Raw genomic sequence first — 144,179 nt, 5'->3', positions numbered from 1 at the left:
GTACAGGTTAATTTGCTAAATAAATGTGTGAACTAAAAACCGTAAAACTCTTAGAAGACAGTCTAGGTCTGAATCTTTATGACCTTGACCTCAGTTCCGTTCAGTCGCTCAGTCATGTCTGACTCTTGCAACCCCATGGACTGCAGCACGCTAGGTTTCCCTCCATCGCCAACTCCTGGAGTTTACTCAGACTCATGTCCATTGAGTCGGTGATACCATCCAACATCTCATCCTCTGTCATCCCCTTCTCCTCCCACCTTCAATCTTTCCCAGCATCAGGGTCTTTTCAAATGAGTTAGCTCTTTGCATCAAGTGGCCAAAGTATTGGAGTTTCAGCTTCAGCCTCAGTCCTTCCAATGAATATTGAGGACTGATTTCCTTTAGGATGGACTGGTTGGATCTCCTTGCTGTCCAAGGGACTCTCACGAGTCTTCTTAAACATCACAATTCAAAAGCATCGGTTCTTCAGTGCTCAGCTTTCTTTATAGTCCAACTCTTGCATCCATACATGACTCCTGGAAAACCATAGCTTTGACTAGATGGACCTTTGTTGGCAAAGTAATGTCTCTTGACTTAGGCAACGGTTTCTTAGATATGACACCACAAGTGCAAGCAACCAAGGAAAAATTAAACTGGACCTCACCACTTCCTTTTTATGAAATATCATAAGCTTAGGCATTTGACCTTCCAAGTAAATATGGACCTCTGTAAAGTCCCAGCTGTTATAGTTGATGGTTTTTGTATAGTTGAATGGTTTTCATCCCTTTCTTCTAAGTATACTTGTGTCAATCAAGAGACAGAAATGACATTTTTTTAAAACGTAGTTTAACGGAAAGAATCATAAACTATGGGGACTTCCCTGGTGGTCCAGTGGTTAAGACCCTGTGCTTCCACTGCAGGGGGCACGGGTTCGATCCCTGGTCGGGGAACTATGATCCTTTGAGCTTCGCAGTGAGGCCGAAGGAAAGGAAGGGGAAGAAAAGTAGGAAGAGACTATTGTTCACTATGTCTGAAGTGCTGAACAGGTTAAAAGGAGAATCCACTGCCACAGTAACAACTGCAGGGTGTTCCCTCCTCTTTGAGGAACTAAAGAGGAACTTGTATGGGGAGGTCCCTTAGAGCTGACACCCTGAGAAGGGCTTGTTCCTCGGCACCAGGGTTGAGACTTCTGCAAGCTGGCTGATGCTGGTGTGTCTTGAGGACGTACTGTGAGGCTAGCCCTTCATGGGTTAGAAAAACTGCAGACTGGCTCATCTTCTGCTGTCGTTGCTGGGGTGGCAACAGAGTAACAGGAGCAGACTGGACCCTCAGGAAGGGGGGTCCTCGTCCCCAGCCTGCCAGCCTCTCTCCACCGCCCCCGCCCCCACCACAGGCAGGACCCCTGGGGAACCAATAGGCAGAGCTGAGACATGGATTGCAGAGACCCCAACACCATGTCAGGAAGCCTTGTAGAGAGGGTGCTTTGGCACTGAGAGCCAATGACTCTGTAACTAGTACCACCGTTCTGCCCGCTGTGGGTAGACAGTTTGTTATATGTTATTAATTTTACTCCTTGGAGAAGGTAATAGGAACCCACTCCAGTGTTCTTGCCTAGAAAATCCCATGGACAGAGGAGCCTGGCAAGGTATACAGTTCATGGGGGTTGCAAACAGTCAGATACGACTGATGGACTGAGCACAATATTATTATTTAAAAACACATGGCAATTCCTCCCTGACATCAGAGCTGCATGTGTACTGAAGTGACGAGGGCCAATCTTTGTTTCTATGTGTGATAAACTGGTATTCTAGTGTAGCTGAAGCCTAAGAATGGGTCCCCAAAGGAGTAATATATTTTTCCTCTGTTGAATAGGGAAACTATCATGAATTGTCAGCTAATGGTCGATTCTTTATCCTCCTGAATGTTTAATTTATAACCCATTTTTACTTTCAGGCTTTCAGAAAGGTTTATTATCAGTGGCTCTTGTAGAATATAATGGTAAGATACTTCTAAGCATTAAACCTCTAGTAACTGCTCCATTTTCAGCAAATCTATAAAGGTTAGCTCTCCATTGCCATGTGAATTTTTATCTCTATTACATGGGCTATTACATCTGGCTGTCAATTCTTTCCTTGATGCCACCCTTCTACTGAAATGCTGAGACTGTTGTCCAGAAGGAATTCCATTCAAGGTATATTATTATACTGGTTATGTTTAGTTACTTCTGTAGCATAAAGCTCAGTTTAAAGATCAAGGAAATTATATCAGTATCATTAATCACAGATTTGCAGCTTGAGGGACTTCCCAGGTGGCACTAGTGGTGGAAAACCTGCCTACCTATCAGGAGATGCAAGAGATGTGGGTTTGATCCCTGGGTCCAGGAGAGTCCCCTGGAGGAGGGCGTGGCACTCCACTTCAGTATTCTTGCCTGAAGAATCCAATGGACAGAGGAGCCTGGCTGGCTACAGTCCATAGGGTCGCACAGAGTCAGACACGACTGAAATGACTTAGCACACACGCACCCATGTAGCTTGAATTGTTTTTAAATAGCAGTAGAAATTCAAGACTATATTGAAATTTTAATAATTAATCAGAAATATGCAATGTTAATGAAGCCCCATATACTCTGTATGACTTCTTATAACACAGAAGAATATGCATCGTACTGTTTAAATGAGACCGCAGAGTTGGTGGAAAAACCTCACAATCTGTCGAGGTAACATCTTCCCTGTTTTAATTTTAAGCAGGTTTGCATCATATTACCGAAAGCAGTGTAAAACCGGGGCTTCCCTGGTGGTCCAGCGGTTAAGAATCCGCCTGCCAACGTAGGGGACACGATTCAGCCCCTGGTCTGGGGAGATCCCACGTGCCACAGAACAACCAAGCCCTTGAACTGCAATAAAAGAAGCAGCTCAGTGAGAAGTCCGCGCTTCGTAAGGAAGAGTAGCCCCAGCTCTCGGCAACTCGAGAAAGCCCGTGAGCAGCGACAAAGACCCTGAGCACCCCCCAAAATAAAAACTTATTTAAAAAAAAAAAGGCAGAGTAAAACCAAACCTAGGATTGGCCTCAGAGAGCTGTTAACTGCACACTCTACTTATCATAAGTGTCTTCAAAGTATTATTTGTTGTTGTTATTGTTCAGTCACTAGGTCGTGTCTGACTCTTTTGTGACCCCATGGACTATAGCCCGCCAGGTTCCTCTGTCCTCCACTGTCTCCCAGAGTTTGCTTAAATATTAGTAATATCAATAATAATCTCTTCTTTAGTTTTACATATCTGTCAGCTAAAATAATAATGATTCATCACCTCCGTCATAACAGAAGAATATGCAAGAATTGTGCACTATAGCAAGAGATACTGTTTTCATGAAGAATATCATTTTGCCAAGGATAAATGTCGTCTCCATTGTGAAAATAGTTTTCGAAAGATACATGTCCAGATTTGACCACTTTAGGGAATCCCCTGAGAGTCCAGTGGTTAGGACGCCGCAGTTTCAATACAGGGTGCACAAGTTTGATCCCTGGATGGAGAACTAAGATCCCACATGCCGCAAAGAAAAAAGAGAGAAATTTTTGTTTAATATATTTGAAGTAACAATTTTTATGCATTTATCAATTATCCATTCAAAATGTCTTTCTTACAGAGATACAAAAATGATGTTACTGCTCCTGCCCCAAGTTGTACTGAACTTGGAGTTCAGTAAAATCTAAGATTTTAGTTCTATCCTTCATGTGCATTCAGATACCTTCTACAATCTTTGAATCCAATCATTGGCTTGAGAAAGCGCATGGTTTCAGATCCAAATGTAGTGCTTACAGATCCAAATATTGCCACAGTGTTACTCATCCAGTCTGGTCTCTGCATCCTGCCTTAGTGAGAAAGTACCTGCGATATGGTATCGGTTTAATCGACATGTTCAAGCACTGTTTATAGCACATACACAGGGTTACAGAAAAGGCAAAGTCAAACAAGAATTTTTTCCAGTGATACTGAGTCATTGATCAGACCCACCAGATTATTTTCATTAGAAAATCTACAGTTTTCTCCTCTGTTTAACCACTTACATTAGTTTTTTGTTGATGTGGTTACAGTAGGAATTTTTAAGAACTTGTTATTGCTGCTTGCAGTAATTGAATTTAATGAAGTCTTAAAGACATAAACAAATGATGATTGCGCCAACAGATGAGAGTTTTATTTATGATACTTTGAAGACTGTACCTCCTTTAAAATCAGAAATTCCTGGCAATTTTTAGATGACTGATGGGCGTACAGGTTGCTTAACCATAGCAGTGTAGTGAGTAAACATGCCTATATTTAGTTCAGTGGTAGGGCTCTAGGATTTCAGGAAGATTGTGGAATAATTATTAACATCACAGACTCTCCATCTTGAAAATGCTTCAGTTCAGTTTAGTTCAGTCACTCAGTCGTGTCCAACTCTTTGCAACCCCATGAATCGCAGCATGCCAGGCCTCCCTGTCCATCACCAACTCCCACAGTTCACTCAGACTCATGTCCATTGAGTCAGTGATGCCATCCAGCCATCTCATCCTCTGTCGTCCCCTTCTCCTCCTGCCCCCAATCCCTCCCAGCATCAGAGTCTTTTCCAATGAGTCAACTCTTTGCATGAGGTGGCCAAAGTACTAGAGTTTCAGCTTTAGCATCATTCCTTCTAAAGAAATCCCAGGGCTGATCTCCTTCAGAATGGACTGGGTGGATCTCCTTGCAGTCCAAGGGACTCTCAAGAGTCTTCTCCAACAACACAGTTCAAAAGCATCAATTTTTCAGTGCTCAGCTTTCTTCACAGTCCAACTCTCACATCCACACATGACCACAGGAAAAACCATAGCCTTGACTAGACAGACCTTTGTTGGCAAAATAATATCTCTGCTTTTGAATATGGAATCTAGGTTGGTCATAACTTTTCTTCCAAGGAGTAAGCGTCTTTTAATTTCATGGCTGCAGTCACCATCTGCAGTGATTTTGGAGCCCCCAAAAATAAAGTCTGACACTGTTTCCACTGTTTCCCCATCTATTTCCCAAGAAGTGATGGGACCAGATGCCATGATCTTAGTTTTCTGAATGCTGAGCTTTAAGCCAACTTTTTCACTCTCCTCTTTCACTTTCATCAAGAGGCTTTTTAGTTCCTCTTCACTTTCTGCCATAAGGGTGGTGTCATCTGCATATCTGAGGTTATTGAGATTTCTTCCAGAAATCTTGATTGCAGCCTGTGTTTCTTCCAGTCCAGCGTTTCTCATGATGTACTCTGCATATAAGTTAAATAAGCAAGGTGACAATATACACCCTTGATGTACTCCTTTTCCTATTTGGAAGCAGTCTGTTGTTCCATGTCCAGTTCTAACTGTTGCTTCCTGACCTGCATACAGATTTCTCAAGAGGCAAGTCAGGTGGTCTGGTACTCCCATCTCTTTCAGAATTTTCCACAGTTTATTGTGATCCACACAGTCAAAGGCTTTGGCATAGTCAATAAAGCAGAAATAGATGTTTTTCTCGAACTCTCTTGCTTTTTCCATGATCCAGCGGATGTTGGCAATTTGACCTCTGGTTCCTCTGCCTTTTCTAAAACCAGCTTGAACATCTGGAAGATCACGTTTCAAGTATTGCTGAAGCCTGGTTTGGAGAATTTTGAGCATTACTTTACTAGCATGTGAGATGAGTGCAATTGTGCGGTAGTTTGAGCATTCTTTGGCATTGCCTTTCTTTGGAATTGGAATGAAAACTGACCTTTTCCAGTCCTGTGGCCACTGCTGAGTTTTCCAAATGTGCTGGCATATTGAGTGCAGCACTTTCACAGCATCATCTTTCAGGATTTGAAAGAGCTCAACTGGAATTCCATCACCTCCACTAGCTTTGTTCGTAGTGATGCTTTCTAAGGCCCACTTGACTTCACATTCCAGGATGTAAATGCTTATGCTTAATAATTATGACTTGAATTGAATATATGTGTGTCCACAACTTAACCTCTCATTGAATCTCCATGATTTTATGAGGAGGTTGTTTACACATGAGTAAACAACTTTAACTCATTAAAAAGCTTAAAGACATTTGTCTAGGATTGACTTCCCAAGGAACTCAGTGATGAAGAATCCACCTGCCAATGCAGGAGACTCAGGTTTCAATTGCTGAGTTGGGAAGATCCTCTGGAGGAGGAAATGGCAACCCACTCCAGTATTCTTGCCTGGAGAATCCCATGGACAGAGGGGCCTGTCGGGATCCAGTCCCTGGGGTCACAAAGAGTCTGACATGACTGAGCACACACGCACACACACAGCTAGTAAGTGACAGTTTCACTCTTCCCATAAAAGTGCGTGAGAGCTGGTGTTCCTCAGAAAGTTTTTGTTTTCCCAGAGTTTCAAGGGGTCATTACACATGTCACGACCATGTAAAACTCTGGAACTTGCCAGGAGCAGCAGAACCTCTTGGTTCAAAGTCTGCTGTTGAACCTTATGTTGAAAACCTACAAGACCAAACTCCGTCATCATTTTCTTATTTGACGTCGCTAGGGACGGGAACTCCATTCATTTATCCCTGTTACCAGTCACCTTCCTGAGGCGTGCGATCAGCCTCACGCTAGAGGTCTTTCCGTGGAACTTTACCCTGTGCTCTCAAATTCTGAACATGACTCTCCTAGGTCCGATTCCCTCTTCAGCCTTCAACCTCATCTCTGCTAAGGTTTCAGCTGACATCATCAAGTATGTTTATCCTTAGCTCATGAAAGGATCTCTACCTAGTACTTGACACAGCATAGAATGTGTTGAATGGATACATAAGCGAGTAAGTGGTTGAATGAAAATGTGTCCCAATAACTAGGGAGAAGCTATCATTTTAACATTTACTCTGAGTCTGGCTCAGCAACCAAAGCTAGAGAGAGAAGCAGCATGTCTATTGCACTGGAACTATCCATCTTCTCTTGGTCATTTACTCTACCCTGTTTTTCCTTTCCTGTTGGTATTTTAAGACAAAAACAACTCTCTCAACTCTCTCTCTCGTCCACTCTCCCCAAAAGACACACCCTTCTACTTAGGGAGTTAGCACAAAAATCAGTACATCACTGGGACTTCCCTGGTGCTTCAGTGGTTAAGAATCCGCCTTGCAATGCAGGGGATGCAGGCTCCATCCTTGGTCTGGGAACTAGGATCCCACACACTGGGGGAAAACTAATCACCGGTGTGCCGCAATTACAGAGCCCGAAAGCCGCAAGTAGAGAGAGACCCATGCGCCACAGTGAAAGATCCCACATGATGCGATGAAGACCCTGCATGCAGTGACTGGGACCCGACACAGCCAAATAAATACATAATGTTTAAGACGGTCCATCACCTCTAGTCGGTGGGGGGTGGGGAGGCACTGAACGACAGGCTGGGGTGGCAAAGGAAACGTGAGGTCGGTGCAAACCGCCAAAGACGCTCCCCCCATGAGAATGCAAGTGCTTCACGTTCTAGAAATGAAAGCCCTTTGGAAGTAAGTTATCTAATCCAATGCTTTTCTGTTTTACAAGAAAAACCCGAGACTGAGCAAGAAGGAACTCCTCAAGATGGCAGAGGGAGGGCTAGAGACCAGGTCCCTCCGCCGCCGCGCCCGCGGGTGCTTCTGAAGTGCCGCTCCACGCATGCTGTGTGCTGGAGTCATCTTTCTACAGCGTATCGACAAAGAAGGTTAAGTATGTACACTCGCTTTCATTTAGCGCTTCCCTCGTCCATAAATAATATAAAATGAAGGTGCCCCATCCTCTTCATATTAGCAGCTACTCTAACGTCACGCCACTCTGTGGCATGCCTATCATTACACTTTAAAAATATTTTTTTATTGGGATATAGTTAGTCGGGGTATAGTTGCTGTACAATGTTCTGTTGGTTTTTGCTGTACAACAGCATGAATCAGCTCTAGGTATACATATATCCACGCCATGTTCAGTCTCCCTCCCACCCCCCTCCCTCATTATACTTTTAATTAAAGCCACTACTGTGTCTGAGGTCAAAATCAATTGCCAAGATGGAAAAGGAATCAAGCAACACCAGTGTCTGGTAACCGTGAAAGTGTGAAAACGTTAGTCACTCAGTCCTGTCATAGACTGTAGCCCGCCAAGCTTCTCTGTCCATGGGATTCTCCAGGCAAGAATACTGGAGTGGGTGGCCTTGCCCTCCTCCAGCGGATCTTCCTGACCCAGGGATCAAACCGAGGTCTCTGTGAAGCCCAAAATGCAACTGCAGATATCCTGATTGAACCAGGGACCTTTAGATCTTCAGCATAATTATCTCCCAACTGAGCTATTTCAGCATCTGATAAACAGTGCCTTTACTCAACTTTAAGTAATATAAGGAGAGACCCATTCACGGTATTTTTCAAGACTCTAAGATAGTTTTTATGACTTCAACAAAGAAAGTAAGGATCAAACTCTGCATTTCAAAAGTAGGTATGAGACCAGTGAAAATGGCCCTTAGGGTCAATGAAATATAAACTTTAGTACTTTGTTTCTAATCAGAAGTATCTTGAAGTCTATTAAATAATGACACTGTTAAATAACATTTATATTTTTCCATTTATAAAAATGTGTGGTTTCCCTGGTTGCTCAGCTGATAAAGACTGCCCCTGCAATGCAGGAGACCTGGGTTTGATCCCTGGGTTGGGAAGGTTCCCTGGAGAAGGGAAAGGCTACCCATTCCAGTATTCTGGCCTGGAGAATTCCATAGACAGAGAAGCCTGACAGGCTACAGTCCACTGGTTCACAAAGAGTTGGACACAATTGAGCAATTTTCACACACACACATGCAGTATAAGAAATTCTGTAATGTATAGAACACTGTCACTGCTGCTAAGTCACTTCAGTCGTGTCCGACTCTGTGCGACCCCGTAGACGGCAGCCCAGCAGGCTCCTCTGTTCCTGGGATTCTCCAGGCAAGAACACCAGAGTAGGGCGCCATTTCCTCCTCCAATGCATGCACGCATGCTAAGTCGCTCCAGTTCATGTCCAACTCTGTGTGACCCTGTGGACAGCATCCCACCAGGCTCCTCTGTCCACGGAATTCTCCAGGCAAGAATACTGGAGTGGGTTGCCATTTCCTTCTCCTGTATAGAACACTAACTAACAATTATTTGAAGATTCCCAATAATTACCAATAATTTCCCATAAAAAAAAAGCAACTCAATATTTGGTGTTTTTCATGCCAGTCATGTTCTTATAAAAATATTTGGATGTGTTTATATATGTTAATTTTGACTTTAAATATAGTAAAAATAAAATATATACCTTACAAAAAAAAGTGGGTATGAGAGTTCCAAAAGTTCTCCCATTACCTTCCCAGGAATCGTTTACAGATTTAGGAAAGAAACCCACACTTTCACTTTGGGTATTTATGCCAACAGTCCCTCTGACAGGTTCATGTTCACTAATTCAAAAAGAACAGGTTACTGAGTCAAAAGATATGAATTTCAGTGTCTAGCTCTGCCCTGGCTGAGTAGCTGAACTCCATCCCTGAACCTCCACCTCCATCTGTGGAGTGAAAATGATGTGAACACTTCTTTATCTTTTAGTTTTATGAAAATCAAAAGTGGTGATGCATGAGAAACAACCTGGTAAATATACTGCTCTAGTATTTACCAATCTATCTTCCAGAGAGGAAAAGTAATGTATTTAAAATAGATCTGCCTTTAGAAAATAAATCAAAACAATTTTGTCAATAACCTGCTTGTGAAGTATGCCAACTTCCAATTTTGAGAATTGATCACCACACAAAAGATAAGCAAAATATGATATATTTATCTGAAGTGAAGATCAGCGTTAGATGAGTTCACTCCCATTTTGTCAAACAGAGGCAAATAGTAGTAAATTCCTTAGAAGTTTCTGAACTTCACAAAGATCTTATAAAAATAAGTTTATGAAGAATTGCAGTGTGGTTAATTTATTGCTTTTCCCACAGTTATTATATTTTTAGTCTTGGAAAAAAAAATCACAGAAAACAGCCAAGAAAGAATAAATGACATTAAGATTTCTTAAACTCTGAGTAAATGTGTCTTGAATAATGCATAAGTTCCTTTGTGGCTACATCTACAGTTTACTCAGCATCGCTTTCTATCTGAAAGCCCAAACGACTGTATTTCCCAATCACAGTCACTAAAATTCTGTGACTGTTTTCAAATTAAGTTCTACTGATACATGGTTTATTCATTTTTCTCCACACATGGGGATAAGGTAACGAACAAGTTTTGTTCTTAATTGAAAAATTGTCTCTCAAAACAGTATTGAATTCAATGGCTATCACGTGTTTGAGGAAGTTTAATCATCTTTTTTTTTAGGGTGGTGCAGGGGTAAAGCAGCCAGTCCATTCTGAAGGAGATCAGCCCTGGGATTTCTTTGGAAGGAATGATGCTAAAGCTGAAACTCCAGTACTTTGACCACCTCATGCAAAGAGTTGACTCATTGGAAAAGACTCTGATGCTGGGAGGGTTTGGGGGCAGGAGGAGAAGGGGACGACAGAGGATGAGATGGCTGGATGGCATCACTGACTCGATGGACGTGAGTCTGAGTGAACTCCAGGAGTTGGTGATGGACAGGGAGGCCTGGCGTGCTGCGATTCATGGGGTCACAAAGAGTCGGACACGACTGAGCGACTAAACTGAACTGAACTGAGGGGTAAAGAATCCGCCTGTCAATGAACATATCACTAAATTGCTTCAGTTTTTTTTTTTTTTTTTTTTTTTGACATGACTCATCTTCCCCCGGGTGGAAATCGCGTCAGCATCCGTGGATGCTAGGTCCACTGACAGCTTATCTGTGGGCATGAAATCACCATTTTGCCTCGTTTGCTGCTGCTGCTGCTGCTGCAAGTTGCTTCAGTCGTGTCCGACTCTGTGCGACCCCATAGACGGCAGCCCACCAGGCTCCCCCATCCCTGGGATTCTCCAGGCAAGAACACTGGAGTGGGTGGCCATTTCCTTCTCCAGTGCATGAAAGTGAAAAGTGAAAGTGAAGTCACTCAGTCATGTCCGACTCTTAGCGACCCCATGGACTGCAGCCTACCAGGCTCCTCTGCCCATGGGATTTTCCAGGCAAGAGTGCTGGAGTGGGGTGCCATTGCCTTCTCCGTTTTGCCTCTTTTACCTGAATTTAATCTGTGCTCAGATCCTGATAATAGGGACTAACCAGGGCTGGTAAAGGAATTTGAAGTTACTCTGTGTGTGTGTATGTGCTGGGCTGCTCAGTCATGTCTGACTCTTTGCAACCCCGTGGACTGTTGTCCACCAGGCTCCTCTGTCCATGGGATTTCCCAGACAAGAATACTAGAGTGGGTTGCCATGCCCTCTTCCAGGGGATCTTCCTGACCCAGGGATCAAACCCATCCACATCTCTTGTGTCTCCTGCATTGGCAGGCAGATTCTTTACCTCTAGTGCCCCCTGGGAAGCAGAAGTTACTATAGATGGAGTGAAAAGCCACAGGCTCACTTCTCGGGGAACCTGGCACTGGGGAGTTGCTGAGCCCCAAGTCTGCCCACCTGCCTGCTCAGCTGGTTTCAGTCACTCACCTGACGGGCCCTGAGGGCTTGGAGCTCGTGACGCCTGGTGCAGGGCAGAGCTGGGCTGGGAGTCAGCCCTCACTCAGATGCTTGCTTTGAAACTCACTGGCTGTAAGTAACCTGGGCAAAACGACTTGTTCAGCCACACTCCCACTTACACCAGAGGTGGGTGGACGGGAAGTTTAGGCAGAGGAAGGAAACCAAATCACAGAAAGTCCCGTTCCTATTCCTCATAAAATGTGGGTGGAAACACGAGTGAGAAGAAAAAGGCAAAATGCACCCACAGTATCAAAAAGAGCCTGGCTTCATGATAAAGGGGAGCAGTTTAGTTAAGAAGCAACTCTTGGAGAAACTCCCATCATAGTCATTAAGAGTTGGGAAAAGTCACACGAACATGTCAATTGGAGAGTAATATGGGGCTTCCTGCCTGCCAACGTAAGAGACATGGGTTCCATCCCTGGGTCAAGAGGGATCAACCCAGAGGAGGGCATGGCAACCCACTCCAGTGTTCTTGCCTGGGAAATCCCATGGACAGAGGAGCCTGCCAGGCTACAGTCCATGGGGTCACAAAGGGTCAAACATGACACTAAACACCTGCAGCAGGAGAGGTCTGGCTTTCTCAGCCTAAAGCAGAGCCTCTGGTGTGCGAGCCTGGATCGAGCAACCACCTGAATCCTGAATCCGGGGGGCAGATGGACTCTGGTATACATCCTGCAGGCTCTCTGGGTAAAAGGAACAACGGGACAGGACATTTACCAAAATCTGATAAAAGAGTAAAACACGGTAAGTTCGGTTCGCAAAGCATTCCATTTGGCCATCTTGAGTAACTCCAACTTGTTCGGGAGCAGAAAAAAGGGACTCTGAGATAAGAATCTCTTTGAAGGGCACGTTCAATAAATGAGTGAAAGTCTTTGGCAAGAACGGTTTCCATTTGAACATTTATAGCCATTTCCAACCATTGCACTGCTGTTAGAATAAACAAGAAATGACTCTTTATTCATCATAGCTTTATGCAATTGCTTAAACACCAACAGCATCGTTACTCCATGGTGAGATTGTATAACAAAGAAACACCGACAGCACCTCCTACATTCTTCTCAAAGGTGTGCCTCTGTGAATAAAGACTAGCTGGGGTGTGGCGGAGCCCACAGTCTTCGTGGAATTAAAGGCTTATAAAAACAAAAGCATAAGAGGATACCTAATTCACAGACAATGGAAAGCTAACAAATTAGTGCACTGCTTACTCTGATGTTCAACCTGGAGCCAGAAACAGATAAAAGAATAGTCTCACTGAAAGTTTTGAAGTCATTCTTTTTAATATGGCATTTTTCCTTAATGCACAGATTTGCAGGGTATTACGATGCAAGGCAAAACATTGGCCAAGCTTGAAGGAATTACAAATAATTCCCTGGATTTGTGTGAAGACCAGTAATTAACAGTGAATACCAACAAATGACCTTGTTTGCTAACTTGGGCACACCTGAAAACTTAATGGGACCTGCCACAGAGTAGTAAGAGGAACTGCTCTGTTCACCTTCTCCATATCCAGAAACAAAAGATCCACACATGATTTAACTGTGCTAACAAATAAAGTCTTTAGTGCTCTATTTCTTTCTTAAAATTATGTTTCTTACAATCTAATGACAATGGTGTGCAAGACAGAAGTCTATAATGTAATATTCACTCCCTTCACCCTAGTACAGAATTAAGAGGGAAAAAAAGACTATCACAGGAATTTCTGAAAATGTTTCAGGGAAAAAAAAAGTGACATTTTTTGAGTAGCAATGGAATGTTTTTTTAGTGGGTGGAAAGAGTAACAACAGACACTCAGAAACATAGTACTTTACTCTTTATTTAACAGTTTTCAAACAGATTACAGTTTATCTATTTAAAAAAAACCAGTGTACAAAAAAGTGACATGTATTGAAAAGTGAAATAATTTTCAGAATCGTAAAAATCAGACAAAATATAAGAACTTTTATTGATGTGGAGAATGTATCAAAACCTCAGATGTAAAGAAATATTTTTTTAAATAGTCATTCATTGTGTTAAGGTGATCAGGTAATTAATGCCTTTCTTTGTTTTTACAAATATTCTGATACAGATATATAAAAATAAGTAGCAATATATAGATATTAAAAAGAATCAATTTATATCAGTGGTTTTCCGTATGTATATTTTAAGTATAAGAGAACATTTAAACAGAATCATTTACTCAACTTAAAGCTGTGTTGCATCATGTTCCACAGCATTGCTCAGGATCACGGGTTGTTGGTATAACTATCAATACCTATTAAACGTCCACAGTACACTGTAAAACAACCAGCCAGACACTTTTATGCCAAAAATGCATCAAATGAAAAAAACAAAAAACAAAAAACCATGAATTCCAAGCTTACCATTTCCTTTTTGCTAACACCCACATTCCCATAACGTCATACAGGAAGACTTCTGCAGAATTTATTTCATCGACGCATGCAGCCTTTGCTGTAATTCCTATTATAGCCAACATACTGATGAGACGGGAACCTAGAAGTCAGATCACGGCCAGTGGTTCCAAGTCTAGATGGACATCGCAATTACACTGGGAGCTGTTTCTGAAAATTATGATAAAGCCGTGAAAAGTATAGAGCTGCAAGAACTAGGAACTGGAAGTCCCCACTCTCTTCCTTCTCCCCACAATCCATTTCCTAGAGATAACCCTGTTAATGGCACAATGTATATTTTTCCAGATATTGTGAATGCCTATACAAACATATAGGAGGTATGTGGAAATAGGATGTGGGCAGAGTAATTTGTAGATAACTTGTATCCTATTGTACGTATTAAACACTTGTTTCCTCCCTTCATGCATGGTGAAGACTAGAGGTTTATTCATGGAATGCACTGAAGTAGAGGGTTCTTGATGACAGATTTCTAGCAAAGCCAAAAGTACAGCAGGCTGGGTCTTGGCAGGAAACAGATGCACACTTTCCCCCGTACTGAGAAGTCGGGGGGGGGGGGGTGCAGATTAAGTGAAAGTCCTCATTATGGAAGTGTCTTTTGTCCCCTCCTTGAGAACACAAGCAGCCACGTCTTCCTTTCTGAGGAAACCGGCCAGTCTTAAAAAAGAGAACATGATCACGTACACAAACAAAAAAAACCAACCTTAAAGATACGTCCGTGTCCCAGGCACCTCCAAGACAAAAAGTCCAGCTCAAACACGTAGAGCTTCCGAATAACTCTTGTAAAGCCTCATTTTAAAGTAGGAATAGACCAGGAGAGCTCACTACTTATTTGAAGAAACTCAGAAATGCAGGAGATGTGAGTTTAATCCCCTGGTCGGGAAGATCCCCTGGAGAAAGAAATGGCAACCCACTCCAGGATTCTTGCCTGGGAAAACCAACAGAAGGAGGAGCCTGGCGAGCTACAGTCCATGGGTTGCAAAGAGTCGGATACGACTGAGTAATTGAGCACACACTCACAGAAAAGAAAGATCAAGAACAAAACAAAGAAATCTGGAAGGGGGAAGCAGTGGGGGAAAAAAAATAGATTCTCAGAGTTACACAAGAATATATTTCCTCTATGAAACAAAGCCTGGTCTTGCATAAAAGGGAGCATTCCTAAAACCAAAACAGCTCTGGGAAATTAATATTATGATAGTGTTGTAGGAAGGGGGCCCCAAGAGTAGGCTTTTGCCTAACACTCAGAAAAGAATTGTCTGAGGAGACATCTGCTGACAAAGCAAGAGATTTTATTGGGAAAGGGCATCCGGGTGGAGGGCAGTAGGGTAAGGGAACCCAGGAGACCAGCTCTGCTGCGTGGATTGCAGTCTCAGGTTTTATGGTGATGGGATTAGTTTCCGGGTGGTCTTTGGCCAATTACTCTAATTCAGAGTCTTTCCTGGTGGCGCACGCATCACTCAGCCAAGATGGATGCTAGCGAGAGGGCTTCTGGGAAGTGGACGGACATGCAGTGTCTCCTTTCGACCTTTCCTGAACTCTTCTGGCTGGTGGTGGCTTATTAGTTCTGTATTCCTTACCAGGATATCTTATCAGAAAACAACTCGTGCAAATGGTTACTAAAGAGCCTGGCCAGGGTGGGCGGGTTCAGTCAGTGTGCTTCCCCTAACAATAGCAGAAATAAAACATACAATTGAAGGATTGGAAGATAAAGGAGAGCACACCTCTCAGAGAATTACAAGCATAGAAAAAATACATGAGAAAAGTATGAAAAGAATAAAGTTACAACATAAAGAGCCAACATCCAACTGGTAAGAATTCCAGAAAGAGAGAACAGAAAAAATAGACTTATCAAAGGTGTAACAGAAATTCACAGACTGAAAAATAAGACCAATAAACCCCCTATGAACAGCACAGCACAATGAATGGGAAAACGACCAAAGTCAAAGAATATCTTGGTGGGACTTCCCCAGAGATTCAGTGGTTGCAACTTCCCCTTCCAGGGCAAGGGGTGTGGGTTTAAATCCTGGTTGAGGGGCTACGATCCCACATGCCTTGTGCCCCAAAACCCAAAATGTAAAATGGAGGCAATATCATAACAAATTCAATAAAGACTTTTAAAGTGATCCACATTAAAAAAAAATAGTAATAATAACTAGGGCCTCAGTGGCTCAGTGGTAAAGAACCTGCCTGCCAATGCAGGAGAAAAGGGTTAGAAGGTCCCATTCTAACCCTTTCATTTGCAAGGTCCCACATGTGGAGGAGCAACTAAGCCGTGCCCCGCAACTATTGCGCCTGTACACTAACACCCATGAGTCACGAGGGCTGAGCCCACGTGCCTCAGTGACTGGAGCCTGCCAGCCCTAGAGCCTGCGCTCTGCAGCAGAAGCCCCCACAAAGAGAAGCTCGAGCCCTGCAGCTCAAGAGTGGCCCCTGCCCGCTGCAACTAGAGAAAGCCCGAGCAGCAGCGAAGGCCCAGCATGGCCACAAGAGAAAAAATCAAATAGGAATAAAAAATGTCCAAGTCTTTAAAAAGATCTAAAATAAAACAGAAACTATTTTATGACATTTCAAAGCAATGGGGATAAGAGGAGGATCTTACTTGCTCCTAGAAGGAAAAAAAAAGAAAGCAAAAACAGATCCTATGTAAAGGCAGGGAATTCAATAGCTGGAAGACCATAGGGCCATGCGGTCACCCTTTAGAGGAAAAATTCCAACCTAGAATTATAAACCTACCCTAAACTCAAAGAAGGATGCAGCATGATGGTTAGTTTTATGTCTCCAGTCGACGGGGCTAAATGACACCTCAATAGCCGGTGAAACATTATACCTGGGTGAGTCTCTGAGGGTGTTTCTGGGAACAGGTGCAAGGGTGTTACCTGGAAGAGATTAGTATTTGAATCAGCAGATTAAGTAAAGAAGGTTGTCCTGCCCTTGCAGGTGGCATCCTCCATTGGAGGACAGAAAAGCAGGGAAAGGGTGAAAATTTGCTGTTTGCTTGAGCTGGGATGTCCACCTCCTCCTGCCTTCAGACATCAGCACTAAAGGACTTCAGCACTTAGGACTGAAGACTGGGACTTCAATTTACATCATCAGCCTTTCTGATTCTTCAGCTTGTACATGACCCTGAGACTTCCTAAACCCTGTAATCACATCAGCGAGTTCTTATAATACATCTCTCTCTCTAGCTCTCTATTGGTTTTATTGGTTTTGCTTCTGTGGAGAAACTTGACTATCAAAAAAAAAAAAAAAAGTTATTAGCTGTATGCAGGCTCACAGTCACCTTCTGCATGTAATCTGCCAGATGAAGCAAATGTCCTGATGACGAGTGACAAGGTACACAACTGACTTCCAGAAAAATATTCCTACCTTCTGTTTTGCCTATGGCTCATAGCCTGCTACATTCTAGAAGTTAACAATCTGCCAACAATGACTTCTTTTTAGAATCACTCAGGTAGCTTGTAAAGTATGTGTATTCAGGTGCTCAGTCGTGTCCAGCTCTCTTGCAGCCTCTCAGACTGTAACCCACCAGTCTCCTCTGTCCACGGGATTTCTCAGGCAAGAATACTGGAGTGGGTTGCCATTTCCTTCTCTAGAGGATCTTCCCGACCCAGGGATCAAACCCATCTCTCTTGTATCTCTTGCACTGGCAGGCAGGTTCTTTACCAACTCCTCCATAGTGACAGCTTTTTAAAGGTATATGAGCCCCAGAATCCAATAGACCTTGATTTCTACACTGGCTGTGCCTTTTACTGTGTGCCTTTGGGCACACCTGTTAACCTCTTTTTAAACGTGGACTTTAATATCATTATTATGTGAAAGTTTTGTAAGGATTAAATGGGACAACAGAGAGTACTAGAGTGCCTGAGTAAATACTTAAACAAGCTCCTGTTTTAAAAATTGTTGTTACTGCTAAATTATTTGACCTCTCTATACCTCTTTATTGTCATCTATGAATAAGAAAAATAATAGATTCTAATTCATAGTAAAACCCTATGAGTTAGAATAAAATACTAAGGAAATAAAATACAGCATTATGCTTAGCACAGAAAAAAAGCATACTCAAAAAAGCTTGCTATTATTTAGCAGTTTAAAAAATAATTTAGAATTAATATTATAATTCATTAAATTAAATGTTGAAAAAGGACAAATAGTGACTTAATCTTACCTAGAAAAGGAGTTTGCCATTATGATTCCTATAAGTTTTTGAAACTCAATAAAACAATACCTGTCTTGTCTACCCTTCTGTGTTTCGTAATATTCAAATGAGCTCCTATGAGTGAAAAGTACTGCTCTTAAAATATATATATATATTTGTGTTGTGCTTAGTCACTCAGTCATGTCTGACTCTTTGCAATCCCGTGGACTGTAGCCCTCCAGGCTCCCCGTCCATGGGATTCACCAGGCAAGAATACTGGAGTGGATTGCCCTGCCCTCCTCCAGGAGATCTTCCTGACCCAGGGATTGAACCCGTATCTCTTGAGTCTCCTTCACTGTTAGGCAGATTCTTTACCACTAGCACCATCTTGGAATCCCAAACAGCATGAATACAGTACACATGTAAGACACGTGAGTATGAACATGTGTACATATCTGTGTGTGTATATATACACAACGTATTCATAAAACAGCTGAGGAAATCCCTCCCTGAGCCTGACTCAATACTGGCCCTCTCCTGCAAGGATTCACGTCCGAGTTCTCCAGACATATGACCGTGTGACCATCTCTTTACATGGTAAAGAGATTTTGCAGACGTGGTTAAATCAAGGATTCTGAGATAGATCGAGATTATACTGGATTCCCAGAGTGAACCCAATGTAGTCACTAGGATCAGATAGAAAAAACAGAAAAATCAGAGTGAGTCCTCCGGCGTGTGATGATGGAACAGGAAGTGGGGGTGATGTGAAAACAGGGTCATGAGTCAAGGAAGGCCAGGGACTTCTAGCAGCTGAGAAAGTAAAACAATGCATTCTCCCCAGAAGCACCAAGGAGGAACCGCCCTGTTGACCTCTTGATTTTAGCCCCAACAGATTCATTTTGGACTTGTGACAGGTAGAACTATAAGAGAATAAATGTGTTTTGTGTTAAGCCACTAAGGTTGTGTAATTTGTTACAGCAGTAACTGGAAACTAATATATTTCCCTTGAAGTCAAAGAAAATGAGAAATAAAAATTAAGGTGGGTGATCTGATGATTATTTTTAGATACAGTATGTTCATTGTTTTTCTGAAGTAGGGACATACACTGACTCAAAAGATTGTTTTTAACTCTTCTAAGAAAGAAGAAAATCGCACATCAATTAAACAAGTGTTTAAGACTTAGCTATGCAAAATTTTGTGTATTTGTTACCTGCTAGATATGAAATTTTATAGCAAGTATTCTATGGTTTCACACAATGAAAAGTTGGAAAGATAGAACATGATTATCTCAACAGCAAGTTCAGTTCAGTTTAGTCACTCAGTCTTATCCAACTCCTTGTGACCCCATGGACTGCAGCATGCCAGGCTTCCCTGTCTATTAACAACTCCCAGAGATTACTCAAACTCATGTCCATTGCATCAGTGATGTCATCCAGCCATCTCATCCTCTGTCGTCACCTTCTCCTTCTGCCCTCAATCTTTCCCAGCATCACAGTCTTTTCAGATGTGTCAGTTCTTAATATCAGGTGGCCAAAGTACTGGAGTTTCAGCTTCAGTTTCAGTCCTTCCAATGAATATTCAGGACTGATTTCCTTGAGGACTGACTGGTTGGATCTCCTTGCAGTCCAAGGGACTCTCCAGAGTCTTCTCCAATACCACAGTTCAAAAGCATTAATTCTTTGGCACTCAGCTTTCTTTATAGTCCAACTCTCACATCCATACATGACTACTGGAAAAACCATAGCTTTGACTAGACGGACCTTTGTTGGCAAAGTAATGGCTCTGCTTTTTAATATGCTGTCTAGGTTGGTCATAGCTTTTCTTCCAAGGAGTAAGCCTCTTTTAATTTCATGGCTGCAATCACCATTGGCAGTGATTTTAGAGCCCAGGAAAATAAAGTCTGTCACTGTTTCCATTGTTTGCCCATCTATTTGCCATGAAGTGATGGGATCAGATGCCATGATCTTAGTTTTCTGAAAGTTTAGCTTTAAGCCAACTTATTCACTCTTCTCTTTCACTTTCATCAAGAGGCTTTCTAGTTCTCCTTTGCTTTCTGCCATAAGGGTAGAGTCATCTGCATATCTGAGGTTATTGATGTTTCTCCCAGCAGTCTTGATTCCAGCTTGTGCTTCATCCTACGCATTTCACATGATGTACTCTGCAAGTAAGTTAAATAAGCAGAGTGACAATATACAGCTTGGACGTACTCCTTTCCTGATTTGGAACCAATCTGTTGTTCCATGTGCAGTTCTAATGTTACTTCTTGACCTGCATACAGTATCTCAGGAGGTAGGTCAGGTCTGGTATTCCTATATCTTTAAGAATTTTTCACAGTTTGTTGTGATCCACACAGTCAAAGGTTTTGGTGTACTAAGTAAAGCAAAAGTAAATGATTTTCTGGGACTCTCTTGCTTTTTTGATGACCAGAGGATGTTGGCAGTTTGATCTCTGGTTCCCCTGCCTTTTCTAAATCCAGCTTGAACATCTGGAAGTTCATGGTTCACATCCTGCTGAAGCCTGGCTTGGAGAATTTTGAGTATTACTTTGCTAGCGTGTGAGATGAGTGCAATCGTGCAGTAGTTTGAGCATTCTTTGGCATTGCCTTTCTTTCGGATTGGAATCCAGTTCTGTGGCCACTGCTGAGTTTTCCAGATTTTCTGGTGTATTGAGTACAGCACTTTTACAGCATCATCTTTCAGGATTTGAAATAGCTCAACTGGAATTCCATCACCTCCACTAGCTTTGTTCGTAGTGATGTTTCCTAAGGCCCCGTTGACTTCGCATTCCAGAATGTCTGACTCTAGGTGAGTGATCACACTATCGTGATTATTGGGGTCATGAAGATCTTTTTTGTACAGTTCTTCTGTGTATTCTTGCTACCTCTTCTTAATATCTTCTGCTTCTGTTAGGCCCATACTATTTCTGTCCTTTATCGTGCCCATCTTTGCATTAGGTGTTCCCTTGGTATCTCTAATCTTCTTGAAGAGATCTCTAGCCTTCTCCATTCCATTGTTTTCCTCTATTTCTTTGCATTGATCACTGAGGAAGGCTTTCTTATCTCTCCCTGCTATTCTTTGGAACTCTGCTTTCAAATGGGTATATCTTCCCTTTTTTCTTTTGCCTTTAGCTTCTCTTCTTTTCTCAGCTATTGGTAAGGCCTCCTCAAACAACCATTTTGCCTTTTTGCGTTTCGTTTTCTTGGGGATGGTCTTATCACTGCCTCCTTACAGTGTCACAAACCTCCATCCATAGTCCTTCAGGCACTGTGTCTATCAGATCTAATCCCTTGAATCTATTTGTCACTTTCACTGTATAATTGAAAGGGATTTGATTTAGATCATACCTGAATGGTCTAGTGGTTTTCCCTACTTTCTTCAACTTCAGTCTGAATTTGGTAGTAAGGAGTTCACGATCTGAGCCACAGTCAGCTCCCGGTCTTGTTTTTGCTGACTGTATAGAGCTTCTCCATCTTTGGCTGCAAAGAATATAGTCAATCTGATTTCAGTATTGAACATCTGATGATGTCCATGTGTAGAGTCTTCTCTTGTGTTGTTGAAAGACAGTGTTTACTATAACGAGTGCATTCTCTTGGCAAAACTCTGTTAGCCTTTGCCCTGCTTCATTCTGTACTCCAGGGCAAAATTTGCCTGTTACTTGGTATCTCTCGACTTCCTACTTTTGCATTCCAGTCCCCTATAATTAAGAGGACATCGTTTTTTGATGTTAGTTCTAGAAGGTCTTGTAGAAAGTGAAAGTCAACACTGTTTCCTGGTACTACTGATAAAGTCATTCAAGATTATATATAGATAAGGCTGTTTATATTTTATAGACAAAGAAATCTGAAGAGACAAGTAATTCCAAGTAAAGCAATTACTTTCAAAATTATAAAAAATATATTTTAAAGAGTATTCATGGTTAACATAGGAAACACTTGTTAACAGTAGACTATTATGTGGTTGTTTTGATTTTGTACGTAGTTGTATACACATATGTATTCAGGATTGCCAGATTTAGCAAATAAAAATACAGAGCACTTGGTTAAATTTCAATTTCATATAAACAATAAATATTCTTATAAATATGTCCCCAAAATATTGTATGTGTACTTATATACCAAATTATTTGCTGTTTTCCTGAAATTTAGAAAAAAATAGAAAAAACTTTGTTTTCTATCTAAGTTCTTCTATATTTTATTTGGCAATCCTAGCTGGATGGTTATTGTTAAAACCAGTTTAACATATAAGCAACTGCTACTTTTTACTATAGTTCATGAAAATCACATCAGAGAAGTGTCAAATAAAGATCATTTTAATCTTCCTAAACATAAGCGTTTACTTAGCCAGAAATCACCATGTGTATTATCAGATCCCACTATATATCGGTCAATTAAAATGCAAATGAAGGCTGTTTTTCCTGATGAACATACTTCAGACATGAATAAAACTCATGAATAACTGATTAACGGTGAAAAATGATACATGGGTTTTAAAGGCGTGGTTAGATAAGTTAATCAGTCAGATTGGGAGCAGGAAAAGGAATAAATGGCTATACAATTATAAGATGCTGTATGGACTATACAAGGGCAAAACATCTCCTTAGGGGAATTTGGTCCACGGGGCTATTTCTAGGAAGTACTGGGGCACACATAATCACATTATATGCTTCTTTCTCTTCCTAACTATCAATTTTGTCCAACTGAAATCTAGCTAAATAAATTTCAGTCTCCCTTGAGGAAAAACCAAGGCCACAAAAAGGCAGAGGGTGAGGGGAGGACAGTTTCCTCGACTGCTTTAGAAATGTGGTGGGAGCGTGGAAAGTAAGTATATATACCAATCAAATAAGCCATAATCAACGAAGAGAAGAGGCGGAAAAACATGGAGTGAACTTTCTTTCCTCCTGCCCATCTCCAGCACTGAGCCCCTCGAAGACAGAGGGTGGATGGTATCTATGGTCTAGGGAGGACAAGACCCTGCAAACTGTAGGGGATTCCCGGGTGGTTCAGTGGTTAGGACTCTGCTGCTTTCAATGTCTCGGGTTTGATCCCTGGTCAGGCAACTAAGATCCCACAAGCTTCGGGGCAAGGCAAAAAAGAAAGAAAGAAACTGTAAACTGTGGCCAGCTCTCAGTTAAAATTGAGACGTCAGAGTTCTAGAAGTTACCGACTTCAGGGAAGAAGAGATAAGTTATCTGTTATGCAAAAGTAATAGACATATTTTGGCTATAAACAATGGTGCAAGGGGACTTACCTGGTTGTCCAATGGTTAAAACATCACCGTCCAAGGCAGGGGGTGTGGATTCAATCCCTGCTCAGAGAGCTAAGATCCCACATGCCACGTGACCAAAAAAAAATCAAAACATAACGCAAACAATATTGTAACAAACTCAATAAAGTAATTTTTAAAATAGTGAACATCAAAAGAAAAGACCTTTAAAAAAATATGATGCAAAAAAGTCATCTCCAAGATGTATGCAAGCACCAGTGTGTGAAATGTGCTAGTCCTCTTGGCTTCTTGATGTTGTCCCCAAATCCTCTTTCTTTTCTCTAGCACCTTGGTGTCAGACGCAGCAGCACAGAAAGCCCTTACCTGGAGCGGCCAATGTGAACCCAGGCTCACTTCCCCCACTTTCTGTCTCATTCACAACCCACAGGATTCAGAACCTAGAACCAGTTCCCATTTTCCCAGTATTCTTCTCCGCAAGAATTAATTTTGCTTTACCCTGTGACTCTATGAGAGAGAGGTCAACCCTATTATATGAAAATTTTGTTCTGAATGGAAAACTGGAAGGTAACAATTTGTCTTATAATTTTGACACGGTGGTGGTGCAGTCACTAAGTCGTGTCTGATTCTTGCAACCTCATGGACTGTAGCCCACCAGGCTTCTCTGTCCATGGGATTTTCCAGGCAAGAATACTAGAGTGGGTTGCCATTTCCTCCTCCAGGGGATCTTCCTGATCCAGACTTAGGTATCAAACCCATGTCACCTGCATTGCAGGCAGATTCTTAACCATCTGAGCCACCAGGGAATCCCAGAAGTCATCATAAGGGTTAAAAATTGAGAGAGTAGCATCTTCCCAACCTGGATCTTCCTGACCTCGGGATTGAACCTGCATCTCCCACACTGCAGGCAGATTCTTTACTGTCTGAATCACCAGGAAAACCCCACTTTTGATATACTGATCCCCAATTTTTGGGTTTGGGAAATAAGCTGATATTTAAACAGTCTTAGATTTATGTAAATAAATTGACTTCCTTCCCGTCGGTAGGGAAAATGTAAAAAGAACAATTCAAAGTAAAGCCAAAGTCTAAGAAAAGCAAAGCTCTGTCAGTGGTGAAGAGCTGTAATAAATCACAAGTGACTACAGTGGGATCATAGTTTATCACACTTGGTTCTAAATCTCAAAGCCCAGAGATAAATCCACACACATATGGACACCTTATCTTTGACAAAGGAGGCAAGAATATACAATGGAGTAAAGACAATCTCTTTAACAAGTGGTGCTGGGAAAACTGGTCAACCACTTGTAAAAGAATGAAACTAGATCACTTTCTAACACCGCACACAAAAATACACTCAAAATGGATTAAAGATCTAAATGTAAGACCAGAAACTATAAAACTCCTAGAGGAGAACATAGGCAAAACACTCTCAGACATAACTCATAGCAGGATCCTCTATGATCCACCTCCCAGAATTTTGGAAATAAAACAAAAATAAACAAATGGGATCTAATTAAAATTAAAAGCTTCTGCACAACAAAGGAAAATATAAGCAAGGTGAAAAGACAGCCTTCTGAATGGGAGAAAATAATAGCAAATGAAGCAACTGACAAACAACTAATCTCAAAAATATGCAAGCAACTTATGCAGCTCAATTCCAGAAAAATAAACGACCCAATCAAAAAATGGGCCAAAGAACTAAATAGACATTTCTCCAAAGAAGACATACGGATGGCTAACAAACACATGAAAAGATGCTCAACATCACTCATTATTAGAGAAATGCAAATCAAAACCACAATGAGGTACCACTTCACACCAGTCAGAATGTCTGCGATCCAAAAGTCTGCAAGCAATAAATGCTGGAGAGGGTGTGGAGAAAAGGGAACCCTCCTACACTGTTGGTGGGAATGCAAACTAGTACAGCCACTATGGAGAACAGTGTGGAGATTCCTTAAAAAATTGCAAATAGAACTACCTTATGACCCAGCAATCCCACTGCTGGGCATACACACCGAGGAAACCAGAATTGAAAGAGACACATGTACCCCAATGTTCATCGCAGCACTGTTTATAATAGCCAGGACATGGAAACAACCTAGATGTCCATCAGCAGATGAATGGATAAGAAAGCTGTGGTACATATACACAATGGAGTATTACTCAGCCATTAAAAAGAATTCATTTGAATCAGTTCTGATGAGATGGATGAAACTGGAGCCGATTATACAGAGTGAAGTAAGCCAGAAAGAAAAACACCAATACAGTATACTAACACATATATATGGAATTTAGGAAGATCGCAACGACAACCCTGTATGCAAGACAGGAAAAAAGACACAGATGTGTATAACAGATTTTGGACTCAGAGGGAGAGGGAGAGGGTGGGATGATTTGGGAGAGTGGCATTCTATCATGTATACTATCATGTAAGAATTGGATCGCCAGTCTATGTCTGACGCAGGATACAGCATGCTTGGGGCTGGTGCATGGGGATGACCCAGAGGGATGTTGTGGGGAGGGAGGTGGGAGGGGGGTTCATGTTTGGGAACGCATGTAAGAATTAAAGATTTTAAAATTAAAAAAATAAAAAACTAAAAAAAAAAAATTAAAAAAAAATAAATCTCAAAGAGTAAAATCAGATTTATATAATATGGGCCACGTAACTGACATTTTTCCCTAATGAGTTTATCTTTTTTACCAGTTGAAAAAGAATCTGTCTTATTAAAAGCTTGAGACAGCTTTTACCTGAGATGAGCTTCTATGACTGTATCTTCTCTGACACAGTCTTCTCTAACCAGTAGGGCAGACTGACGCGTTATGGCCGAGACAAAACTTGCAGGCAGAGAGACCTCATGATGATTCTTTTAGAATCAAGACTTTGTGCCAACGTGTTAGTAGGTTTTGCTTTTGTCTTACTTTAACAAATGGCCCCTAAAAGTCTTTGCTTATTTTTTCACACCAATGCTATTGTTCCTCAGAATACCCTTCTCTCCTTATAATCATAAAAAATGTTAGTTGCGCAGTCACGTCCGACTCTCTGTAACCCCATGAACTGTAGCCCACCAATCTCCTCTGTCCAGGAATATTCCAGGCAAGAATACTGGAGTTGGTAGCCATTCCCTTCTCTGAGGGATCTTCCCAACCCAAGGATCAAAGTCACATCCCCTGTGTTGCAGGAGAATTCTTTACTGCCCGAGCCACCAGGGAAGGCTTATCATCATAGGTTTCACACAAATGAACCATTTCTTTATTTCATGGCCTTCCGATACAATTCCCTGAAATCCATGATTCAATGAAGGGGGCTGTATTTTTGAATATCAGGCACTGTAATATTGGCTTGACAGTAATTACTTTCATTTTTTTCTAGTAAACAAATTTGAGTGTATGTATATATGTCGATGCCACTCTCTCAATTCGTCCCACCCTCTCCTTCCCCTGCGGTGTCCACAAGCACGTTCTGCACTTCTGTAAGTATGCCTGCACAAAATGTGGTTTTAAAATAAGTATGATAGCAGAAAGTTACCTTTTGATACCATACAAATACCCTGTTTCTCACCAACCTTTCTCTTCCTAGTTTTAGTGTCCATTGATTATCCTGGATTGAGCCAATGATTTCAATCACAGTGAAGTGCTGACTTGCTAGTTCCATCAATCCTTTTACATTTATGGGCTTCCCTGGGTGGCTCAGACTGTAAAGAATCTGCCTGCAGTGCAGGAGACCTGAGTTTGATCCCTGAGTCCCTGGGTCGGGAAGATCCCCAGGAGAAAGGAATGGATACCCATTCCAGTATTTCTTGCCTGGAAAATTCCACGGACAGAAGAGCCTGGTGGGTTACAGCCCATGGGGTCGCAAAGAGTCAGACATGACTGAGTGACTAACACTTCTTCATGTATAATAAGCTAACGTTGATCTGCAGGAAGAGCTTCTCCTCTTCTGTAAGGAGAATCATCAGTGTTTTCCCTTGGGATGAGACAGGAGTCTAATCCTCGTTTTCCCGGCCATTCTTCAAATGCTGTAAAGCCACGATTTTATATCCTCTAGTCTTCTTGTCTCCCAATTCAATGCCCTCATTTCTTCAGCTGTTTCCCAGATCATATGCTTTTGGAATTCCTTTACCATTTTGGTTGCTTTCTTTTGAAGAGGCTCCAATTTGCACACAGAAATTGTAATTTCCAAGTGGGGTCTGATTGAGTGGATTGAAGCAATTGTCTTCTTCACTCTGGATATTAGTCCCAGTAATATAGCCCAAGGTCAGGGTAGCTTTGCCGACGTCCTAACATATGGCTGATTTATATATCCACTAAAATTGCTGAGCCAAATTTCCTCCAACCACACGTGTTCAAGAAATTTTTTTAAAGACCAAGGATTATGAACTTTTTGGATTAAATCCCACTTTTGTAAATTCAACCCAATTGTCCAGGTCATTCTATTCAGATGTTTATACAGGCTGTAAATCTAAAGGGCTCTTTAGCTAAATCACTAATAAACTGGATCAGCAAAGGTCCAAAGACCAAGTTTGCCCTTGATGATGATCGTTAATCTAGAGCTCTTTCCAGCAATGTGTCTTTGACTCCAGCTAGCATTTGTCTGTTGATCCTCAAAGACATTATGTGAGAGAACTTGTCAAATGCTTTGCTCAAGTCCAGAAACCCTGGGTCTACAGCATGCCCTTTAATTTCCCCTTTAGTCACACTGCCTAAAAAAGAAATAAGGTTAGTGCAGCATGACTTGATTTTAGTGAAACCATGCCATAGCCTTATGATCCTGGCTTTCTTTCCGAAAAGTTCACAAACTGCTGGATATCAACAACTCATTCATCAATGTAACAAAAGATCCTTTTAAAAACTAAACACACTTAGAATTATCTTGAAATTCAGATAAAATATTAAGTTGTAACGCTTGATTATTTAGAATTTTATAAATTTCCACTGTGCTCTGACCACAGAAGAAATTTGCAAAAGCATCAAAATATAATTAATGGCAAGAAGTATATGATTAATGTCAAAAGAAAGCTTTTCATGTATGTTTTTGATGCACTACATTGTTTGCATTTAATTTATTTTTAAGATGTTCTCATTATTTTCCAGGATTTGCAATTTTCTAAGAAAAATAAAAATGTTAAAGGTGGTCCTAGACTCTAAACCTGCTTTTAAAATTTTCACATCATACTTTCTAACACAGTCTGTGCAGCCTTGTTGAGGAACATTTCTACATTACTAGCTTTATGTGATGTCTAATAGGTCTATAAATCTATCTAAAAGAAAAAGAAGTAATCAGTTAACAGGGTCCAACCAAAGGGATCAATCAGTAATTTCATGACAGACAATTCTGCAAATAGATTGGCCTCTACTAAAGGTTGAGCATTGCAGTTATATTCTGGAGTAGAAACCCGTGCCAGAGAGTTAAGGTAACTTATTTCATAACATTAAAATACAGGTGAGAAAAAGTCCAGTGACTCTTTTTGTATAGACTTAGAACACTAAAGATGTGTTTCTGGCAATAAAATTTCCTAGACTTAAACCTCCATCTTTGTCTTTGAATTCATGTAGGAAAATCAATCCGAATGGCATCATACAAAATTTCCCTTGTAACTTAGTGCTGCTGAAGCCAACAGAGTGAAAGATCTGGTCAAAATTCCAGACATGTAAATATGCTCACACTGATGCACTTAAATGGTTTTCTGTTCATTTTAATATATTAAGAAAGTTAAAGAGCTAGCATTCATGAGTAAGGTACTGGGGATTGAAAGTGAATATATAACTTTAATATGAACTAGAATGCTAGGCATCTAATCCAAGAAAAATAATATGCTTAATATTATCACACTACGCGAAAGGATCATTTCAATGTTACAAATTAGAAAATATTGAAATCACCTTAGATCAATGCAAAAGGAATTTTTAAAAAATCAGTCTTATTTAAAAGAAGATAATTTAATTACCCTGTTTTCCTGAAAAGGAAAGTAGCATTTTAATTTATCTGTTGGAATTCCACCAGGAATTCTGGATCTAAGATTACGTGGTCATTTTCTTTTGTTGAAATATTAGTCTTTTCTTTTTCTCCAAAATGTCCAATAATTGTTCCATTAAGCAAGGAATAAAATGCATAGGGCAAATGTCCCTTCCTTTCTCTCCACATTGAAAACAGAAATTGTCTGCTTCTTTTCCAATGATTTTTTAAAATCTAGGTAATGACTGTTTTTGGTATCATTGTTGATCATGCTAGTCTATATTTTAAAGAATTATGGGATATATATCACACAAATAAAATCAACTTGCTAGTGGTAAATTATACAAAATATATTTTACTATGGAAAGTTTAATATTAGTTTCAGATGCCGTTATTATGAATTTATTTCTCTCTCCTTCTTTCAGCCCATCAAAACAAACTCTGTGTTAACTACAAACTTAGCTCTCGCTCAGAACTGACCATGCTTCTCATCTCTTTGTAGTAAGTACCCCAAGAGTATAAAATTAGTGGAATAGAACACTGGCCAAGTAATCACTTTTAAAATAAACATCTTTTAACTAAAATGAACACTATGCCAATATATCTATTGGATTTAGAAAATGATTTTTAAAATTAGAAGAAAGTCTTGGCTTAGTTTCTGCAATGGTCTACCATTACTCAAGTGCAGTATCCTCTTCAGATTGATGAGTTCCACTGTGGATGGCATTTAATTAAATAAGATAATGCATGTCCTTATTAATATGAATGTTCTTACTTATCTCTTGCTGCTGCTGCTCCGGCTGCTGCTGCTAAGTTGCTTCAGTCGTGTCCGACTCTGTGCGACCCCAGAGATGGCAGCTTATCTCTTAAGATGGAGTAAAAAAAAAATGGTTACATTAAATAATATTTTCAGACTGGTGCATATAAAAAGATGTTTAAAGTATAACTTTTCCCAAATAATGATTGTGCTATACTTAGCTAACCTCACAAATTAACAAGTTAAGATTCAGATTTTGCTCACTCACTTTCCTTTATGAAATAAACAAAAGCTCTTATGATTCTTAGGTATGCTGATCATGTTTATTACACTTATCTTTGAAAAAATAAACATTTCCCTTTTCTAATATGAAAATATTTGGGTGCAACCCACAACATCACATAATCCATAAAAGCAAAGATGTTCATAAATAAAGTCCCAACCTAATTTGTTCTGAATATTATTACCTAACGTCATATCACCTTTTTTTAAAATCAGATGTGGATATCAGACAATGAATAAACTATGCATCTGAGTCTTAACTTTGAAGGATAAATTCCAAAGTAAGAAAAATTAGGAACGTAGCCACATCTAGAATTTATTTTTAAGTACACTAATTAACATCTTTTGTTTCTTATGCCCACAAAGGGCATGGGTGACATAATAATGAGTTTCAAATATGTGGAATATGAAAGATGTTTCTGTGATTGCAAAGGATGTCACAATCAGAAATGTGTTCACATGGATGGATTTTCACTGGTCTAATTATAGAAGGTCTTTACCTTCCCCTGGTAAAATACGAATGAAAGGATGCTGCTTACTAGTTTAATAAAAGAATAAATAACACCCATTTTCTGCCCAAATTAGACATCCATGTGATGCTAGTGGTAAAGAATTCGTCTGCCAATGCAGGAGACACAAGAGATGCGGATCCAGTCCCTGGGTGGGGAAGATCTCCTGGAGGAGGAAACCAGTATTCTTGCCTGGAAAATTCCATGAACAGAGGAGCCTGGCGGACTGCAGCCATGGTGTCACAAGAATCAGACAAGGCTGAGCGACTAAACCACCACTATGGTGTAATACACTAGTACTTCTGACCAATTTAGGCACCCATAAGCAAAAGAGAAACAAGCTGACAGAGAAAGAATGGGATTAACACAGCTAAGTGAAATGCACAGAACATTTCAAATTTATAAGTTAATGATTTTGAAAATGATTTTTAAAAACCTAATAACCATCATACAACAGTTTGAGAAAAATGAAAAATAGCTAATTTGAATTTTAATGTCCAAATCTTAGCTTCTGTGAGGATGCTAATGGCCTCAAATCAGGCATCCAGACTGATGCTAATTACTTAATTATGTTCTCAGAGAGAATACAGTCTCACAGCGCTATTTCTAAGATATTTTAGAAGGTAATGAGTCTCTGAAATGAGTTGAAACGGCATTAATGAAGAAGAGAGATAAAAATATAACAAAAGGATTTGAACCTCTAATGTACATATGGGAAGCTAAGAGAATAGTAGTGTCACTGTGTGAGGGATTTAGCAGAGACACAGAACCACTATATGTATATATGTATTCATTATCATTCAAATATGGTTATGTTATGAAGATTGACCTCCCACAATCCTGGCAACTGGTTACGCAGTGCTTGACCTTCTGCCTACAGGGCCAGGGGCAGAAAGGGAAGAAGGTGAAGGGTTGGAGGACAGGAAAGGGAACTAACTGGGTGCATGAACTTGAATTGGAGCCCGCAGAGACACGTGGGGACCTGGCACTTTTCAGCTTAGAGCTGAACACACACCCCTGGTCCAGGTATCACAAAAGTGAAAAGCAGGATGTGGGGGTGATGGAGCAGCTGCAGACACCCACGAGGTGGGCTGGAAGGTACACGACACCAGGAGTGAACTGCCCCATAGGCCTCTCCACCGATCTCCCAGGCATAAGAGTAATATAACTGCAACTTCACTTCCCCTTTTCAAATGTCTTTGTGGCCAGCCCTAACCAGAAATACACAGGGACGAGAATTCCGGGAACTGCTGGTTAGCCTTAGCCAAGTTAGCATATTGCCAGGCCACCAGAGGATGCTTAGAGATTATCCAGAAAATGAAATGACAGCATTTCTAAGATGTATGCTCCAGTAAAACTCCTCCAAACTAGATAGCTGAACTGCAGCCATTTGGACACTGTGTCAATAAGAGGTGCTGTATCACTCAGAGCACTGGCAAAACACAAAGGGCTTCACCTAAGAAAGCTTAAGAAAGGAAGAGTAGCTCCAATACTGTGGCCACCTGACGCAAAGAGCTGACTCATTGGAAGAGACCGTGATGCTGAGAAAGATCGAAGGCAAGAGGAGAAGGGGGCGACAGAGGATGAGATGGTTGGATGGCGTCACTTACTCAACAGACACGAGTGTGAGCAAACTCCGGGAGATGGTGAAGGACAGGGAAGCCTGGTGTGCTGCAGTCCATGGGGCCACGAAGAGTTAGACACAACTGAGCAACTTGAACAACACCACCAAGGAAGAGTACATAGCGTGGTGAGCACAGTTAAGGACTAACCCAGGACAATGACACCCAGGAACTGGCAACAATGAGAAGTCCATTACCACCCAAAATGGTGAGAAGAGGGAACATCCCCCATGAACCAGGGAGTGGTGGCCGAGAGACCTAGAAACGAGGAAGGCAGCCTCTGAAAGGACCAACCAGGGGAACAAGCTCCCAAATTCTCTCTGTTGCAGTTCTCTACTCACATCCTCTTTCCTAACGTTGCTGGACCTACTTGGACGCCAGTGGGCAAGGAAGCCCAGAGGAGGGAGCCCAAGAGGACAGCCTCCGGAACACGGCACAGACAGGAGCAGCGTCAGTGTGGATTTGAGCTGAAAACAACTTATACCAAAACGGCCCCCTGACATAAGCAAATGTGTGCGTGCTAAGTTGTTTCACTCATGTCTTACTCTGTGTGATAGCCTGCCAGGCTCTTCTGTCCATGGGATTCTCCAGGCAAGAATACTGGAGGGGGTTGCTATTTTCTACTCCAGGGGATCTTCCCAACGCAAGAATCGAACCCATGTCTTTCACATCTACCTGCATTGGCAGGCAGGTTCTTTACTACTAGCGCCGCCTGGGCAGCCCCTGATAAGCAACATCTATACCTATATAGATAGTTGCTTATCCCTGGTGGCTCAGATGGTAAAGCATCTGCCCTCAGTACAGGAGACCCAGGTTCCATCCCTGGGTTGGGAAGATCCCCTGGAGAAGGAAACGGCAACTCACTCCAGTATTCTCGCGTGGAAAGTTCCATGAACAGAGGAGCCTGGTAGGCTACAGTCCATGGGGTTGCAAAGAGTCAGACACGACTGAGCGACTTCACTTTCTTTTCATTCTTATCCCACTGAAGTTACAAATCAGTAACAGAATTGTGTAAATTTTACTAAGGTTGACAAATGTCTCAGACATACTATTTAGAAGATACTTGTTCCTAAGGGTCTCTCTACCATATTGGTGTGTTTTAATTCGCTGTTTGATGCCATGCTTCCTCGGGCCCCAGGACACTTGCAGAACTAGTGCAGACCCTCACAGATGCCCCTACCCTAGACTAGGTGCGCGTGCAGGTCATCCACGATTGGGTCCCGGCTCCCTCTCTGAGCCTCTTGTCCCTGGCATCAAACCATCATGCCTTGCCTTCATTGCCTGGAAGCAGAGGCAACATCTAACCTGCCCTTGGGCCGGCTGCCCCCAGCCCAAGGCCAAAGATGTTGCAACTTCCTCTGAGGGAAGCTCTAGGGACCTGGAAGGAGGAGGGCAAGAGCCTAGTCCGGCACATCATTCGCGAAGAACCAAGGTGCGGCCAGCCCTGGGTGAGCCACGCCCCCCGCAGGGATGTGCTGCGCATGCGCTTCTGGCCCCAGTTCCCACCTGCATCACCGTCCAGGCGGACCTCAGGCAGAGACTAGGCCGAGTGAACAGCAGGGCCTGGGGCCAGGCTCATGGAGCAAGTGACTCAGAGCCTGACTGGGAGACAGTGGAAGCTGGAGTACGTGTGAGCTGAGGCTCCAAGCTCCTAGAGCACGCTTCACTTAAAAAACTCAAATGCTAAAGGAAAGCCACTTTGAATTCCACGACAGAGCGTTAACCTTTGTGGGACCTTCTGACTTGGATGCCAAGCAGCAGCACTTGTCTCAAGCCCATGAAACGAGCCCAGAATGGCCTTTACAGTAATTTTTTTTTTTTTTTTTTTTTAAGAAATTCTCTCAAGGACTTTAACCATGGTTCAAATGAAGCCAGTTTCCTGAAGCGATCCCTAGTGGCTGGAACATCTCGCAAATATTCTTGAAATGAGGCATCCTTTTTGAGTGTTTCAGACCTTGAGATAAAGTTTTTTTGTTCTTTTTTTTCTTCTTAATTTAGTGATAGGGTTTTCTATTTGTTAATTATTCATTGATCGATGCTTTCTTAGAATGTGGCTGTATTTTCAGTAACAAGAAATGTTTAATACTGACATAGGATGAGGAAAATTTTATCTTGAGAGACATTCAAGTTAGCTTTGATAAACAGCTAAAGGTATTTTTACAGAGTTACAGTTTCTATTTTCAGTTCAAAAAAAGCGACAACACTATTCTGCTTCTTTCTGGATGTTAAAAATTTGAATTTTTATTCTGACACTGATAAGAGCATTACTACTCTTGGACAAACATTTGACTCTTTTTTACAGACAAACACTAAAAATAGAAAATCCTATGCAAACATTTCTGAAACCTACCCGAGTTTCTCAAAACTAAGCTACTGGTATCAATTAATTTAATTAGAACTGAATGTCCATTTCAATGTATCTATTTCCACTGATTTGATGATCAGAAAGGAACTGTCAAATTTTTTCTTTCTGTTCTTTGATATGAGATTTTAAAAGTTTGAGAAATTAACAAGAAAGCTCTGGCCTTGCCTTGTAAAGTATGAATTAGAGTAAAATAATTTTAGTTTTTTTCCTTCCTTTCTTGTAGTGATTACTTAGGAAACACTTCATTCTTGTAACAGTCTTGAATTACAAGATGGAATTAAATATATATATATATATCATATATATATTAGGTAATTGATTTAAAAGCCTCTGATGCAGGAAACTAAAAGGTATAAATAAGATTAGAGAGGAAATTGCCTTTTGGATTCTTCTATTCACTAGTTTAAAATAAACCAAAAATTAAAATTCAACCAAAATATTTTGAAACAATGAGTCGTTCTAAACAGACAGCATTCATGTTAAAATATTTAACCAGAGTATTTTTGAAATTTAGGTGTTATTTAAGCCTGCATGGGTATTTCTTCATTTTTACTATATGGATTCTCAACTCCTGTTTCAAAATAAGAAGGGACACTCAAGGATATAATCAACAAAAAGCTTAGGAAATACAAAAAGGATTTATGTCATCCCACAGAAAATGTCTGAGTTTTGTGTTGCTTTATACACGTTTTAGTTGGTAAAAGTTTTTGCCGTGTTAAAGCACAATTTTGAACTCTGGGACTTGCATTGCCTGTCAGAATGACAGAGCAGGGGTGAAATTAAAGGGTGTTTTCGGCCTGCCCTCAGGAAGGCCCTGGAACAACCTGGGGGCCCGTGTAGGAAGAAACTTGAATTCAGATCTATCATTGTGTCCTTTCTCAAGCTTCCCTGTGTGTGTCTGGCCTACTCTCAACCTGTCCAAAAGTTAAGCCGACTCTCTGCACTGGCCGGAAATAAAGACTTAAATACTCTCCAGCCATTTGTCAGGAATAAAGTGTTTATACTTCTGCCTCTCAAGCTTAGCAGTGACTGAGCTGAGGCATGTTCCTGTGGTGGTGACCTGTCAGGGCTCCAGCGAGTCCTCTGAAAAGGAACGGGTAAGTGCTGGGATGGCTATTGTTTGCTCCCCATCCCAGGAGAATTGTTTTCAAACAAAACTGAACCTGAAAATAGTCAGTGACAGAAGGAAGTCTGAATCACACTGATGTTTCCTTAATAGCTCCCCAGGTCTTCTGCTGCTTTCTCTTTTCAAGTTAAATCCTGGAGGTGCCAGATTTTTCCTGAGTTTACGCACACTCAGCAGTTATTTTAAAGGGCGAATCTGTGAGAAGACTATTTCTGAAGATCTGGGTCCAAATTATTCATTGACTATTTTTAACTGGTGTTAGTTTGCTAACATACTAAAGTACGCACTGTGTGCTAATGAAAATGTAATAGTCAAATAGGTATTTATTGCTAGGCATTTCCTTAGTTCCTTGCGTAATGAAGAATTCTTTGCAAAGTGCTATTCTTAAGTGAGTGTAAGCCCTTTTCTACTTCTGGGTTTCATTTGAAGTCATACTTTTTCATGAGAACCACCACGCGGTAAGAAAAGGAGAGAGGAAAGAGGTGCCTAGGTGGCTGACTCAGCATTTACTGAGTTGTGATCATTATTAAAATACAACCAAACGTTAACTCTACTTCTGAGTTATTCCCAATGCTGCTGGAGCAAAAGTTTTAGCAATAAGATGACACTGAAAACTGGTTTGCCCCTTCCCCCCTTTTTTCATATAATTATTGCATCATTTCTTCCCTGCAAATCATGGTTACCATGGGCACAGCAAGGGGGTAATCTTGATATCAAGAGTAAAGAGAAACTAAGGAGAGAGATTAACAAAGAATGAGGTGAGGGTGTGGGGGTCTTTTTGGTGGTGGTGGGGTGTTGGTTTTTTAATGAGAACATTGGGTTAAGAAATGAAGCAGTTTCTATATTTTGAACTCTCACATGCGGATATTGAAGGTTATTTTCTTAATATGTTTATATTTCATTGGGTTATTTAAATTAAACATTTAGTCTATCACAAATTAAATTTTATAATCCAGGCTCATATGAATGGAGAAGGGAGGTTAATCAGGGTAAAAGAAATATATTCCCTCCACTCACCCCCCTCATACACAAAAGTTAATGAAAAGAGCATAGAAAAATGTTTATTATAGGAACTTCCCTGGTGGCCCAGTGGTTAAAACTCCACACTTTTATCACAAAAGGTGTGAGTTCGATCCCTGGTCAGAGAACTAAGATCTGATCCCCCCCAAAATATCCTTATTATAAAACATTCAATCAAGCATTGTCAGCTTCTGAGTACGTCAAATACCTGCAAAGCCTTGATGATTAAAAAAATAATCAGCTATTTTTCTCTAAAGTTTGTTTAAAATTCTGAAAAAAAATCATAAAATACAATAGTGTCATTGGGATACTCAGATAGCTGTTGGCTAGTTAGAAATCCTATTTGTCCCCAGGCTGCGCATTGCGCTTCCCATTCTTTCAGTGGCAGAGACATAGCATGTGATGATTAAGGCAGGGTATGAACTCTATTATACCAGTTTCTTTGGGTCAAAAATTCAGAAACAGCTTAGCTGTGTGATTCTGATTTAGGGCCTCAGGTGTGGACTGCAGTCATTCCAAGGCTCGTCTGCAGCTAGGGTTCCCACTAACCTTCACCCACATGGTGCAGGTTTTGGGTTTTGGGTAGGGGGCCTCTGTTCCCGTCCACGTGGGCTTCTTCCTCTCGGGCTGCTTGAGTCCCCTCGCAAGATGGGGGTGGTTTAGCAAGAACCCTCCTGCCCTTCATGCCTCCTCCTCATAGTTTTCTCTGCACTGACTCCCTTCACCTTGCTCACTGACTATAAATCGCTGTCTTTACTGTTCCCAGAGTTAAAGCCCAATCACTTTGCCCTATTGCTGTCGTCTTGACCCCTATGAAAATAAAGCCCTCCTTACTATCTTAGCAAGTGTCAGAGTACGGTAAGCCCCCTGCACACAAACCTTCACGTTTAGAACTTTCAAAGATGCAAACCTGTGTCCGTATGTCCAGCCACATCAGTTGGTTCATGTGTCTGGTGCACATGGTCATATGCGTGCATTCTCTGCGAGTGGTTGTGGCCCGTGCAGTCTACTGTATAGTACGCTATAGACTACAGTAGTATACAGTATCTTCATATCAAGCCCAGGGTATCCAGAAGCGAGCATAAAAGCAGCGGTGCTAGAGTTGGTCTGCTTGGTTGCTCAGTTGTGTCTGACTCTTTGCCACCCCATGGATCATAGCCCGACAGGTTGCTCTGTCTATTGGATTCTCCAAGCAAGAATACTGGAGTGGGTAGCCATGCCCTTCTCCAGGGGATCTTCCCGACCCAGAGATCACACCCAGGTCTCCCGTGCATTGCAGGCGGATTCTTTACTGACTGAGCCCCCAGGGAAGTAGCTGGTACTACTGTAGTTTTCAAGATACCACACTGTAAGATTAAAAATGGTGTGGTTTTTTTTTTTGCATTTTTTATGTACTACTTTCTGCTTTATTTAAAACATCTATTTGATTTAAAACATCTTTATTTAAAACATCTATTTCTGCTTTATTGACTATGCCAAAGCCTTTGACTGTGTGGATCACAATAAACTGTGGAGAATTCTTCCAGAGGTGGGAATACCAGACCACCTGACCTGCCTCTTGAGAAATCTGTATGCAGGTCAGAAAGCAACAGTTAGAATTGGACATGGAACAACAGACTGGTTCCAAATAGGAAAAGGAGTACATCAAGGCTGTATATTGTCATCCTGCTTATTTAACTTATATGCAGAGTACATCATGAGAAACGCTGGACTGGAAGGAACACAAGCTGGAATCAAGATTGCCAGGAGAAATATCAATAACTTCAGATATGCAGATGACACTACCCTTACAGCAGAAAGTGAAGAAGAACTAAAGAGCCTCTTAATGAAGGCGAATGAGGAGAGTGAAAAAGTTGGCTTAAAGCTCAACATTCAGAAAATGAAGATCATCGTCCCATCACCTCATGGCAAATAGATGGGGAAACAGTGGAAACAGTGGCTGACTTTATTTTTCTGGGCTCCCAAATCACTATAGATGGTGATTGCAGCCATGACATTAAAAGACGCTTACTCCTTGGAAGGAAAGTTATGACCAACCTAGACAGCATATTAAAAAGCAGAGATATTACTTTACCAACAAAGGTCCGCCTAGTCAAGGCTATGGTTTTTCCAGTGGTCATGTATGGATGTGAGAGTTAGACTATAAAGAAAGCTGAGTGCAGAAGAATTGATGCTTTTGAACTGTGGTGTTGGAGAAGACTCTTGAGAGTCCCTTGGATGGCAAGGAGATCCAATCAGTTCATCCTAAAGGAAATCAGTCCTGAATATTCATTGGAAGGACTGAGGCTGAAGCTGAAACCCCAATACTTTGGCTACCTGATGCAAAGAGCTGACTCATTTGAAAAGAGCCTGATGCTGGGAAAGACTAAAGGCAGGAGGAGAAGGGGATGATAGAGGATGAGATGGCATCACCGACTCAATGGACATGGGTTTGGGTGAACTCTGGGAGTTGGTGATGGACAGGGAGGCCTGGCGTGCTGCGGTTTGTGGGGTCGCAAAGACTCGGACATGACTGAGCGACTGAACTGAACTGATGTATTACATTCTGTGAAAAGTGTTATAAACTTATTACAATACTCTATAGCAAATTGTGTTAGTTGGATACCTAGGCTAACTTTGTTGGACTTATGAACAAAGTGGACTTACACCGCCACTCTCAGAATGTTTGTATGTAAGGGACTTACTGTATTTCCTTCTTTAGCACTCTTTTAGGACAGAAAGAAGTCCTCTGTGATTTCCTGCCTCCAGCTCCTATCTCTCTCTATTTCACTGTGCTCAGATGCTCAGTCCTGTCTGACTCTTTGCAACCCCTTGGATGGTAAAGCCTGCCGGTCTCCTCTGTCCGTGGGATTTTCCAGGCAAGAATCCTGCCTCGAATACTCCAGGCAATACTGGACTTGGTTACAATTTCCTTTTCCAAGAGATCTTCCCAACCCAGAGATCCACCCATTTCCAGTGGATTCTTTACCAGCTGAGCCACCAGGGTAGCCTACACAGCCCAAGGGTGCATCCTTGGCTTGCCACACCTGGGGGTCTCCTCTTTCTCTTGCTGGGGGAGGGCCGCTCAGGCCAGGCTATAGTCTCAGCATTTTCCTGTCCTACAGCACGTCCTCCAAGGGCATAGGTCCAGAGCTCTGGTTTTCCTGAAGCTTTCCCTTACATGGTTTCAAATAGGGATGAGACAGCCCCTTCCCTCCCTCATTGGAGGACGGGATGCATACTGCCTCTTCTGCACCCTGAAGCTATGTAGGTGGGCTAATTCAGGCAAAACAGGTTTTGAAGTCATTCCTTTTGCGATTAGATTAGCACTTAACATCAGGGTACTTAACACCTATGAATCCCAGTCTCCAGCAAAACTCAAGGCCAGGGGGACATTCAAATGGATCCTGTTGGAAAGTCATTTGCAGGAAATTCTATGGCAGGTATTGTTTCAAAGAGAGAGTTCCTTCTGATCTCAAGTTCTCTGTCAGTTGCTAACATGTGACTCAGGCTGGAAAATGTGTGCATGCCAATTCCAGGTATGTTCCTTATTGTTATGTGACAAGACATTTGAATGACCAATATTTCTTCTTGCCCTCGGAGAAATCTCACACTTTTTAAATGTCTGCCGTTAATTAAAAAGAGCAAAATGAATTTCATATAAACTATAGGCGAATGGTGAAACAGAGATATGAAAAGTTAAAAATGATGCAAAAATCAAATAACAATGTGATAGTAATATTTAGGTTACAGAATATAAACAGCTGATGATGGCTAAAAGTCATATTGCTTCTAGGGAGAAATTTTTACTTTAGTGACTCCAAATATAATGGAACAGTGCTCTAATAGAGGGTTTTAATCCATCCATAGAAGGTACAGTATTATTTCTCTTTTTTTATGGATCGTTAGGTCTTCCTGATGCTTCAAAATTACGAACATAGGTAGAAGTTTACTTTTCTATAAAATGCTGATCCTACTTTGTATTTCTAGCTTTCGAATTCAGTGCGTTATCTTGCTGTAAAGAAGAGTTCTTTAACAAATGGGATGCTCTGGTACAGAAGTGGCTGGACCTAGAGACTGCCATACAGAGTGAAGTAAGACAGAAAGAGAAAAATAACACATATGTGGAATCTAGGAAAATGAAGAATAAATAGGAAACTAAGCCTACAAGGGACAGTCACCATATAGAGGTGATAATTTGAGGAAGTGCCACCTTTCTGAGCAAACAAATAGGTTCCCACATACCTCCTGCCAGGTCTTAAAAACCCTCAGATCCTATCATTTGGGAGGTAGGCACCATTCCTTCACAGTCAGCATATTCCCACTGAGCAGAATCTAGCTACTGATTGAAATAGCCCAGGAAAATTATTCAGTTCAGTTCAGTCGCTCAGTTGTGTCCAACTCCTTGTGACCCTATGGACTGCAGCACTTCCTCTTAATAATTGCCAACTGAAAAAAAATTGCACAAGCTAGAAGTCGAGAATTATCTTTTATTCAGTGGCTTTCTGAGGACAATAGCCTGAGCTTCAGCCTCTCGGAGAGCTCTGAGGAACTGTTGCAAACAGTCAGAGGAGGAGTAAGGATATACTGAAGCTTCACAGTAAAGAACCTGCCTATCAATGCAGGAGACATATGAGACGCAGGTTTGATCCCTGGGTCAGGAAGATCCCCTGGAGAAAGAATTGGCAACCCCCTCGAGTATTCTTGCCTGGGAAATCCCATGGACAGAGGAGCCTGGCAGGCTACAGTTCATGGAGTCACAAAGCGTTGGACACGACTGAACGCGCGCGCGCGCGCACACACACACACACACACACACACACACACACACACAAGGATATACAGCAGTTTTTGCTTCAAACATATGTAGTTGAACATCAAAAACCTACTGCTAATCACACCAAAACATCCAGGCATCCCAAGATAATGATTCAGTGCCTTTCCATGTATGGGAAGATGCAAGTGTTTGGCTTCACTTCGATGATTCCTTTGATAAGCATCTCAACTATCTAGTGGCAGTATCGTGTTTTCTCATCCTGAATGTTCCTCGGGGTGCACCTTCAGAGCTGCTACTGTGGTTGAAGGCTTGACAGTGGGCAACTTGTTGGACGTTTACTGACATGGCAAGCAATATTTTTTTGGGTAATTGTGCTCTGGAGATTAGGTACCTGTCACTTGCTGAAGGACAAACTAGCCACTCTTCTATATTAAAGTGGATCTTTAAAAGGGTTTTGAAAACTCGTTTATGACCAGGCTATTCTCAAATAGATGGAGAGAGGAATGAAATATTCAAATTTATTCATCAAAGATTTCCTGAGTCCCTACTGTGTGAACATTTTTCATTCTAGGTACTAGTAGCATAATAGAAAGATGAATAAGACAACGTATCTGCACTCAAAGGAGAAGAGAGGAGAATTGCTACAGTTCAGGGTAGAGTATAGGATGTGCTGTAAAACCCAACGTGGGCTTTCTCGATAGCATGATGTCTTTTCTGATGGGGTGGATCTGAGCCTTGACAGATGAGGAATAAGGTTTTCTATGTATAGAAATAATCAGAGTGTGTGTTTGCTGGTGGGGTGGTGGTATGGTGAGATGGAAGAACATTCTAGGCGAAGAGAAAAGCACAGGGTGGGACTGCTTGCAGATGGAGCTACCCAGCTTGGCTGGGCAAAGTGTAATATGAGGAAACAGTGGACGGCGGGGCTGGAGAAGTGGGTTGGGTCCAACTCTCTCTTTGAATGCCAAGTAACTGAGTCACTCTTCTGTGCTTTACGGAGAAGGCAGGGTGAACACAAAATTTATTTTCCAAACAGGAACAACTTTGGGATGAAAGGTGGCACCATTCACATTTGTGCCAACTGATAGTTATAACCTGGTGCTGTCCTGGGTAAACTGGGATGTTTGAAGACTCTGGTAATTGGGAAGCTCTACAAGGAGAAGCTTGCCTGGGAGGTGATTGCAATGACTTCATTCCAGGGAACAGGCCTTCAGGGTGGAAGGGCGAGGGGTGGGCAGGTCTAGGACTCCCTGCGGCTGTCACAACAAAGCACCACAAACTGGGTTGTTGTTGTTTAATTGCTCAGTCATGTCCACCTCTTTTTGAGACCCCATGGACTGTAGCTCGCTAGGTTCCTCTGTCCGTGGGATTCTCCAGGCAAGAATACTGGAGTGGGTAGCCATTTTGTTTTCCAGGGGCTCTTCCCAATCTAGGGATTGAACCTGAGTCTCTTGCATTGCAGGCAGATTCTTTACCACTGAACCACTGGGCAAGCTCCACAAACTGGGTGCTTTAACACCACAGAAGTAGTTCCTCTCCTGGTCCTGGAGGATAAAGAAACAGAAAATCAGGCTCCTGCAGGGTCATGCTCTCCCTGAAGCTGTAGGGGAGCATCCTTCCTTGCCTCTTCCAGCTCCAGGTGTTGGCAGCAGTCTTGGCAGTCCTTGGCTTGTGGGCACATCGCTGCCCCCTCTGACTTCCTGGATTCTCCCTGAGCGTCTCTGCACGCCTGTCCCTGTGTCTCTTTTCCTCTTATGAAGTCAACAATCAAATGGGAGGAATGGCCCACTCTACTCCAGCATGACCAAGTACCAACTTAATGACATCTGCAAAGACCCCACTTTCAAACAAGGTCACACTCAGAGGTTCTGCCAAGGACATGAATCTTTGGGGAAACTCTTCCATCCAGTACAAATACTGATCAGGGAACTTTGCATGAGTGGAGGACCTCTCATGAGCCTCAAAGACAGGGAGGTGAGAGGCAGCAGAATGGCAGTGGGAAGCAAGACGATGTAGAAAGTGTGTGGTGTTGCTTACTTGGGCCAAATTCCCCCAGGACTTTTAGCACCAAGGATGGACTTGCAATGTCAGGATGAGTTTGTAAGGCTACCCACCACGTCCCATCCTGCTTCTTCTATCCAGTTTTCTCCAGTCCAAGGTCCACATTTTTTCTCTTCTCCCCTGGAGGAGGAAATGGCAACCCATTCCAGTATTTTAGCCTGAAATACCCCATGGCCAGAGGAGCCTGGCGGACTACAGTCCATGGGGTCTCAAAGAGTCGGACATGACTAAGCATATGATGTATCAGACAGTGCTGACTAAAGCCAAAAAGTTGGAATTCAGCCAAACATGGAGACTTTCTTTTAAAACTTTTTTTAGTAATTAGTGTATTTATTTCTTATCTACAGCACTATTTCTATTTTTAAATTTTTTTAAATTGGAGGATAATTGCTATACAAAGTTGTGTTAGTGTCTGCTACACAACAAAGTGAATCAGCTATAAGTCTATAGATATCCCCTCTCTCTTGAACCTCCCTCCCATCCCCCTCCATCCCACCTCTCTCGGTCATCACAGAGCACCAACCTGAACTCCCAGTGTAACATAGCAGCTTGCCACTAGCTATCTATTTAATTTTTGGGAATGCTATTCTCTCAACTGGTCCCACCTTCTCCTTCCCCTACGGTGTCCACAAGTTGGTACTCTACGTCTGCATCTCTGTTCCTGCCCTGCAAATAATCATCAGTACCATTTTTCTAGGTTAGCATGGAGACTTTAATTTATTCACTGGGGTATCTCTACCCTAAAGTTGTTGTTGTATTATTCATACTGTTATCACTATTATTTTAGTGGTTAAGAGCTCATATTTTGGAGTCAGAGAGACCTAAGTCTGCAGTCCAACTCTGCCTCCTAGCAGGGTGTAACCTGGGAAGGTTACTTACTACTTATAACCAAGAAGGCACAGTTTTCTCACCTGTAATGTGAGGATGATGATAATGCAGATCTTACAAACTGACTGTTAAAATAAAGTGGATAATATATGCCCCAAAACATTTGCATACCTTGCTTGTAAAATACACTGCTACTGCTAAGTCACTTCAGTCGTGTCCGACTCAGTGTGACCCCAGAGACAGCAGCCCACCAGGCTCCCCCGTCCCTGGGATTCTCCAGGCAAGAACACTGGAGTGGGTTGCCATTTCCTTCTTCAAAGCATGAAAGTGAAAAGTGAAAGTGAAGTCGCTCAGTCGTGTCTGACCCTCAGCTATCCCATGGACTGCAGCCTTCCAGGCTCCTCCATCCATGAGATTTTCCAGGCAGGAGTACTGGAGTGGGGTGCCATTGCCTTCTCCGTGTAAAATACACATTACCTAGTAATAGCAATCATTATGGACCAGGTACCAAGTTAAACGGTTTGACCACTATCTCAAGCAATTGCCACAACTGTTTAATATAGAGTCAATAACATCCCCTGGAGGAGGAAATGGCAACCCACTCCAACATACTTGCCTGGGGACTTCCATGGACAGAGGAGCCTGGGTTACAGGCCATGGGGTCTCAAAGAGTTGGGAATGAACTCATTTAATAGAGTAAATACAAAAATATAAAAACGCCTCCCCCATTCTCACCCCCCTTCTTCTAAGAAACTGAGGTTACAACTGAGAAGCTTGGTTAAGCTCACACCTCTGTATGAACTGTCAAGGCTGAGACGCCACACCAGCTCTGCCAGACTCAGAAGCCGGGGTCTTGATCCTGTCTTCTGGAGAAGCAGCCAGCCCACTGCCACCTTCATGCTCATCAGCCCTGCTCTCTGGCCTCCAACTGCTGGCCTTCTTCAGATCAGCTAAGGAAACACCAGTCCGATTTCCAGTCTGTCCCGTGTCTTCTCTTTCTGAACGGGCTTACCACAAGAGGGGTGGGTTGAAAAGTTTGTTTCATCTCTGTTGTTGTTCAGTGGCTCAGTCGTGTCCGACTCTTTTCGACCTCGTGGACTGCAGCAGGCTTCCCTGTCCTTCATTCTTTCTCAGGGTTTGTTCAAACTCATGTCCATTGAGTCGGTAATGCCATCCAAACATCTCATCCTCTGTCCTGTTTCATCTCTATTTTCACTAACCTGACTGGTCTATTTCAGTCAACATTCACTGTGATTGGACATCTGAGAACTGAGTTGCATTTAAATCAGATTAACAATAATAATAGGAGTTTATTTTTACTTATTTTTTGGCCTCTCTCTGGGCATGTGGGGCTATTAGTTCCCAGATCACGGATGAAATCTGCACCCCTTGCAATGGAAGCAGGGAGTCTTAACCATTGGACCACCAGGGAAGACCCTGCAGGAATTTAACAACAAATTGAAATAAGAGCTAAAGATGACAGCGGTCTGGTGAATCACATGTAACAGATGACATCAACCTTATATATATACTATTCAGTCATACAAACCAGCTGAATCACCTGACAATGCAATTTTTAAATTATTAATCTAGATTTGGTGTTTAGATGAGAATTATATATTCAACATTCATAAGAATTAAGATCAATTACTTGAACTTTTAAAAAACTAACAGCTTTACTGAGGTATAACTTTGGAAAAACTTTAAGACTTTCTCCCCCTAGCCTTGTTTCCTTTGTAAAAGCTCCATGCTATTCAAGAAATACAACTTTCAAAGCCAACACTAATTCTCAAGTTAGACTTTAATGATACTTATCTTTAACTACTTTTCTTCGAATGAAAAGAGAAATAAAAAATAAAAAATGCTTCTCGTTGACAAAAGTCCAATTTGCTGTTAATTCTATATGCAGGTAGCAAAGAATCCACAGAGTTTGGTTCCCAAAAAGTGAGTCAAGTTACCAACACGCAACTTAACATCACACTGCCTTGGAACTCGGCGGCACAAACAATAAACTATTTCTGCATTAAAAAACCCCACTAACAAGGACTAAAGGGAAAAGCAGATGGGCTGAAACAAGGAGTAAGTTTTTCTTTTAATTAGCACATCTTACGGCTAAGCTAGAGAAAGGTGTGGGAAGGGCCCGGCTCGGGCGCGCGCGCTCGGCCACTCTGTCCCGCTGTCCGCGGGGGCCGGGTGGTCCCGGTCACTGCGCCAGGTAAGCGGACCCTCGACCGCAGGGGACGAGGCCGGGGCCGGCGCCCGAGGGCCGAGGACACGGTCCTTCCCACGTCCGCCCGGCCGCCGCGGAGGCGAGGCTGCAAAGGCGGCGGATGAGCGGGCGGGCCGGCGCGCAGGGGCCGGGGGCGCCCGGAGGGCGGGTGCGGGCGCCCGGACCCCGGCGCGCACCGGCCCCGGCCCCGCCCCGCCCCGCCGGCCCGCCCCCCGCGCCGACGCCTGCCTGCGCCGCGGGCCGAGAGGTGGGCGCGGGGCGGCCCGCTCGGCTCCTCGGCGGCGGCTCCTCTCGGGCCGGCGGCCGGCGCGCCGCTCCTGGAGGAGGCGGCGAGGCGGGAGGAAGAGGAGGAGGAAGGCGGCGGGAGGCGGAGTTGCGGGCGAGCAGGGCCGAGCGCGGCAGTCGCGCCGGCGCGGGGCGAGGACGCGGAGCGGCCGCCGCCGGGTGAGCGTCTGCGGCGCGGGGCTGGGCCGCCCGCCCGCTCCCCTCGGGCGCCGGGGGCGCCGCGGCTCCGCGGGCCGGCGCGGGGCTGCTCCGGCGCGGGCGGCCCGGGGAGCGGCCAGGGCCTCGGCGGGTCCGCGGGCGGGCTTCGGGCCGGCGGGGAGCGGCGTCCGGGAAGCCGGGCCGGGGCGCCGGGCTGGGGAGGCCCGAGGCCTGCTTCCGCCGCGCGCGCCGGCCCGACCCCGCGGCCTCTGGCCCTTCTCCGCGCGCGCCGGGCCCTGGCCGCTGCCTTTGTTGCCCGCAGCCCGGCAGGGAGAGGCCGGGGCTCGGCGAGGCCTGGGGCGGCGGCGCGGGGCCTGCGCGCTCGGACCCCGGGGCCGGCGGGCGCGCGCGGGAGGCCCGGGCCGCGGCGTGGCCGGGACCCCGGTGGGCTCCGCGCGGGGACGCGCCGCCGGACCCTCGTGGCCGTGGGGACGGGAGGACGTGAGCCCGCCCCCGGGTCCGGGCCGAGTCGCGGCGTTCGGTTCGCTTCGCGGACACCTTGGTGCCTCCCTTCTGGGTCACATCTATTGACATTTGTCCCGGGGCAGGTCCCGGCCCAGAACTTGGAACGTGTGCGGTCGTCTGCAGGCCAACTTCACGTTTAGTCGGCATGTGGAATTCGGGGTTCCCAGCCCCACTTTTTGGAACTCAGGGCCAGGTGGGAATATGGGGACAGACCTCAGGCTTCCGGTAGTGAAATATAATAATGTTGGATTCAGTTCCACGAATGTTTTCTTGAAACGTCTGCCCTGGAAAAGGAGACCTGCCACTTTACTGTGGATGAGGATGGAGAACGTAGTAATCACAGTTACGATGTGAATGAGACATAAAACGTTGCCCAAATACGTTCTTCATGGACTGCGGTCCTTGGCTGCACACATGTCTGTCATCAAACAAAAGTAAACTGCCCTCTCCTTTAAGATGAAACGGCAGAGGTGTTCCCAGCCGCAGTAGGTGTGCAGTGATCTTGACTTTTTTTTTCTTTTTCTGATTAAAGCAACAAATATCACAACATGAAATCTACTTAGCTTACTTGAATGAATGAGTGTTCAGTGGAATATGTAGTGCTGTGGGGAATGTTTTATTTAAAAACATGAATGGCGCTGTTTATCAAGTTTCACAGAGAAAACCTGGAAACAGCCTGTGATCTGCTTCCGGTGCGGTCTTATTCCTCAGTATTTCTGCATCAGGTAGCATGGATATGGTTAAGTTTCAGAGGCCACGCCTGCTCCAAGCAGAATATGTGACCAGCCCTTTGGTTCCGACAGGGTCCCTCATGGTTTCTTGTTGCCTTTGGGGAGGCTGTCAGACTGGCCTTGGACTTAACTAGGATTCTTAGAAGAGCTCACCTGTGACCTGGCAAGTACTTTCTACCCGTCTGGATAGGATCCCCCATCTTATTCACCAAAACCTTTACCTTTTGGGGGCCTTCCTTCAGTATCTCTTTTGAAGAACTTTTTCCCCTTACGATCTTAAATACCTCCTGAATTGGTGGGAAGTACCTGGCACTGCCCCTTTCCCTTCTCTTACTGGGAAGGTGGGCAGGCCTTAGACATGGCCTCCCCAGGACCCAGGGGCACACCCTTGGGTGTCACCTGACACCCTCCCCTGTAGCACCTTGTAGGGGAGTGGCCAAGCAGGGGTTGAGGTGCCATTGACCTGGGCTACAGCCAACCTGGGCAGTGCCCTGGGAGGAAAACTCAGCTGTGCTGACTGGATTCCTAATCATCTCAGGCTCCTTTTAATGGCCCTCTTTTTAGGGAGCAGAAGCAAGCATCTTCTTAAAGCCTGTCTTGCTAGGTAACCATCACTCTTTAGAGAAAACTCTGGTAATTTTCTCCCTTGTGATCAGTTTTCAAGAAGCTGTTTTTTTACTAGTATTTCCTTTGATTTGGCTCATGGAAGTAATCGTGTGATCTTATTTCAGAGCTATAATGTAGCTTCCCTGGTGGCTCAGATGATAAAGACTCCGCCTGCAATGTGGAAGATCTGGGTTTGATCCCTGGGTTGGGAAGATCCCCTGGAGAAGAAAATGGCAACCCACTCCAGTGTTCTTGGTTGGGAAATCTCAGTAGTCTGGTGGGCTACTGTCCATGGGATCGCAAAGAGTTGGACACACCGAGCGACTAATACAGTACTCCAAAAAAAAGGAAACTATCAGGATCATTTCTGAGTTTGTGTCAATACTGTTATTATTCACTCATAAACATGCAGTTGTGCAAAATGGGTCATGCACACACACAAGATACATACAAATATGTTGAAATATGAGGTCAAGTATTCAACAAATATGTTGAAGTATGAGGCATCCCTGGTTGCTCAGATGCTAAAGAATCTGCCCACAATGCAGGAGACCTAGGTTCAGAACCTGGGTTGGGAAGATTCCTTGGAGAAGGGAATGTCTACCCACTCCAGTATTCTTGCCTGCAGAATCCCATGGACAGAGGATACTGGCAGGCTGTAATCCATGGGGTTGCAAAGAGTTGGACATGGCTGAGCAACTAACACACACACGTGAGGTCAGATTCCCCATGTTATTTATAATCTGGTGTAACTAATGGATGTGTATGCATCTATTTTAATACTTAAAAAGGGCAGGTAGGTAAATGACCTAGAGATAAAAAGATCGCCTTTTGCTGTTTTCTGCTTGTTGCTTCTTTTATGGGAAATGAAGATTGTCTATTTCAGTTCTCCGTCCTCATTCCTAACTTCTTCCACTTCAGGACATGGCACATCTGTGGTGTCCAGTTACTTTCATAAAATTGTGAAAGTCATTTTGCAGGGGAGGCATTTATGAATTAGTGTGTCATGATAAGGGGAAACTTTCTTGTATGACTAGCTTGATTGAAAGAGTTATCCAGGTAGTAAAAGAGAAGCAACACTGGGCCGTGTTCTAAAGTGTACTGAGAGTGAAATTGTCATTAGTGTTTTTATGGTTAGTTTATTATGCTCCATAACATGTTGCTTTATCTGTTAAGTAGGGAAGACTTTTGGACTAAGGGCACATTTCACGTTAAACCGATGTCAGGGTCGATTTTGATGATTCATACAGACTTTACATTTACTTTTTTGTGACATTTGTTTTGGGTGACTGTTGGCCTTGTTGATGTTTGAAGAATAGACGTTGAATAGTCGGAGATAGATAAGTCATTGAAGATTTCCACGCTCCCTTTGCACACGGAGGATGTTTTGGAGGTGTTAAGTCTTTAGGGGGATGTGTACATTGCTAGCTTGTGACCTTGAATACACTGTATATTCCCTCGGAGTTTTATTCCTCATTTGGGGCTAAGATGGGGGTAATAATCCATCTGACAGAGTTACTGTGAGTACGCAGATGTTTTGTGTAAAGTGACATTCAAACTGTTTACCATTGTCACAAATGAGACTTCTGCCTGACTCCTCAGTTGGTCTTGAAGAACCCACTCTCTGCCTCAGTGCGGTCACGGTCCAGCCCTTCTCTTCCTCGGCATTCCAGGCTGCGTCTCAGTCCTCACCTTGCACAGGGCTGTTCTTCAGTGGCTCCTCCTGGGGTTGGTTCATCCTCGGATCGTAATACTAGGGTCACCGTCTCAGGGAAGCCTTCCCTGGCTCCCATTCCTCATAGCTCCTTCAGGGACCCCGTTTATCAGTTCGTGTGTTTCTGATCTAAGGTTCATCACTGAGTTCCTTGTGGAGGGCTGGGCCTGTGGTCTTTCTCCTCTATCCGCCTCAGACTCCTCATGCTTCCTGTCCACTGAGTGGGGACGTGGGGTGCAGAAAGCTCCTGTGGTTTCTACGTGGTTGTCCACACAGTAAAGGCAGAGGTGTGCTGCCTGGGTCTTGGACGTCTGTTGGTTTTTGTGTTTTTCTTCTTTACCCCTGGCTGTGCTGATCTGCTCAGCTGGATAAATCATAGCACTAGTAAGGCCTGAGTTCTTGAAACTCCATGGCCTACATAGCCACATGTGGGGAAGAGTCACCTCTACCTGTCGGGCCGAGGTGTTTGTCTGAATTCACTCACACACTTGGCTGGCTCATCCATCTCGTCTGGAATCACAGTTGCCTGGAGTGCGAGGAGAGGATCCGCCCCAGGGCACGTTTCCCTTGAAGTTGCCTTACAGAACTTGGTGGGATGAGACTTCAGTTGTCTGGAACCTCTGGCACCCTCAGGATGGGGCAAGAAGGAAGAACTCATTTGGAATTAGACCAGCTAGAGACCTAGGTGGCTCTGAGCATAGCTGGTGAAGGTGTGCTCTCATAGGGCTGCAGATCAAGGCCTGAATTTCAGCCCTGTGATTTTATAGGGCAGTGATTTTTAAAATAAAAATCTTATTTATCTTCTTGTAAAATAATACTAGTGTGCCTTCCTCCACATCGGTGTAAAAATTAAGTGAGATAATGCATGTAAGGGGCTTTCCTGGTGGCTTAGATGGTCCACCAGCAATGCAGGAGACATGGGTTTGATCCCTGGGTTGGGCAGATCCCCCAGAAAAGGGCATGGCAACCCACTCCAGTACTGTTGCCTGGAGAATCCCATGGACGGAGGAGCCTGGTGGGCTCAGTCCATGGGATCACTGAGTCGGACACGACTTAGCCACTGAGCACCCACAATAGTAATAATTAGTTTAAGCTATACCATAATTGGTGGCTTCCCTGGTGGCTCAGACGGTAAAGCATCCTCCTGCAGTGCGGGAGACCCAGGCTCGATCCCTGGATCAGGAAGATCCCCTGGAGAAGGAAATGGAAACCCACCCAGTACTTTTGCCTGGAAAATTCCATGGATGGAGGAGCCTGGTAGGCTATAATCCATGGGGTCGCAAAGAGTCGGACAGGACTGAGCGACTTCAATTCACTTATACCGTGATTAGTTAAAAGAAGTATTCTGATTAACCTGCAGTATCTGCATAAGACTTGGTTTTTCTTGCTAAAGAAACCTTCTGTGGGGAAAAGATATGAAACGAAGAAAATGAGAAAAATGGACATAAAAGAGGAAGGAGAATGGGAGTCTACAGAAGTACTGCTGGTGCAGCTACTAGAATTTGGGGATTACACGTGGCTACAGTGGGGCGTCCCTCATGGCTCAGGTGGTAAAGAATCTGCCTGCAATGCAGGAGACCTGGGTTCAATCCCTGGGTTGGGAAGATCCCATGGAGAGGGGAATGGCAACCACTTCGGTATTCTTGCCTGGAGAATTCCATGCACAGAGGCTACAGTCCATGGAGTCGCAAAGAGTCAGACATGACTGGGTGACTGACACTTTGACAGTGTGAGCAGCGGTGGGCTAACTGGCCCCGGGTCATCGTGGTCGGTTGGTGGGAAATCTTGAGCAGGAACATACCGCCCACGGCCGCCCACAAGGTCCCTGGCTCTTGTTCTACTACTGTGTGTTTTAATATTGTGTTATCACTCTTAACAGCCATCCCACTGAAATTCTTTCTTAAAATTATTCAAAGGACATCACACTTGGAGACTATGTTTGGGGAGCGGTGGCTATTCCATCGTCCTGGGGAGCCGACTCTTGCGTAGTAGAGAACGAGGAACGCTGAAGACGAGACCGCATCTCTGCAGGCCTGGGAGCCGAAGCCATCCGAGCATCAGAAAACTCCTGCCGGCATCACCATGCCGTCCTGAAGTCTGCCGCCAGGTGAGTCTGGTCGTGTGAAGAGACGTCTGTCTGTCTGGAGCGGTTTAGTGGCAGCGTGAGGTTATGGACATGCTTGTTTGTAAAGTGTCTCTTCCAAGAACGCAGTGGAATATGGAGCTGCTCTTAGATAACAGTTCTGGCAAAACCAGTTTAATGTTACTCTTTAGAACTATTTGGAAAAGGTGTATGCAGCAGGTGCTACAGATTGTCGTTTGGTGCTGCCTGCTGTTCTCTTGTTCTTATGTGATGGGTGGTATTCTGGCCACATTAGCAACACGCTGGGTGGTGAGAGCAGCAGGATTAATAAATACTCTTTTAAAAAACGGAAGATGAATTTTTTACTGGTAGACTTGTCACTTCATGTGATTTCCCTTTTGTTTTGATGTTTATAATAATAGTGAAAGTGTTTTTGGTTTTGAAGGTATCGTCCCTCTGATTAAAGTCATTTCTGTCTATTCACATTGCTTTTAACATAAAAATATATGTATATATATTTAGGGAATAACATTACTACCAAGTATCACTGACTGTCAGAGTGTATAAACGTATACCAAACAAAAGAATTATGTTAGGATTTTAGTGCTTTTGTTCATTTGAAGAATTACTGCCTTTCTCAAATTAGAGGGCACCTTCTGATAACATTATCCTCATGCAGACGATGAGGAGGCAGGTAAGAGTGGTTACGTAATGTGCCTGAGTCGCGTACCACGTTGCTGGCAGATTTCAGAATGCAGTTCCCCTGGCCGTCTGTGCAGGATGTATTACTTCTGGTATCCAGGGAACGTGGACTGTGTCTTCAAGGAGGATGTCACAGTTGAGCTGACTCTGGGACAGCAATCGGCAGGGCTGTCTGTGCAAGGACAGTGTCGAAGACAGGCTGAGCGGCAGGAGCTGTCAACCTAGAGGCTGCTTTCTCCTCTCTCTAGGTGACGTTGCCTGGTCTCTGTTTCTTGGTTTACTTCCTTGATTTGATGGAGCTCATCCTTGTAACTTCCTAGAAAGGTGATGAAGTGTGAGATCTTATATGTCAGAAAATGTCCGTGTTCTATGTATTTGATTTGTTGTCTGGCTGTGTTCAGACTTCCTAGGTGGCTCAGGCAGTAAAGAATCTGCCAGCAGTGCAGGAGACCAGGGTCTCTGGGTCTGGAAGATCCCCGGGAGGAGGGCACAGCATCCCGCTCCAGTGGTCTTGCCTGGAGAATCGCAAGGTCCCTGTGTTAGTTGGCACAGGATAGGTTATGCTGCAGTGGCAGATAAATGTCTGAAACCTCAGTATGTAAATGATGCTTCTTGCTCTCTTTCACCAAGTCCATTGTCGGGGGCTCCCCTGGCGTCTTCCCGTCGTATCACCTGGTGGCCCTGGGTTACCCCAGCAGGTGCAGAAGAGAGCTGATAAGCTAGCACGAGATGTCTCGCCCAGAAGTGACTCGTGTCCTTGTTGCTTGGAGTCCGTTGGCCGGAATCCGTCACGTGGCTGTGTGGTTGCGGTGTGGGGGGTGTGCTCAGGCAGAGTTGTTGATGTGCACGTGGGCTGCACTGGAAGCGGGTTTCCTCCTGAAGTTGAAGGCTGACTTCCAGCTTTCAGTGTTACCACTGTGTCAGCTGCCATCTCTTTCCCTGTCATGTGTGCGTGATTTTTTTTTCTCTTTCTGGAAGCTTTATAATATCTTTCTATTATCACCTAAATTTTAAAATTTCACCACAATGTGCCTGATTATTATTTATTTTCTTGGGTGTGTGTACTGAGCATTCCATGGAGTCTTTAATTTTTTTCCCCCCTTCATTTGCTTTCTTTTCCCGATTAAAACTCTTCTTTGTTGAGTGTTGGGTCTCCTAGATTGAAGTGTTAATTTTTTTTTTTTTTAGCGTTTTCTCAAATATTTAGTTTGGTTTATTTTGTGATTTTCTTGGGGGGGAGGATTTTCTCAGTTTTTCTTCTATTGAATTTTAATTTTGGCTGTAAGAGTTTTTGTTTTCTGTTTTCCACTCCCGCTTTTTAACGGCTAGCATCTGACTCTTGTTTCGGACTTGTGATATTTTTTCTTAGGTTTGTTTTTTCGTTGCCTGCCCTTGTAGCAGGCTTAAATTTCATTTATCTGAGCTGGTAACACTGTTGTCATCTGCTGTTGTTTGCACTCCAGTTTTCATTGTCCTTGTGTTTTTTAAAAAGTTTATTTAATTTTTAAATTTTTTAATGTTTTGGTTGAGTGGCTGGTGGGATTGAACCAAGGCCCCCTGCAGTGGAAGTGCAGGGTCCTAACCACTGGACCGCCAGGAAATTCCACATTCCTTGTGGGTTTTTTTGTGGTGATAAAGAAGTGTATGTTTCATCAGAAGCTTGTCCAAAGTGTTTGTTTTGCCAGCATCAGGGAATAATAAAGTCTTTTACTTTGGGGGAAACCCGCGTCTGATTTTTCTTTAAATAAAGATTTTCATTGTGTTTTCAGTTAGTGCTGTCGTGAAGCCACACCCACGCCACTGAACTTTGTGGAACTTAATTTACGGAATACCTGCTGGTCTGCAGTGGGCAACATGAATTATTTTCACTTGGATCATTCTAAAAGTATGAGAGGTCCCCTGTTCGGCAGCCTTGAATTAGTGATTACTTTTGATAATTAACTTATCATTTTACAATGTGTATGACCTTTTCCATTTTGTAAGATATTTCTATTTACTTAATAGGGCTGCATCATTTATTTGAATAATTATTGCTCTACGGGATCTCCTTTATCACTAATTATCAATGAATGAAGTTTGCATTCACTCTTAAATCTTACGTGGATTACTTTTTGTATCCCAAATGTGCTATTCTTTATTTGTGTATACTTACATAAAATGAGGAAAAGATTGTTATAGCTAAAAACTCTTACTCTCTAATGCAAATCACATGAAAAACTTAAATGTTCTGTGCAAAAGCACTTGAGCACATGATTGACAAATTGCCTTTTAAATTGGAGCTTAGTGTTGAGACCTAAAGGCTGAACGCAGTCAAAGCAGTTGCGTTACTTTTCAGTTATTTTTATGTGCATGTTGCCACTAGGAGTTACAAATTTTTGCTTTACTAGTTCAGTATATTTAAGAGACTTTGTGTATAAACAAATCTTGGAAGAATGAAAAGTAGTGAAAGAACTTCATCATTACACTGGTACAGCACCCCTGCCCCTGAATAAAAGTAAATATCAGACAGACACTTCAGTTCAGCTCAGTTGTGTCCGACTCTTTGCGACCCCATGAATCGCAGCACGCCAGGCCTCCCTGTTCATCACCAACTCCCGGAGTTCACTCAGACTCGCGTCCATCGAGTCAGTGATGCCATCCAGCCATCTCATCCTCTGTCGTCCCCTTCTCCTCCTGCCCCCAATCCTTCCCAGCATCAGAGTCTTTTCCAATGAGTCAACTCTTCGCATGAGGTGGCCAAAGTACTGGAGTTTCACCTCCAGCATCATTCCCTCCAAAGAAATCCCAGGGCTGATCTCCTTCAGAATGGACTGGTTGGGTCTCCTTGCAGTCCAAGGGACTCTCAAGAGTCTTCTCCAACACCACAGTTCAAAAGCATCAATTCTTCGGCGCTTGGGCCCTGCTTAATTGTCAACAGTTGGTCAAAAATTCTCAAAGGATCTTACCTACTTGGTAGTTTAACCAATAGTTTACAACTTCCTTGTAGGCAGTGAAAGTGGTGAGATTATTTGGGAATTTGCTGTTTTTTAGCTAAGACATTGGTAAGTGCCTGGAAAGGTGTAAAAATGTGTACATTTAGAAAATGATCAGCCTCCTCTGGTGGCTCCGTTGTGAAGAGTCTGCCTTCCAGTGCTGGACACAGGCGCGATCCCTGGTTCGGGAGAACCCACGTGCTGTGGGGCAGCTAAGCCCACGCGCCCAGCCCCTGAGCGTGTGCTCTAGAGCAGCAGGAGACACCACCGCAGCGACAGGCCCACGCACCGCAGCTCGAGAGGAGCCCCTGTCCTCAGCTGGAGGGAAGGCCCGAGCAGCAGCGGAGAACCAGCACCGTAAACAAACAGTTTAAAAGTAAATAGTGTATCATCAATTTGAAAATAAATGAAAAAAATAAATAATTTAAAAATTAGCCTGTATATACATGGAGACAGTAATGAATTGGTAATAGGTGTACTACTTTTTAATGGGTAACTGGTGGTGCAGTGGAAGGATCTGCCTGTCAATGCAGGAGATGTGGGTTTAATCCCTGGGTTCTGAAGATCCCCTGGAATAGGAAATGGCAACCCACTCCAGTATTCTTGCCTGGAAAATGCCATGGACAGAGAAGCTTGGCAGGCTACAGTCCATGGGGTTGCGAAGAGTTGGACACGACTGAGCAAGTGAGCACACACACTTTTCAAATCCAATGTGTTAAAATCTCAGTAAAAAAATCGAGGAGCGGGTTTATTTCAATAATCAAATCTTATAAACTAGCTCCACTGATGGTTTAAATGACTGAATTTATGAATTTTTCTATATTTAATAGGAATGTGTTGGACACAATAATAGGAAAATGTATTTAGAAATGCTCACATAAAAGTTCTCTACAGGTTAAATTTCTAAGTCTCTGCATATTTTTGTTCTCATTGAATCAGATAATTTTAGAGCTTCATGTGTTTTAGAGATCAGCATCTTCATTTTATATGGGAAATTTGAGACTCTGGAGATTCGCTGTGTTGCACAGAAAACTTAGTGCCACGGTATGGTTTTGTATCTAGCCCACAAAGTGGGAGTTGGAACTTGAAAATTTATTAGAGCTTTTGTTGTACTCATAAACATCATTCTTAATTTTAAATTATATGGCAACTTAAGTCCATTCTTCCCAACTTGATTATCCAATACGACTGAGAGACTTAAGTCAACACAGTGTGTGCGTGCTCAATTGTGTCTGACTCTGCAATTCCATGGACTGTAGCCCACCAGGCTCCTCTATCCATGGGATTCTCCAGGCAAGAATACTGGAGTGCATTGCCATTTCCTTCTCCAGGGGATCTTCCCGACCCAGGGATTGATCCCCCGTCTCCAGTACTCTTGCCTGGAAAATCCCATGGACAGAGGAACCTGGTAGGCTGCAGTCCATGGGGTCGCTAAGAGTCGGACACGACTGAGCAACTTTACTTTCACTTTTCACTTTCATGCGTTGGAGAAGGAAATGGCAACCCACTCCAGTGTTCTTGCCTGGAGAATCCCAGGGACGGAGGAGCCTGGTGGGCTGCCATCAATGGGGTCGCACAGAGTTGGACACGACTGAAGTGACTTAGCAGCAGCAGTAGCAGCTCCTGTATTAGCAGAGGATTTTTTTCCACTGAGCCACCTGGGAAACTCACTTATCTACCTTTATAGCCATCCAAATATTCATACGACTTCTTAAAGCTTATTGTGCAAAGATCAGAGACTCTAAAAGAAGTCAAAGCGATTCTATTATGTTTACTACATTTCACTTATTTAGTGAGTCAGAGATTTTATGCTACTTGCAAGCTACCAAGTTAGCCAAAAACCGTTCCATTGCTGCTGCCAGAAGACATGAGACTCCTGGGTCAGAGATAAAGGACTTTATTACTCAGGATAGTAACAGGCATCTGTTGCCAGTTCCCTGAGCACCGGTGCCACAGTGAGAGAAGATGTGGGGGTGGAGGGGGTGGGGACGGAGCAGGAAACCAGCGAGGAGGCTGCCGCAGTGAGGCCCATGGCCAGTGTGGTGACTGGACCCACAAGTGAGAGGGCTCTGCCTGTGGTTTGAAGACAGGGATTGAGATTGGATGTGAGAGAGAGAAAGAGGAGAGCCCTGGATGGCGCTGAAGGTTTTGATCTGAGCAACTGGAAGAGTGGAGTAGCCATGAATGAAAGTGGGAAAGAGTGCAGCTTGAGCAGGTTTAGAGCTGGGATGGGAAAAAAAAATCCAGATTTTCATTTTGAACGTGCTTGAGTCTCAGGTATCCATAAGACAGCGCAGCGGCAGGGTCCAGAGAGGAGCTGGCTGGAACTGCACTGCACAGAGGCGCGGTTCGGGAGCCGGCTGCACATCAGTGTTACCTCGTGCGTGAGAATGAGGGACGTGAGTGCAGACGGAGAAGTGACCAGAGTCTGAGTGCCCGCCTGAGCGTGCCTGGGGTGCTGCTGGTCCGCGGGAGGTCAGCGCTGAGAGTCGGCGCTGGATTTGCAGCGCAGCCAGCATTAGTGACCTTGGCAAGAGCGGTCCCTGTAACCGCCGGGGAGAAGGTCTTGGGTGGGAGTTTCAGAAAAATGGGGGCAAGGGTGTCCTCACGTATTCGCGTGGTTCCCCCAAGGTGTTACACTGCAAGGGGATTAAAGAGAGAGAAGCATAGAGGAGGGGGGGATGGTTGGTTTTTATCTTTGAGGAGTGGCCAAGCAGAGGGGACTCGTTGGCAGGTGGAGGAGACGGCCGCAAAGCGGAGCGGCCGTGGAAAGGTCCGTGGGTTTATGGTGACGGGGTGGGCGTGGGCTGCCGCGGCGCTGCAGAGTCACGTTTGCTTCTGAAGGTCTCGATTGTCTCTGGGAAGTAGGAAGCGGGGCCTTCAGCTGAGATAGAAGGTGGGGGAGATGTAGGAGGTCTGAGGGAAGATGAGACGTGCTCGGCTAGGAAGGGGAGAGCTGAGTGGATCAGGGGATGAACGTGACTTCCAGGCGGCGTTCAGGCTGCCCCTGAGGCTCACGGAGGTGACTGCACACTGAGACCAGCCAGACGGCCCGTGTTTCTCCAGCCACGTTCCCGGGGAGGGTGCAGGCAGAGTCTGTGTCCCCAGGGTTGTGGTTCGGTCAGGAGAGTTTTTCAGAGTGAGAATGGGGGAAGGGAATTGAAGGAATGTTGTATGGAATGACGGTGATTAACCGTGGAATACAAGCCACTGAAGAGCTGGTGGGGTTATTACTCTTAACGTTTAAACTTTGACTATTTCAGTCCAGACTACATATACACTAAATAAAATGTAATGTCAGATTGGCAAAAAGTTATTTTAAGTGGGCTGAGGAGAAGGAGGAGGCTGTCTAGGTTCTTAATACAGCAAAAATAATAACAGTGTTTTTACCTGTTGACATGCTTTTTTGTTTGGTGGTCATGCTGTGCCTAAAAAGCGAGGAAAGGCTTTGCACTCTCCTCTGACTTGATGGATTTACTCAGCCATCCCCTTCTAAACAGTGCCTTACCAACAAACAAGCCTACAGACCTTGTTCTGAAGAAAACACTCCATGTTTTTTGTAAAATATTTTGAAAATAAGGTATTGGACATTATACTTAAACAAAGTCTTCTGTAATCCGGTTGACAGTTGTATTTCTTTCTGGTCTGATTTTCCTCCCTATTCTTTCTACATAATCGAGGCCACACTTTACATAAGATTTCATTTCCTGTGTTTTTGCATGTAACAAATGAACAATATGAACTTTTCCCCCATGTTATTTATAACTCTGTATAAATATCAGTTTTAGTGGTTCCCTAAAGTTCCATTGTGTAGATGTGCAAGAATTTTGTTTACAGTTCTCATAATGTTGGAAATTAGAATGTTTCTGATTTTTTAAATTTAAATTTATTTATCTTTTCACTACATTATAAATGCAGGAGATGTTATTATGCTTTGTTTTCCTATTCAGGATTTATAAAAATAGCATTATCGGGTCAAAGAGTATGTTTTTAAGAGTTGCATATAGCCAAGTGATGTTTTACAACTATATTAAGATGTTTTCAACTAATGAATATCATTATTTAAAAGAATCTTTGCTGATTTGACTTGTGAAAAAAGTCAAGACACAAGTACTATACAGTGTAGAAAAAATAAAGGAGACGATCTATACAGACTGCCACGGGGTGATTCCTAGGGGTCTGAAATGCACCTGCCTTGTCATAAGTCTTTGTGGTGTGCACATCTAGTTATGCCTTTTAATCGTTTTCCATATAATAAAGAAAAAAAGAAGAATGTTTAAAAGCCAGCCTATTTTACATTGCCACCAGCAATGTGGGAGGGTTCCCCTTTCTCTCCCTTCTTGCTGACTCTAGGTCTTGCCTGTCTTGGGGTGGGTCATGGTCCCTCATTTACATTTTCCTCACCACCAGTAGTGTCAAGCACCTTTTCATGTACTTACTAGCCATTTGTATGTCTTTGGTAAAAGGTCTTATTTAGATCTTTCGCCCACTTAAGAACAGGTTGTCTTATCATTCAGTTTTAAGAGTTCTTTATATATTTGTTGTGGCTACAAATCCTTTATCAGATACACGGTAAGCAAATATTTCCTCCCAATCTGTAGCTTCTCTTTTCTCTTAATGTTGCATTTTGGAGCACGGAAGTTTTTAATTTTCATAAAGTCCCAATGCTTAGTGGTTTTTATGAATAAGTTCTCGGTTGTATGCAGTTAGTTTATGTCTAAAATGCATCACTTCATGGGAAATAGATGGGGAAACAGTGGAAACAGTGTCAGACTTTATTTTTTTGGGCTCCAAAATCACTGCAGATGGTGATTGCAGCCATGAAATTAAAAGATGCTTACTTCTTGGAAGAAAAGCTATGACCAACCTAGATAGCATATTCAAAAGCAGAGACATTACTTTGCCGACTAAGGTCCATCTAGTCAAGGCTATGGTTTTTCTGTGGTCATGTATGGATGTGAGAGTTGGACTGTGAAGAAGGCTGAGCGCTGAAGAATTGATGCTTTTAAATGGTGTTGGAGAAGACTCTTGAGAGTCCCTTGGACTGCAAGGAGATCCAACCAGTCCATTCTGAAGGAGATCAACCCTGGGATTTCTTTGGAAGGAATGATGCTAAAGCTGAAACTCCAATAATTTGGCCATCTCATGTGAAGAGTTGACTCATTGGAAAAGACTTTGATGCTGGGAGGGATTGAGGGCAGGAGGAGAAGGGGACGACAGAGGATGAGATGGTTGGATGGCATCACGGACTCGATGGACACAAGTCTGAGTGAACTCCGGGAGATCGTGATGAACAGGGAGGCCTGGCATGCTGCGATTCATGGGGTTGCAAAGAGTCGGACACGACTGAGCGACTGAACTAACTAACTAACTAAAATGCTGAAATGGTCGCTCTTGACAGTTTGGCCAAGCTTTATAGTTTTTACAGAGAAAAAAACTTTATATAGTTTTTATAGAGTTTTTCTCTGCTTTTTACAGGGAAGATTTATCAGTCTCCCTTTCCATCACGCCAGAAGTGGATCCCCCTTGGTACATACTTTTAAATTCTCATTTTCAGATGAGGAAACTGAGGCATGGTGCCCAGGGTCATTAGGCAGTGGTGACTGCAGAGTCCTGCTCAGAACCACAAGGCTTTGTCCTTCCAGCTCCATACAGTGTTAATGCAGTCAGATAAAATGACATGTCATCAGAAACTGCCAACGGTCAGCTCTTGTGTCTGTTGCTTGGCAAATTCCTTTGCAACTTCAGGCCAATTGTTAAACATTCTAAGGTTTAGTTTACTCTTCTATAAAATAGAAATAAAGCTGGAACCTTGAAAATAGAGTTATTCTGAGGATTCAGGAAGATTAGTGTGCATTTTTTTGTGCGCAGTAATCCCCCTGGAGTTGGTGGTTGTGGTGGTGGTGGAAGTAAGTCAACCAGCAGAAGTGATTGCAGTGGGTGACAAAAAGCCTCTGCCTCCTGGGGAGTGAGGTCTCTCCTCTCAAGGATGAGAGCGTCATTTGGGCTGTAAATGTGTGTCTTTTACAACCCTTCTGCAGATGTTTGCTTACTTACATTCTGCACTAGGATCGAAGGCCCTGGAGGGTCAGGACTTTATCTTTCAGCTCTGGTTTGCAGCTCTCTCCTCACACTGGTGGAGGACGTGCAGTGTTTTATCAGTGTGAAGACACGTGTGTGAGCTGGAGTGATAATACCGCAGGAGAGGGAGGCAAAGAGGTGAGCACAGTTAAGGGAACTTACAGAAGCGGTAGTGAGTGGCGAGGATGCCTTGTCCGGGGTGAGCTCAGGTCCAGGGGTTGTTAGGCGCCAGGGCTAGGTAGGAGCGGAGCCCCGGGGGAGTCTCAGTGGGAAGCAGAAGACTGAAACGAGAGTAGGGTACCGGGGGCGAGGCCAGGCCAGGCCCGGGGTGGGGGAGCCGGTGCATCAGGAGCTTGGAAGCTGGGGAGGACTGGAAGCAGTTCCAAGAGGGTCCACAGAGATGGCTGATTCAGGAAAGCTCTTGAGACCTTTGACCCCGAGGGCATCAGCGTCCTGCTTTTGTGACCCCGGGTGGCGAAAACACACAGACAAACGCTGTTTACCTAGCCTGCGGGGAGGAGGGGGTGGTGGTGGCTCTGTATAAAGTAAAACCTCAGTAGTCACGGGAAGGTCCTCTGTGGGAAATGTACATCTCCTTGCAGGTGTGGCTTCCTGATCCCATGTCCACCGCCTGGACGTGTGGTCACTGATACCCGGAGACTTTACTGTATATATTTAACCATATAAGTACACACATGGAATCATATTTGCCTTTTCTTTTGTAGCTGGCCTTTTTCCAGTGTCTCTTGGACCCTTTTCTTTATGTATATAATACTCCATGGTATTGATGGACTGTAACTTACTGAACTAGTTCACTAACTGTTGATGTATGTTTTCACTGTTGCTCCTGATATCCAGATCAGTTCCACGTTTTGACCAGAATGCATTATGCAGCAGAAGTCTTGCGCAGTTTAGATTAAGGGGATCATCCTGCAGAATCAGGGTGTGATCAGAGGCGAGTGCTGTGATCTCTGCCTCAGCTTCCCCACTCGTACAGAGCGGGCGTTACTCTTGTTCTTGCCGCCTTGAGCCGCAAACACCTGTGTCGCTTAATCTGTGGGCGGCATTTTTAAGGACATCACATTTATGAGCACTTTGAAACCTCACTGCTAACTTGCGTGATGGGCACCGATACCTCTAAGGTGACACAGCTGATGAAGTTGGAGCTGGGGTGCAGGTGACCCGGAGCAGTCTAGCTCCAGGTGAGTGCTTCCTGCTGTGTCAGACTTGGTACTCCTTATGCCTAGAACTAAACTCACTGGGTTATGAGGATTAAATGAGATGCAGTATATTCCAAGGCCTGGCACATAGTAGGCCAATATGTGGCCTATATTTGCTAATAGTAGGTCATTGGAGAAGGAAATGGAGACCCACTCCAGTATTCTCACCTGGAGAGTCCCATGGACAGAGGAGCCTGACAGGCCATGGCCCATGAGATCCCAGTCGGATATGGCTGAAGCGACTAAGCACGCACACATGTAGGCCATTACTAGGTAAATGATGGAGGAATATTAGTTTCTGTTTTTTTTTTTTTTAATTCTCTGTAGCACATCATTTTCCATATGTCCCTGTTTTTGGCGTGTATATATATATCTAAACGACAAATTCCTAATAGCATAATTATTTGACTCAAGCATATGTGAATTCTAAAATTTTGATAAATATTTTCAAGTAATCCTCCACAAGTTGTACCAGTTTACACTTGAGTTAGTTAATGGTCAGGGCTAGTTCCCCATACCCTTGCCAGCGTTGTTATTGATTTAGTTTTTTCAAACTCACCAGTGAAGGATATTATCTTGTTTTGTTTTGAATTTTCTTGTTAGTGAATTTTTAAAGTTAACATATAGTTTCAGTCAGTCCAACTCTGCGACTCTATTTACTGCAGCACGCCAGGCTTCCCTGGCCATCACCAACTCCCAGAGCTTGCTCAAACTCATGTCCATCGAGTTGGTGATGCCATCCAACCATCTCATCCTCAGTCATCCCCTTCTCCTCCTGCTGTCAGTCTTTGCCAGCATCAGGGTCTTTTCAAATGAGTCAGTTCTTTGCATCAGGTGGCCAAAGTATTGGAGCTTCAGCATCTGTCCTTCCAATGCATATTCAGGACTGATTTCTTTTAGGACTGACTGGTTGGATCTCCTTGCAGTCCAAGGAACTCTCAAGAGTCTTCTCCAACACCACAGTTCAAAAGCATCAGTTCTTTGGTGCTCAGCTTTCTTCATAGTCCAACTCATATATCCATACATGACTACTGGAAAAACCATAGTCTTGATTAGATGGACCTTTGTTGGCATAGTAATATCTCTGCTTTTTAATATGCTGTCTAGGTTGGTCATAGCTTTTCTTTCAAGGAGCCAAGCATCTTTTAATTTCATGGCTGCAGTCACCATCTGCAGTGATTTTGGAGCCCAAGAAAATAAAGTCTCTTACTGTTTCCCCATCTATTTGCCATGAAGTGATGGGATTGGATGCCATGATCTTCGTTTTTTGAATGTTGAGTTTTAAGCCAGCTTTTTCGCTCTCCTCTTTAACTTGCATCAAGAGGCTCTTTAGTTCTTCTTCACTTTCTGCCTTAAGGGTGGTGTCATCTGCCTGTCTGAGGTTATCGATATTTCTCCCGGCAGTCTTGCTTTCAGCTTGTGTTTCATCCAGCCCAGTATTTCGCATGATATACTCTGCATTATAAGTTAAATAAGCAGCATGACAAGATGCAGCCTTGACATACTCGTTTTCTGATTTGGAGCCAGTTCATTGTTCCATGTCCAGTTCTAACTGTTGCTTCTTGACCTGCATAAAGATTTCTCAGGAGGCAGGTAAGGTGGTCTGGTATTCCCATCTCTTTAATAGTTTACATACAGTGAAACGCATCCTTTATAGTGTACAATCTGTTGAGTTTATACAAATGCATTCAGTCATGTTGCTATCACCACAGTCTCAGTGTATCAGTAGAGTTCCATCATGCCCGAATTCCTTTAATTTCTTTGTGGTAGATAAGTTGAAAATCTTCTAGGGTGTTAACTGGCCACTTGAATTTGTCTCCTTCTCTTGCTTTCTTGATTTCTCTCTTGCTTGCTTTTTTGACTTTCCTTCTGTCCTTTATGTGTCAGTTTTTCCTTTTTATATTTTGCTCATTTGCTTCTAGAACTGTGTACCTTTCTCTTGCTGATTGCTAAGAGCATGGTCTATGCGACAGAAATTCATCCTTGGTCATGTGTGTTTGTAGGCTTCTCTGATAGCTCAGTGTGGTTTTTAAAGGAAAACAAAACAAAACAAAACAAAAAACCTGCCTGCCAACTCAAGTTTGATCCCTGGGTCAGGAAGATCCCCTGGAGAAGGGAATGGCAACCCACTCCAGTATTCTTGCCTGGGAAATCCCATGGACAGAGGAGCCTGGTGGCCTTCAGTCCACGGAGGTCACAAAAAAGTCAAGTATGACTTAGAGACTAAACGATAGCAACATATGTGTTTGCAGTTTTCCTCCAGCTTGTTTTTTGGGTTTATTTATGCCGTACATTTTCATTGTTAACGTTTGTTGATCTTTTCCTTTATGGATTCAAGCTTTTATGTTATGCATAGAAACTTGTTGTCTTAAGTTTTTTAAGGGTTCTTTCAACTTTCATTCAGTTATCTATTTTGTTTGCAAATCTGATCCTTCTGAAATTTATAGTTGCATAAGAAATGAAGTCAGAGTCTTGCTTTCCCCACTGCGCTCAAGTGGCTTTCCAGCCTTCTCTCCTCGCTTCCTTAATAACCCACCTTCCGTCCAGTAGTTCAAGCTGTCTTCCTTGTCACAGACTCCTTCCGTGTGTTGTGGTCTGTCTCCTGAGTTTCCAGCCTTCCTTCGGGTCTGAGCTCTGACAGTGCGTGGTGATCCTGTGCAGCTCATCCTTTTCATTTGTCCTGCAGCGTCTTCCTTAGTTCTCTTTTCAGCTCAACATCATCTTGTCAGGTTTCTTGCAAAAACATCATTGATGTTTTCATGGGGTCTTGAGCCTAGTATTTTGACAGGATTGAACTGTTTTATTGAAGAACATAATGTGTCTTTAGGTCTTTTATGCTCCCTTCTGAGGAGTTTGAGAATTTTTTTCATAAAGTTCAGGACATTTAAAAAATTAATTTCATCTTTTTTTTTTCCCATGGGTGTACATTTGTTCCCCATGCTGACCCTCCATCTTTTAAAAACCATTATAAGAAGAATCTAGTCTTTTATTATATTTTCTTATCAGCTTTTTAAAAAATATAGAATTACTAGTGATTTTTGTGTATACAGTTTATAAGTAGTTACTTGACTGACTTTTCTCCCCCCACAATAGTTTTTCAGCTGCATCTGTTGTGTTTCCAAGTATTCAATCATGTCATTTGTAATAATGATAAGTTGTTTCCTCCTTTCCAATATTTATGCTTCTTACTGTTGACAGATTAACTGGCTACTCAGTTAAAATAATGCTAATTAATAGTATTGATAATTGGCATCCTTGTTGCCGCCTGTCAGCATTTATTCATTATGGTTCATAATTTTGTTATGGTTATTGTGTTAAATGTCCATCTGTTTCTGTTCTGCAAAGACTACTTTTGAGGCGAATCAAGAATTAATGTTATTTCTTTCAGATCTTTCTTTTTATTTACAGCTGTGATCATAATATTTCTTCTTGATCTATGGTAGATTATATTAGTAGATTTACAAATACACAGTCATACCAGCAAACCTGGGATCTATCTTATTGAGTTGTTTCTCCCTACCACTCTCAATGTTTGCTGATATTTAAGAGTTCTGTTTTGGTATTCATAAGTTAGATTGGTGTTTTGGGTGTTTTTTTTTTTTTTTTAATTTGTTGTTTTAGTCCAGTTGTGGTATCAATGTTCTTTTGACTTCAAAATAAATTTGGGAGTCAATTTTTTCCCTCTCTGCCCTGAAGTAGTTTAGTGAGTATTGGATGTAGTTTAGTATTGGAATATTGGACGTATGTCTTCAGTGACTTGTCACTTTATCTCCTCAGGGGAAGAGAAGGCCGTGCTAGTTCCTGGGTACTTTCTCAGGTTCTTTGACGCTGTCAGCCTCTTTTGGGTTCTTGCCTCCTCTGATAGAATTTTGGTATAATATATATCAGCCATAATATTTTCCATTTCATCTGAGTTTCAGCTTAATTTTGATAGCATCTCCACATACTTTTACATATTTTGATTTCTTATAGATTTATTGTTAACTGCTCTTCCCATTCGGAGAAGGCAATGGCACCCCACTCCAGTACTCTTGCCTGGAAAATCCCATGGATGAAGAAGCCTGGTGGGCTGCAGTCCATGGGGTCGCTAAGAGTCTGACATGACTGAGTGACTTCACTTTCACGCATTGGAGAAGGAAATGACAACCTACTCCAATGTTCTTGCCTGGAGAACCCCAGGGACAGGGGAGCCTGGTGGGCTGCTGTCCCTGGGGTCGCACAGAGTCGGACACGACTGAAGCGACTTAGCAGCAGCAGCTCTTTGCATTTCTATTTTGCGTAAATCCATTTCCCCCTTTTTCTTGATTCTCACAGTCAGTTGTTATTAGCATATGCCTTTTTTCACAAATTCTTTTCTGTTAGAGGATCTTTTCCGAAAATAATTAGTATTGATATTTACTAGTTCATTGAAAAACTGCATGAAACTGTACTTTTAAACATTTTATTTTAAATTAAAATAAGTAAATATGCACTCTTTGTTTCCAAGTGTAGGACCAATGTCTTTCTTTAAATATTCGGTGACTAAACTTGGTTTGAATTATGTCATCTCTGGCTTTACATAATGCGTCATCTATGATTTTCCAGTTTGGCACTTAACTTTTAAGTAAAATTAGAAGTTAATCACATTTGCAAAGCAGTCTTCATACAAAGGCATGGATTTTTTTTTCTTTTTTTTTTAAAGTACTGTTTTCATAGTTCTTTAGAGTGGTTTTGTTTACATCTAATTTCACAGAAAAAAATTTAGCTGTCTGCATTTATTTAGTGTTTATGAATCAATTAACTTTTTTTTTTTTTAAATAAAAAGAACTTAAAAAAAAAAGAATCTTAAGTTTAGCGAAGTTTGGATGAATGTCAGCAGTGTCCAGGAGCTGTTTCAGGTACAGGGGTCCAACTAGTGACCAAGTGATAGTGCTCCCGATGTAAAGCAGTAAATAAGCAGATATAATTCAACTGATAAAACATTATATCATATAACATATGATTGGAGTTTTAAAAACCAGCTCTCAAAGTCATTTTCTTCTTATAGTTGGGTATATCCCCTGCATATTTATTGCCGCAACAAGCACTGGGCCCTAAATTCCATGGCATCTCATTTACACTGGCCATTACCCTTCTTTTCTTTTTTGTTGGTCTGTTCCTTTCTCTCATTTCTATTTCTCCCTTCATGGAAAGGCTTTAGTATCTGGTTTTTATTTTCCCTTTTTTTAGGTAAAGGTGATGACAGGTAGTGAGCTGACAGATTCAGGAGCAGGGAGTGGGATCCAGGGCACTGACCTGGAAGGGCATGAGCCATAGCGTGCGGGAAGACCGGCTGGACATTGACCTGCAGAGAGATTTACAGCGGTGAACTAGCCTCCTGTCTTGCTGACTTTTTATGTGGATGCTTTGCCTACATTAAAAGTCTTTCTCTTTTAAACTGTCTTCACAGATAGTTTTAACTTATCAATCCTCAGAATACGGTCTGTGGATCCTCTTTCATCATAACGCTAAAACATTATTTGCCTTTTCCACTGTTTTTGCCATTTCTGCTGAGGGTGCAAAAGTGCCGTGAATAAAAATGATGGTGCCTGTTCACAAACAAGGCTGGGGCGCCAACTGTGATAGTATTAAACTTTCATGATGGCCATATGTTCTTCACCTCCAAGCACTTGTGGTAAGAAGAAGATTCCAGTTACATTTAAGAATGTCATTGATGTAGCTATAAAAATAATTAATTTTATCAAATTTTGACCCTGAGTACACATCTTTTAAAAATGCGGATGATGAAATGGAAGTGTGTAGAAAGCACTTTTATCACAAACTAAAAGAAGGTGTCCACAGGGAAGCCTTGTGTGAGCAACTGACTTAACTAGCTGCTTTGTCATGGTGGGCTACTTTTACCTAAAAGAACAATTGGCAGATTATGCTTAGTCATCTTGAGTGCTTAGTAGATGGTTTCTCATAAATGGTCAAAGTACAGCCTTTTACTTCACTGACAGGGTTGTTGCCCATGTTAAATTCAAGCTTTCAAGCAAAAGTCAACTGCAAAACAACTTCTACCTACCACTCTTGGCTTTGCAGCTTTGCAATACTTAAGACTTTGCTTATGAGATCAGTGGTAATACTAATTTTTTCATATTGTATGATGAAATAACTAATGCATGATGTTAAAAACTCAGGAATGTATAAGAGATTCATTCAAAGTGTGGCCTAGACCAATAGATTTAAATGTATTAGAGTAAAAAAAAAAGTGATATGGTTATAGATTTCTCAGCAATACTGACTCTTAAGAAACTATCCCCTGACTTTGTTCTGTTATCACAAGAAGACCACCCACAGTTACACGGAAGGTTATTAAAGTACCCTGCCTTTCCAGTTCTGCTTCTATCAGAGGTTGGGTTTTCTTCTTCCACTTTAAGACAACATATTGTAACACATTCAATACTAACACCGACGAGAGTCCAGTTGTCTTAATAAATTGGACAGGAAAAGATTTATAGTCATGTAAAACAGTGCCTCTTCTCTCTGAATTTGAATTCTTTGGGAAAACGTATCTATTTTTCTTGAAAAGTGGTTTATGTTATCATGTAATGAATACACTGTCATTTTAAATGAATTAATATTTTTAAATCTCAGTTTTAATTTCTATTAGGAATTGAATGTAATAGGGTTAAAAAAAAAGCTCTCAGATTTCCAGAGCAACTGACTGTTAAGAAATGATTTCTGTATAACCTACACAGACAGAGCTTTTTGTAATCTTCAGTAATGTTTAAGAGGACAGAGAGGTCCCGAGACCCAAAAGTTTGGGAACCACTGACTTCAACGCTAGCACAACCAACAGGGCCGCTGTCAGAGGAGAAAATGTGTGTTTCAGTGCTAGCAACTGGCTTTAAGGTCTGATCTGCTGTTTTTCCTAGAGGCAAGTTATCTAATGTATTGGGGCAGATTTTATCTCTCTGATACCTAGTTTCCTTACTTGTAAAAATTGACAGTAATAAAGCTGTTTTGTTTGTTGAAGGTTAGGTGGTAGTTTTGATGTTGTCTTTTAAAAGTTTTTTCATTAGGTGTTACAATGCCAAGCATGACTACCACCAATCATTTATTTAAAAAGAGATTGTGAAATTATTTGAAGATGTTATCTTCTGCCTGGGTGGCGTATTCACGTCTAAAACTTCCCCTTGAACCTTTATGCACGTTTTCAAGTATTGGGTTGGCCAAAAAGTTTGTTCAGGTTTTCTTGTGAGCACTTATGAAAAACCCGAGTGAACTTTTTGGCCAAGCCAATACATGTGTAAACTTAAAATTTTACAATTAGAAAAGCAGTGAAACTAATTCAGAACATTTACTTAGGCATGATGAGACAGATGGTAGTCCTATAAAAAGATGGCATATATTTTTGGAAGTGCAAACAGAAAAACAGATACTCTTAAGAATTCCAGAGTAATTTAATCTTTGCCTAGAAAATGAAAGGAAGAGATAAAAGACCATATGGCCTGATAGAACTTTGTGTGTTTCTCATGTTTGGGATTGAATTTTGTTTATTGAATGTTATTATTAAGTTGCATATGGATTTATAGTTGAAAAAAGAAATTATCATCAAGTGGATAAATTGCCAAGTGCTTTTACTATAGTTATCAGTCTTGTTTTCTGTGAAATGGATGCGACAGTGGGAAGCAGAGATGTGTGAACCCCAGACCTAGTAGTTAGTTAGTTAGTGTTAGTCACTCAGTTGTACCTGACTCTTTGCGACCCCATGGACCGCAGCCCACCAGGCTCTTCTGTCCATGGGATTTTCCAGGCAGGGATACTGGAGTGGGTTGCCATTTCCTTCTCCACGGGAACTTCCTGACCCAGGGATCTAAGCTGGGTCTCCTACCCTGCAGGCAGATTCTTTACCATCTGAGCTATGAGGGAAGCCAGACCTAGTAAGGGTGAGTTAAAAATGATGCTTGCACATCCAAGTCAGTTACTGATTCTGCTGTTGAGGCAATTGCGTACATCAGCATCAAGTCGTCTGTCACTGTGGACCTTTCCTTTGAGTGTTCGCACTCATTTTACTTCATTGTTTATTCAGCGATTATCTGTGGCGTGCCAGTTATCTGTGGGCCAGATCCATGATGGGTGCTGGGATAACACGCTGAGCAAAAAATGCACACTACTCTCTGCTTTTGTCAGTTACAGCCTTCTGGGGTCATAGGTATTAATCAAGTAATTACACAAATAGATGTAAACATACATCCCAGATGGAAATTCGAAGCTGGAGAGGTGTGCAGTGTCCTCAGATCCCCTAATTGGAGGATTCCACCTAATCAGGAAGAGCAGTTTATGTTCCCTGAGGAATTGACAGATGAGCTGAGGTTCAAAGGAATTAGTCAGAGAGGAGAAGGAAAACGGAAACAGTTCAGGTCCAAGGAGCAGTATGTTAAAAAGTTCTATGTTGAGTGGGAATATGGTGAATGTGAATGGAGCAGAAATTGCCCAAGACAGCCAGACCGTGTAGAACTTTATTGGCCCTGTTAAGGAGCTGTGTAACCTTTTCCTATGATGATGAATTACCTCTTGAGGTGAGGTGTGAGGAAAGTGGAGGTGGGCGGGGTGTTTGATCACTGTACCTCCTGGGCCCCTGCCACAGTCCTGGATGCCTGGGACACATCAGTGAGTGGAAGAGGAGAGGGGTGACAGAGAGCCTGTTAAAGCAAGACACTTCTGTTGTCCTGGGTAAGAGGGTTTGCCGTATAGCCTGAATGGCATGATCAGGGCAGGTCTCATCGAGACAGTGACGTCGGGAAGACTTGACCGAAGCTGGGGGCGGGGGGTTGTTGTATGACGTTTGCAGCCAGCTCCCAGGCCCTGAGTGGCAGTGTGTTTATAGTGTTCTCAGAGCACCGGGAGGTGAGTGAAGAGAGCACTGGAGGAACGGGGTGAGGACAGGAGCCTCAGCCCCTGCTGTCCTTCACTGAGGGAGCTGAGAAGCTGTTTCAGGTTGCCGTCGACCTGCAGCGGGGCAGGCAGGATTTGAGGGAGTCCAGTGCCTGTGGGCAGGATCAAGTAGTCCAGATCCTGCCGTGGATTCTCTCCTAGTCAGGCCTCCTTTCTGCATCGTGTTCTGGATCTTTCTTCATCTTCTGGACTTGCTTTTCAGAACTTAACCTCCTTATTCATCTCTGAAGCTTGGACTTACAGCATGTGGCACGTGCCACAGATGTTTTCCCTCCAGCCCTGGGACGAGTCTGTGTGTCTTCCTCACTGCATTAACTGTGTCTGCACACACACGTTTCTAGTGATTAGTATATCCTTAACTGGGGGACCTAGAAGGTTGCAACTGCAACTGCTGCCTGCCAGAACTGAGGCTGAATGTTACTTAATGTCACTAAAATTATGTCACAAAATTGGGACCTTATGAAGAATTACTTGTAAATGGAAGTTAGCTGTGAATAAAATGCAGTTTTAAAATTCAACTCTATATGCAGTTGACTCACATTTGAGTCTCTCTAGTGCTTATACGTTGAACTTGAGCTCTCCTTGCCCATCCATTGTTAGAAAATTTTAGAGGCAACATGACCTGCTGGGGAAGCTTGGATAGCCCTCCCTGATCGCTCCAAATGACTCCAGGGGATTGTTTTTTTAACATTTTAACATCTTACATTTTATTCAGAAACGATTCATCTGTTTTTCAGATGAGGCGGTTTTCCATTATGGCTTGGCAGAGGATATTGACTGGTTCCCTGTGCTCTGTGCCACACAGTAGGGCCTTTTTTATCCGTTATGTATGCAATGGTTTACACCTGCCAACTCCAGCCTCCCAGTCCGTGCCTCCCCACCCTCCATCCCCCTTGGCAACCACAGGTCTGTTCTCTGTGTCTGTGAGTCTTTCTGTTCCACAGATAGGTTCATTTCTGTCCTATTTTAGATTCCACATATGCATGATACCATACGGTATTTGTCTTTCTACTTAGTCCACTTAGAATGATCATCTCCAGTTGCATCCATGCTGCCACAAATGGTGTTATTTTGTTCTTCTTTAATGGCTGAGTAGTATTCCATTGTGTTTATAAACCGCATCTTCTTCATCCATTCATCTATTGACGAACATTTAGGTTATTTCTATGTCTTGGCTGTTGTGAATAGTGCTGCTATACACATAGGGGTGCGTGTATCTTTTTGAATTAGAGTTTTCTCTGGATATGTGCCCAGGAGTGGGATTGCTGGATCATATGGTAATTCTATTTTTAGTTTTCTAAGGAACCTCCATACTATTTTCCATAGTGGCTGTACCAATTTGCATTCCCACCAATGGTGTAGGAGGGGGTTCCCTTTTCTTCACATCTTCTCTAGCACCTGTTATTTGTAGAGGTTTTTTTTTTTTTTAAACCATTTATCATTTATTTATTATTATTATTATTTTTTTACTTTACAATATTGTATTGGTTGTAGAGGTTTTAATGATGGCCAGTCTGAGGAGTGTGATCTGGTACCTCGTTGTAGTTTTGATTTGCTTTTTTCTAATAATAGAGAGCTGAACTAGCATTTTATACCATTCATAGAAAGCCAATGGGGCCTGACCCACTAGGTCAAGCTTTAAGTGTAATAGGTTTACCTGCTGGGGTTTGGGAGTTTGGGGTAACACTCCAGACACACCAGACATAATCCATTTTGGATACTGAGCCATTGATCTAATTTATCAAGAATTTGCTGATTTTCAGTTCTTATTATAAATGGTACTTTCTTTACAGCATTCCTGTTTTGGGGGCTAAACATGTTTGTTTTCTCTTGTATTCACGGCCTCTAGTTTTATGGATATTGGTAATTAAGTTTTCTTAATCTCTGTAAATTGACGGTCGTTTTTTTTGGTGGACAAAATTGGATTCGTTGCTAGTGAGCCAGAAAATGATCACTTAACACAGGGAGGTTTTTATTAGTCTTCTCATCACCATTTTCTGCCTGTTAAGACCAATAACGCAGTTTCTCTTACTGTGAAGAACTGTACTTATTGTTACGGGTGTCCCCTGTAGGTGAAAGCACCTGTCTTGGGAGGCCTGGGCTGGCCGGGCTCTGGGATCGTGCAGGTCGACAGACCCTGTTCTCAGTAGACTTGTGGCTGTGGAGGGCATGTCTAGCCTTTCCCCAGATAACTTGTCACAGATTATGGACTTCCTTTAATTCATTTTTACAGCTGTTTAAAGATTTAAAAATACACCTAGGTTGTTGAAGAATTGCTTGTGCTTGTTATGGACGTGGTGCCTTCTTTGCTGAGTGTTGGCTCTCTGCAGGACACACGCTGGTGGCTGGGACCATGTGGGTCATTGTGAAAAGGGTGACTGACTCAGTGTTAGGAAGGACAGGCACGTAGACCATAATTAGGGTTAAATCAAAGTGAGGTGCAAGGCGAAAAACATTAGGGTTTGTTCCTGAAGCATTATCAAATGTTGGTCAAATAGGCAGTGATCTATTGTGCTGCGTGAAATGGGGGGAAAAAAAATCTGTCCAAATGGAGCTTACCTTCTTATACTCAGGCATCTTTGTTCAGATGCTGAAGAATTAAAACTAAGACTTGTTGTGGAGACATTATTTAATGTGACCTTTTAATTTTTTTTTTTTTTAGACAGTGACTCTAGAGGGGAAATGAAGCTGGAAAAACGCATGGATGCAGCCTCGCCTGCAGCCTGCCCAGATGTCCGTGGATAATCTCCCCGAGAGAAATTGAGCCCCTCGGATCAGGTAGCTCGTCAGAATGAAGAAAATCAGCCTTAAGACCTTCCGGAAATCTTTCAACTTGAGTAAGAGCAAAGAAGACGCGGAATTCATGGTCGTACAACAGCCAGCACTAGCCGGCGACTTCGGCAAAGAGGAGTCCTTGTTCGGGAGCTGCTACGGGAAGGAGATGGCCGGCTGCGAGCTGCACGGCGAGGACGAAAAGGGCGGCGGCAAGAACCGGGCCAAGAGCGAGAGCCTCATGGGCACGCTCAAGAGGCGGCTGAGCGCCAAGCAGAAGGCCAAGGGCAAGGGCGGCGCGGCAGCTGGGGGCGCTGCGGACGAGGACACATTCTCGTCGTCGTCGGCGCCGCTGGTGTTCAAGGACGCGCGGGCGCCGCGGCCCATGCGCTCCACGTCGCTGCGCAGCCACCACTACAGCCCCACGCCCTGGCCGCTGCGGCCCACCGCCTCGGAGGAGACGTGTATCCGGATGGAGGTGCGGGTCAAGGCGCTGGTGCACTCACCCGGCGCGGGCCCGGCCCTCAACGGCGTGCGCAAGGACTTCGGCGAGCTCCGCCCGGCGGCCGAGCCCGCCTGCCCGTGCCCGGAGCCGCCCGCCGCGCCCGGGAGCCCAGCGCCTGCGGCCGGGGACCTGCGCCTGCGCCTGGGCGAGCACGTGCCTGTGGTCCTGGGCCTGCTGCCTCAGGACTACCTCCCGTACACCGTGCCTTTGGACGGCTCCTCCCCGATGGAGGTCTCGGCCGTCCCGCCGCCCCGGCCGCCGGGGGCCCCTGCCCCGCCCGCCGCGACGAGGACCCCGGGCGCCCAGCGCCCGAGCTCTTCGGCGACCCGCCGGTGGGCGGCCTGCTGGCGGGCCCCGCGGCGGGGATGCTGCCGAGCCCGCGGGCGGGCCCCGACGACGGGCCCCCCCTCTCCCCGCTGCTACCTCCGCTGCAGACCGACCCGAGCCAAAGGACCTTCGCCGGGCTTGCTGGCCCGGACGCCCACGCGGCCGACAGCGTGCGCTGCCACTTGAATTTCGACCCCACCTCGGCGCCCGGGGTGGCCAGGGTGTACGACTCGGTGCAGAGCAGCGGCCCCCTGGCGGTGACCAGCCTGACGGAGGAGCTCAAGAAGCTGGCCAAGCAGGGCTGGTACTGGGGGCCCATCACGCGCTGGGAGGCGGAGGGCAAGCTGGCCAACGTGCCCGACGGCTCCTTCCTGGTGCGGGACAGCTCGGACGACCGCTACCTGCTCAGCCTGAGCTTCCGCTCGCACGGCAAGACCCTGCACACCCGGATCGAGCACTCGAACGGCCGGTTCAGCTTCTACGAGCAGCCGGACGTGGAGGGGCACACGTCCATCGTGGACCTCATCGAGCACTCCATCAGGGACTCGGAGAACGGCGCCTTCTGCTACTCGCGCTCGCGCCTGCCGGGCTCCGCCACCTACCCGGTGCGGCTCACCAACCCGGTGTCGCGCTTCATGCAGGTGCGCTCGCTGCAGTACCTGTGCCGCTTCGTCATCCGCCAGTACACCCGGATAGACTTGATCCAGAAGCTGCCCCTGCCCAACAAAATGAAGGATTACCTACAGGAGAAGCACTACTGACAGGCCCGCAGCCCGGCATCGTGCACTTTGGGAGTGAGAGAGAGAGGGACTGAGATACAGTTTACAGACTCTTCATCGCCATCAGAATCTTTTGCTGCCATACTCTTTATTTCAGTTTTATGTGTAAAAGAGTGTCCAGTCCGTTTAGGGGTGGGAACCGTCTGCGAGGTGTCTTGGGTTCATTTTCGTTCTTTACAAAAGGGAAGTCTGGAGGTTTGAGGAGGTGTGAAGTCTTTTCCATCAGCGTGCAGAATAATCACAATGTGAATGATCAGATTCTCCTTACCCACCCACCCCCAGTCCTTTGCTGCTATCCACTGTGATTTTATGCATTAAAAGCACATTTCATGTGTATCCAATCCTGAGTAAAGTTGAATGAAACTTGCAGAATGAACCTGTTATGTCTCTCTTTCAGTGGCCCATCTTCAAAGATCGTGTTGAGTCAGCATAGCCGTGTGATTAATCACAAGAGTTTACACCTACACCGAAAATGATTTTTAATTTCATGCTCTACAAAGGTTTATTTAGAATTGTGAACTGACATAACCTTGGGTAATGGAACGCAGGTCTGCGACATATCTTTCTGCCACATTCGTTTCTAAATTGTTTGAGGTTGTGCTGTCTTTTGGTTATGAGAAGCTGGATTTTTCTGTTGCCTTCATTTTCATCTTGTGGTTTGTCTGTTTTTAATAAATGGCCTTACATTAAAAAGTTGTAAAGAAATGTATACCACCAATTTAAAAATTGTTGCCTTTTCTGTCATTAAACTCTGGTACAAATTGGCATAACGTATAAAGACCTATGGAACTAGAACTATCAAAGAAATTATTAGATGATCTTAGTTTCCTGTGATAAGCAATTTTTTGTTATCTATACTTTCCTCTGGTAAAATGTTTTATCTGTGATTTCTTTAGCTTAGACAACATTTTCTTGGGTGAACTTGATGTAGAAATGCTTTTCATAAATGGACTAGATCCTCTTGCAACATTAAAGTCTATATAAAGTTTTAAATTGATCTGAATAGAAAGAAAATGTTTTAAAGTTGGGTTTATATTTTTCATTTATGTAGTCACCATTAAAATGTGCTAGATTTAACACTTCCTTCCCCCACCAAAAAAACAAAAGCAACAAAACCAAAAAATCCCAGTGACTTAAGTTTAAAAATTGTGGAAATTGTGGTGCACCGTTTAACAAAAATGTTAACACGGAATCAGGTGTGTGCATTTACCTACCATATATACTGCCATTTATCCATGGGTTTCTATTTTTAATTTAGCTAAGTCTTAAGTAAATTAGCATCATTAGTTTTTTCATCTCTTTTGATTCAGTCCTTTGTAGGGTGGGGGTAGTATGTTATATCCAATACTTTTTAGTTATTTTGAAATGCAGTACTTATTCACTGCAGATTCTCTAGTATTTTGAAATTGTTCCATCCAGAAGATGTTTCTAGCTACATAACTTTAAAGAAAATATTTCCCCTTCCAATGAAACATGTAATTAAAGACATTTCTTCCTTTTCCTATCTCTTATCCCCATTAAAAAAAAAAAAGGGTGAAGGTCTTAGGTCAAATTTAATAGCTTTGTCATTCAGACATATCAGTATCCCCATTTTTTTTTCTGTTTCTGTTTTTTTTTTTTTTTTTGAGTCAACTGAGAATTACCAAGAAAAGGCCCAGTGTATTAATACCTGTGTTATGGTATTTTGACTTAAAGGGGAAAAGGTACTTAATTTTGGTGGAATGTTTGATTGTACCTTGTTGCAAAGACTCCTCTTTCATTTTCTGATATGTTTTCACCTAATAAGATGGAATATGGAGTATACTGTAATAATATAATTTAAGTGTTCATTATAAGCTATTTGGATTAAGAACTATTACAGAGTTGTAAACTTGTTATCAAATTAATGCAAGACATTTAAACTATTTTTTTGCAAAACTATTTATTTTTAAACAATTTAAAATATATCTAGGGTGAGTTAAAAGTCCCTGTGCATCTATATTAGATGGCAGGTATTGTCACAGAGTCACTGTGTATTAATAATAAGTGTTGAGATGGCTTCTCCGTGTTTCTAGAAGCATTGACATGTACTCTTTGTGAGACCGTGGTGCACAGAGGTCTTTGGACTGCCCTGAACCCTGTCTTATGTGGGCATAGCCTGTTCCCCACACCTTCCTCATGATAACCATGTGTTTAAGATCGAGCCATTTGGTTTCAAGTTAAGATCATCCTGATTTCCATATAAATGTCTTGAAAATTGTATTTTGTGTTTTTATGGAGGGCAAGTCTTGATACTGTTCTAATTCAGAAAGCCAATTCGTAGTGTGCTTTTGTATGTTCATAATCTAAAATTCCTTTAAGTAAAATCCCCTATTCTAATCCAATTTCAGATTGCTAGGGTCTGATAGTGTATCAATAAAAATAAAAGTGTTTGCAAAGAAATCATTTACAAACAGAGAGGAATATTGCAATGTTTTTCGCTTCTGTTTAGAGAACCATTTGGCCGAGGCAGCACAATATACTGAACAATTGGCTTTATAGGCTAGTAAAACATTCTGGTTAAAAATGGAAAGGGGAAAAAGAGAAGTCTTCATCCTGTAGCTTTTGTGCAGGTAGCGCTTGGGTGAATTTCTGGATTCTGCTGAATGGTGGCTTAGATGACATGGGTGCTGCTTGTAAGTGATTTCTTAAATGTTTGCTTCTGAAAATCTGAGCTCAAGGCAAGAGAAAGAACACAGGAAAGCTGTATCCTTCTGCCATACGAAATGAATCAGAGTTGCTTTTTATCAAATATCTCATCCCAGAAACATGATGGAAGCCAGAAGCTATTTCCAGGCTTCCTAGGACACTATTGTGCTTTTTTTTTTTTTTTTAAAACAAATAATAAGAAAGCATAGAAAGTACTTGAAAAAGTCTCCTTTCTCTAAGGAAAACTGTGCCCCATTTTGGTGCAATAATCTGAAAATTTTAGAAGGTCAAAAAATGTCACAGGAAACGATCATAGAATTTAAAATAGTTTTTAAGGAAACCAGCTACACAGGGCAACCATCTTGCTGTTAAAAGAAATCGTGCCAAAAGGCTAAACCATTGGAATATAGGAAATAAAACCCAAGTACAATATACAGGATAATTTCTGAGCCAGTATTACTAAAACAGGATAAAAGTTACTGAAATCTTCAGTAGGTTATATTCAGTGTCCCTGCTAGTGCTACCAGTCCGAATCTCTTTCTTAACAATGCTTTCAGAAATGCCAATTTTGATCATTGTACAGTTCACATTGTATATGAGAGAGATTTGCTTTATGAATGATTCAAAATAATCCGTTTTAAATCTTCATGGCTTTTCATCCAACGTGAAGTCTTAATTTGAAGTCACACTACCAGCAATAGACAGTTTCGCTGAAAACTCTAATAAGGAACACTTGCCAGTTCCATAAATAACTTTAAAATTCTAAAACAAAGTATTGGTACGCTAGTAATCACAAATTCGGTTTCTTTTAATACTTTTTTAATCCTGTAAAGATTTTTTATAAACATCCTTTTTATTAATCAGTCATAACATGGCGAGTGTGTAGTTGCTGTTTCTGAAAAGTGATCCAACCTCTACTTCCAGAGATGATGAAAAATTCTTATAGAATTTTGTAATAAGTATACATGTTGGGTTAAAGAAATTTTATAGTTGTCCGAGTGCCATGGAATTAATACTTGCAATCCAGATTGCTGTAGTTTACACTTTTTCTGTATGTTTCGAATCAGGTGTGTACCATTTGTACTGAGAACACCACAGAATGAATTATCCAAAGTCCATTGATTTTAATACGTGTTTTGGTTTGTAAACAAACTATAGTAATTTCTTGCACATTTTTGGAGATTAATCGTATAAAGAATTTATGTATCTGCTTCTAGATACAACATGTAAATAAAAATTTCGTTCACAAGATCTGCCTTGTGGTCTGTTTAATAATCAGATGCAGAGTTTGACTTGTAATTAGTATAGAGCTACCTGAGTTATTTCTGGACGTCCCATACACTGGGCAGAGACTGGAGGTAGGGACCAACAAGTTTTAGTAAAACAGGAAAAGTGAAATGGTGACAGGGGAGACAGCCAGTGTTGCTAAAGCCTTCAGCACAAAGGATGGAGCGAGTTGGCAGAACATTTGCAAAACAAAGACTAATTAAAATAACACAGTAATAATAAAACCTCTCTAACAGAATGTTAGGCCAAATGATAAAAAATGTTTGGATTTTGACATTTAAAAAATATGTCCCTTATTACTTCATGATGTTTCAATCAGGTGATCTTTCTGTAGGAGTTACTTAAAAATCCTTTCATAGACAATGATACCTAATAGCCACTGAGTTGCCTTATATGTTTTGAAGTTCTTGAAACACCACATTGGGTTGAACGTTCACTTGAAAATTTGTTGTTCAGTTACGTTTTAACAGGTCTTTTATCCTAGCTAATACAAAGATAAATTTTTAAATGACCTGGTTGAGAATATATCACAAATTTTGACTTTCATAGAATGCAAATAATGTGTTGTTCTAACCACGTTTTCTAGAACGGGTATCAATTGACAGCATTGATTCCAGTATCAGACTTTACTGATGGTGGTGCTAATGAAATGGGAAATTAAGGGAAAGAGATGGTCAGGTCTCAGGAGCTATGTAGAAGTTTAGACTTTACAGACTTAATACCCTAGCCAAATAGATTCTTACTCATCCAAACAGAGCTGAACTGTTGCTACAGTAGAGTCGCTTAGTCGTGTCCGACTCTGCGACCCCGTGGACTGTAACTGCCAGTCTCCTTTATCCATGGGATTCTCCAGGCAAAAATGCTAGAGTGGGTTGCCATTTCCTTCTCCAGGGGATCTTCCTGAGCCATGGATAGAAGAACATGGGTCTCTCGCATTGCAGGCAGATTCTTTACCATCTGAGCCACCAGGGGAGCTTACTATTAAGAGACTTTTCTAAGTATAAAGACAGGTCAGCTTAAAAAGTATCAGCAGATACGTGCTTGACTTTATCTTATAATCTATAGACAATACATTAGAATATGTAATGAATCTGTACACCTTTTCCAAAGGAATACTCGAGACAGAAGTATCTATAAAGTGATAAATGACAGTCATCAATCAGATGAAATAGTATAGATGAAGCTCCTCCTGATGGTCATGCAGACTGCTCACTGCCACCTCATCTGTAAATTAGTCTTTTTTTAACCTCACAGGTTTTACTTAAACTTTCCAACTTTTCCGAATCAAAAATATTTTAACTTTTATTTCACTTGAATTTAGTCCTTATCCTGCTATTTTACTCTCCAATCTTTTTTTTTTAACTCTTTAGCTTCATTTAAACTTCATGTTTTAAAAATCCTTTAATTCTTTTAGTGTATTTGTATTCCAGTTTCCAGTTTTAAGGGCTTCCTAACCTGTAACATCTTTAAAAAAAAACTTGACTTCTGTTTTTCCTGTTCTTTTTGCATGAGTTGTCTTACTAATGAATGTTTTTGCCTCATCGGCCTTCCCCATCCCCTTTTCCCAGGCTGCTGCTGCTGCTGCTGCTAAGTCGCTTCAGTCATGGCTGACTCTTCGACCCCATAGACGGCAGCCCGCCAGGCTCCCCCGTCCCTGGGATTCTCCAGGCAAGAACACTGGAGTGGGTTGCCATTTCCTTCTCCAGTGCATGAAAGTGAAAAGTCAAAGTGAAGTCGCTCAGTCGTGTCCGACTCTTAGCGACCCCGTGGACTGCAGCCTACCAGGCTCCTCCATCCATGGGATTTTCCAGGCAAGAGTACTGGAGTGGGGGCCCATTGCCTTCTCCATTCCCCATGCTACCTCCCCTGAATCCAGGGCCTCCTGATAGCACCAGAGCCTGACACTGACAAAGAGCCCAGCAGCAGCGGCATCTACATTAAATATCCATATCTGAGCGTAGCTCAATTTTGTAGTCATTAGACTCCTGGAGTTTTGTTTTGAATTGCATTTTCCCTACATCATACCAGGTAGCCTCCCACCTCTTCTGGAAGAATTAGAGGAGTCTCCTCTTAGGAGAGGCTCCTTCAGATTGTAAAAGCTCAGGAGATGTTGACCGGAGCAGGGATTATCAATATTTTTACAGAGTTTATGAGCAGGGTCAGTTGCCTTTGCGTAGAGGTCATTTGGGGCTGTCAGATTCTGTCCTTGGTAACTGGCTTGCAAATAAGGGTACATCTCAAGCTGGAAAGAGACTCTGATCACGAGCCATGGATTTCACACCAAGGAAATTTTTAGTAAGCACAGATTCTTCTAGGAAGCTAGCCTTTTCTGGTCTCTGTTCTGTAAGTCTAATGTATGTGTGTGTGTTAGGTCGCTTCAGTCGTGTCCAACTCTCTGCTACCCTATGAAAGTCTAGGGTCGCACTAGTTTTTGATAACAGCTTAGGTCATAAGTTATGTGTGTGTGTGCTCAGTCGTGTCCGACTCTGCAACCCCATGGACTGTAGCTTGCTAGGCTCCTCTGTCCATAGAATTTTCCAGGCAAGGATACTGGAATGGGTGGCCATTTCCCACTCCAGTATCCCGGGTCCCACTTCCCGACCCAGAGATCGAACCCTTGCTTCTCCTGCCATTGGCTTGTGTCTCCTTGCTTTGGTCTCTTGCATCCCCTGCCCTGGTAGGCAGATTCTTTTTCTTTACCACTGGTGCCACCTGGGAAGCCCATAAAATGTTCTTTTAAGTATATGGGATTCCATCCTAGAGTGTCATTAAAGAGAACCTCTCCTCTGTGTAAATAATCCTCCTTCTGTCCCCAGTGCACGTCTAACAGCTTCAGGACGTGGAGTCTGTCTCTGGTCCTCTCTGCTGAGAAGTGTCACTGAAGCCTCCTGCTCACCTAAATGGGCTTTGCTGCAGCCCATTTCTCACTGTAGTCTTCGACACCTTTTTTCTTGTGGCTGGCAAATTGTTAGCCCCATTTGGCACTGAGAATTACAAGCCTAACTGTGACTATGGGGTATGACACTTGCCTAGAAAATCAATAGATGCATTGTTATATCTTTAAAGGCAGAAGAATCCATTAGTTTGCAAAAAAAAAAAAAAAAAAAAAAAAGGGAGTTCTCCCAGAATGCAGTTAATGAAATCAGTGTATGAAACGAGGGCTGGATTTTACAGCATTTCTCAATTATAATACAAATGAATTGTGCTTCAGTGTTGGTCAGTCGCTAAGTTGTGTCCACTAAGTCGTACTTCTAATACCTAATACTTGAATGCTCAATGTTTATTTCTCATTTCCTAAGCCCTATGCAAGGCAGACACCTGAAGGTTATAAAAAATGAAACTGAAACACAGAGGTGAACCTTCCCATAGCCACACACACATACCAAAAAAAAAAAAAGAAACAAAAAACCAAACCCAGTTTTAAAGTCACGGTCTGGCTCCAAAAATCTATGTTCGAAGCCAGTAGGATATACTTCCTTCCTTCCTTCAGGGCTTTCTATTATTTGGAGCGTTTCCATCTGTGATTGTCTGGGAAAGAACTGTAGCATAAGTAAATGAATGACCTACTATCTTCTCTAGGGGATTACTCTGCCGCTTAAATAAAAAATACTCTTGTCTAAGCCATGGCAGAAAAACTCTGACACAGGCCTGGCTGGTGGTGTATCTGGGGGGCTTTATCTTCTATTACTGGGGGAGGTGACCACTGCTGTCCCTTGTAGGGCCTCATCAAGTTTTCTTTTAACTACCTAATATACTAACATAGGAACAAGATTCAGTGAAGTTGAACTCTTGGGAGGACTTTTCCATATGTTTGGTGCAGAAGGAAAAGCGTTAATTCTGATTTTTTTTTTTTTTTTTGCTAATAAATAATGAGATTGCCCTATTGTACTAGTAGCCATGGTTGTTCACCTTTTTTCATTTCTTTTACCTGTGCTCAGCCAATTCTCTTTCCACACCCTGAGTGAGAACTTCCTTACAGAAGTTCTAGCTATACTTAAAGCCTGTCTTTAGCTTGTCTGCCTGCACTTACATGGGTAGAAAAATGTACCACCTGTTCATATGATACATGGTGTGATCAATCTAAGGGACATTCTCCTCCACATTTCTGGGAAATAACGATTTATACCGGCTTTATGGGCTCCCCCGTGGCTTAGGGGTAAAGAACCCGCCTAGAATGCAGGAGATGCAGGTTCAATCCCTGGGTCAGGAAGATCCCCTGGAGAAGGGAATGGCTACCCATTCCACTATTCTTGCCTGGAGAATTCCGTGGACAGAGGAGCCTGGTGGGCTACAGTCTATGGGGTCGCAAAGAGTCGGACACAACTGAGCAACTAACACTTTCACGCTTTTCCTGTTCCATTGCTAATGAATTCCTTTAGTCATTGGTTCACTCATTGATGCTGAAAGTATTTCTTGAGCTTCTATTATGTGTCCAAACTGCAAAAGTAATTATAAGTGAGATGAGTTGTCATAGAAAGGTAGGGTTCAGTAAGACCTAATGTAATATTGAGAGAGGTGATTATCAAGGAACTGAAGATGGTTTATTCCATCTTTAAATAAGCAATGCCTTTACTCCCCCAAACCATAGATGATAATAACTTCATGGTATGGTGGGTGGCTCGCTCCCAGAACTCGAACCAGGGATTCCATGCCATCCTGAGCTTTTCCTTTTGCCTGTCGTCTCTGGATGTCAGCTCTGTTCTCAAGCTTTCCATGTGATGAGGGGCCTGATTGCTGGTAGCCCTTGAGACACATTTTTATAGTTTTGTAATCAGTGGAGAAAAGGTGTTTCTTTCCTCTCAGGTGCAGCAGAGGGATCCTAGCCAAGACTCCAAATTGCTTAAACTGGATCCTATATTCCTTCTTGAACTGATATCTGAGGCCAGAATAATAAAATTCTCAGATGCGTCCAGTGGGGTCACATGGCTACTCCACGGTGGGAAGACAGGAGTCTGTTCCAACAGGACCTGCCCCTTCTTGCTCACAGAGGGGAAGGTGATACCTAACGTTTCACTATGTTAATGAACCAAAAAATGTGCTAATGAAATCAAAATAGTTCAATATGTATAAAAATGTGAGCACTATCCCATGAATAGCTTTGTGTTAAATATGATCACTTTTTATTAGGCACATTCAAATGTAGATCTTTCACATTCTATTTTATTAGGTAATCAAGTAGGATTACTACTGTAGGCATGATTAGATTTATTTATTTATTTTGTAGAATAGTGAGATTACCTGGCTAACTCGTCCTCATCAGATAATAAAGTATCTAGAAGGCATAGATGTGGGACAGTATACCAGTGTTGACCATTTCTTGGAAAATTATGTGAAAACATTTGAAATCTTTTCAGTGCCTTGTATTATAATTAAAAATAAACAACCTCTAATAGATTTCACTGGAGAAGGAAATGGCAACCCACTCCAGTATTCTTGCCTGGAGAATTCCACGGACAGAGGAGCCTGGCAGCCTACAGTCCATGGGGTTGCAAAGAGTCAGGCATGACTGAGTAACTATCACTCAATAGGTTTCACTAGTGAAGAACCCGCCTGCCAATAGAGGAGACATAAGAGACGTGGGTTTGATCCCTGGGTCAGGAAGATCCCCTGGAGAAAGAAATGGCAATCCACTCCAGTATTCTTGCCTGGAGAATCCCACGGACAGTGGAGCCTGGAGGGCTACCGTCCATGGGGTCACAAAGAGTTGGACATGACTGAAACGGCTAAGTGCGCACAATTATCGACCCATTAGTGGCAGATGAACTTCCTTGACTGAAAAGTTTCTTCTCACTCTAAGAGATTCCCTTCGCTAGTCAGAAATTGTTTTGTTAGTTTTCTCCAGCTACCACTTATGAATCTTGTAAGTCTACTGATATCAGTCAGTTTATGTTGAGTTTTGATAGAGATCAAAGAAAAGTGAAAATCCTCTTAGAATAAAGTCATCTCATTAAAACGAGGAACAGAGAGGAGGTTATTTGAATTTCACTTCTGATTTTTCTATATTTTGACTTTAATAAATATTGCCTAAACTAAAACACTTAAAACAATTTGAAGTATCTTAATTAAAAATAATTAAAGATGCTTACTCCTTGGAAGAAAAGTTACGACCAACCTATACAGCATATTAAAAAGCAGAGACATTACTTTGCCAACAAAGGTCGGTCTGGTCAAAGCTAAGGTTTTTCCAGTAGTCAGGTGTGGATGTGACAGTTGGACTGTAAAGAAAGCTGAGTGCCAAAGATGCTTTTGACCTGTGGTGTTGGAGAAGGCTCTTGAGAGTCCCTTGGACAGCAAGGAGATCCAACCACTCCATCCTAAAGGAAATCAGTCCTGAATATTCATTGGAAGGACTGATGCTGAAGCTGAAACTCCAAAACTTTGGCCACCTGATGTGAAGATCTGACTCATTTAAGAAGACCCTGATGCTGGGAAAAATTGAAGGCAGGAGGAGAAGCGGACAATAGAGGATAAGATGGTTGGGTGGCATCACTGACTCAATGGACATAAGTTTGAGTAAACTCCAGGAGTTGGTGATGGACAGGGAAGCCTGGCATGCTGCATTCCATGGGGTCAAAAAAGAGTTAGACATGACTGAGTGACTGAACTGAACTGAACTGAATTAAAAATAATTCTGATTGACAATCATTTGATAACATAATTTTTAGGTATATTAGCTGCAGCATAGATACAAGATTCCCTTAGAATGAAATTTTCTATGTTATTTCTATTTTTTGTTTTCTTTTTTTTTTCCCTAAAAGAATTGTTTGCAGGGGTATGAAGACTCTGCTGTGCTCAGAGCGTTTACTCTATATATAGAGCGTTATCAGTTCCTGCATATACCTTTGACACATTTATGGAAATAAAGAAAAGCCTTTGTTTTATTGAATTATTTAAAGGGACAACTTTTATTATAACAAGGTTAAGAACTTAGCATTGCCTAAAGGGCAGAACTTTTTTTTTCCATTGAGTTAAATGTTTAGTTGTAACAGTGTTTCTCCTGGCGCATATGATTTGTAACAGTGTTTTTGGTTGTTTTAAAGTTCTGGGCCAACCCAATCTATAACCAAGAGAAATTTTTCCAACCCTTTCCTTGTCAGTAGATGAATTAGCTCTGGATGGAAAACATCCTGTTATTAATTTGCTTTTATTCTGTTCTTGTCACCACCACCGCCCCCCCCCCCAGAAGTCTTCTAACTGTAACTCAGCCTTTTTTTTTTAATTTCCAGAAATAACATTTTAATTCATTCTATATTGATTTGTGCAAGATGAGCACAAATCTAACAAAATTCCCTGTTCAAAAACAAGAATTGATTTTTGGGGAGAGGTAAAAATTCATTTCCAGAATATTTATTCCACATGAATAGATTAAAAGTAAAGAAGGAAATCTAAATGATTCCATGAAAGGTTAAAATATACAGCCTCTTTGCCTTCTTTTTTTGGTACAACACTGCCTTTCCCTATAGGTCTCCAAACGAAGCCGTTTCAGTGAAAATTATAAAGCACAAGGCAAAAATATACTTCAGTACTTTTCTCTGCTGTGACCTTGGAACTCTCAGTAGAGTGTGTTTGCATGCCCCTCAATGATTTACAAAATGACTTTTTCAGGACTTTGATTGCTTTCTGAGCTGGTGTCTTGATTTACCAGGTGATGACCTCACTTTTGCATGAGAATGCCACTTCAGGAAGCAACAAGGTTGCTTAAAGAATCCAAACTTTGATCTATATCCTTTGATTATGGAAAAAATACAAATTTATTTCACTTATTGTTGTTGAGCCGCTAACATATCTGATTCTTTTGTGACCCCGTGGACTGTAGTCCCCAGGCTCCTTTGTCCATGGGATTTTCCAGGCAAGAATACTGGAGTGGGTTGCAATTTCCTTCTCCAGGGGATATTCCCAACCCAGGGGCTGAACCCTGGTCTCCTGAGTTGCAGGCAGATTCTTTACCACTGAGCCACCAGGGAAGCCCAATTCACTTATTAGAAATCATGTAATTTTTGGAGCCTTCGGTTGAGAAGTACAGCTAAGGTGTGGTATGCAGAATTTTATACTTAGGTCTCACTGGAACCCTGACTACTTATTTCCCCAGTAATGATGGTTGGTGGTTGGGTTTCATTGCTTTAAAGGTGATTTCATTTTCTTTCTTTTCTTGGTCTACTTCTGAAGAAGTAGTTTTTCACTGCTTACAACTTAGAGACAATTGGTGGAATCCAGACGTGTGGCAAATGCTGACTGAAAAGGGAAGTCTGAACTTGAGGTTTTAGAAAAATGTGAACCAGATACTGATTTTTTTTTTCTTTTCTACATACTGAAATAGCTACATACATATCTAATCATTTGTGGCTTTTCAAGCTATTGGCATTTGCCATGTGATGAAAAGATAAGTTTGCCATGGAACAAGAAGATTAAATGTTAATTTTGATTTTAACTAAATTAATAATTTAATTAATATGCATTATTAGCTCAAGGGCATGAAATAATTTATCTAAGTACATTAAATATGTAACATTTATCAACTACTAAATTGCTAAACTTCATGATTAATTGATAGAATCTTGGATTTTAACCTTTTTGTAAACTGTTTCAGTTGGAAGGATTTCTCTATAGGAACTGGGAGATAAAATTGTAATAGGGTGGGAATATTTGTCTATTGTTTTCAGAGGAAGTTAAAATGTAAGAAGTTTGAATGTTCAAATAGCTTTAAACTCTTCATAAAACTCTGAATAAAATAAATAAATATACCATATTGTGCTGTAGTTTTTCAATATTCATTTCTTGGGCAATATTCATTTCTGTGTGGGCATTAGACTAAAATTCAATTTTAGTATCATGATGTTGGTTTCTATTCAGAACTTGTGGTAGAAATGAACATGCATAGACCCAGAGGTTGAATATATATTAAGGTAATCTCTTTGAATTTTAGTATGAACTTTTCAGCTGCATTTCTCAGCAATTCACAGCTTAGTAAAATTTATTTTTCATCTAAATAAATGACAAGATAAGGTTCTGGAGCAAATTTCCTAATAGTCTAAGTCTTTATTGATACTGAATCGGATATTTTCTTTTTTTTTAGACATTATATTTTCATAGCTCTCATTTCAGCAATTAATCATACACTGTTTAACTGATTAACTGTCTGGTCTCCACAAAGAGATGATAAGAACCTGGAAAGTACGGTTATAATGTTTCCATAATATTCAGCATCTAGGATTTGGTGACTTTCTTAAAATTTTACTAAAATTAATAATAATTTTCTTTAGCAGGGACATATGCCAAAATTGTTCACAATAAAGATAAGGGTGATTAGAGAATTATTGAAATCTTTCTTTTCTTCTTTATCTTGAATTCTTAAAATCATCTTTATCTTAAAATCCTTAAATGTCATGAATCTCTCTTTTTTTAAATCTATAATGTACATATACATCTTAAAATGTTCGCATCTTGCCAACAGGGCCATAGACGTTTCCAGTTAAAATTTTAAAATGAGAAAAAAAGAATGGATATTTTAAGAGAATCATTTCCCAGATTGTCAAGCGCTGTGTCTGTTGTTGTTTCCTAAAAGTGATCTGCTTGAGAACGTGCCATGATGGAGGTGCCGTTCTGGGCAGCGCCTTCACAGCTGTTCTCTGCTAGTCCACAGCTGCAGGCTGCGGTAGAGACCATTCTCCACACTGTGCGCTCACTCAGTCGTGTCCGACTCTTTGCCACCCCATGGACTGTAGCCTGCCGGGCTCCTCTGTCCGTGGGATTCTCCAGGCAAGGATACAGGAGTGGGTTGCCATTTCCTTCTCCAGGGAATTATCCTTACCCAGGGATAGAATGTGTCTCCTATGTCCTCTGCATTGCGGGTGGGTTCTTTACCAATATGAGCCATCAGGGAAATGTTTACATGCGTATAATAATGTAAACACCTGGATAATGATTTAACCAAACAGTGGATGTAATATTTGGTTAAATCATTGATGAATTGGTAGAATGGGGAAAGGACTGGGTAGGATGTGAGTGTGTGAGCACAGAGAATAGTTAGATCTTTGTCTTAATGTTAAGGCTTACATGAGAAATTCAGAAATAATAGGATATACTCATAAAATACTTTAAAACAGACTTTGGCATTTGGATTAGGGAGTCGGGTTTTTCTTCAGTCACTCAGTCGTGTCTGACTCTTTAAGATCCCATGGACTGCAGCTCTCCAGGCTTCCCTGTCCTTCACCATCTCCTCGAGTTTGCTCAAACTCCTGTCCATTGAGTCAGTGATGCCACCCAACAGTCTCATCCTCTGTGGTCCCTTTCTCTTCCCGCCTTCAATCTTTCCCAGCATCAAGGTCTTTTCAAAGGAGTCAGTTCTTCCCATCAGCTCCCTGACAGGAGATTGAACGTGGGCGCCTTGCTCTGGAAGCGAGGAGTCTTAACTATTGGGCCACCAGGGAAGTCCCTGGCTATGTTTATGTGGGGCTGAATGTTGACTATGATGTATAAGTGATCACTTAATCTCATGTTCTTTGCATCTTTTTCCCTATAAAATGGCAGTAATTATTCTTTATCCCACCTCACATGGGATATTGCAAAGACTGTGTGCTTAGTCCCTCAGTTGTGTCTGACTCTTGCGACTGCATGGACTGTAGCTTGACAGGTTCCTCTGTCCATGGACTTTTTCAGGCAAGAAAACTGGAGTGGGTTGCCGTTTCCTCCTCCAGGGAATCTTTGCAGCCCAGGGATTGAATCCGAGTGGCCTGTGTCTCCTGAATTGCAGGCAGACCATTTCCCTGATGAGCCATCAGGGAAGTCCAATGAATTACTATTAAAAACGAAATTGCCAGTCTTTCTGGAGCTGTTTCTTATATAAGAAACAATTCTCATTATTTCCTTGGTCTTTTTTAAAAAGAATATATCTTTATTTTAAATATGTACTTGGCTGCGCCAAGTGTCAGTTGCAAGCATGCAAGATATTTTAGTTGTGGCACATGGGATATAGTTCCCCGGCCAGGGATGGAACCTAGGCCCCCGTACTGGGAGCCGGGAGCTTAGCCACTGCACCACCAGGGAAGTCCCTCCTTGGTCTTTACAGCTGTGTCTGTAGGGTAAGTCAGCACATTCTCAGTGAAGAGGGTGTTGTGAAATTCCTTCCAGAGAAGTCTGACATTCATTCTAAATTGACCTGGAGGCTAGGAACTCTGGAACTTATTCTTATAAGGTTCTTATTCAAGGTTCTTATTCTTGCCAGATAAAATTTCCATGAACTACAAGCTGTTTAAACTGGTTGTTCATCGATTTGGCCATTACTGTTGCCAGGTCTTGAGTTATTTTTGTGTTATATTTTTAGAACCCCTATGATTTGGTAGGTCCCAATGCTAAAACTGTGGAGAACGTGATGGCACCCCACTCCAGTACTCTTGCCTGGAAAATCTCATGGGTGAAGAAGCCTGGTGGGCTGCAGTCCATGGGGTCGCGAAGAGTCGGACATGCTGAGCGACTTCACTTTCACTTTTCACTTTCACGCATTGGAGAAGGACATGGCAACCCACTCCAGTGTTCTTGCCTGGAGAGTCCCAGGGACGGGGGAGCCTGGCGGGCTGCCGTCTACGGGGTCGCACAGAGTTGGACACGACTGAAGCGACTTAGCAGCAGCAGCAGCAGCAGCAATGCTAAAACTGAGTCACTGTTGTTCTTTTAGGTGTCCTGTTAAGAAAGCACATTTATTGCAAATTTGATAAGATGTTTAGCAGGAGGTGCTTCTGGATTGGTTTGTGATTTAGCATCATGGGGGTCCCATGCTCTTTTCTTTCCTTATGTTTCCCTTTTTTTTTTAAAATTTACTTTTATTTCTTTATTTTGGCTGGGCTCAGTCTTAGTTGCAGCATACGGGATCTTTCGCTGTGTTATGCGAATGCTTTATCTAGTTCCCTAACTAGAGATCGAACCTGGGCCCCCTGCATTGGGGACATGGAATCTTAGCCACTGGACCACCAAGGAAGTCACATTTCCTTAATTTCAACATCTGTCGCAGGTTCAGGTTTTATCCTTAGGTGGCATGCTTCAAGGCCACCAGGTCGTTGCCACACCCACAGACAGCAGGTCTTCATGCGGCCAGGTGTGAATGCAGGAGAGGAGGGCTGTCAGGGTGGAAAAGGCCACCCTTCCCACAACACCCGTCTCCTGTATCCACGGAGAAATATCTTTCCCGGAGATCGCTCTGCCTACATCTCTCTGGGCAGAGGGGGTCTCACGGCCTCCCTCCCTGAACCACAAAACTGGCTGGAAAAGGAAAGATCTCGCTTTTTCAGCATCTGCATTTGGAGGTGGGCGAGGAGAAGGGGTGGAGAACTGCTGACCAAAGCATTTGTTACAACTAACCAGCTCCCTTTATTTCTCTGCCTTCTACTCTGTTTACAGACGGCATCATCTGACAACAGCCTCCCCTGCTCAGGAAGGGACTTGGAGAAAGTTACGACAGTGGCTGCTGACACTTCCTATCGAGCATGGAAGACTGGGGTTTCCAACCTGGCTACATGAAAGGTGATCAGATCCATTTAAATCGCTTTGAAATTCATCCAAAGCACCACAAAACTGTGCAAGCTGAAGAATCGAGGGGTAAAGCTCTACTGCTGGGGGGATCTTTTCCTCTTAACTGCCTTGTGAAGGGAGCAGGCAGCCATTAATGCTGCTGATTTTATAAATAGTGATGAGCAATTAAAGGAGTGTGCCATGTGTGTCTGTGCGCTCAGTTGCTCAGTCATGTCTGACTCTTTGCGACCCCATGGACTGTAGCCCGTCAGGCTCCTTCGTCCATGGAATTTTCCAGACAAGAACAGTGGAGTGGGTTGCCATGCCCTTCTCCAGGGGATCTTCCTGATTCATGGATCAAACCCGCATCTCTTGCATCTCCTGCATTGGCAGGTGGATTCTTAACCACTGCACCACCTGGGAAGCCCCAATTAAAGGGGCAACAATTCAGATTCTAGGAACCAGGTGTGAACAATTTCATTTCTAGGCTCTGAATGACCAAAGGTGCCTGGACTATAAATTTTCTGTCCAAAACATGTTTGGTATATATTCATGGACAGCTGGAATTCATCTGAAATTCACGGGTCTGACATTTTAAATCACTGTTTCTGATTTCCATGCTTTCATAGTGAAGTTTGTATTTTGTTGGCTCCAAACAGTTGAAGAATGGCATAGGATGACCTTGTCATCAGGCAATACACAGCACAATCAGTTCTATGTGTTCCTTCTAGAATAGTTGCCACGGATAGGAAAGTAGGAAGCATATCCTGGCATCCTTATCCTGGGTATTCTCTCTGTTTTTATTGTAGCCAATAAAATGTTGACTTCAGCAGCTCACCTTGCGAGAGGAGTGTGATGGACTTTAGAGGACTTCCCTGGTGCTCCTGAAGCAAGGGGCCCGGGGTTTGATCCCCGGTCAGAGAACTAGATTGCACAAGCCACAGTTCAGAGCTTGCATGCTACACTAAGGATCCTGCATGCCGCAGTGAAGACCAAAGGTCCTGTGTGCCACAAATAAAGCACAGTCAAATAAAAAATGTAAAGTGGAATGAATGAGGAAGATGTGGTGTATGTATATATATATATATATATATACACACACACAATGGAATATACCTCGGCCATTAAAAAGAACGAGATAATGCCCTTTGCAGCACTGCGGATGAACCTAGAGAATATCATACTGAGTGAAGCAGTGAAATCAGAGAAGGAGAAATGCAGTATGACATCCCTTATGTGTGGGATCAAAAAAAAAAAAAAAAGATACAGATGAACTTACTAACAAAACAGAAAGCGACTTCCAGACTTAGAGAAGGAACTTGTGTTTGTTCAGGGCTGGGGGAGGGAAGGGGGAGGGATAATTAGGGAGTTTAGGATGGACATGTGCACACTGCTATATGTCAAATGCAGAGCCAACAAGAACCCATGAATGAATAGCCAACAACGACCGATTTGTTTGCGAAGGGTTGTCACAACTGATTTTAACTAAGTGTGTAGACAGTGGTAGCTGAGGACTCTCTAAAGGCTGAAGATCACCTGTGGAGCTCATCAGAGCCCATTTATTCAGAGTTCTGTCAAGAGGGAGTCAGCTGCTATTGCACTCCTGCAAGAAACTCAAGGGTTCCCCAGTGGCTCAGCGCTAAAGAACCCGCCTTCCAACGCAGGAGACTGGGGTTCTATCCCTGAGTTGGGAAGATGCCCTGAAGGAGGAAATGGCAACCCACTCCAGTCTTCTTGCTGAGACAATCCCAAGGACAGAGGAGGCTGGCGGGCTACCGTCCATGAGGTCCCAAAGAGTCCGACATGACTCAGTGACTAAACAACAACGAAGAGACTCAGAGGTTTGAAAGGATGATTTTATAGAGTAAAAGGAGGACATTTCAAACAGTCTTTGGTCATTGTCCTCTTTGGGAGGGATTGTCCCCTAAGGTGGGGTTTTTGGAAGTGGTTTGGAGGTGGTAGGAGTGGGTAGTGGGTGAGGAGTTTTCAGACCGACTTGCAAACTTATTTGACAGTCTTGAATCGGTTCACTGTCCTTAGGCTCATGGGGGGAAGTCTTCTCATGGATAGGCCGTGGGAGTGTTCCTGTCTCAAATGAAAGGATATCTGGTCCTCTGCCTTGGGCTCTAAGTCCAGCCTAAGCCAACACTGCAGGATCATTGCATCAAACCCCAGTGTTCAGCATATACCAGCACCTGGCATATAGTGAGCAGTCAATAAGTATTCATAGAGATGCATGCTAAGTCTCTTCAGTCGTGTCTGACTCTTTGTGACCCCATGGACTGTAACCCGCCAGGATTCTATGTCCATGGGCTTCTCCAGGCAAGAATACTGGAATGGGTTGCCATGCCCTCCTCCAGGGGATCTTCTCAACTCAGGCATGGAACCCTTGTCTCCGGTATCTATCTACATTGGCAGGTGGGTTCTTTACCACTAGCTCCACCTGGGAAGCCCATTTATAGAATATGCAATACATATTTTATAAAAAAGGGGATCTTTCTCCCAACATTTTACTGTAAAAACTTCCAAATATAAAAGTGGAAAGAGCTGTACAGTCAACATCCAAATCTCCACCACCTAGATTCTGTAATTAAAATGTTACTGTGTTTGCTTCATCAAATATCTATCCGTGTATTCACTCCAGAGGAGGGATTTTCATATGATACATTTGATTAAGCTAATGAGAAAACAAAGTTTATAAACTTACTTACATGAGGAGAGTTCCTAGTTCAACAGAGTAATCAGCGATAGCTCCAGAAATGTCTTAATTGCCCTTACAAACCACTGTTTGCCAAACATGGGAGGGGCTCAGTTCCTGTATAAGGCTTCTGGTGTACATGGACTTGAGGCAATGAAAGTGCTAAAGGTTCCTTTTTTGATAGTATTACGGAGCCAGAATTTACCTAGTCTTTAAGTGAAAGTGAAAGTTGCTCAGTCGTGTCCAACTCTTTGCGACCCCGTGGACTCTACAGTCCTTGGAATTCTCTAGGCCAGAATACTGGAGTGGGTAGCCTTTCCCTTCTCCAGTCTTAAAAGTGACTTTTAGTAAACTTGTAGGGAGAAATGCCAATTAAAAAAAAAAAGCTACATGGGATTTTAAGCTTCGTGGAGCTACTACGATCAGTGTTTGTCATATGATTTTTTTTGAAGATTCCATGAAATCCTATGGACAGGGGAGCCTGCTGGGGTCGCAGAGTCGGACACGACTGAGCATGCATGCCCTTGCAGCTTAATTCACAAATGAAAGTCTATTTGTGGATTCAAAGAGACAAGTAAAAGTTGAATATGCCTGCTGCCTCACAGCCTGTTAGGAGGCCAGCCATCAGGATATGTCTGCTTGTGTTTTCCTCGGTTGTGTACTTTTTCTTGAGAGTTAATGTGTCTCTGCACTACTTCTCTCTAGTGCTAGAGGTCTGTGTGCTGTGAAAAGTCTAGCATCCGGCCTCTGACCAGGGAGGGGAGGACCTGTGGCTGTGACCAGGGGTCAGTGCAGACTTTGAGCCCAGAGCCAAGTGCCTTGAGTTTGGATTCAGCCACCATCCTTCATACTGGGGGCAAGTTGGGACTTACCTGGTGGCCCAGTGGTTGAGAGCCCACCTGCCAATCCGGGAGACACGGGTTCGATCCCTAATCTGGGAAGATTCCACTCGCCGAGGAGCAACAAAGCCCATGCCACAACTGCTGAAGCCCGAACCTCTAGAGCCTGTGCTCGTCGACAAGAGAAACCACAGCAGCAAGAAGCCCACACACCGCAAGGGAGAGGAGACCCATCTGGTGCAACTAGAGAAAGCTCTCACGAAGCAATGAAGACCCAGTGCAGCCAGAAATAAATAAATAAAAATTTTAAAAAATAGCTGGGGCAAGTAATTTAGCTGCCCTGAGTTTCAATTTCTGCATCACGGAATTAATTTCATCCATGCTGAAATCACCTCCCCAGGCTGTGATTAAGATGAGTGTTAAATGCCTGGCTCCTATTGACAATAGTCAATACTAGTTGTCATCAGTTAAAATGTGGTAAAAATTAGATACTTAGGAGGAAATTAAAATATATTGGTAGAATAGAATTCTTAGTTTTGAGCTGGAAGGGACTTCAAAAATCCTCTCCCTCTGACAGACTTCTTGTTTTTGTTCAGTTGCTCAGTCATGCCAGACTCTTTCTGACCGCATGGACTGAGGCACGCCAGGCTTCCCTGTCCTCACCATCTCCCCTGAGTTTGCTCCATTCGTGTCCATCGAGTCGGTGATGCCATTCAACCTTCTCATCCTCTGTCGCTCCCTTCTCCTCCTGCCCTCAATCTTTCCCAGCATCAGGGTCAAAAAAGAAACTGAAATCCAGAGACAATAGGTAATTTCCCCACAATAATCACTGAACTTATCCTGGAATAGGGTGAAAAGTGAGGGTTTTAAAATTCCCTTAGTTAAAAAGCTCTTTCCACTCTAACAGGTAATCCTGATTTGAGGATGCTGAAGACGGCCTCCTGCACCGTGAAGAACACAGTCCTCGGAGATACCCAGACCTGAGTCCACATCCGGACGTCAGCTCTTATCGTGTGGCCCGGGTAAATTACACCTTGGTTTCCGCTCTGTAATAGGGTTTTGTAATCCCCCCAGAGGAGGCTGTTCTGAGGTTAAATGAGATAACAAAATAAGACACATTGCACAGTGCTTTGGCATATAGTGACAGGTTTCCCATTATGGCTGCTGCTGTCATTGAAAAGCAGGAAGAGAAAGTGGAGAAGGAGGAGGAGGAGGGGTTTAAAGAGAAGAACCCGTTCCCGAATTCTCATAAGGGATTGTGGAAGACGTGGATCCTCGGAAGACTGTGGTGCTTTCAGGGTCCATTAGAAGGAGAGCAGAGACCAAGTAGGAGGATGGGAGATGAGATGGAAAGGAGAGCAGAGAGCAAAGATGTTGATGGAAAACAGCTAATGGTCGTCGAGCATTTCGGTTCCTTTCTGGGTTCTTGCCTTTGTTTAGAGACAAATGATCCCAGACATGGTGCAGTTTGACTCCACTGCTAGGTTTGCACTAACAGCCTTCCACCTCCCTCCTGTGCAGGCAATTACTCTTTCTTGATTTCTGTGCAAGTGTGCATGCTAAGTTGCTTCAGTCATGTCTGACTCTTTGCAGCTTTATGTACTGTAACCCGCCAGGCCCCTTGGTCCATGGGATTCCCCAGGCAAGAATACTGGAGTGGGTTGCCATGCCCTCCTCCAGGGGATCTTTCCCACCCAGGGATCGAACTCATGTCTCTTTCGTCTCCTGCACTGGCGGGCGGGTTCTTTACCATTAGCGCCACCTGGGAAGCGCTTCTTGACTCCTACCTGAGCTTAATTTGTTTTAGAACTTTTTATTTTGTATTGGGGTATAGCCTATTAACAATGTTGTGATAATTTCAGATGAATAGTGAAAGGACTCAGCCATACGCATGCATGTACCCATTCTCCCCCAAAGTCCCCTCCCAATTTTTTAAATTTTGTGGATCCAAACCATTGTCTCGCCAGGCTGCTTTGCAACCCTCAGTGTGTTATACTGAGTAGCTGTATAAAATGTAGGCTCAGAATAAGCTTTTTGCTCAGTAATAGAGTGCTGATGGTTGTGGTGGTGGTAAGTTGCTTCAGTCCTGTCTGGCTCTGCAATGTATGTTTTGAATTCAGGTTGTAACCTTTATGATAGCTGGACGAAGTGGACAGACTGTTGGAGTCCACGAGGCAGGGAAGTGTCCCGGTCAGGAGCACCGGGCTGTAGAAGCATCTGTGATGATGGAAATGTTCTTCATCTGCTCTGCCCAGTAGAAGCCACGGGCCGTGCATGGCTATTGAGAACTTGAACTGTGGCTAGTGCCATTGAAGAACTGAACCTGTAATATTGTTTGATGTTAATTAGGTTAATTAGTTTATTCTTAAAACTTTATTTTCTTGAAGTATAGTTGATTTCAGTTCAGTTCAGTTCAGTCCAGCTGTTTGCGACCCCATGAATTGTAGCACGCCAGGCCTCCCTGTCCATCACTAACTCCCGGAGTTCACTGAGACTCATGTCATCAAATCGGTGATGCCATCCAGCCATCTCATCCTCTGTCATCCCCTTCTCCTCCTGCCCCCAATCCTTTCCAGCATCAGAGTCTTTTCCAATGAGTCAACTCTTCCCATGAGGTGGCCAAAGTACTGGAGTTTCAGCTTTTGCATCATTCCTTCCAAAGAAATCCCAGGGCTGGTCTCCTTTAGAATGGACTAGTAGGATCTCCTTGCAGTCCAAGGGACTCTCAAGAGTCTTCTCCAACACCACAGTTCAAAAGCATCAACTCTTCGGCGCTCAGCCTTCTTCACAGTCCAACTCTCACATCCATACATGACCACAGGAAAAACCATAGCCTTGACTAGATGGGCCTTTGTTGGCAAAGTAATATTGCTGCTTTTGAATATACTATCTAGGTTGGTCATAACTTTTCTTCCAAGGAGTAAGCATCTTTTAATTTCATGGCTGCAGTCACCATCTGCAGTGAATTTGGAGCCCCCCAAAATAAAGTCTGACACTGTTTCCACTGTTTCCCCATCTGTTTCCCATGAAGTGATGGGACCAGATGCCATGATCTTAGTTTTCTGAATGCTGAGCTTTAAGCCAACTTTTTCACTCTCCTCTTTCACTTTCATCAAGAGGCTTTTGAGTTCCTCTTCACTTTCTGCCATAAGGGTGGTGTCATCTGCATATCTGAGGTTATTGAGATTTCTCCCGGCAATCTTGATTCCAGCTTGTGTTTCTTCCAGTCCAGCGTTTCTTATGATGTACCCTGCATATAAGTTAAATAAGCAGGGTGACAATATACAGCCTTGGCATACTCCTTTTCCTATTTGGAACCAGTCTGTTGTTCCATGTCCAGTTCTAACTGTTGCTTTCTGTCCTGCATATAGGTTTCTCAAGAGGCAAGTCGGGTGGTCTGGTATTCCCATCTCTTTCAGAATTTTCCACAGTTTATTGTGATCCACACAATCAAAGGCTTTGGCATAGTCAATAAAGCAGAAATAGATGTTTTTCTGGAACTTTCTTGCTTGTTTGATGACCCAGTGCGTTAATTTATGCAGTGCAGCACGGTGATTCAGTTATACATGTATAGACATTCTTTTTCATATTCTTTTCCATTACGGTTTATCACAGGATATTGACTATAATCCCCTGTGCTGTTCAGTAGGACCTCTTGTGTATCCATTCGATATGTAATAGTTTGCATCTACTAATCCCAAACTCCCTAACCATTCCTCCCCACCTCCGCCTCCCCTTTGGCATAATTAGGTTAATTTAAAATTTAAATATGGCCACGTGTGGTTAACAGCTACCACATGGGGCTGTGCAGGACACGGCACAGACGCTTAAGACAAGGCCAGGGTTCACATCCCAGCCTTGACCTCGCTGGTCTCTGCACTGCTCAGTCCCGAGGTGTCTTCATCTGTCAGGCCTCTGTGAAGACCACGAGTCAGTAGATGAGGTCAATATATGGAAAGACATGCACTGAGCCAATGTATGGAATAAGTCACTATATGGAAATGAATCAGTATCTGAAAAGTACTTAAAACAGTACTTCCCTGGTGGCTCAGTGGTAGAGAATCCGGCAGGAGACATTCACCAAGAACCTAGTACAGGAGACCTGGGTTCAATCCCTGGGTCAGGAAGATCCCCTAGAGAAGGAAATGGCAACCCACTCCAGTTTTGTTGCCTGGGAAATCCCACAGACAGAGGAGCCTGATAGGCTGCAGTCCATGGGGCTGCAAAGAGTTGGACACGACTTAGGGACTAAACAACACTTAAAACAATACCTGAAAATATCATATAAATATATATGATGCCGACCCAGGGATCAAACCCAAATGTCCTGCAAATGGAGAATCCAGGTGGATTCTTTACCACTGAGCCACCTGGAAAGCCTGTGTAACTAACATACAACACTGTATTAATTTTAAGTACACATAATGACTTTATATTTGTATATATTATGAAATGATCACACCAGTAAGTCTAGTGACATTCACCACTGTATATACAGAATTTTTCTTGTGGAGAAGTCTTTTAAGATTTTCTAACTTAGCAACTTTCACATGTGCAATATATTATTGTTAACTATAGTCACCAGGCTGTACATTTTATTTCCACGACTTTTTAATTTTATAACTGGAAGTTCCTACCTTCTGACTCCCTTCATCCATTTTGCATCCTACTTTTCCAGCCCCTTCCTCTGGCAGCCACCAATATGTTCTCCATGTCTGTGAGCTTCCTTTTTTTGTAAACTTCTGTTTTTTTTTTTTTTTTTAGATGCTACGTATTAAGTGAGATCATATAATATTCGTGTTTCTCTCTTAGCATTATTTCGTTTAGCATAATGCCCTCAAGGTCCATCCATGTTGTTGCAGACAGTAAGATTCATTGTTTTTTGGCTGAATAATATTCCAGTGTGTGTATGAGCCACGTTGTCTAGTCATCCACTGGTGGACACTTAGGTTGCTGTCGTGTCTTGGCTATTGTACGTAGTGCTTCTAGGGACAGGGGTGCATAGGTGTTTTCAAGTTGGTGTTTTCGTTTTCTCTGAATAAATACCTAGAAGTGGAATTGCTAGATCATATGGTAGTTCTGTTTTTAATTTTTTGAGGAACCTCCATCCTGTCTTCCATAGTGGCTGTATCAGTTTACATTGCCACCCGTAGTACACAAGTGTTGTCCCCGCCACACATCCTTGCCAAAAGCTGTCATTTCTTGCTTTTTGATCATGGCCATCCCAACAGGTGTCAGGTGGTATCTCATCACCTCGTTGTGGCTTGGATCTGCATATCCCTGACGATTAGTGATGCTGAGCATCTTTGCATGTCCCTATTGGCCATCTGTGTGTCTTCTTTGCAAAAATGTCTGTTCAGATCCTCTGCCTGTTTTAAACTGGATTGTTTATTTATTTATTTTTCTGTTAAGTTGTATGAGCTCTTCATATACGTTGAATACTAACCCCTGTCAGATATATAATTTGCAAATATTTTCTCCCACCTAGTAGGCTGCCTTTTCATCTTGTTAATGGTTTCTTTTGCAGTGCACAGTGCCATCAACAGGCTCCATGTTGGACACCGAACAAGGTAAAACATTGGACAAGAGACTATGACTCCTGCTGTCATGAAATTTATAGGGAGGGGTGTGTGTGTGTGTGTGTGTGTGTGTTAGTCATTCATTTGTGTCCGACTCTGCAACCTGATGAATAATAGATTGCAAACATCAACTTTGGGGAAAAAAAACTAGACCAGAAAGAAATCTTACAGCAGCTTGTGTACAGCAGCCTTTAATAAAACAAAAACTTCCTCTAAAATCTTTACTAGAAAATAGAGATTTGGTCCCCTAGCAGCCCTCAGGAAAATAGTGATGTGCAGTGTGTATTTCCCGTTATGACACTAAAAGCCCTTAAATTGGGTGTTTCTGTTCTATCATAGAACTAAGAATGTAGACATTGATCAAGCCCCTCACTGGGGATTTATTATTAAAGTGAAAACACCAAGGAGGATCAATAAAAATCTCTAAAATGATTTTGAAATGATCAGAGAATGGGAAACAAAAGGATATAGTAGCAACATTATTTGGATTATGGGAACCAGGAAGTGTAATTAGCTATAAGAAGTGAAATGCATGAGATGAGTATTATTGCTCAAGGAAAATATAAAACAAAAAGGTACCAAAAAAGAGACAAAGCACACAGCCCATGTGCTTTGTAAAAATTATTTGATTGCAATTGCTAAGGTACATCAGTTTATCTGTGGTGCTTTATAAATATAATAATAGCAATGCACGTGTGTGTGCTCAGTGGGGTTCGACTGTTTGTGGTCCCATGGACGGTAGCCCAGCAGGCTCCTCTGTCCAGGGGATTCTCCAGGCAAGAACACTGGAGTGGGTTGCCATTTCCTTCTTCTGGGGATCTTCCCGACCCAGGAATCGAACCCACATCTCCTGCATTGGCAGCTGGTTTCTTTACCCTGTGCCACCTGAAAAAAAACAATAATAGAAAGTGAGGGATTACGAGAACAACAAGCGAAACCCAAGCTATCTTTGCTGCCTCATTTTATGATAGCTACACCTTTCCTAAAAGATATTTGAAAGCATCTTACGATAATTAAATTGTGACAGTGAGGAAAGGGCATGAGGAAGGTGCTGGGGGGATTTTGCACGTGATGTAGACTCTTCCCTCCAGGCTTCGTCCCAGGTATAGTTCAGATCCCTAGGGCTATGAACGCTGGCCTATCTAAGAGCAGTTTTCTTAGACAAACTGCACATAATGCCATAACAAGTTAAGTCAAACAGTAGCAAGTGATACTTATTTAGGCCAAGCCGGGTTCCATTGCTGGGCGGCGATCATCCTGATGGCTTTGTGGAGAGTGGAGGGGGACTTGGGCCAGGATGATGGACCAGTTTTGGAACAGGCACACAGGATTGAAGAGCCAGCTGAAACAATGGAGTGTGTAAACAGGAGTAGGAGGGAGCCAGCCTTGTAAAGATCCTTGTGTTGATTTCCTTTCCTGGGATAGAGGATGGGGGTTGCAAGGCTTCCCTGGTGGCTCAGATGGCAAAAAATCTGCCTGCAATGTGGGAGACCTGGGTTCCATCCCTGGGTCAAGAAGATCCCCTGGAGAAGAAATGGCAACCCATTCCAGTATTCTTTCTTTCTTTATTTTAATCGGAGGCTAATTACTTTACAATATTGTGGTGGTTATTGCCATACACTCCCTCCCCATCCCATCCCTCAGGGTTGTCCCAGTGTACCAGTTTTGAGTGCCCTGTTTCATGCATCAAACTTGGACTCCGGTATTCTTACCAAGAGAGCTCCATGGACAGAGGAGCCTGGGGTGCTGCAGTCCATGGGGTTGCAAAGAGTTGGACTTGACTAAGAGACTTAGAGAGAAAGAGAGAGAGAAATAGACAGGAATAAATACATCAGATAGCAATGTATTATGGAGAAATTTGACACACTTGGGAAAGAGCTTGGGTTTTATCTCGTAATTCAACCATTCTGCCCCCTTGTAGTGGATTAGGATCACCAGGGAGCTTTATGGAAAGGCAGACTCCTGGGCCTCTAGCTGACTGCCCCAGAAACATGGTGAGTCCTATAACCTTCAGTCTTTTCAAGTTCCTTAGATGGTCCAATCCATGGACCAAAGTGTACAAACCAGAGCTGCAGGTAATGGAGAAATACAGAGACTTTTCAAGACAGGAATTTGAAAGTGGAATTCCCAAGAAGCTTGATTTTTTTTAGAGGTGAATGTTCAGGGTAACTTGGGCTTCCCAGGTGGCTCAGTGGTAAAGAATCCGCCTGACAATGCAGGAGACACAGGTTCGATCCCTGGTTCAGGAAGATGCCCTGGAGGAGGAAATGGCAACCCACTCCAGTATCCTTGCTGGGAGAATCCCATGGACAGAGGAGCCTGGCGGGCTACAGTCCATGGCGTTGCAAAGAGTCGGACATGACTGAGCGACTGAACAACAACATAGCATTCTGTGAGTTTCTGTGGAATCTCACTCACTGAACCTGCCACCCTGCCCTTCTTTGAGCTGTCTGAGCAAATCTAAAGCTCCACTTTCATCTGTCTGTCTGCCCAGTTAGAGCTGGCTATGGCAGGACACAAACCCACAGCTGGGTTGACTGGTTTATTTTCAATTCATGACCACAAAAGTCAAGTGGTTTTGCAATACTGCCCAGAAGTCATCCTTTCAAAACCCAAGGCTGATCCCTTCTCTGCTCAAACAGGCCCGGTTATCTCCACATAAAAGCAAAGTCCCTCCAAAGCCTGGGAGGCCACGCCTGTTCCTGGCTGCCCTCCCTTCCAAACTAGGGGCAGAGGGACAAAATCTGCCCTCGGGGTTCCTCCTGGTCTCAGCGGTGACACGACCATTCTCTTAGTCGAAGAGAGCTCAGCACCGCAGCCCTGGAGAAGGGCATGGCTACCCACCCCAGTATCCTCGCCTGGAGAAGCCCATGGACAGAGGGGCCTGGTGGGATATGGTCCGTGGGGCTCACAGAGTCAGACAGGACTAAGCGACTGAGCACGCTCGGCACTCTCAGCTCTTCCTTTTTCTTCGTCCTTTGCAGCCTCTCAGCAGAGCCCGTCTGTTATTTTGCAACAAGGTTCGTTATTTCCACTGCTCCCCCTACCAGAACGTCTGTTAAGTTTAAACCCGATATGAGAGGTGACTGGCTGGACAGGAGGCCGCCGGGAGGCAGAATGCGGAAGCGGTTGCAGAAGACTCCCCTCTGACTCCCCTTGCTGCCCTCACGGCCTTTGCTTCATTGTTACTGTGTTTTCCCCCACCTTCATTTTCACTGACTTCACCAAGACAAGGGAAGGTAAAGGAAAGAAAACACCTCGGTAAATAAAGTTGACTATGACCTTATTATCCAGATTCGCTGTTGTTGTTGTTTAGTGGTGCAATCCTTCTGACTCTGTGACACCCCATGGACTGTAACCGCAATGGGGTTGCAAAGAGTTGGACATGACTGGGCGACTGAACTGAGCTGGTCTGTAGCCCCTCAGGCCCCTCTATCCATGGGATTCTCCAGGAAAGAATACTGGAGTGGGTTGCCATTTCCTTCTTTAGGGGATCTTTCTGACACAGGGATCGAATCTGTGTCTCTTAAGTCTCCTGCATTGGCAGGTGGGGTCTTTACCACTAGAGCCCCCTAGGAAGCCATCTGCTATACTGCCTACTTATTCACGTGTATCTTGTGTAACCTACTCCTGTCATCCTGCCCTGGAAGGTTTCTCCACTTACTTCTAGGTGTTTGCAGGAAAGGAGCCTCCTGCACTCAGAGCCCCCTGCCCACCCCTCCTTCAGGCCTGTCTCCTGACTGCGAGGAGGAGCACCTCCCCTTTCATTCCTTCCTTTCTGGGATGGAAGCTGGCGGCCTGCTGGGTAGCCCCTTAGTTCAGTCGCTCAGTCGTGTCTGACTCTGCGACCCCATGGACTGCAGCACACCAGGCCTCCCTATCCATCGCCAACTTCCAGCGTTTACTCAAACTCATGTCCATAGAGTGGATGATGCCATCCAACCATATCATCCTTTGTCATCCCTTTCTCCCACCTTCAGTCTTTCGCAGCATCAGGGTAGCCCTTGGAGATACATTTGTGATCACAACAGATGAAAATTCCTGCCTTAATAACTTTCATTTAGCAGAGAGATCAGATAATAAGCACTGAAAAAAAAAAAGTGAATTGCATAGTAATCTAGGAGGAAGGGCTTTAAGGAACAGAAAAATCAGTGTCAAGTGGTAGAAATGCTGGGGGAGGTGGTGGGGATTGCCCTTTCAAGTCAGTGGCCAAAGTCACAGCATTTCACTCTGAGAGGATAATGACAAGTTTGCTTTTAGATATGTTAAGTATGAGATGCAGATGGGTGATACAAATGGCCTGGAGTCAGTGTGAGATTAAAAAAAAAATCTAGACTTGAACGGAGAAGACAAAGCCAAAGATAATATTCTCTCTCTCTCTCCCTCTTTTTGGTATTTATTTATTTGGCTGAGCTGGGTTTTAGTTGCAGTATTCTTCATTGGGTATGGCACGCAGTTGAGGCATGCAAACCCTTAGTTGGGGGCATGTGGAATCTAGTTTCCTGACCAGGAATCGAACCTGGGTCCCCTGCATGGGGAGCTTGGAGTCTTAACCGCTGGACCACCAGGGAGGCTTCAATAATAGTCTCTTAAAAGTTCTCCGTGCTTCACATCTCCTGGTCTCTACATTATTTTCTGTGTTATCCAGCCTGATCTTTGTAAAACACAAATTGGGTCCCGGCACACCCCTGTTTATCTAGAGAATTTTTTATTCTTTCTGGCTTTATCCTGTTGATGACTACTTTAGTGCCCAGAAGGCAGCAGCATGGATGAACACCAGTTTTCTTCTTTTTCCTTCCTCTTTCCTTCTCCAGATAGAATGCCAGTTTATCTGGGAAGATGAATTCGATAACTTCCATGATGGAGTTTGGGTGGATATCACATAAAACAGATTTTAAAACTCCTTAATGGGGTTAATCATGAGGATTAAATGAATCAGAGTAAGAGGATATCAGATATTCTGTAAATAATGTCTATTTATAGCTTTCCCAGAATAAGGGGATTCCCAGGTGCTTCCCTCATAGCTCAGTTGATAAAGAATCTGCCTACAATGCAGGAGACCTGGGTTCGATCCCTGGGTTGGGAAGATGCCCTGGAGAAGGAAATGGCAACCCACTCCAGTATTCTTGGAGAATCCCATGGATAGAGGAGTCTGGCAGGCTATAGTCCGTGGGGTCGCAAAGAGTCAGATGCGACTGAGCACACACTCATGCAGGCACACAGCATAAGAAACTTGCTTATCAGATCAACAGCAGTGTAGGTATTTGCATCCTAGTGGAGTTGAGCCCAGGACTGTTACAGGAAGGGAGACTCCTTCCAGGGCCTGAGAGCAGGCTCTTGTCTACTCAGAAATGAATTGTTGGGGGAGACACATGTGCTGACAAAGCAAGGGCCTTTACTGGGAAGGGGCACCAGTGGAGAGCAGAGGGTAAGGGAACCCAGGAGGACTGCTCCGCCACGTGGCTCACAGCCTCGGGTTTTATGGTGATGGGGTCAGTGTCCGGATTGTCTGAGGTCAATCGCTCTGATTCAGAGCCCTTCCAGAGATGGATTCCAGAGAGGAAGATTCTGGGAGGTTGGTGGGACATGTGGTCTGTGTCTTCTCTCTCCTTTTGACCTTTCCCCAGTTCTTCTGGTTGGTGTTAGTTAGTTCCCCGTTTCTTTACCATGACTTCCTGTGGAAGATAACATGTGAAAGGAGGTTCAAGAGGGAGGGGACATATGTATACCTATGGCTGATTCATGTGGATGAAACCAGTACAATACTGTAAAGCAATTATCCTTCAATTAAAAATAATTAGAAAAAATAAAGATAACTCATGCAAGTGGTTTCTATGGTGCCTGGCCAGCGTGGGTGGTTTTGGTCAGTATTTCCCCTAAGAGTACTGATTGGGTCACACGGAGGCATCATGTTCCAAGGAAATTTTGCAAATGTGCTCATCTACTTCTGTGCCTTGGCCGAGGTCCCAACGGATCCTGAGTTCTCTCTACCTTCACTTCCTGATCCATGGGGGACAAATCACCAAGATGACCTTTTCAACAGTATCTTGCTTTTCCCAGAGAAAGCATGAGTCAGCATTGGGCTGCACAGCTTAGACTGAATTTGGGCACCATGAAGAATGTTCTGTCTTAAATGCCTGGGGGAGGCGTTTCACAATGATGGTTGTAACCACCCATGCCCTCACTGACGTCAAGACTCCGAAATCCCTTGGGGCTCTGGCTGGACTGGACAAGCCTATTGCAAACATCCTTGGTTTGGACATTGGTTGTCTGATCAGTGAGACCACTTGGGGTTTTTTCTCGTGCTGGAGGGAAGCAGAATTTAAGGATGGAAAGGGCATATACAACCACTTATCCAAGGAGGTCCGTAGACCCAGAGGCACTCATGCCCATGAGGAGTTAGGAAGCAAACCAAAAAAGGTATGCCTGTAAATGCCTCAAGGTTATGAAATTGAAATCTAAGGACAACCGATCATGAACACCCAACTAAGCTGGTCAATAACGCCCTGACTTTCTCGCTCAGTTTCTCTCTCTAAGTCTCTCCCAGTTCCTAGCCACTTCCAGTTTGGTGCTGCCCAACTGGAATCCACTTTTGCTCAATAAACTCTTAACGTTCTTTTTTTTTTAAGAGATGTGAACCATTTTAAAGGCCTTTGCTGAATTTGCTACAGTATTGCTTCTGTTTTATGTTTTGGTGTTTTGGCCTGGAAGCTGGTGGATCTTAGCTCTCTGACCAGAGATCGAACCTTCACCCTCTGCATTGGAAGGCAGAGTTTTAACCACTGGACCACCAGGGAACCCCAACTGTTAGCATTTTAAGTATGCCTCTGTTTATCTTTGAACGGACATTAAAGTGTGTGCAGTGTAACTTCCCCTTCCCGCCACACAGGATAACCGATGCCAGCCCTGCCAAAGAGTCATCAGCCTCTGACTAAGTATTCCTGTGCTACAAACATGAAGCTGTTAACTGCAGTCCCGTCTATAATAGTATCTAGTACAGAGAGAAGTCACTATTAGACAACACATAGAAATTATAGCTGTGGGCATTTGTGAAAATATTATGATTTTAAGTGAAAAAGGCAGAATATAAACTTGAATTTATCTTATGCTTAACATTAATTGTGGGAAAGAAGATGGAAACGTATGAAGAATGAAAACAGTTGTTATGCTTGGGCTCTGAGGGTAATTTTGATTTTAACCATTTATAAATATTCTATAATTTTACTTAGTGTTTTTACATCAAGCAAATACAAATATCTGTTTGAAAACAGAGAAAGTAAGAAAGGAGCTAGTATTTTGGTGTGGAGATGATATTCTCCAGGATTCAGGAAGTGAAGGTGTCACTCACTCAGTTGTGTCTGACTAACTCTTTGCAACTCCATGGACTGTAGCCCTCAAGGCTCCTCTGTCCCTGGGATTCTCCAGGCAAGAAAACTGGATGGGTAGCCATTCCCTTCTCCAGGGGATCTTCCTGACCCAGGTTTAGAACCTGTGTCACCTACATTGCAAGCAGATTCTTTACCATCTGAGGCATCAGAGAGGCAATGATTAAAAAAAAAAAAGTTTTAACTTTATCTGGTGAAACAAGCAAACCTTCCATACTTCCCTCCCACTTTGAACAACTTTGTAGCTGTTTGTTCAATTTAACTTTGCAATTTAATGCAATCCATGGGATCATATTAAAAAGGAACAGGTTTAAGAGAAAACACAGCACAAGAGGAAAAGATAAACCAATTCCTGGAACAAGTCTAATTACATTTGCACTTATAGCCTGGAAGACAGTATCTCCTGTATTATACTGCTCCAGACAACTGATTGGCAGAGTTTCCCCATCGGACTGAAGTCCTTGGGCTTGTTTTAATGTTTCTTTATTACTTAGACGTTACTTTGCTAGTGTGTGAGATGAGTGCAATTATGCGGTAGTTTGACCATTGTTTGACATTTCCTTTCTTGGGGATTGGAATGAAAACTGACCTTTCTCAGTCTTGTGGCCACTGTTGAGTTTTCCAAATTTGCTGGCATATTGAGTACAGCACTTTCGCAGCATCATCTTTTAGGATTTGAAATAGCTTAACTGGAATTCCATCACCTCCACTAGCTTTGTTTGTAGTGATGCTTTCTAAGGCCCACTTGACTTCACATTCCAGGATGTCTGAATCTAGGTGAGTGATCACACCATCATGGTTATCTGGGTCATGAAGATCTTTTTTGAATAGTTGTTCTGTGTATTCTTGCCACCTCTTCTTAATATCTTTTGCTTCTGTTAGGTCCATACCATTTCTGTCCTTTATCGAGCCCATCTTTGCATGAGATGTTCCCTTGGTATCTCTAATCTTGAAGAGATCTCTAGTCTTCCCCATTTTATTGCTTTCCTCTATTTCATTGCATTGATTGCTGAGGAAGGCTTTCTTATCTCTCCTTGCTATTGTTTGGAACTCTGTATTCAAATAGGTATATCTTTCCTTTTCAACTTTGCCTTTAGCTTCTCTTCTTTTCTCAGCTATTGGTAAGGCCTCCTCAGACAATCCTTTTGCCTTTTTGCATTTCATTTTCTTGGGGATGGTCTTATCACTGCCTCCTTACAATGTCATGAACCTCCGTCTATAGGTCTATAGTTCTTCAGGCACTCTGTCTTTGAGATCTAATCCCTTGAATCTATTTCTCACTTCCACTGTATAATTGTAAGGGATTTGATTTAGGTCATACCTGAATGGTCCAGTGGTTTTCCATACTTTCTTCAATTTATGTCTGAATTTGGCAATAAGGAGTTCATGATCTGAGCCACAGTCAGCTTCTGGTCTTGTTTTAGCTGCCTGTATAGAGCTTTTCCATCTTTGGCTGCAAAGAATATAATCAGTCTGATTTTGGTATTGATCATCTGGTGATGTCCATGTGTAGAGTCTTCTCTTGTGTTGTTGGAAGAGGGTATTTGCTATGACCAGTGCATTCTCTTGGCAAAACTCTGTTAGCCTTTGCCCTGCTTCATTTTGTACTCCAAGTCTAAATTTGCCTTTTACTCTGGATATTACTTGACTTCCTACTTTTGCATTCCAGTCCCCTATAATGAAAAGGACATCTTTTTTTGGGTGTTAGTTCTAGAAGGTCTTGTAGGTCTTCATAGAACCATTCAACTTCAGCTTCTTCAGCATTACTGGTCAGGGCATAGACTTGGATTACTGTGATACTGAATGGTTTGCCTTGGAAACAAACAGAGATCATTCTGGCATTTTTGAGATTGCACCCACATACTGCATTTTAGACTCTGTTGTTGAGTATGAGGGCTACTCCATTTCTTCTAAGGGATTCTTGCCCACAGTAGTTGATATAATGGTCATCTGAATTAAATTCACCCATTCCAGTCCATTTTAGTTCACTGATTCTAAAATGTCAATGTTCCTGCTAGCCATGTCCTGTTTGACCACTTCCAATTACCTTGATTCATGGACCTAACATTCCAGATTCCTATGCAATATTGCTCTTTATAGCATAAGAATGCACAATTGCAATCATCTCACGTACTAGCAAAGTAATGCTCAAAATTCTCCAAGTCAGGCTTCAACAGTGTGTGAACTGTGAACTTCCAGATGTTCAAGCTGGATTTAGAAAAAACGGAGTAACTAGAGATGAAATTGCCAACATCCGCTGGATCATCGAAAAAGCAAGAGAATTCCAGAGAAACATCTACTTCTGCTTTATTGATTATGCTCAAGCCTTTGACGGTGTAGATCACAACAAACTGTGGAAAATTCTTTAAGCAATGGTGATACCAGACCACCTGACCTGCCTCCTGAGAAATCTATGTGCAGGTCAAGAAGCAACAGAATCGGACATGGAACAACAGACTGGTTCCAAATTGGGAAAGGAGTTCATCAACGCAATATATTGTCACCCTGCTTATTTAACTTAGATGCAGAGTACATCATGAGAAATCCCGAGATGAAAGGAGTACAACCTGGAATCAGGATTGCTGGGAGAGATATCAATAACCTCAGATATGCAGATGATACCACTCTTATGGCAGAGAGTGAAGAGGAACTTCAGAGCCTCTTCATGAAAGGGAAAGAGGAAAGTGAAAAAGCTGGCTTACAACTAAACATTCAAAAAATTAAGATCATGGCATCTGGTCCCATCACTTCATGGCAAATAGATGGGGAAACAATGGAAACAGTGACAAACTTTATTTTGGGGGGGCTCCAAAATCACTGCAGATGGTGATGCAGCCATGACATTAAAAGAGGCTTGCTCCTTGGAAGAAAAGCTATGACTAACCTAGACAGCATATTAGAAAGTAGAGACATTACTTTGCCGACAAAGGTCGGTCTATTCAAGGCTATGGTTTTTCCAGTAGTATTGTATGGATGTGAGAGTTGAAATATAAAGAAAGCTGTACGCAGAAGAACTGATGCTTTTGAACTGTGGTGTTGTAGAAGACTCTTGAGAGTCCCTTGAACTGAAGGAGATCAAACTAGTCAACCCTAAAAGAAATCATTCCTGAATATTCTTTGGAAGGACTGATGCTAAAGCTGAAACTCCAATACTTTGGCCACCTGATGAGAAGAATTGACTCCTTAAAAAAGACCCTGATGCTGGGAAAGATTGAAGGCAGGAGAAGAAGGGGACAACAGAGGATGAGATGGTTGGATTGCATCACTGACTTGATGGACATGAGTTTGGGTAAACACTGAGAGTTGGTGATGGACAGGGAAGCCTGGGGTGCTACAGTCCATGGGGTAGCAAAGAGTTGGACACAACTGAGCTGAACTGATGACTTAGACGTAGCAATTTAATGTTCACATGAAGAGACACATGCTTTCTCATTGTTGTATCTTTTGTTGTCTGGAGACTCCTAAAATTAGAGGGTGGACAGGCTCTGTTTTGTTATTCTTATTTGCCCTCACCATTTAACTGTTTGATCCACGCTGGAGCCCTATAGCAAGCAGTTCATAAAGGATAATGTCTTCTATCTTAGGATATGTGCTTAGTCAATAAGTTGTATCCAACTCTTTGCAACCTGATGTAGCCAGCCAGGCTCCTCTGTCCATGGGGTTTCCCAGGCAAGAATACCGGAGTGTATTGCCATTTCCTTCTCCAGGGGATCTTCCTGACCCAGGTATCGAACCCTCATCTCCTACATTGGCAGGTGGATTCTTTACCAGTGTGCCACCTGAGAAGCTCCAAATAGATAAGAGTTTCAGGTTTTTGGATTAAAAAGGACAACCACAGCAAATTCAGTTTTAAATAAATGTAAAAACAATATTGCTGTCCTTCATAATGAGAGTGTTGTGTGTCCTATGTGCTTAGTTGCTCAGTTGTGTCTGACTCTTTGTGACCCCAGAGACTGTAGCCCCCCAAGCTCCTCTGTCCATGGGGATTCTCCAGGCAAGAACACTGGAGTGGGTTGCCATGCCCTCCTCCAGGGGATCTTCCCAAGCCAGGGATCAAATCCAGGTCTCCCGCATTGCAGACAGATCCTTTACCGACTGAGCTACCTGGGAAGCCTAAGAATACTGGAGTGGGTAGCCTATCCCTTCATCAGAGGACCTTCCTGACCCAGGGATCGAATGGGGCTCTCCAGCATTGCACGTGGATTCTTTGCCAGATGAGCTACCTGGGAAGCCCATGAGAATGTTAAATATATTTAATTTTTGCTTCTTTGACAATTTATGACAATTAACCTTAGAGTTTTAAAAACTAGATGGAAATTAGCCATTAGTGTAGTGAGCAATAAATAAATATATCCTATTGGTTTTTAGAGAGCAAAAGATACATTCTAATTTGGAGGAGAAATATTGTTTTCCTTTTTTAACATAACCTTTGAAATTCATGTGCTCTGGTTATTTAAGTAGTAAATACACAGTCTATTTGGGTGCTGAAGCAAGCAAAGGGCAGGCCGAAATTTTTTAGTTTTATTCTAACTTGGTTATAAGTCTTAGAATCTAGGAAAAGTTATACCAGACAGATTGTAATTTCTTACTTTCCCCCCTTATAATACTTTAGCACAATTTTATGAAAGCACTCATGGCTCTCTGTTAATTAGATAAACGGAAAAAAAAAGTCCTGATCTTCATCTAAAGAAAGAAAAGAAAGTGAAGTCGCTCAGTCATGTCCAACTCATCTTCATCTAAGGTAATCTTCATCTCAGGTAAACTTGAAATATTTTTTTTTTTACTTTTTTTTAGAATTAATTTTTATTGGCGTATAGTTGCTTTACAATGTTGTGTTAGTTTCTACTGTGAAGCAAAGTAAATCAGCTATGTATATATACATACATATGTATATAAATGCTTCCCTGGTGGCTCAGATGGTAAAGAATCTGCCTGTAATGCAGGAGAGCCTGGTTCAATTCCTGGATTGGGAAGATCCCCTGGAGAAAGAAATAGCAACCTACTCCAGTACAGGCCTGGTGAATCCCATGGACAGAGGAGTTTGGCAAGTTACAGTCTATGGGTTCGAAAAAAGTCAGATCCCACTACAACAGATCCCAACAACAACAACAAGTGACTAATTTATTGTTTTTAAGCCCCTATTTTTTAGATTTCCTTCCCACTTAGCCATCATAGAACACCGAGTGGAGTTCCCCGTGCTCTGCAGTGGGGCCTCGTTGGCTCTCTGTTTTGCGCATGGTATCGGTAGTGTGTATTTGTTCATCCCAATCTCCCAACACATCCTCCTATCCTTTCCCGCTTGGTGTCCATAGGTTTGTTCTCTATGTCAGTATCTCTGTTTCTGGTTTGTAAATAAGATCATCAATACCATTTTTCTAGATTCCACATGTCTGCCTGCCTATAGGATGCTTGCTTTCCTCTTTCTGACCTACTAAGGTAGACTTCTGAGGATCAGTCCTCATGCTTCTCTGTGCTGTTGGGCTTCCCTCTCCTCTCAGGCGAGCTGTTGCTCACTCTGCCGAGTTCCCCTGCTTTCCTGTTTCTTTGGTTACCTTTCCTCCCCTGGCCAGGGACCAGCTTATTAAAGTGGGGACTCTTTAGTATTTGGGCCAGATCAACAGTACCTGAAGGGCTTCCCAGGTGGCTCAATGGTAAAGAATCTGCCTGTCTATGCATAAGACCCGGTTCCATCCCTGGGTTGGGAAGAACCCCTGGAGAAGGAAATGGCAGCCCCCTCCAGTATTCTTGCCTGGAGACTCCCATGGACAGAGGAGTCTGGTGGGCTACCGTCCATGGGATCGCAAGAGTCAGACACGGCTCAGCAACTAAACAACAACAGCAACACAGCAGTGCCTGAAAGGGCTCTTCCATCTGTGTTTGGCTGGTGGACACGTCTGCCTGAATTTGATTTGCTGTTGAAATTGGAACCATAAAGTGTGATGGGACAGCGCTGGGAACTGAAAAGCAAAGAATGGAATGTTTGGAAATAACTTGAAACGTTGCCAGTGTGCTTTTAATGGAAATATTTTAATCAAGGCTTCTTCATTTAAAAAAATCAAGTAGACAATATGAATTCATTCTCAGTGAGATGATTAGGGAAACAGAAATGAAGCCACCCATCCGGCTACGCAAAAAAGGTGGATGCGTGTAAGGTTATATGGGGTTGGCCAGAATATTCGTTTGGGTGTTCATGTGACGTCCTACGAAAAACCCAGACGAACCTTTTGGCCAACCGAAAACAAAATGACATTGCTTCAAAAGGTCCTGAATGATAATGAGACAGGTTCATGTATTTCTGACCCGAGCCGGACTCTTCAGAGGTCATGGGCGTTCGGGCTGAAGCAGTGGTGTTGCTGGATCAACAAGCAAAACACAGCGACTAGACAGAAAAAGGCGTTGACTCCTAGCATTTGGGGAACGGAAAGCCTATGCTGGCTGCTACGGTCTTGACACGTTTAGGTTTTATTGCAAAAAGGAAGCTCATTTCTTCTCTTTTCAAATACTTAATATTTCCTCTGCGTCTCCCCTCTCTCCTTCTGTCTCTTATACATACGCACACACACACACCCCTCCTTCTTTTGTTTAAGAAGGAAATGGCAACCCACTCCAGTATTTGTGTCGGGAAAATTCCATAGACAGAGGAGCCTGGAGGGCTACAGTCCATGGGCTCGCAGAGGTGTACACGACTGAGCAACTAAACAGCCACAAACTTCTAGACTTGACAACCCGAGGCTCACGCCCACAGCTCATGCACTCACAGCTGCAGTCAGCATCTGCCCAAACCCCTTCCTGCCCCCGACGTCCCCCCTTGGCCTCCTCACTACTGGTTTCTGAGCCCCGCCTTGCCTTGTCAGCCTGGAGCAAGGTCCGAGTGTCAGAAGGTTTCATCAGAACATCCCACTGTGGGTCCCGCCATCCCACACAGTCCACAGCATCCACTTCCTGATTTGCAGGGAGGACGTAGGCGAAGTCCGTGGACCTCTGAGTCTGGAGGAGCCCCACCCCATGTGTTGGGCAGTGAGTGGACCCATCTCTCTCCTTCTGCTCGTCTGCTGCTGGAGTCTCCCCGATTCCCTGGCATTTCAAGTGTGTTTGGGGAGCAGATCTCACACACAGACCCAGATGAATGTGTCTGGCCGATGAAAGTGTGGGGTTTGGGTGACTCTCGTTTTTTTCACCTCTAGGCACTGATTTTGGTAGCTAAAATAGATCTGCACTCTCATGTAAGTCACGGACTAGAAGAGGCATCATGACATGCATGTGAGTGAGAACAACCTTGACTGTAAACTGAGAAAACTAGGACCTCGGTCCATATTCACGGTCAGGAAGCAGCAAGCCTGCGCAGCTACGAGCTGAGTCGATTTCACCCCATGGGCTGGTTTCTTGGGGCTGCTGTCATAAAGTGCCCCATGTGGAGAGTCTTAAAATCAGTGAGGTTGATTTTCTCCCAGTTCTGGAGGCCAGAAGTCCAGAATGGAAGGGTCAGCAGGGTTGGTTCTCTTTGGAGGTCCCGAAGGAGAACACTTCATGACCCTCTCCTGGGGTCTGCCTGTGGCTGGTGGTCCTGAGGGTCCCTTGGCTTGCACATCACCCCAGTTTCTGCTGTGTTGTCACGTGGCTTTCTCTTCTCTGTAGGTCTCTGTCCACACTTCCCTCTTCTTATAGGGACACTGGGCACTGCATTGGGGCTCATCCTACTCCAGTGTGACCTCCTCTTAACTTGATCACATCTGCAACGACCCTGGGATTTGGGGTTGGGTTTAGAACGCAGCTCTTGACTTGGGTTGGGCCACTCAGCCCAGTTTGTGACATCCCCGTTCTTCCTGGGCCCGCAGCTCCGCTCAGCCCGTCCCCCTTCTCGGGTGTGTCCTCCGGTGTCCTGTGCAGACCGCACATTCCACAGCTTCCCTGCCTGCCTCCCTTCTTTCCCCTCAGGTTCACCTCACTGAGTGTTTCTACCAGCATCCTTCCCTGGGGGTCCTGACCTCCACTGAAGGGATCATCCTGGTCTGTAGTTGCCTTTTGATGTATGCCCTTCATGGACCAAAGCTCCGTAGACCCTTGGCATTCTTAAACTTGATATTTGTGACTTCAGCTGTTAGCGAGTAAATTGGATGCATGTCCAGGAAGTGATGCGGATGATAACTTGGGGGCAATGTGTATGATAACTGCATTGGGTGGTTCCGCCATGTGTGTGCAGCTGCCCAGAGCTGTGAGCAAGCTCAGAAGCCCCCCGCGTGCACCACCCCCCAGCCTGGCTCACTGCTTCTCTACCCAACATCTCTCTCTCTTTTTTAAGAACACTGTCCACTGAGAAAGAAAATATATGTCCATGAAATGCTGCCAGGGACTTGGAACTTGGGAGGAAGAACAGCAGCCCAGATAAATATTTTTGGATGCGTATAAATTTGGAGATTCTTAAAGATCTCGTGTATTCCTCATGAATACCAGGGATTGATCATATTTGCATGTTGGACCGCAGTCATTTTCAAGTCATTTTTTTATTTTCAAGTTTTGATTTTTTTTTTAGCATCAGCAATTATTTTTCTAAAAATATTATAAACTGGAACTTTAATGTAAAATGATAGCTAAAAATGAATCGGCAGGTTCCTCAAAGACTTAAGAGATTTTTATTGTTTTTTGGCTTGGTGAGAAAGAGTCTTCGAACTTAACATTCAAAAGAGGAGGAGGTCTGTTTAATAGGAGTGCCTCAGGAATCTGCCTCCTCTCTCCTGCCCAGTCCTGCAGCCCCTTGACCCAGGTGGTGTGGGCATGGTGCTCTTTGGCAGGGCTCAGCCAAGTGTAAAGTTCAGTGGCACCTTCAGGGCGGGGGAACAGCCACTGGGGTCCTGTCTGTCTGGTGCTGAGGAGAACAAGTAGCCTTCTAGCAGTTACCCCTGTATGTGACACTGTTACCCCTGTGTGTGACACCACTACCCCTGTGTGTGACACTGTTAACCCTGTGTGTGACACCGTTACCCCTGTGTGTGACACTGTTACCCCTGGGTGTAACACCATTACCCCTGTGTGTGACACCGTTACCCCTGTGTGTGACACCATTACCCCTGTGTGTGACACTGTTAACCCTGTGTGTGACACCGTTACCCCTGTATGTGACACTGGTACCCCTGTGTGTGACACCATTACCCCTGTGTGTGACACCATTACCCCTGTGTGTGACACCGTTACCCCTGTGTGTGACACTGTTAACCCTGTGTGTGACACCGTTACCCCTGTATGTGACACTGGTACCCCTGTGTGTGACACCATTACCCCTGTGTGTGACACCATTACCCCTGTGTGTGACACCGTTACCCCTGTGTGTGACACTGTTACCCCTGTGTGTGACACTGTTAACCTTTGTGTGACACTGTTAACCCTGTGTGTGACACCGTTACCCCTGTGTGTGACACTGTTAACCCTGTGTGTGACACTGTTACCCCTGTGTGTGACACCGTTACCCCGTGTGTGAGACAGTCACCCCTATGTGTGAGACAGTCACCCCTGTGTGTGAGACAGTCACCCCTGTGTGTGACACCGTCACCCCTGTGTGTGACACCGTCACCCCTGTAAGGGACACCGTTACCCTGTATGTGAGACAGTCACCCCTGTATGTGAGACAGTTATCCCTGTATGTGAGATAGTCACCCCTGTGTGTGAGACAGTCACCCCTATGTGTGAGACAGTCACCCCTGTGTGTGAGACAGTCACCCCTGTGTGTGACACCGTCACCCCTGTGTGTGACACCGTCACCCCTGTAAGGGACACCGTTACCCCGTGTGTGAGACAGTCACCCCTATGTGTGAGACAGTCACCCCTGTGTGTGAGACAGTCACCCCTGTGTGTGACACCGTCACCCCTGTGTGTGACACCGTCACCCCTGTAAGGGACACCGTTACCCCGTGTGTGAGACAGTCACCCCTGGATGTGAGACAGTCACCCCTATGTGTGAGACAGTCACCCCTGTGTGTGAGACAGTCACCCCTGTGTGTGAGACAGTCACCCCTGTGTGTGACACTGTCACCCCTGTGTGTGACACCGTCACCCCTGTAAGGGACACCGTTACCCTGTATGTGAGACAGTCACCCCTGTATGTGAGACAGTTATCCCTGTATGTGAGATAGTCACCCCTGTGTGTGACACAGTCACCCCTATATGTGAGACAGTTATCCCTGTATATGAGACAGTTACCCCTGTAAGTGACACTGTTACTCTGTATGTGAGACAGTTACCCCTGTGTGTGAGAGAGTTACCCCTGTGTGTGACACCGTTACCCCTGTGTGTGAGAGAGTTACCCCTGTGTGTGACACTGTTACCCCTGTAAGTGACACCATTACCCTGTGTGTGAGACAGTTACCCCTGTACGTGACACCATTACCCCTGTGTATGAGACAGTTATCCCTGTATGTGAGAGAGTCACCCATGTATGTGACACCGTTACCCCTGTAAGTGACACCATTACCCTGTGGGTGACACAGTCACCCCTATATGTGAGACAGTTATCCCTGTATGTGAGACAGTTACCCCTGTGTGTGAGAGAGTTACCCGTGTGTGACACTGTTACCCCTGTAAGTGACACCATTACCCTGTGTGTGACACAGTCACCCCTATATGTGAGACAGTTATCCCTGTATATGAGACAGTTACCCCTGTAAGTGACACTGTTACTCTGTATGTGAGACAGTTACCCCTGTGTGTGAGAGAGTTACCCCTGTGTGTGACACTGTTACCCCTGTAAGTGACACCATTACCCTGTGTGTGAGACAGTCACCCCTGTACGTGAGACCGTTGCCATTGTATGTGAGACAGTTATCCCTGTATGTGACACCATTACCCCTGTGTATGAGACAGTTATCCCTGTATGTGAGAGAGTCACCCATGTGTGTGACACCGTTACCCCTGTGTGTGACACTGTTACCCCTGTGTGTGAGACACTTATCCCTGTATGTGACACTGTCACCCCTGTGTGTGACACAGTTACCCCTGTGTGTGAGACAGTCACCCCTGTGTGTGAGACATTGCCCCTCTGTCTGAGATAGTTACCCCTGCCTGTGAGACCATTATCCCTGTGTGTGAGACAGTCACCCCTGTGTGTGAGACTGTTGGCCCTCTATGTGACACAGTCACCCCTGTGTGTGACACAGTTACCCCTGTGTGTGAGACCATTGCCCCTGTATGTGAGACCATTGCCCCTGTATGTGAGACAGTCACCCCTGTGTGTGACACAGTTACCCCTGTGTGTGAGACCATTGCCCCTGTGTGTGAGACAGTCACCCCTGTGTGTGAGAGTCACCCTTGTGTGTGACACCATTACCCCTATGTAACGGTTGCCTCCTTCCTGGGGTCCCCTCACTGGGACTCCTGCCTTTGGTACTTCCGCTGGCTTCTTTTTGTTATTTCTGACAGATCCCAGCTCCCCAGTTCTTTCACAGGCTTTTATATTTTAGTATTCTAAATGGGCATTTTTTTCTTTCTTAGGGAGATCAAATTTGGTAATATTCAAGAAATTTAAAAAACTTTTTCAGCCAATCTTTGCCAACATTGGATTGGCAATAAATTTGATTGTAATCTTAAGGTGATTTCAAATCAATCAAGTTGATTTCAGTGAGTATTCAAATATTTATGTTTACTCTAAGAATTTTGTAAAACATGAATTCAACCTCAAAATTAAACAAGGCATAAAATAATAGGGAAATGTGTGAGGTGATGGATGTATTAATGATCTTAATGGGGTTTATTCCTTTCATGACATCTGATGTAATGTATCAAATGATCACATTGTACAGTTTAAATGTCTTACGATTTTGTCAAATAATACCTCAACTTAGAATTTTTAAGTCTAATTTACATATCAAAATTAAATATTGGGGGAGAATGGATACATGTATATGTACGGCTGAGCCCCTTCTCTGTGCACCTGAAACTGTCACAACACTGTTAGTCGCCTGTGTTGTTGTTTAGTTTCTAGGTTGTGTCTGACTCTGTAACTCCATGAACTGCCACACGCCAGACGTCGTGTCCTTTACTGTCTCCCAGAGTTTACTCAGACGCATGTCCACTGAGTCAGTGACGTCATCCAGCCATCTCATCCTCTGTCACCCGCTTCTCCTCCTGCCCTCAATCTTTTCATATATATATATAAAATCATATATATAATGAACTATACCCCAATAAAAATAAAAAGTTTAAAAAATGAATCAAAATGTGCTATCTAGCTTAAACATCATCATAACAGTTTTATGGATGTGAGAGAGAAAATATATTTTCCATATATATGTGTATATATATATATATTCCTCCCTACCCCACTGGGCCTGTCCATTGGATGCATCCTACATATTATACAAGCTCAGCATGGCTGACATTTTGCACCACTAACTCTGTGCTGTGGGGTGTCCTGATCGCTGCAGGTACCTGCTAGATGCCCATGGCTCTCTCCTACCCAGCTGCAATGACCACAGATGTCTCCAGACACTGCCCAGTATCCCATGGGAGACAAAACTGCCTTTGGTCAAGAACCACTGCTCATTTTTCAATTAGGTTGCTCTTTTTTTTTTTTGATATTGAGCTGCATGAGCTGTTTGTATATTTTGGAGATTAGTCTCTTATCAGTTGCTTCATTTGCAAATGTTTTCTCCCAGTCTGAGGGTTGTCTTTGTGTCTCATTTATGGCTTTTTTTTTTTTTTTTTTTGCTGTGCAAAAGCTTTTAAGTTTAATTAGGCCCATATTTTTGTTTTTATTTTCAGGACTGTAGAAGGTGGGTCAAAAAAGATCTTGCTGTGATTTATGTCAAAGAGTGTTCTGCCTGTGTTTTCCTGTAAGCATTTTATATTGTCCGAACTGATGAATCTATTTACAGGGCAGGAATAGAGAACAAACGTGTGGATGTGGTGGGAGGAAGTGGGGGATGTACTGGGAGGCTGGGATTGACAGATATACACACCATGTGTGAGACAGGGAGCCAGTGGGGAGCTGCTGTCTAGTGAAGGGAGCTCAGCTCGGTGCTTCATGATGACCCAGAGGGGTGGGATGAGGGTGGGGTGGGAGGAATATCCAAGAGGGAGGCAATATATGTACACATAGAGCTGATTTACTTCGTTGTACTGCAGAAAGTGATACTGTAAAGCAGCTATACCCAATAATGTGCATGTGTGCTAAACTGCTTCAGTCCTGCCGACTCTTTTTGACACTGGACTGTAATCTGCCAGACCCCTCAGTCCTTGGGATCTTCCAGGCAAGAATACTGCAGTGGGTTGCCATGCCCCCCTCCTGGGGATCTTCCTGACCCAGGGCTTGAACCTGCATCTTTTAGGTCTTCTGCATCGGCAGGTGGGTTGTAAAGAACCACTAGTGCCACCTGGGAAGCCCATAGCCAGCAACAAAAACAATAAAAAGATCTGCTCCACAGTGATTGCAGTTTTACCAAATTATCCGTCTACATTCTAAGAGATTGTATCATATATATTTTTATATATTTTATAAATATACATATATATTTGCTACAGTGTTATTTAGTATGGAAAGATTCATCACTATAATATCTTTGTCGTGGCTTTTTACCATTACCAAATTGTCCTCTGACTATTTAAAACATTACATTGCCTGTTAATCTTCTATGAACCTCTTTTACTTCTACATCTTTTGTTTGTGTTTCCCTGATAGATTCCTGCCCAGCGCTTTATTTCCAACCTATTTGTATAGTTTCCATTTCACTATTTCCACGGCTCCCACCAGGCGTAACTTAAACCACACCAAACCGGTAAAGCTGACCCCACCTGGCTCGTATTTCTGTCAGCAAAGGAGGTGTCGGGCTGTCTGCCTCCCCTTCTCCATGGACTGATGCTGAGCTGCGTTAAGGGAAGAATAGAAGCCTGTGTCCTGCGATGTTCTGTGCTCCTGGGGTGCCCTTGTGAGATGGTAAGGACACGGGGAGGGTAGTGTTCTTTCCAGCTGAAGGCTGCGCAAAGGCTGATGCTGCTCACGACAAGGAGGAGTCTTCCTTTCTAACCCCATGACCCGGACACTTGGATTCTGAGTCCAGGCTTCCCAGGTGGCTCTCGTGGTCAAGAACCCACCTGCCCATACAAGAGACACAGGCGATGTGGGCTGGATCCCTGGGTCAGAAAGAGCCCTTCCTGGAGGAGAAAATGGCAACCCACTGCAGTATTCTTGTCTGGAGAATCCCACGGACAGAAGAGCCTGGCGGGCTACAGTCCAGGGGGTTGCAAAGAGTCGGACACAACTGAGCACTCACACACACACACACACACACACACACGCCCCAGGTGGGTCCAGCTGTGCCCACACCAGCCCCCCCTGCTTCTGATTCTGTGGCTATTGCACAAACACAGCCTCCAGAAACGAGCAGAGCTTCCTGGTACCGCAGATACTTCTGAAAGTATCCTTTGAAAGCTCCCTTTGTCTCTGGAACGCACCAGGTAGGGAGCGCTCTGTAAACATTCAGACTCCTTGAGAAGAGGGCTGTGAATCACCATCTAATATTCAGTGTCTCTAACAGGATAATGTAGAGACAATGGCAAACGTTTGGTTAGTGCAATTTGGGGTCACGAGTTGGAGGTGCCTGTCTTGGTCCCAGCTGTCCGGGAGGGTCTACCTCGTCTGCCAGGACTAGCTGCCACCCACCCATTGGTCACTTGGCTCAGCTCTATCTCACGTGAAGCCTTTCTTTCTTCTCCCCCAGGCAGCACTAATGGTTTCCTCCTCTGGGCCCCAACCCTTTGTCTGCACTGTGTTTAGAACTCAGCTAATTGTGCTGTAATGGCTTGTTTGTCTGTCTCGCCCAGGAGGTGATGAACATCTTGAACCCAGGGGACTGTGTCCTCATCATTTTTATACACCATCTCCTTTTGTTGAGTCTCTTTCCGCATCCTTCTGAACTCCTTTTTGGTGACTCCCACTGTCACCCACAGAAACTCCAAACTTCGCTTCTTTTTCTTCTCACGTGTATTTATTTGGCCGTGCAGGGTCTCAGCGGTGGCGTGTGGGATCCGGTTCCCTTGCCCAGGGATCGAGGCTGGGCCCCCAGCATCGGGAGCACAGGGTCTCAGCCCCTGGACTGCCAGGGAAGTCCCTAAACTTCACTTCTGTCAAATGCCCCGACCTGTCAAGATGAGCAAACCTTTACAGCTTTCTGTTGAGCTCTCTTTACTGTTTGGAACACACTGCCCCAAACATCAAACCACCCTCTTTGCCAGCTCTGTGTTAACCTGTCCTCATTCTCAAGATTGGTCAGAAGTATACCTTGGGTGTCCCCATCGTATTCTGTACTTTCTCAGCACGTGATTTAACACGGGATATTACAGCCAATTGTCAGCTTGTATGTCTGCTTTACCCACTCGACTGAAAGATCCTTGAGCAGGGAGTTCAGTTCAGTTCAGTTCAGTCGCTCAGTCGTGTCTGACTCTTTGCGACTCCACGAACCGCAGCACGCCAGACCTCCCTGTCCATCACCACCTCCCGGAGTTTACCCAGACTCATGTCCATCAAGTCGGTGATGCCATCCAACAATCTCATCCTCTGTCGTCCTCTTGTCCTCCTGCCCTCAATCTTTCCCAGCATCAGGATCTTTTCAAATGAGTCGGCTTTTCGCATCAGGTGGCCAAATTATTGGAGTTTCAGCTTCAGCATCAGTCCTTCCAATGAACACCCAGGACTGATTTCCTTTAGGATGGACTGGTTGGATCTCCTTGCAGTCCAAGGGACTCTCAAGAGTCTTCTCCAACACCACAGTTCAAAAGCATCAATTCTTCTGCACTCAGCTTTCTTTATACTTCAACTCTCACATCCATATAATACTACTGGAAAAACCATAGCCTTGACTAGACGGACCTTTGTCGGCAAAGTAATGTCTCTGCTTTTTAATATGCTGTCTAGGTTGGTCGTAACTTTCCTTCCAAGGAGTAAGTGTCTTTTAATTTCATGACTGTAATCACCGTTTACAGTGATTTTGGAGCCCAGAAAAAGAAAGTCAGCCACTGTTTCCACTGTTTCCCCATCTATTTGCCATGAGGTGATGAGACTGGATGCTATGATCTTAGTTTTCTGAATGTTGAGCTTTAAGTCAACTTTTTCACTCTCCTCTTTAACTTTCAAGAGGCTCTTTAGTTCTTCTTCACTTTCTGCCATAAGGGTGGTATCATCTGCATATCTGAGGTTATTGATATTTCTCTTGAGAAGGGTACTCAATACGTATTCACTGATTGTTTCTTACAAAATCTGTGTAATGTATCCAGAAATTTTGGAGTAAACTAGAAAGAATTTGTAATCTGAAATCAGAAAACTTGCATTCTCCTTCAGGTCCTGCTGTTCATGCAGGAGGAGGAAAATAAAATATGGACATTTGACTATAAGAATGTGTTAGCAAAAGTAGATCTAAGCAAAGTAAAACAGGCCCCTGCCAGGAAGCAAAAGCCACAGTTCAGGGGCAGTGAATAAAACCAGACAAGTCAGCTTAGCAGCAACTGGGGAGGGTAACAAGACCCCGTGGAAAGGGGTCTCCATCTGCAGGTCCCCATGGCCCCGCGGTGACGCAGGCCAGAGGACAGGTCTCTGTCCGGGCAGGCGGAGTGTCACCAACATTGCTCCCAGGGGGACTTACCAGGTGACTCAGCGGAAAAGAATCCATCTACCAGGCAGTAGACGTGGGTTTGATCCCTGGGTCGGGAAGATCCCTTGAAGGAGGACACAGCAACCCACTCCAGCATTCTTGCCTGGAAAACCCCACAGACAGGAGCCTGGTGTGATACCAAACAAGCAGAGGAACAAACGAAAAATTATCGCAAGGTTGCCCCAGGGACAAAAGGCCAAGGGGTCTTTGGCTTTGGATAGAAACAAGATATCAAGCCTGAGGTTTACTTATTTGTGCAAACGTCTGCTCTTTGTCCCTGGTGAAGCCAGTGGAACAAATCGTGTTTGCCCATAACCTTGCTGCACGGGAGGGACAGGCCAGACTCAGGTGTTGGCAACACGTGTGACCTGAACGCAACGTGACAGCCTCCTGGACTGCTCGCTGAGGGCCTTCTCAGCACAGGCCTCCTGTGCGAGAGGTGACAGGTCACCCAAGACCTTTGCATCTCTAGTCTTTCTCTGTAAAAATGAGTGTGTGTGTATATATGTATATAAAATATACATATTCCCTTTTTTTTTGAACAAAAATGATTTTCAGCACTTTCTTTGTACGTTTTCCCCCCATAAAATGAAGATATATATTTACATTATGGATCCCTCAGATAATAATTAGCTTTGAGACCTGTGTATGTGTGTGAATCACTTACGCGTCTGTGCACAGCCCTTCGCGACCTTGCACGTGGCTCTCAGAGGGCAGGGGTGTGTCCTGCGTCCTCTGTGCCACCACTGAGCTGTCCGACCTGGCTGTCACATTCAGCATTTTTGGTTTGTTTTTGGTGTCCTGTACAGCGTTTGGGCTCTTAGTTCCCTGACCAGGGATTGAACCTGAGCCCCCTGCAGTGGAAGCGCAGAGTCTTAACCACAGGGCTGCCAGGGAACTTCCCACAGTGGATGTTTTAAACTGGACTGCGTTATTTGACAAACGCAGAGCCGTTTCTCATCAAATCTCTCCTTCTCTGTCTCACGGGTGAGGCCCTGAAAGCCCACGTTCTGCCCACCTCCCTTGTTAGTTCCCTTAACAGACACTTGCTGTGTGTCTGTCATCCAGGTCAGGACTGAGGGTGTGCAGACAGAGTAGAATGGTCCCCAGACACAGGGGTGTCTTCGCTGCGTTGCTCTCGGTGGTGGTGGCGATTCAGGGTGGTGGTGGCGATTCAGGGTGGTGGTGGCGATTCAGGGTGGTGGTGGCGATTCAGGGCGATGCCTTGTAGGTGAGACGAAACAGCGTATTTTGAGGGTCAGGATTTAAAAGGCAGAAGGGGGCTGCTCTGGAGTCAGGCTGTCCTCGCCCTGCCTCTCACTGTCCCTGTCACCGTGAGCGTGCTCCTTGCTCCTCTAAACCTCAGTGTACCCTGGGCGACAAGGATAACAAGGGCCCGCCTCATGAAGTTGGCTCTGGGAGTCAGTGGCGCCTGGTACCCTGCAGGCAGAGAACCCAGGTACCCCTTGCTCCTTACTGAATTCTGACGTCATCCCTGCAGTCCATGTGAAGAGGACGGATCTTAGCCCACTTAAATAAGTGAAGAGGACAGCTCTTGTTAAGTGGCTAATGGGGAGTTTGAATTTAGTTCTGTCTGACACCTAGAGAGGGCCTCTTTTCACAGTGCTGTGCTGAATTAGAGGTGGTCTTTACGCTTAGGAAACTTTCTTTTCATCTGCGTGGGGCCCACTGTCTTTCTTCTCTTGTCCCTTGCTTTGAAATCGGCATGCGCTCTGCCTGCCCCCTGGGTGTTTCCTCCTCTCTGGGGAGGGGCGAGTTTAAGTCTCTATTTTCTGTGACCTCAGTATTCTCAAATGGTTCATACTGGGGCTATGATCCTCAAGGTTCTTGCTGGCTAAAAGTCTCTATATTCTGTGTTACTGTCTATATGCTTCTAGAGTTACTACGGTTTCGTAATGTTCTTCTTTAACAGAAAATGTGTTCTTAGCAATACATGAGCTATACAATGAGCTATACAAACTCTTTAAAAAGTCAGCTACGACTTAGCGATCTCATCTCTCCATCTATCACATGCTCAGTCGTGTCTGACTCTTTTGTGACCCCATGGATTGTAGCCCACCAGGCTGCTCTGTCCATGGGATTCTCCAGGCAAGAATACTGGAGTGGGTTGCCATTTCCTTCTCCAGCGGATCTTCCTGATCCTGGGATCGAGTTCAAGTCCCTCACATCTCCTGCACTGACAGGTGGGTTCTTTACCACCAGGGCCACCTGGGAAGCCCGTGGTTTCAGGATGATTCGAGCACATTACATGTGTGTGCACTTTGTTTCTCTCGTTATTACATCAGCTCCAGCTCAGATCATCAGACATCACATCCCGGGGGTTGGGGACCCTGCTCTCAAGTTTCTAGGGAGGAATCCTTCCTTGCTTCTTCCCAGCTTTGGGGGCCTCCTGGTCATCCTTGGGGTGCCTTGGCTTGCAGCTGCATCACCCCAACCTCTGCCTCCATCTGCACGTAGCCTTCTTCTGTGCGCCTCCTCTGGGTCTGAGTATTCAAATCACTCTCTACTCTGTTTGGAAGTCATTGGATGTAAGGACCACTCTAATCAAGGATGAACAGTGAAAGTATCAGTTGTTCAGTCATGTCTGACTCTGTGACCCCCTGGAGTATAGGCCACTGGGCTCCTCTGTCCATGGGATTCTCCAGGCAAGAATACTGGAGTGGGTTGCCCTTCCTTTCTCCAGGGGATCTTCCTAACCCAGGGATCAAATCTGTTTCTCCTGCATTGCAGGCAGATTCCTTACCGCTGAGCCACCTGGGAAGCATCCCAACCTGTGCCTCCATCCTGACGTGGCCATCTGTGTGCCTCCTCTGAGTCTGGGTATTCAGATTGCTCTCTCCTTTTTTTTTTTGGTAATAAAGACACCAGCCATTAGATGTAAGGCCCTCTCTAATCAAGGATGACCTCATTTTAACTTGCTCACATCTGCAAAGACTCTATTTCCAAATAGAGGGGACACGGTGTTAGGACTTGAACATGGCTCTTGGGGGGAGCAACTGGATCCACTACACTAGCTTACTTGATGCAAAGATATTTCTACATCTGCTTTAAAAAATATTGATTTATTTTATTTCTGGCTGCATATGGTCTTCGTTGTACTGTGCAGGCTTCTCTCCAGTTGTGGTCACAGCTCAGTAGTTGTGGGTCATGGGCTTAGCTGCCCCATGGCATGTGGAATCTTAGTTCCCTGACCTGGGATCGAATCCACGTCCCCTGCGTTGGAAAGCAGATTACTAACCTCCAGACCACCAGGGAAGTCTCTTTACATAAAAGCTTCTGAAAAGCTTAATGAATGAAGTGTAACGATGAGACTGTATTGAAAACAAAACTAAAACAAATTGCCCCACAGTCTCTGTGACAGTTGGGTCCTTGATCATGTGTTATCTTACCTGCATCCCAGCTGGTTTTCTCTGGGTCTTTTTGAGAGCAGAAGCCTCATCTTCCACTTCGTTTGTGTCCTTCCAAGCTTCCTAGCCCTCTGCTTAGCAAAAAGTGCTGAGAAGAAAAAACAGAGATGGCCATTCTCTTTTAACAGCCGAGCCAGGCAGGAACTTCAGCTGTAGCCTGAGAGATTTAGGTTGTACATAAGACGTATTTCCTGATGTTGAAAAAAACCACCATTGGCATGGGTTCCTGAGGAAGGGTGGAGAATTTCTGCCTCTGACCTCAGAGCCCAGTGTGTGGCTCAGGGAAGCATGTCCTACTCACTCATTCTAGGAACACTCCATTCTAAGACACACCGTTCTTTTATACTCACTGGAAAAGGAACAAATGCTGGCAAGTATAACTGTAAAGCTTTGTGAATATAAAGTGTTAGTCGCTCAGTCGTGTCCGCCTCTTTCCCACCCTGTGGTCTGTACCCCTGCAGGCTCCTCCGTCCATGGGATTCTCCAGGCAAGAATACTGGAGTGGGTAGCCATCCCCTTCTCCAGGGGATCTTCCCAACCCAGGGATTGAATCCACATTGCAGGTGGATTCTTTACCTTCTGAGACACCAGGGGAGCCCTTGTGAATATAAGATGCATTTTAATTTCAGAGATGTTAAAAATGAAAGAAAAAATGGTGAATCTTAGAATTGATGAGATAGGATATTGAAACAGAAAATAGTCTCTGGCTGTGGAGAAAAGCTGGCCTTTGGCCTTCCGGGCCAGCTGGCAGAGTGGGGGAGCCTGCATTTGGTGTGTGAAAGTGCAGTGTGGTGACTGAGCTTGGGTTTGCAGCCTGGCACACGTGCGTTAGTGTTTTACCTTCAGTTCTCAGAGTCTTAGTTCCCTTCTCTACAAACGTAGAATAGCATCACCCTTATTGGGCTTTCTATGAATCCAGTGGAGTAATGTACGTGAACACACCCATCTCAGAGCTGACACCATGCTGGTGCATTTCTTCTTCCCTGTCCCATGCCTGTCCTCTGGCCTCCCCCAGAAGCTCTCCCTGAGAAAGTAAAAAAAAATAACTGAGCAGAGTATATGATGACCTTAGACCATAAAGAGCCTCCTGATGAAGGTGAAAGAGAAGAGTGAAAAAGCTGGCTTAAAACTCAGCATTTAAAAAACTAAGATCATGGCACCTGGTTCTATCACTTCATGGCAAATAGGGAAAAAATTAAAACGGTAACAGGCTTTATTATCTTGGGCTTCAAAATCACTGTGGATAGTGACAGCGTTACAGTGTTAGTTGCTCAGTCGTGTCCGACTCTTTGCAAACTCATAGACTGTAGCTCCTGCAAAGCTCCTCCATCCATGGGATTTACCAGGCAAGAATACTGGAGTGGGTTGCCATTTCCTTCTCCAGGGGATCTTCCCCACCCAGGGATCAAACCTGCGTCTCCTGGATTGCATCAGATTCTTTGTCTGAGCCACCAGGGAAGCCCATAGCATAGCTTCTAGATATAACCCATAGCATATAGATATATAGAGATAATTATATTGATTAATTATGACATAATTATATTGATTTTTTCTCAATGTGGTAAATTAAATTAAAATCCTAATAGTAAACTGTTTCCTGATTCTAGCTATCAGTTTTACTTAATCAAGATGCATTGTTCTTTCCGTGTATTTCTGTTTGATAAGTATATCAGTTTCATGGTTGAGATATTGATCTGTGTATGAATCTCAGTTTTCGTTTGCTTCTGATGATTTATCTGCATTTACAATTCCTCAATCCTGGATGACTTCACCCTTTAAATATTTGTGTCTACTGTAAATGCATACCCTTCCAAGTTAATGTTTACCAAGTTAATGTTTCCAGGTTTAGCTTAAACCTGTTTAATTCTTCAAGCTAAGTTAGCCTTTGATCCTAGGTATGCATTTTGATATTCCTCTTCATTTTTTTTCCTCTGGACTTTTCGTCATTGGAGAAAATTGCTGTTAAAAAATATGAAGAAAACTAGTTTTTTCTGACGTCAGTGAAGTGACCGATTTGTCAATGATTTGTCAATGTCAGTGAAACGGTCGATTTAGCTACTGTGCTTACTAAGTCCCTGTGACTGATGGACCCCTTACATTGTGCGGAGTGTGGGAGAGGCCCCAGCCCATGCTCAGAAAGGGTCTTATTTATAAGGAAAGGGAAATTTTGGGTGAGAAAGTGACCCAAAGCACCTTACTCAATATCACTGAATTCAATAAAAATTAATAGGACAGATTAGGATTCATGATCATTTAAAACATACGATGACAAACTTAGTGTGTTAAGAAGCAGAGACATCACTTTGCCGACAAAGGTCTGTCTAGTCAAAGCTACAGTTTTTCTATACGTCATGTATGGATGTGACGGTTGGCTCATAAAGAAGGCTTGCTGCAGAAGGGGGAGCCCTTCCAGGGCCCAGAAAATCATCCTTGTCTGATACTGGGAAATTAATTGTCTGAGGAGACACACCAGCTGACAAAGCAAGGAACTTCATTAGAAGGGGCTCCCCTGCGAGAGGGTAAGGGAACCCAGGAGGACTGCTGTCACGTGGCTCGCTGTCTCGGGTTTTATGGTGATGGGATTAGTTTCCGGGTTGCCCCTCACCAATCACTCTGACTCAGGGTTCTTCCTGGTGGTGCATGCCTTGTTCAGCCAAGAAGGATGCCAGGGAGGAGGATTCTGGGGGGTGGTCAGACACGTGGTGTCTCCTTTTGACCTTTCCCGAACTCTTCCAGTTGGTGGTGGCTCATTAGTTCTGTGTTCCCCACCAGGACCTCCTGTCGTGAAACAACTCACACGAATGGCTCCTATGGTGCCAGGCCAGGGTGGGCAGTTTCAGTCAGTGCACTTCCGCTAACAGGCTAAGCATCGAAGAATTGATGCTTTTCAACTGCGGTCCTGGAGAAGACTCTTGAGAGTCCCTTAGACAACAAAGAGATCCAACCAGTCCATCCTAAGAGAAATCAACCCTGAATATTCACCTGAAGGACTGATGCTGAAGCTGAAGCTCCAATACTGTGGCCACGTAATGTGAAGAACTGACTCATTTGAAAAGACCCTGATGCTGGGAAAGATTGAAGGCGGGAGGAAAAGGGGACGACAGAGGATGAGATGGTTGGATGGCATCACCGACTCGACGGATATGAATCTGAGCAAACTCTGGAAGATAATGAAGGACAGGGAAGCCTGGAGTGCTGCAGTCCACGGGGTCTCAAAGAGTCAGACAAGACTTGACTGAATAGAAACAATAACAAAATCAAAATTTAAATGTCATGAATTATGTTTCATGTTATTTATCACTAGGGAGAAGTACGGGAAACATCCCCATTTCTTAACTATGCAGAAGGTTGGTCCCAGTGTCATCGGAGGGATGAGGCTTGGATGGACAGGCATAGACCTGCGGGGGCTAAGAGCAGCGCAGACTTCCGGAGCTGCCCCGGTTCCCTGGAGCAGGGAAGAGGGTTCTAGGTAACATTTGAAAGCAGTGAAGACATGGACCCTCCTTCTGGAACAGCAAAGTATAAACACTGAGCAAATCACACCAGTGGAATCAAGCAACCTGAGAGGTTAACCACTGTCCACACAGTCGTGTTCTGAACTGGCCCATCGCGACCGAGAGAGTGTCAGACTGAGTGAAGTAGGTCCACAGAGGAGGAGAAACACCGTATGACATCCCTTATATGTGGGATCTGAAAAGAATGGCACAAATGAACTTCCTAACAAAACAGAAAGAGACTCACAGACTTGGAAAACAAACATGGTTGCCGGGGGGAAGGCGCAGTTCGGGAGTTTGGGAAGGTCGTGTGCACACCGCTCTGTTTGCAATGGATAACCTGCAAGGACCTACTGTATAGCACGGCGAACTCTGCTCAGTGCTGTGTGCCAGCCTGGACAGGAGTGGGGGTGTGAGGAAGGACGAACACGAAAGTGAAGTCGCTCAGTCGTTTGCGCCTTTTTCTGACCCCACGGACTGTAGCCCGCCAGGCTTCTCCATCATGGCATTCTCCAGGCCAGAATACTGGAGTGGGTTGCCATTCCCTTCTCCAGGGGATCTTCCCGACCCCGGGATCGAACCCAGGTCTCCCCCATTGCCGGCGGATTCTTTACCGTCTGAGCCACCAGGGAATCCCCTTGAGGAAGAACGTATATGAATGACTGAGTCCCCTTGCTGTTCACCAAACCACCACCACATTTGCCGATCGGCTATACCCCAATGCAAAATAAAAGGTTTAAAGTTTGGGGGGAAAAAGTAAATTGGCCCAGCACGAGTGGTGGTTAGGAGTACATGACTAATGGCTCCCATCAGGACAGCTGGAGTCTGAGAGGCAGGCAGGCGATGCTCAGGTGTGGTTAGATGAGGCCTTTGAGCCGACCTTCAGCCGGGTCACAGTTGGTTTCTCACGTGTGCCAGGAGCTGACCTGTGCCCTGGGGACACCACCGATTAAGAACGAGCAGGTGCAGCGTAATGCGGTATCGATGGCCTGGCGTGTCTGCTGGCTGAGAATGTGAGTTGACTGATCTCACTAAATGATTAGACACAAAAGTGCATGGGGTCAGGGACATATAATTGACTCACTTAATCCTTATAAAACTGTCCATGCCGTGGAGGTACAGAGAGGTTAGGAACTTTTCCAAGGTCACACAGCTAGCGTGAAGAGCTAAGATTTGAACGGACACTCCGAGCCGCTTTATTGCTACATAGGTGGAGAGTGTAGAAGCGCATTAGTTTCAACTACCATCATTATAACCTGATCTCAAGAAGTGTTCCCTGGTGGAGATAGCTGGAGTTTCTCTTCCTGATTGTAAGAATAATCTTTGCAAAGGAGCCGAGTCTACCTGACAGGTATCTACCCCATGAGTTTGTCTGTTTTTAGGTCATCAGGGAGTTCAGGCTCTGTTGTGTCTGCCCAGGATTACTGAGGCAACCTCTAACTACTTCTTCTTCCAATCTTACCTCCTCATGCTCTTTTTGAAATATAATATATATATCTGTGCTTCCCTTGTGGCTCAGCTGGTAAAGAATCTGCCTGTAATGCACGAGACCTGGGTTCGATCCCTGGGTTGGGAAGGTCCCCTGGAGAAGGGAAAGGCTACCCACTCCAGTATTCTGGCCTGGAGAATTCCATGGACTGTATAGTCCATGGGGCACAAGGAGTTGGATATGACTGAGTGACTTTCATATATATATATATATATATATGAAAATATATATATAAGTGTTAGCGCCACCAGGAAAAGCCTACTCTGGACCCTGCATTGGGGGTGCAGAGTCTCAGCCTCGAGACCACCAGGGAAGCCCCCCACCCTCTTTCTTCAGGGCAGCCAATCATCCTGCTGAAATGCCAACCTTCCTGGCTGAAATGCCAACCTGCTCTCATCTGTCTAATTCACCAGACCCCCACACACAATCAATCAGTAACCTTGGAATGAATGGACAAGTGGATTAAATGTGACCTCCTGGGTCACCATTCCCTCTCCGTTATGTGGTGTTTAGATGAACCCCACCGCTTCAGACACTCTGTGTCATTTTTTTTTTTTTTTCCTAGCTTCTTTGCTAACAATGCTGTTGTCCAAGGAATTCATTCTTCTAGTATTTTGTTTAATCCATCAAGTGATCTCATGGAATTTAAAAAGTAAAATGAAGAGCATGCTAGTGTATGTTAATAGGATAAGGGCTCTTTACCCTTCATTTTCAAACTGCTCTCAAATTTTAAGTAACTGATTGTAGTTAATACTGATCCTAATCTCATTTGGCTAGATTTAAGCTATACTTTGTTCTCTTAATTTTGTGGCTCATCTAGTATAGATATTCATCAGCTCCGATGGTGGTAGTGGTGTTGTTCAGTCTTGAAGTTGTGTATGACTCTTTGTGACCCCATGGACTGCAGCACACCAGGCTTCCCTGTCCTTCACTATCTCCTGATGAGTGCTCATATTCAGATCCATTGAGTCAGTGATGCCATCCAACCATCTCACCATCTGTCGCCCTATTCTTCTCCTGCCCTCAATCTTTCCCAGCATCAGGGTCTTTTCTAATGAGTCAGCTGTTCATATCAGCTGGCAAAAATATTGGAGCTTTAGCTTCAGCATCAATCCTTCCAATGAATATTCAGGGTTGATTTCCTTTAGGTTTGACTAATTTGATCCTTCTTGCTGTCCAAGGGACTCCCAAGAGTCTTCTCCAACACCATATTTTGAAAGCATCAATTCTTTGGTGCTCAGCCTTCTTTATGGTCCAACTCACACATCTGTACATGACTACTGGAAAAACCGTAGCTTTGATTAGACTGACCTTTGTCAGCAAAGTGATGTCTCTGCTTCTTAACTCGCTGTCTAGATTTGTCATAGCTTTTCTTTCAAAGAGCAAGCATCTTTTAATTTTGTGGCTACAGTCACCAACTGCAGTGATTTTGGAGCCCAAGAAAATAAAATCTGTCCTTAAGTCAAAAATACTTATACTACACTTCACCTGCCAAACCTCCCAGACCTGTACCCGAGGGACTTGACACACGAGACCCTCAGGCTTTGGGGACCATCCACAAACCAAGGGCGCTGTCTGGATGGACGTGGCAGCTCTGGTTTCGATCCTGTGTTTCAGGATCGCCATCCTCACACCCACCCTCAATTCCCTTTAACCACCAGCTTAATTTTAGACCATCTCTTGGCTCAATTTTAAAACTTTAATCCACCACCTACAAAGTTACAAACGACTAGGCCCTGGATATATGTTTTTAAACAGCTTTTTATTTTATATTGGAGTATAGCGGATTAGCAGGGCTGTGATAGTTTCAGGTGGACAGCAGAGCGACTCAGCCATACATACACTTGTATCCATTCTCCCCCGAGCTCCCCTCCCATCCGGGCTGCCACGTAACATTGAGCAGAGTTCCCTGTGTTCTACAGCAGGTCCTTGGTGATCTGTTTTCAACAGCAGTGTGAACACGTCCATCCCAACTCCCTAACTCTCCCTTCCCCCACGTTCTTCTGCCCTGGCAACCAGAAGCCGAGGTCTATGTTTTGATGTGCTATGAGGCAGTGGAGGCTTGTTGGGAAAGGTGGTTAAGGAGGCTCTGTGGACACTATTAAATTCTATTGGTAAAGAATTATTTATGTCTCTCTCTCAAGAGTTCTACCCACTTAGTTTTTTTTCCTGGCTTTCCAAACCCCAGCACCAGGACATCATGGTTGGTGACCTGGGAGTCGAGGAGTGTCGCAGAGTCACTGATACTGACATGTTGTTATTGTAGTTTAGCGGCTCATTCGTGTCTGGCTCTTTGTGAACAGCCAAGAGTACCAGGTAGCCTGCCAGGCTCCTCTGTCCGTGGGATTCTCCAGGCAAGAATACTGGAGTGGGTTGCCATGCTGTCCTCCAGGGGATCTTCCCGACCCAGGGATGGAACCTGCGTGTCCTGCATTGGCAGGCGGATTCTTTACCGCTGAGCCACCGGGAAGCCCTGATGCTGATATGAGTTGACTTCGTGCTCTGCTTTGGATGCTCTTCAGTTTGACCGCTTTGGGCTCCGACATCGGATGCGGCAAGGACGCACCCCTGTCTACGTAAGGGGCACGTGGGTTGCATCCCGTGGCGGGATTTCTCCCCCAGGAACAGGAACAAGGCTCTGCTGATTGATGCACTCAAGTGGTGCCCTCGGAACAACAGCAGGACTGCAAGAGTGTTTCACTTCAGACTTTCCAGAAAGCGCATTCAGCATCTCTTTTCCTCTCGGCCATAATTTTATCTTCGAGCCCAAGTTTTGAATAAAAATAGCTCACTTGTTGGTGCTCAGCCAACTCTTTAATAAAGCAGCCAGGCTTAGGAGGTGAGGTTTCCGAGGGCTGGTGACTCAGCCCTGCTGAGCACATGCCCAGGTAAATATCTCGCCTGGGGGCAGGGCCGGGCACTGCGTGCCCAGGGGGGATGTGGTGCTGTGCTTCATGCTGCTCCAGGCGAGGCACGCTGCATGGTGGGTGCACACAGCAACCACAGGTAGGGGATTCACAGTCAGGGTTGCTAGGGCGCCAAGCATTGCTGCAGAGATGGTAAGGGGTTGGACGGGGCCTCTGAAGAGTCTGGCAGCACAGACAGGAAGGCATGGGTTTACACCAAGACTGGTTAAAAAATAACCAAGAGGCAATTGTGGGCACAGCTTTCCAGAATTCCTTAGCGTGAGGAGAATATGTGAAGGGTCCAGCCCCTCACACATCTCTGAGGTTCCCCTTTTGTGGCCCCTCCTTCCCTCATTTTCCATTCATTTTAGGATAAACTTAATGGATAGATGTTCAGAATTCAGTCTGTAACAATGGTTAAGACAGTGATGGGCTGACTTTTCGACAATGTTCTCGATGCTAGGAGACAGGTGTTGTATCCTTCTTGATAATTTTATTCAACTAATATTTATTGAGCGTTAATAAGGGCATGACATTACACTATAGGCAAAAATATACATGTAATATGGGTGTATGCTAAGTGGCTTCAGTCATGTCCAACTCTTTGCAACACCATGGACTGTAGCCCACCAGGCTCCTCTGTCCATGGGATTCTCCAGGCAAGAATACTGGAGAGGGTTGCCATTTCCTTTCCAGGGGACCCTCCTGACCCAGGGATCTAACCTGAGTCTCTTACATCTCCAGTGTTGGCCACTGGGTTCTTTTCCACTAGCACCACCTGGGAAGCACCGCGTGTAATATACATTCACTGATAAGATATTTGAAGGGCTTGCTTTACATGGAACAATGATCCAGGAAGTTCTCAACCTGTGAAGATTACTTTTTGGATTGCAAATTATATATCTGTAAACTTTGAAACATATATTTGCCCTGTAAGAAGTTCAAACAATTCAAAATGTAGAAAATAAAAAAAGTGAAACTTCCCCACAATCTCTCTATCCAGATACAGCCACACTTCACAAAGTATATCTTTAAAACTTCTTTAAAAGACAAACAACCATCTGGGAAGTTTCTCTAAATGCTGAAAATATTAAAGATTCAGAGGATGTAAAGATATTGGCATTCCAGTCAAAGAAAATAATTGCAGGAAATTCTCCCCAATTTTACTTTAATATTTAATGATCGTATTTTCCTAGGAAGATGTTGTTGGTTAATTTGTGTCTGAGAATTGTATCCAGAGCACCTCCTGAGAGGTCAGTCATGTGGCCTGAAGCACTTCTGGGCTGGAGTCTGCTGGCCCGTGTGAGGCCGCGCAGTCTATCTTCTCAAACACAGCACTACCCAGGGGAACTAATTTCCCTTGACCAATACAATGACCACTCACTGTGATGGCATCTGCTTTCCTGAAGGTCAGAGAGGTGGGTTGAGATGCTGGAAGCTAGGAAGGATGTGCTGAAACTGAAGCTCCAATCCTTTGGCCACCTGATGTGAAGAGCTGACTCATTTGAAAAGACCCTGGTGCTGGGAAAGATTGAAGGCAGGAGGAGAAGGGGGCAGCAGAGGATGAGATGGTTGGATAGTATGATGGACTCAATAGACATGAATCTGCGCAAACTCTGGGAGATAGTGAAGGACAGGAAAGCCAGGGAGTGCTGCAATCCACAGGGTCGCAAAGAGTTGGACACGACTTAGTGAACAATAGCAACAGCAAGATGCAATGCATACTCAGTGATGTGCCTCCATGAAAGACACCATCTAATCACTATGAGCTGGAGAAGGAAACGACAACCCACTCCAGTGTTTCTGCTGGGAAATCCCATGGACAGTGGAGCCTGGCGGGCTACAGTCCATGGGGTCACAAGGGTTGGATATGACTGAGGTCTAAACAACAACAGCAATAGCAACAACACCATACTTAGGTAGTTTCGTGACCACTGGGGATCTGTTTTCCTTATGGACAACAAAGGCACGGTCAAGGGATTCAGCGTTGAGCTCCATATTTAATGACTAAATACTATGTTACTTTGAAGTTTCACCTGCTTCAAATCTGACTTTTGACTAATGACCCTGATGTTCCACCTAAGATGAAAGCAGTCTAGCAAAGCACCTTCCATCAAGTTGCAACATTCTCCCTTCCAAAGATCTGAGGCTCGTGTATTTCTGTCTTCTGTGCTTTGCTCCAATTTTCTTATCAGGCAGCCATCAGTTTTATCCTTGCTCCTTCACGTGGAGACAGAACTAGTAAGTCGATCAAGCCCTATGATTCATTTCCTTACCTTTAAGCAAAGGTCACTGCAGTTCCCATTCAGGGTCCTGCCAAGGGCTCCCTCGCAGGGAGGGGCTGGCAGCCAGTGTCCACCTGACCTCAAAGGGCTCTGGTGGGGCCATGACTCATTCATTCCCTAATGTCTTTTCCACGTGCAGATAAAGCTCACTGTTGACTCAGTGATGGGGCAAGGTATGGAATGAAGGTTGGCATCATGCTAGGAAAAAAAAAAAACATTTCCTTTGCCAGAGTCAAATATTTATTTTATTTGGCTCACAATAAATAGTAAGGGCCCTCCTAATTAACAAAAGTGTGCTCTGGAGAACCGGCATAGTGTAGAAAAGAAAAAATAAACATATAGAGGTAGAAAATTTTTGTTATCAATCTCATTTGTGATTTAAAGCCGTTATAGAGGATTATAAAATTATCTGGAATTAGTAGCTCTGGGGAGTAACTGAGAACCACAGAATTTCAGAGCCAGGAGTTACTTTATAAGGTAATTGATTCAACTCCTTTAATATCACAGAAAAAAAGATGAGGTCAAAGTGTTTAGAAACAGGACCAGTTTCCTAATTCTTGTGTGCCTCCAATTAAAAAGTTTAAGTGAATCCCAGATCTCTATTGCCAAGTGTGTGTGTATTTGTCCCTCAGTCGTGTCTGACTCTTTGTGACCTTATGGACTGTAGCCCACCAGGCTTCTCTGTCCATGGGATTTCCCAGGCAAGAATTCTGGAGTGGGTTGTCATTCCCTTCTTCAGGGGATCTTCCTGATCCAGAGATAGAACCTGGGTCTCCTGCATTGTAGGCAGATTCTTTTCCATCTGAGCCACCAGGGAAGCCAATTGCCAAAGACATCTAGAATTCTCTGAATACTGTGAAGAAGCTGCAGCTGACCGGCTTGTCATCACCTTTCCTGTAACTGTGATGTGGTCCATATTCCTAGGTATCCAGGTTGGGGTAAAAGGATGGACTTCCTTGAGATGCTCTGAGCTCCCAAAGACTCAGCAAGTATATTAGGACTTTGAGATAGATGGGGCTTCAGGCCTCTTGAACCCCTCTGTGTCTCTCAGTGAGGCGTTCAGGTTAGTTTTGGGCTTCCTGAGGCTGTAAGGATGCTCCGGGCATTTGGAATGTGGTATAGAGGTGATGGTTAAGATGGTTAAGCTGGGCTTCCCTGGTGGCTCAGACGGTGAAGAATCCACCTGAAATTCGGGAGACCTGAGTTCAAGCCCTGGGTTGGGAAGGTCCCCTGGAGGAGGGCATGCAACCCACTCCAGTATTCTTGCCTGGAGAATCCCCATGGACAGAGGAGGCTGGTGGGCTTCAGTCCATGGAGTCGCAAAGAGTCGGACACGACTGAGTGACTAAGCACAGCACATGGAGGTGATGGTTAAGATGAATGCTCTAAAACACGTGCTTGTCTTAATTGCTCAGTTTTGTGCGGCTCTTTGCAACGCAATTCACTTATTTGTTGTTGTTTAGCCTCTAAGTAGCGTCTGACTCTTTTATGAGACCGTGAACTATAGCCCCCCAGGCTCCTCTGTCCATGGATTTCTCCAGGCAAGGATGCTGGAGTGGGTGTGTGCTCAGCTGTGTCCGACTCTTTGTGACCCCATGAGACTGTAGCCCACCAGGCTCCTCTGTCCCTGGGATTTCCCGGGTGGGAATGCTGTAGTGGGTTGCCATTTCCTTCTCCGGGAGATCTTCCCAACTCAGGGATCGAACCCGAATCTCTTACATCTCCTGCCCTGGCAAGTGGGTTCTTTACCACTAGAGCCACCTGGGAAGATTAGAGTGGGTAGCCATTTCCTTCTCCAAGGAATCTTCCCATCCCGCGGATCGAACCAGGGTCTCCTGCCTCACAGGCAGATTCTTTACCATCTGAGCCATCAGGGAAGCCCTTCTAAAACATAAATATGCTTAGAAGTCTTTAAAAGCCCTTCACTGGCAACCTGGATGTTTTAAAATGTGGGTTTTATTGTAATTCAGGCATGGGGAAACCCACAGGTCGGCAGTAGCTACAGAAGGCATAGTTTGTTCTTTACAGGTTTGGAGAGGAGGGGCCAGCCAGGCTCTGCAGGGCCACCTAGAGGAGCCCAGGGTGGGTCCGGGAGCAGAAGGAGCCAGAACGTGGCGGCAGCCTGGACTGTGGCTTCCTCGGGAAGGGAAGGCAGGGAAAGCAGACGTAGGACTGGCTCATGGGATGGTTTCCGTGGCTCTGGAGCACAGAGGCTGACCTGGGGCTGACTAGGGCAGGGAGCCACGCAGAGTCGGTGGGGGGCCTGTGGGGAAGCTGAGTCCAGGCACTGCCTTTGAGAACTGCCAGGGCCTGCGAGGGGCACTGTCTCTCTCCGGTCAGGGAGGCCCCAGATGTCAGAATTCAGAAAACACGGGTAATACAACTGGCATTCGCGGAGGTGTGCATCTCAGAAGGGTCTTCCTGGGAGGTGCTCTGGAGGGAGGGGGTTCTGTCACCCCATGCTGGGAGCTATTGCATGCGGCGCCCTGTTGACTGCACGGGCCTGTATCTTGTGCGTGTGCGTGTGTGTGTGTGCGTGTGTGTGTGTGCGTGTGCGTGTGTGTGTGTGTGTGTGCGGCTTGTGCATGTGTGCTCACTCAGTCATATCTGACTCTTTTTCAAACTCATGATCAGTAGCCGATCAGGCTGCTCTGTCCATGGGATTTTCCAGGCCAGAATACTGGAGTGAGTTGCCATTTCCTCCTCCAAGGGGTCTTCCCAACCCAAGGAATCAAACCTGTGTTTCCGGCATCTCCTGCATTGCAGGCAGATTCTTTACCACTGAGCCACCTGGGAAGCTGCTGGCTCTATACTAGTAGGTTATAGTTGTCGGGGAATCCTGCTTTAAAGAAAGCTGTTTTGTTGTTCATTTGCTAAGTTGTGTCTGAATTTTTGCCACCCCAGGGACTGTAGCGCGTCAGGTTTCCCTGTCCTTCCCGGTCTCCTGGGGTCAGCTCAAACTCATGACCATTGAGTCAGTGATGGCTAACCTATTAGTCTTGAGTTAATACTGCTTTCCAAGCTTGTTTAACATGAACTCTTTTTGAAATACATAACGTGTAGTTTTTAAGGCGTCTTGAAATGGTGTTTTAGACATAGAATCTAGATTTGTTTTGCCCGTAACCTGGCATCCATGCTCTCCCCTGGGGTTTCTAGGAGGAGGAGTTTCAGGGCAGGCTGTCCTCACTCCCTCCTCTAAGCTGCGCTCAAACCTGCTTCCTCCATTATTTGAAATTGTACCTGGGGCTCTGCACTTAATTAAAAGTCCACTCTTTCCAGTGCCAGCTCCTCTGTGCAGTTTTTGCCACCTTCCCAAACCCGCAAATACATGATGCGTGCCATGTGTCGGAGCTTCTCATTTCAAATCATCACCTAACTTTATTATTATGGTCCTGCGAGACAGGCGGTATTTTATCCCTATTTTATAGATAAGCAACTTGAGAGACAGAGTTGTTGAGTGATTTATCCAAGGTCACAAAGCTAAAAGGTGTTCAGGATGTCACTGGCATTCCATTCATGCTATTGGAATAGATGAAAGTGTCTGTGGAGTAAGGGAGGTACTTTCTCTCTTTTTTATTTAAATTTTTATTTTCTGTTGGAATATAGCTGATTAACAATGTTGCGATAGTTTCTGGGACACAGCCAAGGAACTCAGCCATACATATACATGTATCCATTCTCCTCCAAACTTCCTAGGGGAAGTACTTTCTGATGGATGTGTGTGTGCGTGTATGTGTGTGTGTGTGTGTGTGTGTGTGTGAGAGAGAGAGAGAGAGAGAGAGAGAGAGAGAGAGAGAAAGAGAGAGAGAGAGAGAGAGAG

At 43.8% G+C, this 144,179-nt stretch overlaps 1 protein-coding gene across 1 annotated transcript; it reads left to right on the top strand.

The window, feature by feature from the left end:
* SOCS6 (suppressor of cytokine signaling 6) lies at positions 47,104-81,089 on the top strand. Its single transcript, XM_018039754.1, is given in 4 exon segments — positions 47,104-47,258; positions 52,730-52,920; positions 75,453-76,316; positions 76,319-81,089. Coding segments are annotated over 2 exon segments (1,572 nt in total). The 5' UTR covers positions 47,104-47,258; positions 52,730-52,920; positions 75,453-75,581; the 3' UTR covers positions 77,156-81,089.

This window comes from Capra hircus, chromosome 24, assembly GCF_001704415.2.
Source record: "Capra hircus breed San Clemente chromosome 24, ASM170441v1, whole genome shotgun sequence".
Lineage (NCBI taxonomy): Eukaryota > Metazoa > Chordata > Mammalia > Artiodactyla > Bovidae > Capra > Capra hircus.
This window is presented reverse-complemented; position numbering and strand designations above follow the sequence as displayed.